The 144,179-nt window shown below is 37.2% G+C and overlaps 6 protein-coding genes across 11 annotated transcripts in view; 4 read left to right on the top strand and 2 right to left on the bottom strand.

Moving 5' to 3' along the window:
• Positions 1-4,210: 4,210 nt before the first annotated feature.
• LOC133307228 (probable serine/threonine-protein kinase PBL2) lies at positions 4,211-11,498 on the bottom strand. The gene is made up of 6 exons (XM_061507708.1): positions 11,362-11,498; positions 8,909-9,216; positions 8,682-8,817; positions 7,496-7,632; positions 7,274-7,394; positions 4,211-4,889 (listed from the first exon to the last, which is right to left on the bottom strand). Exons 1-6 carry the CDS (start codon positions 11,420-11,422, stop codon positions 4,486-4,488), a joined length of 1,167 nt encoding a protein of 388 aa, XP_061363692.1. The 5' UTR covers positions 11,423-11,498; the 3' UTR covers positions 4,211-4,485.
• Positions 11,499-79,788: 68,290 nt separating this feature from the next.
• LOC133307222 (secreted RxLR effector protein 161-like) lies at positions 79,789-80,274 on the bottom strand. Its single transcript, XM_061507697.1, has one exon. The coding sequence runs from the start codon at positions 80,272-80,274 to the stop codon at positions 79,789-79,791; it is 486 nt and encodes a 161-aa protein (XP_061363681.1).
• A 16,170-nt stretch (positions 80,275-96,444) lies between these two features.
• LOC133307221 (protein FAR1-RELATED SEQUENCE 5-like) lies at positions 96,445-98,583 on the top strand. The gene has a single exon (XM_061507696.1). It carries the CDS (start codon positions 96,445-96,447, stop codon positions 98,581-98,583), a length of 2,139 nt encoding a protein of 712 aa, XP_061363680.1.
• Positions 98,584-101,237: 2,654 nt separating this feature from the next.
• On the top strand, positions 101,238-109,997 carry LOC133307219 (CBL-interacting serine/threonine-protein kinase 3-like). The gene is made up of 15 exons (XM_061507694.1): positions 101,238-101,291; positions 102,032-102,257; positions 102,378-102,440; positions 103,823-103,894; positions 104,172-104,279; positions 104,397-104,477; positions 107,356-107,409; positions 107,514-107,639; positions 107,723-107,812; positions 108,158-108,280; positions 108,387-108,497; positions 109,172-109,285; positions 109,377-109,433; positions 109,628-109,702; positions 109,863-109,997. Exons 2-15 carry the CDS (start codon positions 102,087-102,089, stop codon positions 109,935-109,937), a joined length of 1,320 nt encoding a protein of 439 aa, XP_061363678.1. The 5' UTR covers positions 101,238-101,291; positions 102,032-102,086; the 3' UTR covers positions 109,938-109,997.
• Positions 109,998-118,206: 8,209 nt separating this feature from the next.
• LOC133307225 (protein TRIGALACTOSYLDIACYLGLYCEROL 2, chloroplastic-like) lies at positions 118,207-128,762 on the top strand. 5 transcript variants are annotated; one of them, XM_061507702.1, is made up of 7 exons: positions 118,207-118,301; positions 118,976-119,590; positions 119,749-120,078; positions 126,975-127,090; positions 127,839-127,929; positions 128,023-128,105; positions 128,305-128,762. In XM_061507702.1, the coding sequence occupies exons 2-7, from the start codon at positions 119,072-119,074 to the stop codon at positions 128,327-128,329; spliced, it is 1,164 nt and encodes a 387-aa protein (XP_061363686.1). In that variant the 5' UTR covers positions 118,207-118,301; positions 118,976-119,071; the 3' UTR covers positions 128,330-128,762. The 5 variants fall into 5 exon arrangements, with proteins under 5 accessions (XP_061363686.1, XP_061363685.1, XP_061363688.1 ...); XM_061507701.1 differs by having other exon boundaries at positions 118,220-118,291; positions 128,305-128,761; XM_061507704.1 differs by having other exon boundaries at positions 118,220-118,291; positions 128,023-128,116; positions 128,305-128,761.
• A 9,862-nt stretch (positions 128,763-138,624) lies between these two features.
• LOC133307224 (uncharacterized) overlaps positions 138,625-144,179 on the top strand; it is an 18,470-nt gene continuing 12,915 nt past the window's right edge. The window contains exons 1-11 of one of the 2 annotated variants that reach the window (XM_061507699.1): positions 138,625-138,772; positions 138,897-138,987; positions 139,075-139,247; positions 140,167-140,239; positions 140,489-140,563; positions 140,649-140,759; positions 140,997-141,039; positions 143,103-143,196; positions 143,431-143,533; positions 143,614-143,709; positions 143,855-143,887. In XM_061507699.1, the coding sequence (XP_061363683.1) occupies positions 138,898-138,987; positions 139,075-139,247; positions 140,167-140,239; positions 140,489-140,563; positions 140,649-140,759; positions 140,997-141,039; positions 143,103-143,196; positions 143,431-143,533; positions 143,614-143,709; positions 143,855-143,887 (891 nt within the window). In that variant the 5' untranslated portion in view covers positions 138,625-138,772; position 138,897. Of the gene's footprint in view, positions 138,773-138,896; positions 138,992-139,074; positions 139,248-140,166; positions 140,240-140,488; positions 140,564-140,648; positions 140,760-140,996; positions 141,040-143,102; positions 143,197-143,430; positions 143,534-143,613; positions 143,710-143,854; positions 143,888-144,179 lie in introns of both variants that reach the window. The other variant, XM_061507700.1, reaches the window with a different exon arrangement.

Raw genomic sequence — 144,179 nt, 5'->3', positions numbered from 1 at the left:
TGGACCTATAAGGGTATAGCTCGCACTGAACAGACCCACAAAGAGACTCTATGAGGAACTCTCACAGAGAGTATCATTAGAGTAGTCTCTTTATATTTGGGTATGTCTTTCCTAAGACCAGAAGTTATTACCTAGACTGTGTTCTAGAAGGTATGCTTTGATTGTGCACCTCGTCTTCCTGAAACATGGAGACTCATAGGTATACTGTTGGGCTTGTCCTGAAAGAACACAGGGCAAGGGTGATAAGCTGAAGGAATTCGTCAAATCTCTGTGAGAGATTAGGTTATCTGTAAACCGGAGAAATCGGGATGACATTTACAGGGACTCGGGAATCTATGCATAGTAAAAGAGATCATGAGATGATCTGCCTTTAGAGTCTGTAAATTGAAGATTCCCTATTTCGAATAAAGCTTACTCTAAACCGCAGGGGTTGATACGCTTCCTTACCCTAGGTTTTATGGGAAGGTAACCGAGATGAAAGGAAATATATACGGTAACCAAATATGTGCAATAGGATGATCAAGTCACTAATCTAACTAGTTCTGGGGCAACAAAGCATTGCTAGTGCTCTGTGTTGTCATTAGATGGGTTGTGGGCTTATTGGGCCCAAGCTCATTTATGTCAGTGGCTATGTTTGACCTAATGGGTCACACACTAACACCTAATTGTCTAGATGCTTTAGCATTAATGGTATTGGGCCTAACAATTGTTATTAGCCCAAGAAGCAGTTTGGAACTCCACAGATAGGGTGGAGGGCGCATGGATCTAAGTAATGGGCTTGGATAGTCCAAGACATTACTAATTAATTTAATTAGTTAAATTAATTATCAAATGTTTAAATTTTGAATTTTGGATTTGAAATTTGAAATTTGAATTTTGAATTTGAATTTTGAAATTCGAATTTTGAATTTTGAATTTGAATTTTGAATTTTGAATTTTGAATTGGAATTTTGAATTTTGAATTTTGAATTTTGAAATTTGATTTTGAATTTAGAATTTGAATTTGAATTTAAAATTTAAGTGTTTGAAAGTTTGAATTCAAATGTTTGAAATTCGAATTTGAATTGGCTATGAAAAGTTGTTTCATAACAAAAGGATAAGATGAGATCTTGTTGGAACATATCAAGAGGAAATCTTTTGGACATAATCTAAGAAGATTTGGGGTGCTGATTTGGCTGTTGGTTAGTCATCAGAATCAGCTCCAGAAGATACGATATGTTGGGAGAATATTTGAGTGATTTGATTCAAGTTTGAATGCAACTACTCAAATGTATCTGGTCATTATTTAGGCTATATGGGGCGCACCATATAACTGATTATATGATGATTTATGATCAGATATTTGATTAGGTTTTGAACCTAATATATCATAAAGATATGATAGGATGTTGTTGGCAAGATTTGATGAGATTTGATTTGCAACAAATCCTATTCACTCTCTCTTTGATGGAGCGCCCTTTTGGAAGGGATTTTTATTGATTAAAAATCTGATTTGTTTTTAACAAATAGGCGCCTCTATATATATGTTCCTTCTAGGGTTTTTAGAAAACCAACCAAGCCATTCTCTTCTCCTCTCCTGCGCCACTTTTGTGAAGTTTTCACATTGAAAGCTTCACTCTTTCAAACACTTTTACCTAGCCTTTCTCTTCACACAGTGTGCGCTTAGCAAGCCTCATTGTAGTGATCACTTGGCGGTTTCACAAGAAGGAGTTCTTGCACCTAGACGCAGTGGGTGGTGTGGATCAACGTTAGAGGGTCTGAACCCTTCAGACCTACCTTGATCATCACGAGTGTTCACGAACAAGGTAACATCATGCTTTCCTAAAGCATGATCTTGAATGCATGTGTGTTCCGCAATGAAAAAGTTTTGTTTTTCCCTCCAGCATGCATCGGCCTTCAAAGCCATTTCCAACTTTCAGTTGTGAACTTGAATTGGTGTTGTGATGGGCTTAGGAAGTCATAGGAATGTTGAAATAAAATTAACATCATGGTTAGGTACGTAAGGCCTTAATGGCCGAATCCTATGTGTGGGAGTGAGGAAGTGCTTGCCTTGTGTTTTTTACTTGTTGTACAAGTGAATTGATGATCTTATGTGTGATCATTGTAGGTTGTCTCTCACGGACGTGATCTTTGAGGATTGCCTTTGGTCCTTGACCAAAAGGATTTGGGTAAGTACTTATGTCACATTTGCATGAATGCTTGAATGACCAAGGTGTCTAGTATTCTGTATAAAAATTTGAGAGTAATTGGTTGAGTTGTTTGTCCAGAATCGCAAAAATGGTGATGGATGTTTGGTGCCCTATTTTGAGTTGGCTGACAGTTTTGTTTGTCCAACTTTAAACGTTGATAACCGGAGCTAGAGAGAATTTTATAAGGCGTGTGATACCTTGTCAGAAAGGTAATTGAGTCTAGAATAACATACTAAAATATGAGAGTCTTATAGCTTGGGAATTTTGTGCAGTGTCCAAAAGACTGAACCATGTTCAGTTGTAGAAAAAAAGTAAAAGTGAGATTTATGCTAAGTGGCTTTATGAGAACCCATTAGTGACTTAAAATAAGTAATGTATGATAATTAGATTTTTATTTTATTTATTCCGCGTTTAGAATTAAGTTATGATCACAGCTTATGTCATTACGTTTGTTTATTGTTTTTAAACGATTATGTAATGAAAAGGAAAAAGTTTACTCGCATTTTTAAATGAACTGCTATGATTGTAACTGCGCTTAATATCATAATCAATGTTAACAACACCGGTACGTAATAGGCTATTACATTTTATAGATATTCAAATATGAATGTTGTTCATGTATTAGACTGTACAATTGAAAATAATATGAAAGAAACAATATGCATGGCAATACATAAGGAACATAAAGAAAAAAGTTAATTCACGTAATTACCTAGGGTAATAGTGATATTTTCATTGAAGTCTTCCTCTTAACTATTTAAGTATACCGTGTCTTAAATACCAAATTGTATGTTAACAAGCTGATTGCAAGCGGGGCTTACATCAGCCATGGAGAAATGCTTCTCGATGGGAGAAGAAATTTGAAGAGATTAGAAATGCTTTAGGGGGGTTTAGTAGAGGAGAAACTTTTTTGCTCCCTACAATCATGATTCCTGGGAATATGATGGGAAAGTTAGTTTCCCAAGAATGTTACCAAAAAGTTATTTGGTAGAACAAAATATTACCAGGAATATTGACTCAAGTTTCTTGTGTTTATGTTTGGTTGATTGTCAAATATTATTGAGAATTTGGAGTGTTTTACAAAATTACCCTCTATAATTCTCAATCGATCCTCCAGTCTTCTCGATTCTATTTATAGTTTAATTCTCAATCGAGTTTGACTTGTAGCTCATCTGGGTGTGAGCGCAATTGGAGTACTTTTGAACACGTAATATTTTCCATATAGTTAAATTTGATGTATGGCTTATGAAGCGAAGAAACTAATATTTTTTATTGTTAATTATGAAATAGATTCATTCCAAAAAGAGAAGTAGGCTTGAGCATCAAAAGTTGCAAGATTTGGTTTTTATTAAGTACAATCAAGCTCTTAAACATCGCTATGACAGTCATGATGTGATTGATCCCATCATCCTAAAAGACATCGATGATAGCAATGAGTGGTTGGTGGGAGAAGTGGGTGAAGATAATGCTAAAGATGAGAATATTTTTTATGATGATACTTTGACTTTGGGAGTTGTTGTTGATGCAAGTGGGATTGGAGAGCCTCTGACATACACAAGGCTACAGACAAGAGGAACAAGAATGGTTGACCAAGTTGTACCTTCAGTTTTAAGTGAAGATAAGGAAGAGCAAATCTATAAGCTTAGTTCAAGTGAAGATGAGATTGAGGGAGAAGATGTTTTGGAATTTGATGGAGAATCCGGAGATGATGATTTTCTTCATTAGTTCACTTTTGTTTTATCTGACTATATCATTTTGCCAGTATAGCTTGTGCACTTTTTTGGATGCAAGTTTGTGCATTTTTTTGGATGCAAGTTTGTGCAGTTTTTTGGATACAAGTTTGTGAACTTTTAATGTAAAGAACCTTTTCTACACTTTTAATATAATGAATTGTTTCTTGAATGTTATTGATTGTTTCACATACAGTTCAGTTCCAGCTCCCAAAGCATTCTAAAGGCTGATGTTAATATTCACATTTACAACAACAACAAAAAATTAATATGCCACGGTCCCTTCCTTCCCTTTTACGTGCTGTGCAGCTGATTAAATGCCTATGCCACTCTCCCTCACTTGTAGGTTGTGCAATGCCTACATACAAACAGCCACACAATATAATATGCAATAAGTACACAAAACAATATGCATGACATATATAACTAGAGCATGGGTGGACTGATAGTTGAGCATTTATATTAGTTAAGACTGTTCTGTTAATACTTCACCGTAGCGGCAATACCGCTACCCGCTATACCATTTTTGGGGTCGGTCGCTACTGACCGCTAACTGTTATTGACAACTATGGTGTCGAGTCGGTGCTACATTGTTGTGAATGACCAGAATGCTTAGTTGCATGATTCTCAATTTCAGATTTTGGTGTCCTTGTGATTGTATTAGAGGAATGAAGTCCTTCCAATGCTGCTAGAACATTTAACATAGGTGGTCTAAATTTGGGGTCTGTGTTCAAGCATTGCAATGCAAGTGCAGCAGCAGCTTGTGCTCCTTTCCTGGAGTATTCACCACCCAACCTAGTATCCATGATTCTCAACACTCTTCTGCTATCACTCAGGAAGGGCTTTGCCCAATCCACAAGATCTTCATCTGAAAATTCAGGTCTATCATCTTTCATGGCACACCTTCCTGTTAGTAACTCTAACAAGACAACGCCAAAGCTGTATACATTACTCCTTGGAGTCAAATGACCTGTTCAAATGAAAGCTAACTTAGCAAAATGGAAAGTCAGGCTCATGACATTCATAAAAAAATATGTGCATGATACAACTTAAGTGGAAAGCTGTAAGTAATAGACAAAACTACCATTGCCCTAGGTTGTCAGTAGCAGCCCGTAGCGCCGCTAAACCGCTACCGTAGCGGGTAGCGGTGGTCGGCAGCTACAAACCGCGACGCTACGCCACTACAAGAAAAAAGTTTATTTGTGACGAAATTTTTTCGTCACAAATATTGTCACAAATGATAATTTTCGATACAAATAATCAAATTTTGTCACAAATACATTTGCGACACAGGAATTTGTGACGAAATTTACTTGTGACGTAGGAATTAGTGACGAAATTTCATAAAATTTTGTCACTAATAAGATTTTTTCTTGTAGTGCGCGACATTGGCCGTAGTGGAAGGTAGCAGCGTAGCGTAGCGGCAATACCGCTACCCGCTACACCACTTCGAATTTGACGGAGAATCTGGAGATGATGATGATTTTCTTCATTATTTCACTTCTTGTACTTGACTATTTGACAATTTTATTGTTCATTTGTGTTTAGTTTTGGATCCTTCTTTTATGTTCCTTGTATTTGACATTGATTGTGGAATTGTGTTTGATTTTGTGTGACTTCTTATGTTTGAGAATTAATACTAAAAGCGGTATTGCCTCGTTTCTTGACTGTTAGTATAATATATGTGGAGTTAATACTTCACCGTAGCGACAATACTGCTACCCGCTACACCGCTATATCATTTTCGGGGTCGACCGCCACCGGCCGCTAACTGCTATTGACAACTATGCTATTGCCTGCTTTGTTTAGATACTTTAAAAAAAAAGAAAATTGAACTGGTCATTAAAGTGCAAGTGGTTCAACTAGAGTTACAATGGGTTCCTATAATTGTTAATTAAAGTCCGTATTAATGGTTTTATATTATGTTTCTTTTACACAACCTCTTGGACAATGTACACATTCGCCTATGTATACTTCTGTTTACTTGTGCTAAAAAGCTCTATAACATTTAAATATTTATTAATAGGGTAAGTATTGAATTCTTAACCATCTGGTTAGAATCAATTTAATACAAAAGTTTAAATAGCTAATTGAAAGCCACTTAATAATTTTATATTATATTTCTCTTCCACATTTAAACTACAAAATCCTATCAATTCTCAATGGGAAGTAAATTATTTAGTGTGGCAGTTTTAAGCTACTAGCCTACTTCCTATTATATCTATACGTTTGAAGATGTTAACAAGCAGCATGGAAGAACCTACTTCATTATTTTTAGTCTTTATTTTTTATTTTTTATTTACACACATTTTATCTTTTTTCTAATTTTTTTTTTCTTTTACTCTTTTTTGAAGTGTTCTAAGCTTTCATAACATTAGATTTTTTTTATCACTCTATTTTCTTCTTCTAAGAAGAATAAAGTAGATGTATTTAGTTAAGTTTCTAACCATATTAAGAAGGGGTGCCGATGAAAAAAACTACAGAGGGCTAAATTATTTAAAAAAAGCATAGATATTTAAGTGATTCAAAGTAAAATCATAGGAGATTTTTTGAATTTTTCCCTAAAATTTAAACTGACATTCCAAGGGGATGAAAACTACTACGACAAAACAAAAGCACAAAAAACACATTGGAAACAGTTTAACTATGCTCAAGGAGAGGATTATACTTACAAATTTTTTGTTTATAAATTCTTACAAAGTATACTATATACTCGCGGAAGTACATTAGGTTACACTATGTATTTCCGGGAGTACATAGTATAATTTACAAAAATTTATAAAAAAAAATTATAAACAAATCCTTCCCCAGGCTCAAGATAACAAAAACATTTGCATTTTGAGTCTTCAGGCCAATGAATATTATCTAATAGTATGTAGAAACTTCTGGATAGTTTTGGAGAGATGAACTGGTTTGCTTTAGGTTTGATGTTTGGTCAATTCGGGTTTCTGCTATTGACTTCATTTTGGTTTTCTATTTTCCAAAAACCAGAAGTCATTGATGACATAGGATTACCTAGGGTACTGTGTAATATATACAGGGTGGAAATCAATAGAGACCATTAAAAGACTTAATACACTAACACAAAAAAGGGCAAATCCCTATGCAAGAAGGGTTGATTGTACACAAACTGCTCAATAATTTTATTGGCATTATTTTTTGGCAGCAACACCAGAAAAATAGTGTTTGCCTCAGATACAACGTCAGATCCTGATAGTTTTGTGTCAGACAATATTTCTGTCACATCCGCATAAATACTTTTGCCTAATTTTATATCCAAAATGTTTTGATTTAGCTAAATGTTAAATTAGAAATTTAGATCTTAACACTTTGATCAAGACAAAGGAACTATACCTGTGGCCAGATACTCTGGTGCAGCATAACCTTGATCGATAATTCTGGTTGAAATGTAAGTATTATCTCTGGTAGGCCCATCTCTTGCCAAGTCAAAACCAGAAAGCTTGACATTGAAATCCTGCATATATATCAGGCTACTCTTTCACAATGGAAACTTATATGTAAACCAGAATATGTAGTCATTGTAGATTTACAAACCAAACTTTTAATGTTACATACTGAATCAAGTAGAATATTGGAAGCCTTTAAAAAACGAAAGATAACATTTGCATCCGGGGAATGTAAGAATGTTAATCCTCTTGCAACACCAATTGCAATGTTGACCCGTGTGATCCAGGCAATGGGTTGAACACCTTCTGCAAAAATATAAAACAAAATTTAAGGTATTATTAATAAATAGTAATATGGCTCAATATGTTAGCTCTTGTACTACGTGGCTCAATTTGTTGCTATACTCTAAATCATCAAAGGATTGTGTTTTATTTAGACAAATGAAGACAATTAAAGAGATAGAATTAGGAAATTCAGAGAAAAAAAAATACTCCTCATTAAACTAGATAGAGAGGGTACGAACGAGGGCAATCTTTATATGCAGCCTACCTTCGTATGTGTAAAGAGGTTGTTTCCCAGACTGAAATCTCTAACCTTTTTTAGTCACAAAAGAGAAATTTTACCACGACTTAGGCTTGCCCTTTTGAAATTCAGAGAAAATAAAAACATGAAAAATTTTCAAGTTCTGGCATCCTCTGGATCAATTTTTTGAATCACCTTCATGAACATGGTTTCAAAAAGACAAAAGCTATATATGAAAATAATAGTTTTTTTTTTTCCAAATTTCCGGGAACAAGAGTCAAGAAGCCATTTTCATATATTTGATCTTTCTTATGCCAAGCAACAAACCAGATCCCAGTTACCCCCACAATTTATAACCATACTTTTTAGGATTTGTCCTAGGTATATCTTCTGACTACAACATACCCATTTCATAATAAAGCTTATGTTTATATATAAACCAAGTCACATTTGCTTTATTATTATTCTCTGTCTTTGATGAGTTAATAATAATCACATTAGAAGGTTGCTATAGCCACAGTCCAGGATCAAAACCTGGTTGTGGTGGCCAATTATTCCTTCCACCCCTTCCCCCACCCTTGGTATTCTGAAATAGTTTTAGAACCAAAAAAAATTCTAATATTGGGAATCAAAACCAGATAATCACAATAATCATCTTTAGGAAAGCATCAACCACATCAAATTGCAGTTATCCGTGAAATGTGTACATAAAGTCATGAAATACAATCACAATGTCTTTATCCATACTCTTACTTGGTGTATAAAAACTACTCAAATATCAGGAATTGGGACAAATGAGAGACCAAATATGCTTAGAGTGAAATGTACTTACTTCTAAATAAACGATTCTCCAAACTTCCTTTTTGCATAAACTCATAAACTAGAAGCCTGTTTTCATCCTCATAACAATAACCAATAAGTTTCACCAGATTTTCATGGTGAAGCTGCCCTAGATAATGGACTTCTGCCTGCCAACATAAAAGGATGAAAAATCAGTCGATACCAAGCAAGAAAAATTAGTCAAAGGGAAAAAACAAAATTGATCTTTGTTACACATACAAGCCATTCCATGTGGCCTTTGCTTCCTTGCTTGAGATTCTTAATGGCCACTACAATTCCACTCCCCGGTTTTGTGGGAGCATATGTGTTCTCATCAATCCATCCCTTGAAGACGCGCCCAAACCCTCCCTCTCCAATCAAATTGTCTTGCCCGAAGTTCTTAGTTGCTTCCTTTAGATCACTCAAGCTGAAGGACTTAAGGTTATTGGAGACTGATTTGACAATATTTAACTCTGAAGTTTGGATAACAGCTTTTTGTTCAGAAGAATTTGAATGCTGCTTTGTCTTGCTTAGAGGCTTCTTGCTTCCTGTGAGACAATGAGAGGCAAGTTAAAAGCAGCCATGAGATTTACTTTCTAAAATCTTGTACACAGCTCTGTCACATGTAACTTCTTGAAATCAGTTAACATATAAAGTGCCCAAAAAGGGTGAAAATAAGTAACATATAGCAAGATTTTTATTTTCATCATTGCAAAAATGCAAGAGTAAGCTTGTCCACAATCGACCCTCACCTCTGCCCTCGCAAGGTGAAAAGTTTTGTACACTGGAGTTTGCCCTTTTTAAGATTATTTAGGTAGTCAAACACAAGAAAAGAATGTATACCAAGACATAGCCGCGCAAGGAAGTTTCTAATTCTATATATGGAAAGAAGAGGTTTTGGGAAAATTTATTGGATTAGGTTTTATGGGGCAATGCTGGAAGAGTTCTGGTGCCTCTAATTTGTAGTTAACTTAGATTAAGATTTGTAGTGAATATATGGATACATCCAATGTTATAAAAACCGACCCGGTTATCGAACTGGTCGGAGTGCTGGGTCATTGGGTCACTGGTTCAATTAGTGGGTCACTGGGTCAACTGCATGACCCGGAAATATATGTATATATATTTTAATTTGGAATATTAGTTATAAATTTTTATTTTAAATTAAAATAAATATGAACATATTACCATTAATAAATAGATTACCAAAAAAATTAATAAATAAAAATAAAGGTGCACACATGTGAATAGAAGAAAAAATGATACATGAAAAGATATGAAAATATAAAAGATTTCAAAATTATTAAATTTTTCTTATGGGCTTACAAGAAGAGTGAAGTTAAATTTGGCCCATTTCAAAAAAATTGAAGAGGCCCAAATTTTCAAAACCCTAATATTCCCTTTCATATTTCCTTCCATTCTTAGTTAAAGCAGTAGCAGCCTCCGATCAGTTTTCGCTGGTTTTAGCCACAACCATAAACGATTCGCATGTCACTAACTCGCGAAGTCCAGCAGCCGCCTCTGTCTCATAAACCCTATTCTGGTTTTCGCTGATTAGTCCTCTTGTTTGTTTTCTGGGTTCTTTTTTGGTTTCTCTTCTCTGGTTCCATTTCTAGTTTCTCTTCTAGTTTCATTTCTGAGTTTCATTTCTCGTTTCGTTTATGTTTTTTTATGTTTCTTAAGGTTGTGCCTTCGATCTCTGTCTCAACGTTTCTGATTTTTTCGCTGATTTTTTTGAACTGCCGGGTCACCGGTTTTAGCAAAACTCAGTCGGTTCGCATCGAGTCAAACCGGTTCACACCGGTTCACCTACAAGTTCGATCCAATAGGTTACCCGGACCGGTCACACCACCGGTTTACCGGTTTCCGGGTTGAACCGGCCGGTCCGGTCCGATTTTTGCAACACTGGATACATCACAAAGTACAAGCTTTAACAATTTCACAGAAAATATTGACATACGTGGCTCTACTTTGTCTAAATTTCAAAATTCATACACTGGGTTCATCGACTTTGTTATGGAATAGATTCGTATCTTAATCGTATATCCCTCAAGGGATTATGCCATATCTAATTCATATCTCATCAATAGAAAGAAGATATAGATAAAGGGATAAGACCTTTATCTCAACAAGTTAAGAGGTTTAATTCCACATCAACTGGGAGATTTTGACAGCCCAAAGTCAAGAGATAACCCTTATAAATAAAAGGCTAAAGACCTCGTGTACACTTTTGACCTATTTACTATTACTGCCAACACTGTACAACTCACGTCTTTGCTATAAGCCTATTGATAGTACGGTTGTCTAGGACCGAACAGACTTCTAGACATGCATTAACCAATTATTTATGTATCTTTTAAAATGCAAAATTGTTCGACATTCTTTGCAACTGGATTGCAAAGCAGCCTCATAATCTTCATTTTCAAATAAATAAAATAGCCTATAATATTTTAAAGCAACATCATAGGGACAACAGTTTTAAAAAACAAAGTGAAAAAAAAACGAAAACATTCAACATAACAAGGGGGGGAAATAGATAAAAAATTCCCACAAAAAAAAAAATAAGGATAAAATTCAAGCCTGGTTAGTATGATAAGTGCACTAAAGAATAAGAACAGAGATGAGGAAGAAACAAAGGAAGGGAAAAACATACATAGCTTTTATAAAGATGATTAAAATGAAGAGAAACTGACCTGCAAAATTAGAAGAAGACACATGATCAGCAACCGGTTTTGCACAAGTGTTTCCCATCATGAAAGGGTCTTGTTATACCAAACCAGCAAACCTTATGCACGAGAAACACAAAAGGAAGCAAAAGGGTGTGAAGAAAGAGTCTGAAAACTGCAAGTGTTTATCTGAATTATGGAAGAAGAAAAGTTCCACGGCATTGGCATAGTTGGCTAGGCAGCGTGGGCAATTTAAAGTTGAACCAAAATAATAATAATAAGGGAAGACTCTTTGTCATTTTAAATGACATAACACTCTGTCTTTTTAAGAGAGATAGACACAGAAAAATAAATTTTATTTAAATTTTAAATTTAAAAAAACCTCAAACTTTCTTTCTCCTGTGATTTCTATTTTTTTGTGTTTATCTGTTCTAAAATGACATAACTTATGTCATTTAAAATGACAAACATCAAATCCTAATAATAATATTAATAATGATAGGGTTTTATTATTCACATGTTAAAGGGGATAAATTATCTTATGTCATAGAGACAAATTTGTGAGCTTCACTATCTGGAAAAAAAAATGACACAATTATTAAAAAAAAATTGTGTAAAAAAGAAAGTTATCTTAATAATTTTTCCCATAACGATAATAGTAATACTATTTGCTTTTGAGAACCTTCAAAGAACATGTGGCACGATAAAGCACTCATTGATTCATGGGTCAGATTTTGACTACATGAAGTCATGTTACTATGATTCAAACAATGTGACGTGGAAAAACTAGAAAAAAAACGGCTTTTGGTTTATGATTATTTAGACTTTTGTTAAATTAGGATTGGATTTTGACATGCAAATTGTATGTACGGGAACAAATCAACAATGTTAGTGGCACAAGAAAATAAATAAATAATATGGTATACAAAAAATAAATAAATAATATAAAATAAAAGAAGAAAATTATATTTACCAACTTTTTTTCCTTATAACTTTTTATCATCACTTTTTGGTTGATATTAAATAAGAGCCCTTAATGTTTTTTGGTCCAATAATTATAAAAAATTATAAGATTATAAATATAACCTGATTCAAAATAAAATAATATAAAAAATTGTTACCAAAAAAAATATATATAAAAATTAACCATGCGGTGGCTAGTTGCAGGCGGTGGCTAGTTGCAGGCGGCGGCATATTTATTTTGGTAAGCGGCGGCGGCATATTAATTTAAGCGGAGAGCGTGCTTCCACTCTCTTTCTTTGGTTTCTGTATTCCACATTTTCTTCCATTGACCAGAAACAGTTACATTTTCATAGCGTCAGCAAAGTGTCACATAAAAGATTATTTTGAATTAATTATAATTAATCAATTCTCTTGATGAATTATTAACATGAATAGTAGTATCTAATAATTGAAACATTTTATTTTTATATTTGAAAAACACGAATAAGACGGATATTAATTAGTAAGAATTAAATATTAAAGTTCTCGAGAAAAATTAATGCGATCAATACTTGTGATTCTGAAGGGGCCGTTTGGTAGTAGACTCTTTTTACAATTCTCGGAAAAGCTTGGTTCGACATAAATGAAACCCGCATATGGTATGCAAAAAAGTAAATTATTCTAGAGTACAAAAAATTCCCGTGAAAACATGTTGTGTTATGTACAGTGCTAAATGGAAATGTGAAAGTTCATAGGAAACATGGAACTATTTCGATTCCGAGAAAATTTTGGTAGAGGAGCGAAAATATTGACTAAAATAACCTTTATTTTGGTACGATCTGTGTCAAAATATTGACTAAAATTGTTGTCGACCAGCCTTTTCTAATGTATCTCACAGCAAACTCTTTTCGTTTTCAAAACCACAATATAATATTACAAACAAATGTAAATCTGATGTTATTTTCGTAAAATACTCTCACTTTTCCACAAATATTTCACAACTAACTAAACACATTCAGTAAAATTAACCATAAATTTCCGGGTAATTTTTACCATACCAAACACCTTTTACTAATATTCCAGAAACTAATAATTATTTTTCAGATAAATAAAAATTTATCCTCTACCAAACGCCCTATAACTATGAAAGTAACATTTTTATGTTCTCGTATATTAACATGTGCACCATCGAATTTCTTTATGTTTGAATTTGAAATATTAGTGTTTCAGAAATTCTTGTGGACTGTAAAAAAAAAAAAAAAAAAAAAAAAAACTATTAATAACTTAGTTTTCGTGGTGAGAAATTTATTCTGGTAATTAAAGGTTTAGAGTTTAATTATTAGAAGTAGGTTATATTTATAAATTTTTTTACTTATTATTTTTTAATAAATTATAATCGTTAAATTAACGGAAATCAACAGTTAAGATTTAGTTATAAGAGTTGGTAAATAATTTAATTACTTTATAAATATAATCCTTTCCTAATTATTAATAATAAAAATATGTATGAGTTGAAGTGCCCAACGGTGTCAAATCCGGATTAATTAGACTTTCGATAAACCAGTAAAAATAAAAAAACATACTCAATCCGCTGAGAATATGTAAATGCCGATATTGTACATGTATTGGATTAAACTTAAAAGTCTCAAGGGAAATAGAGAAAGGAAAGATTTAATAAATTTATATAAGGAATGAGTACAAGCTCATTGACATATTTTGCAATATGTTGGTGTAAAGTCGCTATCCGCATTTATTCTTAATTATTATAGGCATAAAGCAAATAATAGTTGGGAAAATGCTTCTTTTGTACCTGAAATTTTAGACTTGCTATTGGTTTGAGCAATAGGGCTTGACCTCTTTAGATATGTGATATTGGATCAGAATTATAAGGGTGTGCATGACAACTTTTTTAGAATCAATTCATTTTTAATTTCTGTTTTTGGGAACAGAAATGGATAGGAAACTCGTTTGGTAAAAATAGTTTATTTTTTTGTTCTCGGGATGAACCGGTTTAATTTTTGTGCTGGGGAACAGAAAAAAGAATAATTTTTTTTTTTGTTTTTTTGTTCCCGGGCACAAAATGAGAAACACTTATCTCTCTCAATCACTCTCCACCTCTACCATCATCACCACCACCATCATCATCCCGACACGACTGTCGCCACCATCGTCGCCGCCGCCATCGTGCCACTAGTGTCATCACCTCTCACCACCACGATGCCACCGCCACGCCACCATTACCACCACCTCCACCCATCACTACCACCATGCCACTGTCACCACCACCACAACTACCACCACCACCACCACTATCACTGCCACCGTCACCAATACCCCCATCACCACCACCACCATCACACGCCACTGCCACCACCCCCATTGCCATTACTACCACCACTACCATCACCACCACTACCATTGTCGCAACCACTACCGTCACCACCACCGTCGTCGTAGCCGTCGCCGCCACCGCCACCAACCACCACCACCATCGTCACAGCTATTACCGTCACCACCACCACCACCACCATCGCCACCATTACACCAATGTCATCACTACCATCACCACTACCATCACCACGTCATCACCACCACCGCCACCATCACCACCACCACTGCCACCTACCACCACCGTCGCAGCCACTGCCACGGCCACCACCACCACCATGATGCCTTCACCACCACCACCACCACCATGCCACTGCTACCATTGTTGCTGCCGCCAACCACCATACCCACCACCATTGTCGCAGCCACTGTTGTCACCTCCACCACCACCATCCCCAACATTACCACTGCCAACGCCACCATTACCACCGCCATAACTGCCGTCACAACCACCACCACCATCTTCACCACATCACTGCCACTACCACTACCGTACCGCCGCCGCCGCCACCACCACAACCACACCATATGGAAAGGAAAGTGGTGATCCGAATTTTTTTAATATTTAATAGGAATTGTTTATATTATATTATTTGTTGTGTTATCAAACACAATTATCATTCTCAGAATAAAAATAGAACATGTTATCAAACACATTTTTTTTCTCAGAAACTGTTCCAAGGCACAGAAATAGAAAAGAATTGTTTCTTTTCAGAAATAGTGCTCGGGAATAGAATGGTTGTCATGCACACATTAAGATTCTGAAAAACAAATATCATCAAGAAAGTCTTACGAGCTTGTTATTTTTTATTTTTTTATTTTGTTAATTTATAATTATTGCGTTGTTTACATTAATGGATATAATTTAGTACTAAGTAGTTGGTTGATAACTGCTAGTAGTGGGTAATTTGAAAGATATAAGTTTGCTGTAGTAGTTATCTAGTTTTCAAATATTGTAACTTCTATTTAAAATTTCCACTCAATGAATAAAGAAATGATGAGAATAATTATTTGAAAAAGTATGTGAACAAGATGTCAAGTTTCCTCATTAAAGCTATCCTTTTATTTGTTATTTTTCTCTTGTTATTTTCTGCTAAAATAGATAAAAAGAGAGAGAGCAGAAGCCCCTATGTGAACCACAGAGTTTTCATTTTTCATGTCTAACTATATTTAGGAGAATGATTACTCACTTATGAGATTAAAATATAGACTCACTTATGGGATTAGTTGTAAGTATTTAATCGATAATTCATGTTCACCAACAATCACATCAAGAACATGAAAGAGGATCTTTAGAATTCATGAGTTTCACATAAACATACCTTTGTCCATAAATGCGGAAGATCTTTAACGATAGAATACTTTCTCAGAGTCTTGACTCTTTCTCTTCTTGTATCTTCTTCTGATAGGGATGGGATACAACTCTCATGGGCAGACAATGATGGACGTTAGTTTCTCTTAGACCCCCTTATAAGAAAACTGTCCATTATCCTTTTTATAACTGCACCTATCAACAGTTATCTTAACAGTCAATTACCATTGTGCCTTTTTATTAATTAAATCAAATGACACTTAATATTATACATGAGACAAATAAGGTTTTACATTCTCTCACTTGGCTCATGTCATGAGATGTCCCTTCATGATTTAATCAACATTCATTATAATGCGCATTTACTAGGCTAAAGGTTCCATACATTGACCTCATAATAATTCATTATTAGAAATAAAATCAACACGAGTCTTGGCGGTTCTATGCTATCAAGTCGGCATAGTCCCTTCCATGTACCACTATATTGATTCTTCTTCCTAACATGATACTTTAATAGGAAGTACACATTATGTCCAACAATAATGTCTTCATTACGGACCATAAATATTTTCAATATCATCACATATACTTGCATGCATACATAAATTGAAAACAAGACAATATCATAAACATATATTCATCAATGAGCTCAGAGTGTCAACAATTAATACATAACAATAAGTATCATCAATCACTAGCTGACATAATGCCCATTCTACATACATGACCAGTAAATGTCTTGGGCGGTAATCCCTTCGTCAAGGGATCAACTATTATAAGATCGGTGCTAATATGCTCTATAGACACTCTATGCTTCTGAACCTCTTCTTTAACGGCAAAGTATTTCAATTCCATATGTTTAGCACCTTTGGAATACTTGTCATTTTTAGAAAAGAAGACTGCTGCGAAATTATCACAATAAATTTTCAGCGGCTTTTCAATGTTGTCGACCAATCCAAGCCTTGAAATAAAGTTCCATAGCCATTTAGCCTGAATCGTGGCTACAAAGCATGCCACAAATTCAGCTTCCATAGTGGACGCAGTAATTACAGTCTGCTTTGCACTTTTCCATGATATAGCTCCTTCAGCTAAAAGATATAGGTAACCACATGTAGACTTTCTTGTGTCTACGCATCCTGCAAAATATGAATCTGTGTATCCAATCACTTCAGCATGTGACCTTTAGTTCCTTGCAAATATCTCAGAACTTTCTTTGCAGCTTTCCAATGATCCATACCGGGATTACTTTGGTATCTTCCCAACATTCCTACTGCAAAGCTAATATCTGGTCTCGTACAAGTCTGAGCATACATTAAGCTTCCAACTAATGATGCATACGGAATTGCTTCCATTTCTTTTTGTTCCAATTCATTTTTGGAACATTGCATGAGACTAAACTTATCTCCTTTTTGAATTAGAATTGGAGATGATGAGCAGTTTTCCATTCTGAATCTCTCTAAAAATTTATTAATGTATGCTTTTTGAGACAAACCTAACAGTCCTTGTGATCTATCTCGAAATATTTGTATTCCTATCACATAAGCTGCCTCACCCATATCTTTCATTTCGAAGTTACTAGAGCGAAACTTCTTAGTCTAATTTAAAAGACCAAGATCGTTAGTTGCAAGCAAAATATCATCAACATACAGAATCAATAATATAAACTTGCTCCCACTGATCTTCAGATATATACATCGATCAACAATGTTTTCTTTAAATCCAAAGGAAACAACAGTATCATTAAACTAAAGGTACCATTGTGATGAAGCTTGTTTAAGTCTGTATATTGATTTCTTCAGTTTGCACACCATGTGCTCTTTATCCTTTTCTATGAACCCCATTGGTTGGTCCATGTACACATCTTCATCTAAATTCCCATTTAGAAAGACAGTTTTTACATCCATCTGGTGCAAATGTAGATCATAATGAGCCACCAATGCCATAATAATTTTTAGAGAATCCTTCTTTGAAACTGGTGAAAAAGTTTCTTTATAGTCAATGCCATCTTTCTGAATGAATCCTTTTTCAACTAGTCTGGCCTTGTGACGTTCCAAGTTACCATGAGAGTCACGTTTTGACTTAAAGACCCATTTACAACCAACTCTCTTGCACCCTTCTGGTAACTCAATAAGATCACAAACCTTATTCTGTTCCATAGATTTCAACTCATCTTTCATGGCATCTAACCACTTATCACCATTATCACCATTCATGGCTTGTGAAAACGTTACTGGATCATCCTGAATACCATGTCAAAATCAGACTCTTGTAGATATACCACATAATCATTAGAAATGGCAGATCTCCTTTCTCTTTGAGATCTTCTTAATGTTATTTGTTGTGGTTCTTCTACTATTGGTTCACTTGGTTCATTAACAATGATTTCATCATGAGTAGTGGGATCATCAACTCGTCCTTTATTATTATTGATTGGTTCAATAACATGAGGAACAACGACTTTGCTAGAGCTACAAGTCAATGGAACTTGTATTCTCACTTCATGAATATCCACTTTACGTTGTATTTCACTCCCACTAACTTCACCACTTTCAATGAACCTTGCATTTTCAGATTCAATAATCCTCGTAGTATGATAAGGACAGTAAAATCTATACCCTTTCGACTTTTCTGGATAACCAATGAAATAACCACTGATTGTCCTTGCATCCAGTTTCTTTTCTTGCGGATTGTAGTATCTAATCTTTGCCTGACAAACCCAAACATGCAGGTGTCTTATACTAGGTTTCCTTCCAGTCCAAAGTTCAAAAGAAGTCTTTGGAACTGACTTACTAGGAACCCTGTTTAATACGTACATGGTAGTTTTTAGAGCATAAGTCCACAATGAAACGGGTAAAGAAGAATTGCTTAACATACTCCTAACCATATCCAGTAAGGTCCTATTACGCCTTTCTGATACACCATTCATTGTGTATTGAGCACAAATACCATGTTTTTCCAAGAATTTAGCAAATGGGCCCAGATGTTGTCCACTTTCATCATACCTTCCATAATATTCGCCACCCCTATCAGACCTGACAATTTTCACCTTTCTATCTAATTGCCTTTCAACTTCATTAATATAAATCTCTAAAGCATTTGCAGCTTGAGACTTATCATGCAGCAAATAGACATAACCATAACGTGAATAATCATCAATGAAGGTGATAAACTATTTTTCTTTATTGAAAGCATTAACATGAAACGGACCACATACATCAGTGTGTATAATTTCAAGAAGCTGAGTGCTTCTTGTGGCTCCTTTCTTTGTGTGTTTTATTTGTTTTCCTTTAATACAATCCACACAAACATTCAAATTAGTAAAATCTAAATCCGGAAGGATTTCATGCTTCACCAATCTTTTCATTCTTTCTTTGGAAATGTGTCCCAAACGTTTGTGCCACAAGTAAGCAGAACATTCATTAATTAAGGCACGTTTAGTACCAACATTATGATGCAGAGTCATAAGCGTTTCAACATAAAGATTATCAAGACATAATTTATATAATTCATCACATAAAGTACCATTACCAATCAAATGATTGTGCTTGTACAAACTGAAACTACCATTACCAAATTTAAAAGAGTATCCAGCAACATCAAGTTTGAAAATTGAAACTAAATTCCTAGATATACTAGGGACATAAAGAGTTTCACATAAGTCCAAATGAAAACCACTGTCGAGAATCAAACGGTAAGTCCCAACAGCTTCCACCGGAACTTTCACTCTATTGCCCATAAAGACAAACTTTTCATTTGGCCTTGTGGTTTGGGTCATAAGGAATCCATGCGTTGTATTAGAAACATGAGTAGTACAACAAGAATGAATCCACCACGTATTATAAGGAACTTCAGCTAGGTTTGATTCATAACATACATAAGCACTGGGCTTACCTTTCTTTTCGAAACAAGCCTTACGTTTCAGGCAATCCTTTTTGAAATGCCCTTCCTTTTTACAGAAATGGCATCACATCTTTGCATTACGTTCCTTTTTGTGGATTTTAGAAGAAGAGGCCTCATCCATCTTAAGGGGTCCTCCTCCTCCTCTTTTCTTCTCATGCTTCTTAGCATTATTCTTTTCAGCTCCTTGATGCTTCACATAATTGATGGAATGAGCTCCATGATTCTTGAGTCTGGTTTCCTCCTGAACTAGCATACTGCGCAATTCATGCACATTCCATTTATCTTTCATGGTATTATAGTTCATTTGGAAAGGACCATACTCAGACGATAATGAGTTCAATGCGAACTGCACTAGGAAATTCTCATCCACAGCCATTCCTAATGATTTTAATTTTTCCGCAATGCTTGTCATATCAATAACATGCTCATGCATAGTACGCGAACTATCAAATTTCATGGTGGTCAGTGCACTCATAAGTGTGCCAGCAAGAGACTTATCAGCAGTTTGGGAGCGTTCTTCCACAAGTTTCATCATTTCTATGGCACTTTCAGTTTGTGGAAAAGCTGACTTAATGTTGCTTGCAATACTCATTTTCATGTACATCAAACTTAATCTGGTGGATCTTTCCCAGTTCTTAAAATGGTTTCTTTCATCCTCAATACTTTTAGGAGTAACAACACCAGGTATCTCTTCTCTAAGAGCCATACCCATATCCATTACCCCCAAGGTTAAATTGGATTTGCTCTTTCCATTCAGAGAAGTTCAGCCCATTCAAAAACTGCAACAGTTGAGAACATAAAATGTGTGGCAACAGGTACTGCGAGGAATAACATTTAAACATTAATGCTTTGAGTCATATATATCACATACTAATATACTTTACAGATTCAAATATACTAACTTCAATGCATATTAATGTTCACCTTTGGGGATCCATTAACATACACATTAACCATAATGATGCTATATAAATTTCACATAATTTGGCAATGATGCATACCTCTATCAGAAATATTTGTCATCTTTGGATGTCCAAATGCAAGGAAGTATACCAACAATACCAACGTCCATGTTCATTTTATAAAACAAATAATCATCCTTTGGGTTGATCCCTAACTGTCCTATAATAATGAACTTCAATATACCACAACATGAACAATTATTTCATACTATTCATAGAATCACAGTCATGGTAATTGAAACAGAATCATAATATTTGAAATTAAAATAATTCTTCAAGATTTGGCCACTTTGGTGACTAACAAATCTACCATATTTAATTCCAAAACTTTGTCCAACTTTCATGTATAACAATGTCCTTTTACGTTTTCCAATAATTCATAAAATGAAATAAACATGTGATAGTGACACACTTTGTCAGTACAAGGACCAGAGAATCGACGCGAGTAAGCGTCGTTCCCGCGCGATCCTGCGCGATCCCGCGCGGTGATCCAGTAAAATTTCCAGTGAAGTGGCGCGGATCAGCGCCAATTTGGCGCGATCCTGCACCATAATCCAGTAAGATATCGATTAACATTTACATCTCACGCAATCCCAAAACCGTGAATATTACAGTGCACGATTTTTATGAAATGTCACATCATAAATTTTTATGAAACCATGAATATGTTGAAACCGTGAATCTTTATGTCATGGTAAATGAATATGGAAAACTGAATGGCTATTGCCCATTAATACGTAAATGGCTACGTTTTCCAACTTGCATTAAAAATATGAACGCAAAAACCGAGAGATACCTTTAATACTTTTATTTTCAAAAACCCTGACTTTTCATGATATAATAACCCTCATTAGTAATTGTGGATTTAGTATTGAAGAATAATTAGAAGTAAAAGAAATAAAGTCACCTTTGGTGAAAAATGAGTTAAAATGACAGTTAAGAGGTAAAAATACGGGTAAATAAAGTTATCCAAAAAGTGAAAGTAAAAATAGAAATATGACTAGAAAAATATTCTAGTCCATTGGGTAAAGTTTGGTTATGAATGGAGGTGTGTAGATAGATAAACCTTTACCCAGTTGGATTTAAGTTGACCTATATAAGTGAAATTTCAAAAAAAGTTACTATTCCTTCTTATTTTCTTCTCGCGGACGACAGTGAGGGAGGAAGAGAATGAGATTTTGAAATCCAATCTTCCAAGGCTCATAACTTAAGCTAGAAAACTCCAAATCACTCCGTTCCAAAGCCAAACTTATAAGAAATTTCGAGAAGAATCCATTGGTACCAGTATTTCTGAGTGGGTTTCATTGTAGAGAGAGATCCTCCTCCTCCAAGATTTCGGATTTCATGGATAATGGGGATTTTGATGGAGCTTGAAGCCATGGGAGCTTGAAGTAAGCCTTCCCCTTCGTTCTAGTTAAGTTTATGTTGAGAAATCTTGGTTTTCTTTTAGTTTTGAGGAAGATTGAATCTAGGTTTTCATTTTGAAAATTTGGTTTGATTGAGCATGTTAGAGCTTGATTCAGGTTTAGCTCATGTTGAGAAAAGTGTTTAGATGAGAATTTTAACGGTGAAAATGTATTTTGGAAAATTAAAAATACCGTATTTTTGAATAGTGTCGTATACGTGAATAGTGACGCATACATGAATAGTATTGTAGAGATGAACAGTGTCGTATATATCAATTAACGAATCTTGGATTAGAGGTGTGTGATAAGCTTGAATTTGATGGAGTAAAGCATTGAAATCATGAAGTTGGCATGATTTCCTTTATGTGCCTCTTAGCCATTTTCAAAGGAAGTATGTGCTATGAGTTACTGTTTTACAAAGCGAGCATACTTTTATGCGTGGAATGATATTCTAAGGTGTATGGACCTTCGCTTTGGTGAAATAAAAAAGAAAATAAGGTAACTCCTTTGTATGACCTTAAAATGAGTTTTAGCCATTTTCAAAGGAGGTATATGTTCGGAGATATTATTTCGCAAAGTGAGAACACTTATATGCGTAAAATAATTTATATAGGTGGCTAAGCTTGGGTTTAGGCACGAGACAAAGAGAAATCTTATAGCTCCATTGTAATGGGCATTCTGCCTTAAGTTGGGACTATCCTAAGACTAAGTGAATGTGTGAAATTTTGTGGGGATTTATTGAACAAAGAACCACCCACTCATGACTTAATATGATTAAGTAAAAAGAAAATAAACAATAAAGTGTGTGTCTTGTATATTTACATGGCATTATATCATTTTATTGAGTTTTGTGTTGAATTCCTTCTCTAGGTGTACCTAGGGACTGTGAACGTTTGGATTCTCGTGGAGCATGATAAGTAGCTTGTTCTTCGAGTAAGCAAATTGTAAAGCTCCAAGAGGTAAGCTCTATGTTTATGGGGTTCGCTCCTACTTTGTGTTCCGCCATAGTGTACGGACTGTGGTCAGGTTGTATGATATGTATGAGATATATGATATAGATGCATTCATATAGAGCTATATGATAATATGATATGTTTTGTTTTGATGTATTTACTTTGATATGTGTTAATATGATATGTTTTGTTATGATATGACTTCTGTAATATGATTTCTGTAACAATATCTGGCCATTGATTGTATAGTACCCGGATGTTCGCTTTGGGGTCCTCCCTCGGGACTGATGGTGTACGCCTTTGATATGTTCTGGTTCCGCTTTGGGGTCCTCCCTCGGGAACACGTGCGTTGATTTCCGCTTGGGGTCTCCTCCCTTGGGAATGACTGCGTACGCCTCTAATATGTTCTGGTTCCGCTTTGGGGTCCTCCCTCGGGAACACGTGCGTTGAATTCCGCTTGGGGTCCTCCCTTGGGAATGACTGCGTACGCCTCTGATATGTTCTGGTTCCGCTTTGGGGTCCTCCCTCGGGAACACGTGCGTTGATTTCCGCTTGGGTCCTCCCTTGGGAATGACTGCGTATGCCTCTGATATGTTCTGGTTCCGCTTTGGGGTCCTCCCTCGGGAACACGTGCGTTGATTTCCGCTTGGGGTCATCCCTTGGGAATGATTGCGTACGCCTCTGATATGTTCTGGTTCCGCTTGGGGTCCTCCCTTGGGAACACGTGCGTTGATTTCCGCTTGGGGTCCTCCATTGGGAATAACTGCGTACGTTTCTGATAAGATATGTGTATATGTTTTGTTTGGTTATGATATTTGATTATATGACATGTTTTATGGGATATGTATGATGATTTTGTAAATGATATTTGTTACGTACGTTGATTTCCGCTTGGGGTCATCCCTTGGGAACGATTGCGTACGTCTCTGATATAACACGTTTTGTTCTGATGTGAGTATTGTGATGATTTTTGTAAAAGATATTTGTTACGCGTGTTGATTTTCGCTTGGGGTCATCCCTTGGGAATGACTGCGTTTGTCTTTGATAAGATATGTATATATGCTTTGTTCAGTTATGATAATTGTTTATATGGTGTTTTGTATATTATGTATCTGACTGTCATGCAGGAAGTGAGCCCAGGGTATGGAGGGTTTTCAATAAACCTGGAGTTTACTAGAGATTCGTCTCTAACCCCGTTTGGGGATATGATTTCAGGAACACAGTTAATTGAAGAGCCTCATGGGACAAGGACACTAACCGTGGCTAGAGGTACTAGTATGAGGATGTGGAGTTCTGGGTGGTCGGATGCTACTATTTGTCTTAGACGTATTTTTGGAGATGTATTGTTGCATAGTGTTCATATTCGATACTTGTATATTTATGTATTCAGGCATGATGATATGACTATGTAATATTCAGTTATGTTATGTATTGGATTGCATGCTATTAGATTTGTGGCACGGAGCCAAGTTCAGCATGCGCCCATAGATGGGTATCTGAGTATATTTGCATGACTGGTACTTCTGGAAATATATATTGTTTAAACTGTCTATCAGGAACTCTTGAGTGTGGGATTGGAAAATCCCCAGTTGTCCGATTTACAGAGGTTACTCTGTCCGATTTTCGTCTCCGTAAAATAAGAATTAAATTAGAAGAAGTATGCAATGTGATATGTCATGTGAAAAAGGATTAAAGAAAAAGAAAAAGTTAGTTCGTATTTTCGTAAGTTAAGTCTTCCGCTGTTTCTGTTTGTATCATATGTATGTTAATTGAACCGGCTCGAGACGGGGATGTTACAATTAAGAATTCATTCATAATTATATATGGAAAAACATAAATTCTTAAACACATGCTCTGATACCACATGTAAGTATTTAATCAATAATTCATGTTCAACAACAATCACATCAAGAACATGAAAAAGGATCTTTAGAATTCATGTGTTTCACATAAACATACATTTGTCCATAAATGCGGAAGATCTTTAACGGTAGAATACTTTCTTAGAGTCTTGACCCTTTCTCTTCTTGTATCTTCTTCTGATAGAGATGGGATACAACTCTCATGGGCAGACAATGATGGACGTTAGTTTCTCTCAGACCCCTTTATAAGAAAATTGTCCATTATCCTTTTTATAACTGCACCTATCAACAGTTTCTTATCTTTATAAATAACTTCCTTAATAGTCAATTACCATTATGCCTTTTATTAATTAAATCAAATGACACTTAATATTATACATGAGACAAACAAGGTTTTACATTAGTCACTCATTACCTAAGAGTTCCCAACTAGATTTTGGGATTTAACCTGCCTAAAGAATACTGGGTTTGATTCTTGAGAGTCATAATTCTCAGGAAGAGCGGAGAGATTCAAACTCAAAACTGGATTAGTTGAGCTCGTTGAAATTTTGAATATCAATTGGTATCTACCAATCAAGCACGAATTAGTTCTATTTCAACAAATTAGGTCCCTATATGCCCTAAGTGAAAGTGAGAAAAGGTGGAATCTTTATCAAATCAAGATCACAAAGGCATAGTAAGATGTGAACTTTTCATGTTCATAATGAAAAAATATGCAACCTTTGCATTGACTATGCATTCCATAAAAACAAAAATCTCAATAGAATTCATGGAAAAGTGTAAAGCTCACACATTTGGCACTTTAACCCAAAAAACCATTTCTTGCATGGTTGAATTTTTCCAAGCCACTCTGACGGTGATTTACATAGTCTCTGTAACGGCAACAAAAAATGTTTCACTTGTAGGGTTAAATCTCTCCAACCCCCTAAAGCAATCATCCACACAATCTCTTCAATGGCAACGAAGAACGCTTCTTCTTCTTGAGTCCTTACAACCTTGGATGCTAGGCTATAGAACAAGGTAGGAGCTCAAGTGTTGTGGATGAGAGAGAGCAAAAGAGAAGGAAGTCCAGAGACTAGGTTTTCTACAAAAACCTTATACGCCTTATATACCTAGGGTTTGGATGAATTTTCATTCACCTAGCCCTAGCCAAAGTGACCATTCATTTCAGTCCATTACTCTCTTCCTTGTCTTTGCAATTGGATTGGACCATAACTAAGCCCAACTACTTGTCTCATATTCTCATTAACTGGACTGCGGATCAGTACACTGCAGGACCCGGAAGATCTTGTCCAACGCCTGTAGCCATCTCGCCGCAGCAATAGGATCATAAGACCCATCAAAGGTAGGTGGCTTATGCTTGCGAAAAGAATTAAGCCGATGGTCTAACACATCGCGATCCTCAGCAGGCTCCACATAGGGTTCTATCACCCCAGTAGTATGACCAGTGCCCTCAACATGGCTCTGGCTCTCGTCTTGCAGACTAGGTGGAGGTGGAGGTGGTGGCAGAGGGAACTGACCAACAGCAGGACCAGCCCTCATCTCCTCCAACATGACCCTAATCATAGTCATGTTTGCCAAGCGGTTTGCCTCCAAAACATCCTCAGTGGCTTTCCTGTTCGCCTCTCTGACGGCGTCCAACATAGCCTGGTTTGCCATTCTCATGGCCTCCTGGTCGGCTAGTCAAGCCACCTGCATATCAGCCAATGCAACCAGGACATGCACAAGTTACACAAAGAATGAGTTGATCAGGTCCACGCAGTGTGGTCACACATGCATTATCATAGCAAAAACCCAATAGAGAGAACACACAGACACGACTCACAACAAAACATCCTAAGTTGTTGCAATACATACATGCTTTTTCCCTAGAAAGTGCTCTGATACCATAAAATGTAACACCCCGTGTTAACCCGGTTTGTTGACATGTCATCGTATTAAGCCACGCTTAATTAAAAATTTGCAGAATATCTTTTTCTGTTCAATTATGACGTCATTATCATTACCAAGATGAATTACCTACTTCATTTTCAAAATATTGCCTGTATGTAAATTGCAAATAGCCAGCTAACATAAATACCTCATAAATAAATAAGTGCCTATCTAAGTCACGGATCTACAACACGTAGTCCAGACATAATCCTGATACAATTATACAATTGAAACAACTAGAAACATAAAGTAAAAATAGAGTATGAGGTCTCGAATGATAAAAAATAACCCTGGAAATGGATTCAGAACGAAAAATTGAGTGATTAGGCAAGTCTCTGAAAATTCGATGAATAGTGTTTTTACCGGGTAAAAATACTGCAGTACAGTTGCACCGTAAAGCGTGCCGATTGAATTTTGAGCTATAGGTTTGGATCAAAGTTATAAATGGTGTATATGACTAGGATATATGATTTCTGGTGAAAATTGACATAAATTAGTGAGTTTGGGGAAGCGTGCCTACGGCGCGCGTAATAGCTTAAAACTGCAATTTTTCCGAACGACCGGAAAACTCCAGATTCATCTCATCAAGGGTAATTAAAGGATAATGGTTAATGTTAAAAACAAGAGTTTCTAAATATGTTATGAAATTATTGACGTTTAGTGGAATCGGAGGGAGTTTTGAATTAAATTGAAAACGCGTGAGGTGGCGGTCTGACCCACCCCACTTAAGTGAATCTTGCCACATGGCAAAGTCACTATTACATCATCACCTTCCTGATAACTCATATTTTATTACACTTATTTGTTACTCTTGATTAGTATTTTTAGGATTTATTTGAATAAAATAATGATGTTTTGAGTTAATTTACATTTTTAGTTTTTGTTTGGGTTTAATTTATTTTCGTCAGAATTTTTCAGCTTTACGTTACTTCTGTATTTTGGCCATATCTCGGTCCACAGTTGTCAGATTGACTCCATTCTTGTTGGGTTTTTCAGATAACATAGAGGGCTACAATTCTTATGAAGAGTCAGAAGCCCAATTCGTACTGGAAGCTGGTCGATTTCTTACGCCAAGTCAGACGCGTTTTGCTGAAGTTTTATTTTATTATTGGACTTGTAATTTAAATTAAAACCGAGTTACTTAAGTGGTCCAAAGCCAAGTTTTAGTTTTATTTTATTTTATTTATTTTATTTCGTATTTTAGACAGATGGGCCGATCAGAACTGAACCCTAACCCGCTTTGGGTAGGGGTATATGACGGCAGAGTAGGAAACATTTTAGGGATTCTGTAATTTTCGAATTCTGGGATCAAAGCACTTTCTCTGAAGCGTTCTTCGCGTTCTTCATCTTTTTCTTCTTCTTCTTTTAATTTTATTTTAATCATGTTTACCTTAGCCATGCGAGGCTAAGAACTTTTTAATCAACCTAAGGGTAACAGATTCCATGGATTAGTCTTGAGGGTCTGCGCTTTATTATAAATCAATTTCGTTTCCCTTCCCAACTCAGATTGATATCGTGCGATCGTGGATATTCAATCTGAGGTTCGCGATTGCGATTATGGAAAGGGATTAATCATCAGATTTGATGATTAGATTGATTGACCGTATGAACTTAAATCAAACGGGATGATACTCTGCGATTGTATGAGTAGAAGCACCGTATTTGATCAAATGCTAAGCGATCGCTTATAAAGGGTCGTCAATTGGAAATAAGGATTATGATTCAATTGACAATCAATCACGATTCTGACATTTTTTATCCGAGGAAAGATGTCCATGGAACCCTAACCTTAGGTTGGTTAATTTTTAATTACGAATTTTTATTCCAAATTTATATTCTGCCTTTTTAATTATTCAATCAAAATCCAAAACCCCGTTTTAATTTTCTGTCATCATAAGCGATTTTTACCAAAACAATTTTCTTGAGAGACAACTTAGGGTTTCCACTTTACTACAAATTTTCTGAACCCTAATAATTTTTTTTTAATTTGCGCGAGTTCGACAGCTCGTGTCACTTCCTCCCCTCCCTCCTCTCAAACCCGCGGTCTTCCATGGAGAGTGCAAGTTTTTTCTCAAAACTTCATCATCTTCAAACACCATCAAATCTCCTCCAAAAATCAAAGTGTTACACATGAAAGTTTAAGTAAATCATCATCCAAACCCAACCCAACCATTGGTTTCCCATGAAACTCCCTAGATTTTGAGAACCCCCCCCAAACTCGCGGCCATTTGGTGTAGATTTGCACTCATGGAGTTGTTTGGCTCTCCAATGCTTGGATATGTCTTGGAGGAGTCTTAGGCCTTGATTGGGGGTAAGTTTCCACACTCTTTATTGGTTGAATTGGTTGATTCAATTTCATGAACCCTGGAGTCAATTTGTGTGACTTAGGATGATATTTTAGAGTGATAAATGAAATAAAAATTATTGAGAAATTGGATGATAACTTAGTGGATTTTTGAGTGTGATTTCATGACTTTGTGGAATTTGAGTGATTATGTGATTGTGTAATTGAGTTGTTGGATGTTTATAGGAGTTAATAGTAGGATGTTATGATGTATTGACTTGCTAAATTGGATTGGATATCCCTTGGTGTGATGCTATGGAGAATTCGTCCATAGGGAGGAAAATTGGGGTTTGATGTTGTGAAATTGTGTGGTTGATATGTTGTGTTGTTAAATGGTAATTAGAAGGGTTGTGTGATGATTGGATGCTTTGAAAATCAAAGGGAAAATGGTGGGATTGTGTGGAAATGGAAATTGAACCTAGGGTGGGATAAATGGAAAAAGAGTGTTATGATGGTATAGGATGGAAAGTGGGACCTAAAATGGTAATGAGGTAGCATTATAATGCTAAAGAAAAATAAAAAGAAAATTTAGGAAAATATTTTGAAAAATTGCACTATGTTGGCCGAACCTCACATTGGTGGGGAGAGGATTTTGACGTTTTGTGATTTTGGTGGATTCACCCTGTACTGATGATCCTCGTGTGATCATTGTAGGTTGCCTCCCGCGAATTTGAACACTGAATCGTGAGCTCGGTGGGTTGCCCTTGGTCCCGGACCAAAGGGATTGTGGTAAGTACTCTTGAACCATGCTTATAGGCTTGATAACTTGCATGTGTTTAGTGAAGGGAAATTAATTGGGAATGTCCTATGTGTAGGCATTTCTGTTTGTGTACCTAGCTCAGAAAGTATTTCATTGGAGCTGTAGAAGAGGAGATTATTAAGTTAATCCCTTGGTACTGGGGTTTGATCCCTGTGTGTGTTCACCATGCTCCTTGAGGGTAATGGTAGGAAATATATGTGAATAATATAGGATAACATGCTCATGCATATTGTATGTGTTGTGGTACATAGGATGTACCGTGTCTCTGGCCAGTAGACTGTTTGCCTTCGGGCATTACGGACTTCCACTGGATAGGTCTCCGTGAGGGAGTTCCAGTTGACCTGGGGTCGTGGTGTTCGATCCATAGAGGAGCACACTAGGAAGTCTCAGGTGGTTATGGATGGATGGTGCCTTGGTTGATGTTCTGGGAACACTCCTTGGTTTGAAACCCGTAGGCTATATGCCGAGGCCAATAGGCTGGACCTTGTGTGGCTTTGGGATTGACCATTCCAGCTTCGTCGTATTTTGTTTCCCTATGCTTCCCTACTTCACTAAATCCCTTGCTGTAACACCCTCCCTTGTCTGCAGCCAAGAGAGTTGTTTTCTAAGCGGAATTAGAGTTCTTTCATCAAACTTTAAGTACTGAAAAATCATTTGCATGTTATTTGATTAAAAAGTTATAATTGAAATCGGGTTCTTATAAATTTCAGAGTATACTTTCAAAATTTCTTAACTTGCTGAAAGGGTTAATTTCCTGGAAGACCTTGCTGTCTTTAAAAATTCGTGTAAAATTAAGTTTTTAGAATTCGTTGTAAAGCTGTTATAATCAGAAACTAGACACGTGGGGCTTCACGTGCATATAAATTAATAGGAAATCCGAGGTCGTTAGCCCCTCGAAACATAACTCGCAAAGTGCTCGTGAAACTGTTTAAAAATCAGCATTAAATAAAACGTGAAAAACCATTTTCGCAAAACGTTTCTAAAATCTGTTTCCAAAATACTTGTTGGTCATAAAAATCATAAAAACAGCAATAAAGCCATAGTCCAACAGTAATACAAGCTTCTCAAATTCATACAGTCATCCATAAAATAAAACAGCAAAGCATGCCCAAACAGCAGAATTTATAGCAATTATCCAAATAATTCAAGTCCTCAAATGCTCTTTCGTCCTCTTGCCATTTTATAAAAATAGCAGCCCCGAAGGGGTGAGAAAAATCCCAGTAGTGTGATAACAAAACCAGTAATGCAACAGTACTAACTAGATACATAATTACAAAACAGTCACATCATCAGTTCAAATCCGTCAAGTACTAACCATTTTCATAGTGCGTATATAACGCCAGAAGTGTACGTTCATAGCATTACGGTGCACGTATCACTGAATCATAATCATAGTGCGTATATAACGCCAGAAGTGTACGTTCATAGCACTACTGTGCACATAACACTAACAGATACAGTGGATTATCCTGAGTGGCTCCAACAGAAGGATTCAAACTGTAACCTATGCGGACGGAAGCCAAGTGTCCCCTGCCCTGGTATCGAGGTATGCCTATATGATGCGTGCTCAATCATATGCATATTTATATAAATATTCTAGTCCATGTGCAGCACGAAATTTGTGCGTGTATGCCATGATATGCTTCACACACAAAAGAAACAAATGCATTATGAGGTGTATATGCATGACTAGATAATAATCAAGATACATATATCTCATGGATTCCAATATCAGAAAGCTGTATAACAATTATTCTCCTCAACAGAATATCCAGCATATTATATCCATGAACAGAATACGGATATCGTATACAGAATTCAGATCCAAAACATGAGAGCAACAATTCATAATCCATGCACTAGCTAGCAGTCACAGAAGGTAATGCCACCAGACACTTACCTCACACGTCACCATTAATTTATCAGGAAGCAACTAAAACGATCCAATGTCTCACAAAGTATGCGCACCTATATATATATATATTCAAACGCAATCAAATCAGAAAAACATTCTAGCTATTCATATAAATTACCAACGAATTTCCAAGCTTAAGAGTTCATGTTTCCAATCGGCCAACAAGGTTATTTTCGTAAAAATATTCTGACTTCAAAATAGTCTTCCCATCGTTTAACAGTGAAGGTTTCTCAAGATTCCCAAATATGGCAGAATCGGTTTTGACATAGTAGTTACTCAAGATTTTTATTCATAAAATTTCCTACTTCTTTACTCATAGGATGCGCAAAAAGGGAAGCTTATTATCATGCTGTCTACATAATTTAAAGAGGACTAAGTACCCAACAAGGTTCATCAAAACAGAAGTGGCTTCACAATACGACGGGCTCATAATATTTGCTCAAAATTTTAGCTTAACAAGGCCATAACTGAGTGAAAACAATGCCTAACTCATGTTGTATTTTTAATACAAAAAGGACCTAATTTATAACAGAATTTTACCAAGACAGAATGGGTTTGTCTAAACCAAAAATATAAGGATTCATATTCCAAGATTCAATCATACAACCTATGATGCGCTACAAGGACCTAAAGCATGCTGTCAACTTATTCAATTAATATAACCATCCATGAGAGATGATTCGAGTGAAGGGAGAAATAAGGAGCAAGGAAGATAGCTCACCTTCTTATGGTGAACCTTCGGCTGGACCAGAGAACCAAGAGGGGATGTTGAGTTTGTTTTGTCCCTTGCTCAAGGGACTCACGGTTCCAACTAGGAGAAATAATGACAATGTAAGATTTTGTTCCAACTAAGTTTGTGTGGTTCTCCAAAGGCAGTCACGGTTTTTAGGAAGAAAAAAGGGTTGAGTTACAATGTTGTTCTTTTCTCTTTGGGTTCTTTACCTTTATGGCCTAGAGGAGTGATGGGAGAAAAGGGGTGTTGTTTTATTTTGCAAAGAATGATCAGTTCTCTCCCTCCCAATGTGCGCACAATGAATGGAGGGAGAATGAGTTTGAGTGCTGGACCATAATGACACAAATGCAGAATTCTTTTTGGTTTCATTGGGTGCATGTGGTTGGCAAGGCCGAAGGGTTTGGTTAGTCTAATAAGCAATCAACTTGTTGCTCATCATTTAGGCGCACAAGTAATAGGGTGAGATGGCTGAGTACCTAACCTCCTAGCCACTAAGAATACATGCATTCTGATGCATGCCTTCCCATTGGTTCAGCGCAAAAGGGTGGGCAATGTGTGTGTGTTTTCTTCCCAATTAAATGACATGCAAGCTGCACACATCTCTCTCCAATTGGTTGCATGGATTAAAGCTGGAAGCACTTGGCTAAAGCTACAAGAAATCAGATTGCTTTCTATATACTCCAAGCGCATGCAAGAGGTGATGGAAGATTGTTTTTGCCACATGGTGAACATGCAAGGCTAAGGTGGAAAGTGACTACTAGGACATGTGACCGAAATTTTATCTTCTCTCCTATTCTTAGCGCATGCAAGAGGTACAAGGGGTGGTTCTAGAGCTGATTGAGTTTATCTAATGTTACAAGCAACAACATTTCCCATTCTACCTATGCGCACAAAAGAGAATGGAGAGGATAAGAAGTGTGTGATTTTTGGCCAATAGAATTTCATGCAAGCTGAATACTCATTACTCATTGACTGCATGTGAAACAAGGTTGTCTTGGTTTTGGATAAAGTAGCAAGCAATTTCAGAATTTCCTACACATCCTAGGCGCACATGGAATGGAGAACTAGGGTGGATAGATGTTGCTATGTGTTTAATTCTTGGCCATTGACCTACTACCATGCAGATTTCTTATTTTGAGTGAAAGTTACCCAAGGTTAGGAGAAATTTAGATGATTACAAGCCTCCTTCAAAGATCCTTGGGCCGTGGCCCTAAAGGAAAAATGGGTTCAAAATGCATAAGTCCAATTGTTCTCCTATCTTAGGAATTAACCCATGCCCTATCATTTCATGTGCCCCCTAATTATTTGCAATCTTTTTATAAGTTTCTATCAATTTATTTCTACATCTTTTAACTATGGTTTCACATGCCTAAAATAAATTCTCACCTATCATCTTAGTTCTAATAATTTCCTAACTCAATATTAATTCCATGCTAATAACCACATAATTCGAAGACCAAACAAATATTACATGTGATTCAAATTGTCACACATGCCTTCTTATGTCCTAAAGTATTTTATGTATTTTCCCCAATTATGTGAGATGTTACACTCTCCCCAACTTGTTTTGAAGTTTTTCCCCAAACTTCGTCCTACCTTCCCAAAGGCTACTTACTTCAAGTGTTTAACACTATCTTATTCGCACACTACGTTATGTTACCTCCAGCTATGCATCTACAAGTCACTGCACATCAATCTGGTTACTACAACAGATTTCACTTTTGAAATAGAGTATGACAATAAGCAGATGACTCCTCAAAATCCCTATATCAACATTCACTCTTGATGTCACACCATTCTACTACTCACTGGTCAAGAACTTAAATGTTTCTATATAACGACGTGGTTGATAAGTCAATGGCCTAAATAAAGAGATTCTTAGAATATAGGGCTCCATATACAACGAAGAATACTACCCCACTCAATAACATCACATTATTGAGAACATTCCATGTAACATCACAGGCAGGATTTTTATACTTATAAGCCTTCAAGAAGTCAAGCAAATAAAATAGTACACATCATAATTCAAACTTCAATAGAGAGGAATCTTCACAAAATTCCAAAACTTCTATATTATTTTTCGTACCTGTCATGTTAAGTGGTACCCCTCATACAGTTCGTCAAAACACCCATATGAGGAAACTTCCCCGAGCTTTCCGCTGTCCTAGGTACCTCAGATGTAATTGACTCCGCTGATCAGAGGATCCCTTAACCATGATATGAACTTTCCAATCATAGACACATATTACCATCTTGAAACAGCCATCAAACGTAACCATCAAAACAGAACAAGCTTCCATAATTCAAGTTCAGAAAATTCACATTCAAGTTTTTAGCTGTAGTCAAGTTTTGCATTCAAGGGGAAAATAAATTTACGGTACGAGATCTCAGGCATAAAACACCAAATTTAAAATTTCTTAAACAAAAGCTAATCTTATCCACACTGGCAGCATTACATTTAGTTGATAAAAACATCCCAAAATAATACTAATATATCATGATGCACACAAAACAGATATAAAACCTTTAAGCATATGATTTACAGCAGCGTATTTAAGTTAAAAATTTAATATTATACCTGTTAACTATTGATTAAACAACATCAGGGTATTCACGTTAAATTTAACTTTATTTCGTATCCTCAGTCTTTATGTTTAATGCCCAAGTAACTAGGTAAGTATTCAAGTAGTTCTGACTAACAACTGGCCATAGGCATATTCACCAATCATCAACCGTTCCCAATAAACATGAATAGAAGGTAGAAAAGATTCATCTTAATTTATATCTAGGAGTTTGAGCACACACGCAATTAAATCAATAGAGTAATTCATGTTATCATAAAATGCGGCTAGATCAGTCTTCTTCATTACAGACCACAAGTTAATACCGAGTCATCTGTACATACAGTTCATATTTCAAAATCCAAATTTCAGATAGTATCTTGCATGCATAAGATTACACCTTGATTAAAATAAAGACAAACATTCTTTAGTGGAACAAGTTTAGACATATCAAGAGAGTTCTATCAACAATGTACGACATACTTTATAAAATTTCTTGAGTTGTGTCGGGTGTTAGTGAACCAAAATCAAAGATGCAATAAAAGTTTAAAATGTAACATTTAGCAAGATTACAACAGAACATTGAATACTTGACAACATATTCATACATATTCAGATCACCAAAACCAACTAGGGAATTTACGGACTTGACTTCAAAATGAGCTGATACTATAAAGCTTTTAATACACACGAGGCAGGATTTATCTATTGTATGGGTCTATAATAGGCAGTCTTATTCTATAATTAAGAAACTGTGCAACCTAAGGCTCATATTTCTAGTAAAAATATCGTTTTCTTTTAGATTCGAATATGGTGCAGTACAAAGAGGAAACAATGATTATCACTCGGTTATTTATGTTATGGCATAAACAAAATATGCAAAAAAAACTAATTTTGGACAACCTATACTTCAGACATAGAGTATTTTGATCAGAACATGCTTTCTTTCAATTCACTTTAACTAATCAAAGAAGACCAAGTATAATTCAAGTGCTACTTTAACAGCATGTACTTGAAACAGACTAAATCAATGACCAAGCGTAATGCACTGCTCAACAATTTCAGTTGTAATACACACCGCAGGAAAATAGAATCATGTAGCTAAAAATTTACATGTGACTAAGTGGTTGAGTATCTAAATGTAAATGTTCATTAGATGCAGTGGACTGATTTGACCATGTCAATATTATAATGTTCATGAAATAAACCAAACTTAAAATCCTATGTACCAGCATACATCAAATTTCTGCACCCACAATTTAATGAAACTAACAGGCATAAGCTCATAACAGTCAAAGCAAATAAATAGTCCATTTTCAATATCTCTACTTAATCCCATTGTATCATTAATGCAGATTATCCATACCTATACACACTTAAACAAGCATTACAGTAATCAATTAGAATCTTCTGATGCTTACTTGAATATCAATTTTAACAATGTGTTAATTAGCCAACATAATACAATAAGTCAAATAAGGTGTAACTCCATGCAATCTCAATTTACCTATTCAGTCTCCCCTATGTTCTAATTCCAGTTCAGATAACCTTTCTTTAATTTATGCATACAGTTCCAATAAAATGTTTACAAAAACTAAACTGATAATTTCAAACAATCACCACATAAAAGCCATTACTATAATTAGAAACAATAAACTATATGGAAGTTTAAAAGTGATCAAAAGCACACAAGGCAATCCAACACGTACGAAGTAGAATGACAAGTATCACTCACAAGAATAACACAGAGAAAGGAGTCAAGTACCATACCCTACACATCACCATTTTGTTTAATAGCTTTATTCTCAAGAATTATGTCTAGTGTCAATTCACCATTAGAAAATTTGTAAAAACAGCATACCCACATGTCTAATCCTTAATTAATTCCAATTCTACTTTCTAAGGGTATTACTGAACCTATTTAGATAAGTGGTCTGTCCCTACGTAATTATGCCTCCGTACAGTTTTAAGGTCAAAGAACGAGTCTTCTTAATGCTAGTTAACTACACTATCATCAAGGTTATATTACTGCTACACTACTCAGTTATGGAATCTGACGGAATTGGTGAAAAAAACCAACTATTTCTACTATTCAGCAATATAACACAATCACAACACGTCATGAATCAGAATAAAACAAATATGTACCCTCAATCAATATTTAAAGATGACATGTTATCATTTACGGCCAAGATCATCACAAGAATATTCACATCAATTATATATATATAAAACCTTCCTTACAATCCATAGAAATCAAATTTATAGTCAACTCCTAATGTTAGTAGCACTTTAATATTTCACACATAGCATTTCAAGCACTAGTGTACCCAAAGTCACCATGATTGTGCACACACATCATATGTGGCAGTGAGTTGATCAGGCTCAACCCTAGTATTGACGAACACCGCAAGTACCATCATGCACCGAGCATAATGCAAAACAGCTAGGGACCTTTCAACAATCACATTCCAATATCAGTAGTGAAACAGTGTAATTCCAACATACAGCAAAACAATCAATTCACAATTATATACAAACAGCAATAATTCAGCGAAACTATATCACCAACCAACATATACAAACAACATTCATCCAACAACCAGGCACAAACAGCAAACATTTCACCAAATACAGACACCTTGAATCAAAACTGCTCTGATACCAATTAGTGTAACACCCTCCCTTGTCTACAGCCAAGAGAATTGTTTGCTAAGCAGAATTAGAGTTCTTTCATCATACTTTAAGTACTGAAAAATCATTTGTATGTTATTTGATTAAAAAGTTATAATTGAAATCGGGTTCTTATAATTGAAATCGGGTTCTTATACTTCCCAAAGGTACTATGGGATACTACTTTTACTCCATGGATGCACACAAGGTGTTTGTGTCCAAGAATACTGAGTTCCTTGAGAAGGATTTGATCTCTCAAGGAGCCAGTGGGAGTAAGATTGATCTTGAAGAAGTTCAAGGACCCCAAGAACATATTGAGGAACCCGAGTCTGCTCCGTAGGCGACGTTCTCCAATGGAGAAGTAAACACACAACTCCATAGGTCTACTAGGGCCATCCATCCACCTAGGAGGTATGGGTTTGTGATTGAGAATCAACAAACCGTCGAGGATGATGAACCTAGTAACTATGAGGAGGCGGTCAAGGATGTTGACTCCTCTAAATGGCTTGAAGCCATGGAATCTGAAATAGATTCGATGCATCAAAACAAGGTATGGACCTTGGTTCCTAAACCGCAAGGAATAGTTCCTATCGGTAATAAATGGGTCTTTAAAAGAAAGACTGATGCAAATGGCAACGTTTAAACCTGCAAAGCTAGGTTGGCTGCGAAAGGATATTGTCAAAGACAATGAGTTGACTATGATGAGACTTTCTCACCAGTTGCCATGATCAAATCTATTAGGATCGTGATATGCTGCCATTGCAAGCATCAAAGAGTTGGAATATTCGTTTTGATGAAGTCGTTAAGAGTAACGATTTCATCAAGAACAAGGATGAACCTTGTGTTTACAAGAAGGTTAGTGGGAGTAATGTCATTTTCTTGGTACTTTATGTAGATGACATATTACTTATAGGAAATGACATCCCCACATTACAAACAACGAAAGACTGGCTTTCAAAAAGCTTCTCCACGAAGGATTTGGGAGAAGCAGCGTTTATACTTGGTATAAAGATCTATAGAGATAGATCCAAGAGGCTGCTGGGTTTATCTCAATCCACGTATGTTGACAAGATGCCAAAGAGGTTTAGCATGGAAGGGTCGAAAAGGGGTTTTCTTCCTGTCAGTCGTGGGGTACATCTTTCCAAGGCTATGTGTCCTAAGTCACAGCCTGAGAAGGATCGCATGAGTGGAATACCATACGCTTCGGCAATTGGATCCATCATGTATGCCATGATATGTACGAGACCAGATGTCTCATATGCTTTAAGCATTACGAGCAGATACCAGTATGACCCTGGAGAGGGTCACTGGACAGCAGTCAAGACCATCCTTAAGTACTTGAGAAGAACTAAGGATGTGTTTCTGGTCTATGGTGGGGTTGATGAGCTTTCAGTGAAAGGATCACTGATGCCAGCTTTCAAAGTGACAAAGATGACTGCAAGTCACAATCAGGGTTCGTATTCACCTTAAATGGTGGGGCAGTATCTTGGAAGAGTTCCAAGCAGGAGACAACAGCAGATTCAACGACAGAAGCTGAATACATAGCTTCTTCAAAAGCGGCTAAGGAGGCCGTATGGATCAAGAAGTTCATATCTGAACTAAGGGTGGTTCCAAGCGTGGATGAGCCCATACAGTTGTTTTGCGACAACACTGGAGCCATTGCACAGTCAAAGGAACCTAGGTCTCATCAAAGATCTAAACACGTGCTCCACATATATCACCTGATTAGAGTAATCATTGATAGGATAGATGTAAAGATGGATTATGTTCCCACAGATAATAACCTAGCCGATTCTCAGACAAAGGCTGTTTCTCAGAGAAAACATGATAGTCATTATGAGCTTTAGGTATACGACTTAGGTCAGATTGGCTCTAGGCCAAGTGGGAGCTTGTTAGTATATGGATGTCCTAGAGACAATCTTTTGATTAGATTAGAACATATGTGGACCCTTTATATTGTCGCAAATAAATAAAAAGCACTCTTTATCCTGTTTCATATTTTGTCTCAATATTATAGTTAATATTTTATAGAGTAAATACCATTTTTGGTCCTCAGCAAATTTTGCGATGCCCGTTTTAGTCCCTAGCAAATAAAAAGGCCCATCATGGTCCCTAAGAAATTCAAAATGGACCCATTTAGTTGAAATCGAGGTCCCTCACAAATTCAAAAAAGACCCATAGTAGTCCCTAAAAGGACTAAAATGGGTCCATTTTCAATTTCTCAGGGACCACAATGGGCTTTTTTATTTGCTAGGGACTAAAACGAGCATCGTGAAATTTGCTGAGGACCAAAAAAGGGTATTTACTCTATTTTATATGAGTAACTGGACGAACCCCTTGAAATAAAATAGGTATCTCTTGAGTAACTGTGATGAGATCACGATCATGAGGATTCAAGGATACTGGATGTTTATTCCTAATTTTATGTTCCTTGTCTAGAGACACTGAGAATGGGGATCTGTGATCTCGGGTAAGACTAGCACGACTTATCTACTTGTATTCGGATGCAAGGTAAAGACCTCATGAGCTACAGATATAGAGATGTCTTAGCTAAAGTCGTGGGTGGACCTATAAGGGTATAGCTCGCACTGAACAGACCCACAAAGAGACTCTATGAGGAAATCTTATAAAAGTATCATTAGAGCAGTCTCTTAATATTTGGGTATGTCTTTCCTTAGACCATAAGTTGTCACCTAGACTGTGTTCTGGAAGGCATGTTTTGATTGTATACCTCGTCTGCCTGAAACATGGAGACTCATAGGTATACTTTTGGGCATGTTCTGAAAGAGCACAGGCCTAGGGTGATAAGCTGAAGGAATTCGTCAAATCTCTGTAAGGGATTAGGTTATCTGTAAACCGGAGAAATCGGGATGACATTTACAGGACTCGGGAATCTATGCATAGTAAAAGAGATCATGAGATGATCTGCCTTTAGAGTCAGTAAATTGAAGATTCCCTATTTCGAATAAAGCTTACCCTAAATCGCAAGGGTTGATACGTTTCTTTGCCCTAGGTTTAATAGGAAGGTAACCGAGACGAAAGGAAATACATACGGTAACCAAATATGTATAATAGGATGATTATGTCATTAACCTAACTAGCTCTGGGGCAACAAAGCATTGCTAGTGCTCTGTGTTGTCATTAAATGGGTTGTGGGCTTGTTGGGCCCAAGCCCATTTATGTCAGTGGCTATGTTGGGCCTAATGGGTCACACACTAACATCTTATTCTCATGATGATATAGCATTAAAGGTATTGGGCCTAATAATAGTTGTTAGCCCAAAAAGAAGTTTGGAAGCCCACCTAAAAGGGAAAAGGGCGCATGGATCATGTAATGGGCTTGAATGGTCCAAGACATTACTAATTAATTTAATTAGTTAAATTAATTATCAAATATTTAAATTTTGAATTTTGAATTTGAATTTTGAATTTTGAATTTTGAATTTTGAAAATCGAATTTTGAATTTTGAATTTTGAATTTTGAATTTTGAATTTTGAAATTTGAATTTTGAATTTGAATTTTGAAATTTGAATTTTGAATTTAAATTTAGAATTTTGAATTTAGAATTTAAATTTTGAATTTGAATTTTGAATTTAAATGTTTGAACGTTTGAATTTAAATGTTTGAATTCGAATTTGAATTGGCTATGAAAAGTTGTTTCATAACAAAAGGATAAGATAAGATCTTGTTGGAACAAATCCCTAGTATCAAGAGGAGATCTTTGATCACATCCAAGGCTGAATTTGGGGCGCCACTTTGGTTGTTGTGAGTGTCATCTTGTCAACCAAATAAGCTCCAAATCAGATTTGGTTTGTTGAGAGAATCAGTGAGCTAGTTGGTTCAAATTTGAATGCAACTACACAACGTATCTGGACTGTTTTGGGGGCTGAATTGGGCACACCATATGGCTTGCCATATGACGTTTGTTAAGTCAAATTTTTGTTAAGATATTGACTTGATATCATGAGGATATGATAGGAGGTTGTTGGCAAGATTTGATTTTGCAACAACTCTATTTTTCCTCTCTATTGTGCGCTACTTATGGTCAGATTTTTAGAGAAAGATCTGATCCAATTTTGATAGTTCTTGTAACATCCCACACAATTGGGGAAATACATAAAATATTATACGGCATAAGAGTGAATGTGTGACAATTCGAATCACATGTAATATGTGCTGGGCTTTCGAATTATATGGTTATTAGCATGGAATTAAGATTGAGCTAGGGAAATTACTTGAATTATAATAATAGGTGAGAATTTATTTTAGGCATGTGAAGCCTTAGAAAAGATGTACAAATTAATTATAGCAAATTGTAGAAAGAATTAAATATAATTACAAGACTTGGGAATTTATATTTATGGGTAAGTACTTAAGTTAGCTACATTTTGGGCTTGTATACTTTTGATCCTTAATTGATGTTCGGCCGAAGCATTAGGGCTTTAGGAGGTAGCCTTGGTTTAGCCCAACTTGTGTGTTTTACCTAACCCTTAGAACCCTACAATGGCAACCCTTGAGTGGTAGTAACCAACACTTGGCAAATCCTATCTTAATCTCACCATTTGTGCGCATAATGGGAAGCCAAAGACAAAATTCTGACTTGCTTTTGGTAATCAAACTCAATCCAGCCTATGCATGTCTCCTAGCTTCCTATTGGTTGCATGCGTGCCACTTAGCTCTCCCACTCACTTGCTTGTACTTCATGTGGCAACCATAAGCTTTCCACCACCATTGCATGCGCTTAGAGTATAGAGAAAGCAATCAGATTTCTTGTTATGCTATCTAACTACACTTTCCCTCACATGTACGCATGGGACTTGTAAAAATGAGAAAAGAAAAATTCTGAATAAGCCTCTCAAAAGAAACATAACCAGCCCTTCCACCTATCCTCTCTCATGCGCATGGTTTGTAACAAAAGGTAGATGAGTGCTTGTTAAACCAGCCAAATAATACAACTTTAAGTACATGCAGCCAATGGTAGACAGGGAGGTCAGTTTGCATGCGTTATTATTGGGTAGAATTGCCACCCAAATCTTCACCCCTTTGAGCGCCTAAGTGAGAGAGTGATATAATACAAATTCTGATCTTTGATTTATTTTAAGACCAGCCAACTCAACTCCATCTTTGCACCTTCAAGCACTGATTAAGCAGAGAAAGATCTCACCCTTCTTCAACCACTTTCTCTTTAATACAAACCTCAACCTTAGTAACTAGAGACTCAAAAGAAAAACAAGACATTTGCATTTTCCTTCCCCCCCACTTCTCATGACCGTGTATGCCCTTGAATGCATACAAAAGGAACTCTAAAAATCTTATTCTCCTCTCATCTTCTTTCTTCCAGAAACCGTAAGCCTTGGAAAATAAATGTCATTGAGGAACTCATTCCATTCCTCGCCTGCCAGCCGAGGTTCCCCACACAAGAAGAATTGACTTCAAGAAACTTCCTTCCTCCCTTGGTACGCACAGCCAACGTTTTAAGAGCTGAGTTGCTGCTCCTTTATTGGAATCAGTTTTTCTTGTGTGCTGCAAAGAGGTAGGCACAAAACCTCCCTTCTTTTTCTCTGCTCCAAACCATGATGCATGCTTAGGAAATGACTCTTTTATTTTATACTTGGCTCTTTTAGATTCTGCCAGTTTCTATCCTTAGACTTTAGAATAAAAACATAAAGAAAATGAACCTTGAAATTCTCTTCTAACAAAGTATAGGGGCTGAGTTAGTGTATCTAAAATTGTTAAGATGTTAAATAAAGAGGACTGTATGTTTTGACCCCTAGTAGCGCAATCTTAAAGGTAGTATATGAGCTTTTTAAATAAATTATCCTTGATGTTGGTTTATATGAAATCGGTTCTGACTTGGTAACTTTTGTTATGAGCTAAGTCCTATTCTAATTTAAATATTCAGCATGTTGTCGAACCCCTATTCTCGCACCCTTAGTTTTGTTGAGTTAAATTTCGAATAAATGTCATGAGCTCCTTATTTATTAAAACCATTCTGTTTTGGTAAATCTGGTTATGAACTAGGTCCTTCTTAAATCAAAATACATAATGAGGTTAGACGTTTCTCTCCCTCACCTAAGGCCTTGTTAAGCTAAAAATTTAATTAAGTGTCTTGAGTCCTTTGTATGATGAAACTGGTTCTGTTTGGGTGTGGTTAGTCACTCTTAAACGTTGGAATATTATTATTGAAGTCAGAATACTTTTGGGAAAAGATCATTGATGGCCGAATGGGGTACATGAGCTGTTAAGCTAGGAAATTATTGGTAATTTATAGGAATGGTTTGAACGTATCCTGATTTTTGTTGCACTATATGTTAGGTGCGCAACCCCCATGAAACTTTGGATTATACGCCGTTGTCTGGTAAAATATTTGGAACGTATGAGGTAAGTGTCTGGCGGTATTACCTCTTGTGACTGCTAGCTAATACATGAATTGTGAACGTTGCTCTCATGCACCTTGGTTCTGAATTTTTGTCTATGATAATGGGATTCTGCTCATGGTCTTGCTTTGCTGAATACTTTGTTTTGGAGAATTATTGGTTATCCAGCATTCTGATATTGGAAAATCCATGAGATATGTATCTTGGTTATGTATATGGGTTCTGTTTTGAACTTGAAATGCTGCTTATTCTGTTTTGATTATTCTGCAGCATCTTGATATTGAGCCCATAAGCTATATGAAATCTTGAATATTATCTAGTCATGCATGTACATTCATAATTTTTATTTGTATGTTGCGTGTGAACCATGACATATCATACATGCACAAGTTTCATGTTTGTAACTGGAAATGTTTTCGAAAACTATGCATACGTTTGAGCACGCATCATGTAGGCATCCCTGCGGTACCAGGGTATGGGACACTTGGCTTCAGTCCGTTTAGGTTACAGTTGGAACCCTCTGAGGAGCCATTAAGGGAGGGACCTCCACTGTACTTGTATGTACAGGCACGACGGTGCTGTACATTTTAGGCGTTATATACGCAACTTGACTAGTATATTTGGCGTTATATACGCATCTTGATTAGTATATTTGGCGTTATATACGCAATATGATAAAGTTTAGTATCTGCCGGATTTAACTTGATGATGCGACTATTTTGTAATTCTGTATTTAGTTAGTATTGTTGCATTACTGGTTTTGTTGCCACACTACTGGGATTTTTCTCACCCCTTTGGGGCTGCTATTTTTACAAAATGGCAAGAGGGCGGAAGAGCATATGAAGTCATGATTATATGGATATCTGCTGTTATGTGCTGCTGTTAGGATTTTTGTTGTTGCTGTTTATTTGATGGATAACTGTATTAATTTGAGAAGTTTGAATTACTGTCGGATTATGATTTTACTACTGTTTTAAGACTTTTATGATCAGCAAAAATTTTGGAACCAAATTCTAGAAACGTTTTGCGAAAATAATGTCTGACGTTTTATTTAAGTGTTGGTTTTTAAACAGTCTTGCGAGCACTTTGCGAGTTATGTTTCGAGGGGAAAACGAACTCCGAATTACTATTATTTTATATGCACGCGAAGCCCCAGACGTGCTATTTCTAGATCATATGGAATATTTTTTTGAATCGTTGGAACTGATTTTATACAAATTTTTAAAGACAGCAACGCCTGCACAGGAAATTACTATTTTCATCAAGTTAAGAAATTTTGAAAGCATACTCTGATTTTTGTAAGGAACTCGATTTCAATTACAAGTTTTAATTAGCAACATTAAATAATGATTTTTCAGTACTTAAAATATGACAAGAGAACTCTAATTCCGCTTAGCAAACAACTCACTGGGAGGCCTACAAGGGAGGGTGTTACAGTTCTCTCATCTCCATTGGTCATCCTTTTGTTAGGTTTTTCTTAAGAAGTTTTGAAAAATAACCTAGCTATATATCATCAAATCCATGCGCCACTTTTGTGGAGTTTTAAGCTGAAAATTTCCCTCTTCTAAACACCTTAACCTAGCCTCCTCCTTCACACATTGGACGCCTAGCAAGCTTTTGTGGTGATCAATTGGTGGCTTTTCAAGAAGAGTTCTTGCATCTTGACGTGGGTGGTGTGGATCAACGTTAGAGGGTTTGAACCCTTCAAACCTTACACTGATCTCCTTGGTTTTTGAATCACAAACAAAGGTAACTTCATGCTGTCTTAAAGCATGAGTCTTGATTGCATGTGTGATTCTGCAGGAAAAATTTTCTTTTTCCCTCTCACATGCTTCGGCCTTCAAGGTCAATTTAACTTTCAGATATATCAGCATATCTCACACCCGCTCTAGGGACTTTATTTCAGGTGGTAGCAGTGGTGTTGGGGCGGCGGGCAAGAAACCTGTAGGTTGAGTGTAAGAACCCGCATCGTTAATTAAGGTATTTAATTAATTAATTATGAAAAATTAGGAAATGATTCCATAATTGACCCTAATAATTATTAAGAGTCTTTAATAATTATGGTAAGTGATTAAGAATGCTGAAAGTCGCTTTTCGGAAGAAAAGTGCAGATACCGGTTCTGCTAGTCGGTATAATTGTGTATCGAAAAAGTATCCCGTAAAATTAAAGTAAGTACATGATAATTACTAGAATAATATGTAGGACTTGTAAAACGAGTTTCAAGTCCAAATAATGAGAACTGGTGCTAGAAACCGGTACTGCCTTTGAAAAGCGCGTACCGAAAAAGGTGCTCAGAAAAATATAATAAAAATATGATAAATCTTAGAAAATTATGTAGTTTCATAATCCAAAGTTTGGGATTAAAATGCTAAGCGTAGCATTTAAAGCTAATACTGCGTGATTAAGTGTGAGTTGGTTATTTATACACTTACTAAGGGCACATTGCCGTAGATACCTGATTCCCTTCGTGAGAGAGGCTGACCAGCTGCTTGAGCACTGTTCCATTGGTCTCCTTCACCTTCTCTTGAGCTAAGTTGGGACCTTTGGCATTGATCCTTCTCTTTTCTTCTTGTAAACACTTGAGAGCATCATTGTTGAGTGAAAGGAGAGCCTTTTTGGTGAGAGTCCAGCTGCTGTGAGAGGTGTGAGGGAGCTGTGTTTTCTGTTCTTGAGGGGTGTGACCTTTTGTTGGCATTTTGATGCTCCAAGGTGCCTTCTTGTTGAGTAAAAGAGTCATCTTGTGATACAATTTCGTGCATCTTCCTTGAGTCAGACTTGAGGGGCTGTGTAGAGCTCCAAGAGCATCTCCATTCTGAGTTTTGAGCCTTGGTATGTTATACCACCCTTTAACTTGAGTTTAAATGCTTAAAAATGGTACCTTGATGCATCTAATGACTAAAAGATGATAACTTGTTGTTGGGTAATGTTGAACACGCCTAGAAATGCATGATTAGGTGTTTAAAATCGGTAAAAAGGGAACCTTTAAGGGATATCTTCACAAAAATGCAGAAACTGCATTCTGTCGTGAAATATCTGGATATTTGTCGAACAGATATCCGGATATTGGATATCCGAATATGGGGTTTTGGGATATCTGGATATTGGATATCCGGATATGTGAATCTGTATATCCGAATATTGAATATCCGGATATGGTCCCGAGGAATATCCGGATATTCTGAAATTTCGTGGAACAGTAGCTGTGCTGTGTGTACAGTAGGCTATTGGGGGTTTGTGGACCCTAGTTTGATGAAGTTGAACTTCTGTATTTAATGGACTAAGCCAGAATCATGGGATTAAGGGCTTGTGGCTTTGTTAGAAGCTTTAAGACATAAAACGTAATGAAAAGGCGTTGTCTTTAATTTGTATGCATGTGGTACATGTTTATTGATTTATATTTGGTCCATATCAGATTGTGATCTGCTGTGATTGGACTTTGAGATTGTGGCATTGGATAGCTAGCTTAGAGGTAAGCTTTTGTGTCCTCGGTTTAGCCATGTTGTGGTTCCACCATGTCCCATGGGGATATGGTATATGCATGCTGTGTTACATGCTTTTGATGTTTTGGAAATGCTGTTGAGCTATTGTATGTTAGTGCCTTGTTGATATGCTTGGAGGTGTTCCACCTATACGGTAAGCCTGAGTATGTAGAACATACAATAGGGTGAGGTGCAAGCGGTGTTCCATGTACTACATGTAGGGAATAGACGTATTCCTACATTTCTCTGGCCAGTAGATAGTGATTACACACATGCCATAGATATCTGTTGCACTACATGGTTTTGGAACTGATAATGATATTACTGCTTTTAGAACTTATATTGCACATGTAAGTGAGTTTAGGGTGGAAGATCCTTGAGGACCCCTTGTCTTACTGAGATTTCTTGTTTAGAGATCTCACCCCACGTTTGGGGAATGCTTATTTTAGGGTCAGGTAATGTTGAGACCTCAGGCGGCAGGAGGCCGGAGCTGAGTTAGATTGTTGTTATATTATGCTGCCATGATTGGATGCTGGATTTGCATGCTGATTATATGCTTATAGCTTCAGTTTATGTTTATGGAGTTTATGTTGAGACTGGTTGTTTACTATGTTTATTTGGTGAGCATGGGGATTGTCCATGACACATAGTATTGTTATGTCTTGATTATGTCTTGAGTCTTTTGGAGTTGTAATAATGTATCAGGATATTGTCCGGATTACTAGATATAATGCCGTGATTTAGATACACACTTTATCTATATATTGAGGTATTTCAGTGGATGTCTTATTGCAACTTACATACAGGCGTTATTTTATGAAATTGATTAAGTAATCAAGTTGGTAATTGATAATGACGTCATAATTGAAAAGAAAAAGAATATTCCGCAATTTTAATTAAGCACCGCTTAATACGATGTAATGTTAATATTCCGAGTATACACGGGGTGTTACATTTTATGGTATCAGAGCAACGGTTCAAGGGAAAAGCCTGTATGTATTGCAATGATTAGGATTTTTGGTTGTGTTTGTTTTGTGTGTTTGCTCCGTCAAGTATTATTATGATATGCATATGTGATCACATTGTGTGGGCCTGATCAACTCATAATTTGTGTAACTTGTGCAGAGTCATGGTAAGACCCGGGAGAAACCGCGAGACTTCGGAGGATCGGCCCGATCCTGTCCTGGCTGCATTGGCTGAGATGCAGGAAGCCCCACTAGCCGACCAGGAGGCCATAAGAATGGCAAACCAGGCCATGCTGGACGCCGTCAGAGAGGCGAACAGGAAGGTCACTGAGGACGTGTTGGAGGCCAACCGTCTGGCGAACATGACGATGTTTAGAGTCATGTTAGAGGAGATGAGGAATGGCCCTGATGTTGGTCATGCTCCACCGCCACCACCTCCACTGCTGCCACCACCACCACCTCCACCCAGTGTGCAGGATGACTCTCAGAGTCAGATGGGAGATGGCAGTCACCTTACGGGGGCCATGCAGACCGTCCCTGTTTTTGTTGAGGATCGAGATGAGATCGACCACCGGCTGAATGCTTTACGTAAGCATAAGCCACCTGCTTTTGATGGATCCTTTGATCCTGTTGCTGCGGCGCGTTGGCTACAGGCGTTGGACAAGATATTTCGGGTCATGCAGTGCACAGATCCGCAGAAGTTGATGTTCGCTACTTACATGCTGGAGGTCGATGCCCATGAGTGGTGGACAAACCTTTCTCATGTCTACGAGATGCAGGGTCATGTGATGACTTGGCCTATGTTCGAGGATTTCTTCTTGGGTCAGTACTTTCCATATGACGCTCAGGAGAGGCAGCAGGGAGAGTTTGACAGATTGGTTCAGGGCTCGTTGTCTGTGGACGAGTACCTGGCCAAGTTCAACCAGTAGGTGAAGTTTGCACACTTCAGGATGGCGAGGCATACTCCTACATTTCTGGCTGCTAAGTTCCGCAGGGGACTTAGTGAGGATATTGCTGGTTACCTAGTTGGTTCTGCTTCTAGAGATTTTGGGACACTGGTTCAGCAGTGTCGTGATATTGAAGATTACTACAGCTCGAGTAAGGCCAAGAAGGCCAAGGTTGTTGAGGCGACGAAGGTTGCAGCTGGTAGTTCCACTTCTTGGCGAGACAGGAAGTTTGGGAACAAGGGCAAGGGTAAACAGTTGGCAACTCGACAGGCGCCGAATCAGTTCAAGAGGACTTCTACTCAGGGGAGTGCGGCGAGACCTCCTGCTCCCAGGTGTTCGGGATGCGGGAAGACTCATTTTGGGTCGCGCTCTACCGGTCAGTTGATTTGCTTTCAGTGTGGCAAGGAGGGCCATTTCTCCAGATACTTTCTGTCGGCGACGGCGAGGGCTACTGCAGTGCAGGCAGTGCCACTTCAGATGGTTCCCCTTCCACCTACTTCGGCACCGGCAGTGCCACCATCTTCTGGGAGAGTTTATACTGTGGATCGTTAGCAGTCGGATCGAGCACCGAACCTTGTCAGAGGTACTGTTACGATTGGTACATCAGCTGTTGATGTTTTGTTTGACTCTGGGGCTACGCATTCTTTTGTTGCTACCCCGATTGCCGTGGGGCTTAAGTTGCCCATGTCTGTGCTTTCTCCAACGCTGCGGGTGACCACTGCCACCGGAGAGAGATGTGATGCTACCACTGTTCATCGTGATGTGGCATTTCAGTGGGATGGCCGTGAGACGGAGCAGGAGCATATGGGAGAGACCCAAGACAGTTACGGAGGTGAGGAGCTTTCTGGGTTTGGCAGGTTACTATCAGAGGTTCATCAAGGGATTCTCCACCATGGTTTTGCCATTGACTCGCCTTACTCGGAAGGAGACTCCATTTGTGTGGACTCACGAGTGTGAGGTCTGTTTTCAGGAGTTGAAGGAGAGACTGACTACTGCTCCTGTGTTGGTCCTTCCTGATCCTGCGCGTGAGATTGAGCTTTACACCGACGCCTCCGGGAAGGGGCTAGGTTGTGTGTTGATGCAGTTGGGCAAAGTGATTGCCTATGCTTCGAGGCAGTTGAAACCTCATGAGGAGAACTACCCTACACATGACTTGGAGTTGGCTGCTATTGTGTTTGCTTTCAAGATTTGGAGGCATTATCTTTTTGGTTTGAGGTTTGTGGTGTTCAGTGACTACAAGAGTTTGAAGTACCTGTTCGACCAGAAGGAGTTGAACATGAGGCAGAGGAGATGGATGGAGTTCATAAAGGACTACGACTTCGAGCTGACGTATCATCCTGGCAAGGCCAATGTGGTAGCTGATGCTTTGAGTCGGAAATCCAGTAGTTCATCCAGCTTGTTACTTGGTAACTTCGATGTGGTTGAGAAGTTCCGAAACTTGGCAGTGACCGCTCCGTGTGACAGTGTACTTCTCGAGTTGGAAGCAACTGATGTTGTGAACGAGCTGCTAGAAAAGATTAAGGAGGCACAAGTTCAGAGAGAGTGTCTGGATTATGTGAAGAACCAAGACGGTGTGTCTTGGAATGATGATGGATTGCTTTTGTTTCAGCAAAGGATTGTAGTTCCTCGAGGTCCGTTGACAGAAGAAGTTAAGGCAGAAGGCCATAAGGGTCAGTTTTCTATCCACCCTGGTACTACTAAGATGTATCAAAACTTGAAGAAGAACTTCTGGTGGCCGGGCATGAAGAAAGACGTTGCTATCTTTGTGTCCAAGTGTTTGGTTTTCCAAAAGGTGAAGATTGAGCATCAGAGACTGTCTGGTGAACTTCAACCTCTTGAAGTACCACAGTGGAAGTGGGAAGGTATTTCCATGGACTTCGTGGTGGGATTACCGAAGACTCAAGCGGGTTGTGACTCTATTTGGGTCATTGTGGACAGACTGACGAAGTCTGCCCATTTTCTTCCAGTGAAGGTGAGCTTCACTACAGAGCAGTTGGCCAAGCTTTATGTCCGCGAGATTGTGAGGCTTCACGGGGTGCCCGAGAGTATCATTAGTGATAGGGACCCGAAGTTCACATCTCGGTTCTGGAGGCGCTGCAGGAGGCTTTTGGTACGCAGTTGAGATTGAGTACCGCCTATTACCCTCAGACTGAGAGGACCATCCAGACCTTGGAGGACATGTTGCGAGCTTGCACGTTGGAGCAGGGCTCGGCATGGGATAGGTACCTTCCGTTGGTTGAGTTTTCCTGAGGAGTGTACTTGGGAGCGTGAGGACGAGCTTCTCCAGCAGTACCCCGAGTTTTGACCAGGTATGTTTCTGATTTTGAGGTCAAAATCCTAAAAAGGTGGGGTGAATGTAAGAACCTGCATCGTTAATTAAGGTATTTAATTAATTAATTATGCAAAATTAGGAAATGATTCCATAATTGACCCTAATAATTATTAAGAGGCTTTAATAATTATGGTAAGTGATTAAGAATGCTGAAAGTCGCTTTTCGGGAGATAAGTGCAGATACCGGTTCTGCTAGTCGGTATAACTGCGTACCGAAAAAGTATCCCGGAAAATTAAAGTAAGTACATGATAATTACTAGAATAATATGTAGGACTTGTAAAACGAGTTTCAAGTCCAAATAATGAGAACTGGTGCTAGAAACCGGTACTGGCTTTGAAAAGCGCGTACCGGAAAGGTGCTCAGAAAAATATAATAAAGATATGATAAATCTTAGAAAATTATGTAGTTTCATAATCCAAAGTTTGGGATTAAAATGCTAAGCGTAGCAATTAAAGCTAATAATGCGTGATTAAATGTGAGTTGGCTATTTATACACTTACTAAGGGCACATTGCCCTAGATACCTCATTTCCCTTCGTGAGAGAGGCTGACCAGCTGCTTGAGCACTGTTCCATTGGTCTCCTTCGCCTTCTCTTGAGCCAAGTTGGGACCTTTGGCATTGATCCTTCTCTTTTCTTCTTGTAAACACTTGAGAGCATCATTGTTGAGTGAAAGGAGAGCCTTTTTGGTGAGAGTCCAGCTGCTGTGAGAGGTGTGAGGGAGCTGTGTTTTCTGTTCTTGAGGGGTGTGACCTTTTGTTCGCATTTTGATGCTCCAAGGTGCCTTCTTGTTGAGTAAAAGAGTCATCTTGTGATACAATTTCGTGCATCTTCCTTGAGTCAGACTTGAGGGGCTGTGTTGAGCTCCAAGAGCATCTCCATTTTGAGTTTTGAGCCTTGGTATGTTGTACCACCCTTTAACTTGAGTTTAAATGCTTAAAAATGGTACCTTGATGCATCTAATGACTAAAAGATTATAACTTGTTGTTGGGTAATGTTGAACACACCTAGAAATGCATGATTAGGTGTTTAAAATCGGTAAAAAGGGAACATTTAAGGGATATCTTCACGAAAATGCAGAAACTGCATTCTGTCGTGAAATATCTGGATATTTGTCGAACAGATATCCGGATATTGGATATCCGGATATGTTAATCTGTATATCCGAATATTGAATATCCGGATATGGACAGTGAGATATCTGGATATTGCATATCCGGATATGGTCCCGAGGAATATCCGGATATTCTGAAATTTCATGGAACAGTAGCTGTGCTGTGTGTACAGTAGGCTATTGGGGGTTTGTGGACCCTAGTTTGATGAAGTTGAACTTCTGTATTTAATGGACTAAGCCAGAATCATGGAATTAAGGGCTTGTGGCTTTGTTAGAAGCTTTAAGACATAAAACGTAATGAAAAGGCGTTGTCTTTAATTTGTATGCATATGGTACATGTTTATTGATTTATATTTGGTCCATATCAGATTGTGATCTGCTGTGATTGGGCTTTGAGCTTGTGGCATTGGATAGCTAGCTTAGATGTAAGCTTTCGTGTCCTCGGTTTAGCCATGTTGTGGTTCCACCATGTCCCATGGGGATATGGTATATGTATGCTGTGTTACATGCTTTTGATGTTTTGGAAATGCTGTTGAGCTATTGTATGTTAGTGCCTTGTTGATATGCATGGAGGTGTTCCACCTATACGGTAAGCCTGAGTATGTAGAACATACAATAGGGTGAGGCTGTGGGTGAGGTGCAAGCGGTGTTCCTTGTACTACATGTAGGGAATAGACGTATTCCTACATTTCTCTGGCCAGTAGATAGTGATTACACACATGCCATAGATATCTGTTGCACTACATGGTTTTGGAACTGATAATGATATTACTGCTTTTAGAACTTATATTGCACATGTAAGTGAGTTTGGGGTGGAAGATCCTTGAGGACCCCTTGTCTTACTGAGATTTCTTGTTTAGAGATCTCACCCCACGTTTGGGGAATGCTTATTTCAGGGTCAGGTAATGTTGAGACCTCAGGCGGCAGGAGGCCGGAGCTGAGTTAGATTGCTGTTATATTATGCTGCCATGATTGGATGCTGGATTTGCATGCTGATTATATGCTTATAGCTTCAGTTTATGTTTATGGAGTTTATGTTGAGACTGGTTGTTTACTATGTTTATTTGGTGAGCATGGGGATTGTCCATGACACATAGTATTGTTATGTCTTGATTATGTCTTGAGTCTTTTGGAGTTGTAATAATGTATCAGGATATTGTCCGGATTACTAGATGTAATGCCGTGATTTAGATACACACTTTATCTATATATTGAGGTATTTCAGTGGATGTCTTATTGCAACTTACATACAGGCGTTATTTTATGAAATTGATTAAGTAATCAAGTTGGTAATTGATAATGACGTCATAATTGAAAAGAAAAAGAATATTCCGCAATTTTAATTAAGCACCGCTTAATACGATGTAATGTTAATATTCCGAGTATACACGGGGTGTTACATTTTATGGTATCAGAGCAACGGTTCAAGGGAAAAGCCTGTATGTATTGCAATGATTAGGATTTTTGGTTGTGTCTGTTTTGTGTGTTTGCTCCGTCGAGTATTATTATGATATGCATATGTGATCACATTGTGTGGGCCTGATCAACTCATAATTTGTGTAACTTGTGCAGAGTCATGGTAAGACCCGGGAGAAACCGCGAGACTTCGGAGGATCGGCCCGATCCTGTCCTGGCTGCATTGGCTGAGATGCAGGAAGCCCCACTAGCCGACCAGGAGGCCATAAGAATGGCAAACCAGGCCATGCTGGACGCCGTCAGAGAGGCGAACAGGAAGGTCACTGAGGACGTGTTGGAGGCCAACCGTCTGGGGAACATGACGATGTTTAGAGTCATGTTAGAGGAGATGAGGAATGGCCCTGATGTTGGTCATGCTCCACCGCCACCACCTCCACCGCTGCCACCACCACCACCTCCACCCAGTCTGCAGGTTGACTCTCAGAGTCAGATGGGAGATGGCAGTCACCTTACGGGGGCCATGCAGACCGTCCCTGTTTTTGTTAAGGATCGAGATGAGATCGACCACCGGCTGAATGCTTTACGTAAGCATAAGCCACCTGCTTTTGATGGATCCTTTGATCCTGTTGCTGCGGCGCGTTGGCTACAGGCGTTGGACAAGATATTTCGGGTCATGCAGTGCACAGATCCGCAGAAGTTGATGTTCGCTACTTACATGCTGGAGGGCGATGCCCATGAGTGGTGGACAAACCTTTCTCATGTCTACGAGATGCAGGGTCATGTGATGACTTGGCCTATGTTCGAGGATTTCTTCTTGGGTCAGTACTTTCCATATGACGCTCAGGAGAGGCAGCAGGGAGAGTTTGACAGATTGGTTCAGGGCTCGTTGTCTGTGGACGAGTACCTGGCCAAGTTCAACCAGTAGGTGAAGTTTGCACACTTCAGGATGGCGAGGCATACTCCTACATTTCTGGCTGCTAAGTTCCGCAGGGGACTTAGTGAGGATATTGCTGGTTACCTAGCTGGTTCTGCTCCTAGAGATTTTGGGACACTGGTTCAGCAGTGTCGTGATATTGAAGATTACTACAGCTCGAGTAAGGCCAAGAAGGCCAAGGTTGTTGAGGCGACGAAGGTTGCAGCTGGTAGTTCCACTTCTTGGCGAGACAGGAAGTTTGGGAACAAGGGCAAGGGTAAACAGTTGGCAACTCGGCAGGCGCCGAATCAGTTCAAGAGGACTTCTACTCAGGGGAGTGCGGCGAGACCTCCTGCTCCCAGGTGTTCGGGATGCGGGAAGACTCATTTTGGGTCGTGCTCTATCGGTCAGTTGATTTGCTTTCAGTGTGGCAAGGAGGGCCATTTCTCCAGATACTTTCTGTCGGCGACGGCGAGGGCTACTGCAGTGCAGGCAGTGCCACTTTAGATGGTTCCCCTTCCACCTATTTCGGCACCGGCAGTGCCACCATCTTCTGGGAGAGTTTATACTGTGGATCGTTAGCAGTCGGACCGAGCTCCGAACCTTGTCAGAGGTACTGTTACGATTGGTACATCAGCTGTTGATGTTTTGTTTGACTCTGGGGCTACGCATTCTTTTGTTGCTACCCCGATTGCCGTGGGGCTTAAGTTGCCCATGTCTGTGCTTTCTCCAACGCTGCGGGTGACCACTGCCACCGGAGAGAGATGTGATGCTACCACTGTTCATCGTGATGTGGCATTTCAGTGGGATGGCCGTGAGACGGAGCAGGAGCATGTGGGAGAGACCCAAGACAGTTACGGAGGTGAGGAGCTTTCTGGGTTTGGCAGGTTACTATCAGAGGTTCATCAAGGGATTCTCCACCATGGTTTTGCCATTGACTCGCCTTACTCGGAAGGAGACTCCATTTGTGTGGACTCACGAGTGTGAGGTCTGTTTTCAGGAGTTGAAGGAGAGACTGACTACTGCTCCTGTGTTGGTCCTTCCTGATCCTGCGCGTGAGATTGAGCTTTACACCGACGCCTCCGGGAAGGGGCTAGGTTGTGTGTTGATGCAGTTGGGCAAAGTGATTGCCTATGCTTCGAGGCAGTTGAAACCTCATGAAGAGAACTACCCTACTCATGACTTGGAGTTGGATACTATTGTGTTTGCTTTCAAGATTTGGAGGCATTATCTTTTTGGTTTGAGGTTTGTGGTGTTCAGTGACCACAAGAGTTTGAAGTACCTGTTCGACCAGAAGGAGTTGAACATGAGGCAGAGGAGATGGATGGAGTTCATAAAGGACTACGACTTCGAGCTGAGGTATCATCCTGGCAAGGCCAATGTGGTAGCTGATGCTTTGAGTCGGAAATCCAGTAGTTCATCCAGCTTGTTACTTGGTAACTTCGATGTGGTTGAGAAGTTCCGAAACTTTGCAGTGACCGCTCCGTGTGACAGTGTACTTCTCGAGTTGGAAGCAACTGATGTTGTGAACGAGCTGCTAGAAAAGATTAAGGAGGCACAAGTTCAGAGAGAGTGTCTGGATTATGTGAAGAACCAAGACGGTGTGTCTTGGAATGATGATGGATTGCTTTTGTTTCAGCAGAGGATTGTAGTTCCTCGAGGTCCGTTGACAGAAGAAGTTAAGGCAGAAGGCCATAAGGGTCAGTTTTCTATCCACCCTGGTACTACTAAGATGTATCAAGACTTGAAGAAGAACTTCTGGTGGCCGGGCATGAAGAAAGACGTTGCTATCTTTGTGTCCAAGTGTTTGGTTTTCCAAAAGGTGAAGATTGAGCATCAGAGACTGTCTGGTGAACTTCAACCTCTTGAAGTACCACAGTGGAAGTGGGAAGGTATTTCCATGGACTTCGTGGTGGGATTACCGAAGACTCAGGCGGGTTGTGACTCTATTTGGGTCATTGTGGACAGACTGACGAAGTCTGACCATTTTCTTCCAGTGAAGGTGAGCTTCACTACAGAGCAGTTGGCCAAGCTTTATGTCCGCGAGATTGTGAGGCTTCACGGGGTGCCCGAGAATATCATTAGTGATAGGGACCCGAAGTTCACATCTCGGTTCTGGGAGGCGCTGCAGGAGGCTTTTGGTACGCAGTTGAGATTGAGTACCGCCTATTACCCTCAGACTGAGAGGACCATCCAGACCTTGGAGGACATGTTGCGAGCTTGCACGTTGGAGCAGGGCTCGGCATGGGATAGGTACCTTCCGTTGGTTGAGTTTTCCTGAGGAGTGTACTTGGGAGCGTGAGGACGAGCTTCTCCAGCAGTACCCCGAGTTTTGACCAGGTATGTTTCTAATTTTGAGGTCAAAATCCTAAAAAGGTGGGGTGAATGTAAGAACCCGCATCGTTAATTAAGGTATTTAATTAATTAATTATGCAAAATTAGGAAATGATTCCATAATTGACCCTAATAATTATTAAGAGTCTTTAATAATTATGGTAAGTGATTAAGAATGCTGAAAGTCGCTTTTCGGAAGAAAAGTGCAGATACCGGTTCTGCTAGTCGGTATAACTGCGTACCGAAAAAGTATCCCGGAAAATTAAAGTAAGTACATGATAATTACTAGAATAATATGTAGGACTTGTAAAACGAGTTTCAAGTCCAAATAATGAGAACTGGTGCTAGAAACCGGTACTGGCTTTGAAAAGCGCGTACCGAAAAGGTGCTCAGAAAAATATAATAAAGATATGATAAATCTTAGAAAATTATGTAGTTTCATAATCCAAAGTTTGGGATTAAAATGCTAAGCGTAGCAATTAAAGCTAATACTGCGTGATTAAGTGTGAGTTGGCTATTTATACACTTACTAAGGGCACATTGCCCTAGATACCTAATTTCCCTTCGTGAGAGAGGCTGACCAGCTGCTTGAGCACTGTTCCATTGGTCTCCTTCACCTTCTCTTGAGCCAAGTTGGGACCTTTGGCATTGATCCTTCTCTTTTCTTCTTGTAAACACTTGAGAGCATCATTGTTGAGTGAAAGGAGAGCCTTTTTGGTGAGAGTCCAGCTGCTGTGAGAGGTGTGAGGGAGCTGTGTTTTCTGTTCTTGAGGGGTGTGACCTTTTGTTCGCATTTTGATGCTCCAAGGTGCCTTCTTGTTGAGTAAAAGAGTCATCTTGTGATACAATTTCGTGCATCTTCCTTGAGTCAGACTTGAGGGGCTGTGTTGAGCTCCAAGAGCATCTCCATTTTGAGTTTTGAGCCTTGGTATGTTGTACCACCCTTTAACTTGAGTTTAAATGCTTAAAAATGGTACCTTGATGCATCTAATGACTAAAAGATTATAACTTGTTGTTGGGTAATGTTGAACACACCTAGAAATGCATGATTAGGTGTTTAAAATCGGTAAAAAGGGAACATTTAAGGGATATCTTCACGAAAATGCAGAAACTGCATTCTGTCGTGAAATATCTGGATATTTGTCGAACAGATATCCGGATATTGGATATCCGGATATGTGAATCTGTATATCCGGATATTGAATATCCGGATATGGACAGTGAGATATCTGGATATTGCATATCCGGATATGGTCCCGAGGAATATCCGGATATTCTGGGATTTCGTGGAACAGTAGTTGTGCTGTGTGTACAGTAGGCTATTGGGGGTTTGTGGACCCTAGTTTGATGAAGTTGAACTTCTATATTTAATGGACTAAGCCAGAATCATGGAATTAAGGGCTTGTGGCTTTGTTAGAAGCTTTAAGACATAAAACGTAATGAAAAGGCGTTGTCTTTAATTTGTATGCATGTGGTACATGTTTATTGATTTATATTTGGTCCATATCAGATTGTGATCTGCTGTGATTGGACTTTGAGCTTGTGGCGTTGGATAGCTAGCTTAGATGTAAGCTTTCGTGTCCTCGGTTTAGCCATGTTGTGGTTCCACCATGTCCCATGGGGATATGGTATATGCATGCTGTGTTACATGCTTTTGATGTTTTGGAAATTCTGTTGAGCTATTGTATGTTAGTGCCTTGTTGATATGCATGGAGGTGTTCCACCTATACGGTAAGCCTGAGTATGTAGAACATACAATAGGGTGAGGCTGTGGGTGAGGTGCAAGCGGTGTTCCTTGTACTACATGTAGGGAATAGACGTATTCCTACATTTCTCTGGCCAGTAGATAGTGATTACACACATGCCATAGATATCTGTTGCACTACATGGTTTTGGAACTGATAATGATATTACTGCTTTTAGAACTTATATATCACATGTAAGTGAGCTTGGGGTGGAAGATCCTTGAGGACCCCTTGTCTTACTGAGATTTCTTGTTTAGAGATCTCACCCCACGTTTGGGGAATGCTTATTTCAGGGTCAGGTAATGTTGAGACCTCAGGCGGCAGGAGGCCGGAGCTGAGTTAGATTGCTGTTATATTATGCTGCCATGATTGGATGCTGGATTTGCATGCTGATTATATGCTTATAGCTTCAGTTTATGTTTATGGAGTTTATGTTGAGACTGGTTGTTTACGATGTTTATTTGGTGAGCATGAGGATTGTCCATGACACATAGTATTGTTATGTCTTGATTATGTCTTGAGTCTTTTGGAGTTGTAATAATGTATCAGGATATTGTCCGGATTACTAGATGTAATGTCGTGATTTAGATACACACTTTATCTATATATTGAGGTATTTCAGTGGATGTCTTATTGCAACTTACATACAGGCGTTATTTTATGAAATTGATTAAGTAATCAAGTTGGTAATTGATAATGACGTCATAATTGAAAAGAAAAAGAATATTTCGCAATTTTAATTAAGAACCGCTTAATACGATGTAATGTTAATATTCCGAGTATACACGGGGTGTTACATTGAGCATGAGGACTTTTACTTATTTTGCATTTTGGTGGCCATTGGGCCTAGGCTAGACTTCGGGCATGAACATTGTATATGAGTTGAGATTTATGTATATTGTCATATTTGTTCATGCCATCTTTTGCCTATGTCTAGTTGTATATTCGTTATGCTTTATTTTGAGGTCTAATTCATTATGTTGTATTTTGGAGAATTTATGGCATTATGATTTACATAGGAAAATTGTAATTGCAATATTGGACCTTGTGTATTATTGAGGATGATGTATGATGAAAGGGCAATAGACCTATTTTAGTTGATATTTATGTGTGTGTAGAAAGAATGCATGCAAATGGGCTAAGGTGATTGAAATATGTTAAGTTTTGAAAATGTAAGTAATGTGATGGAAATTGAGTAATTGGATATAAACTGTGAAGGGTTGTAAGAGCACCAAGACATTGTTGATCCTTGTGTGCCACCCATGATTATTAGGTACAAAATTGAGGTTAGATAACACATTTGCAAAGTTGGGATTTATTGGAAAAACAACGGAAACTCTGGCAAAATTTCTAGAAATTGACAGAAATTAGGTGAAATTTGAGAGATCATATCTCCCTCCACAAAAGTCCGATAGGGATGTACCATACTCCTTTTTAAAGCTTGAGATGTCCTATACCTTTGTTTAAAATTTGAGAATTTTCTGGGTTGTACGTTGTCCTGTAGAAGTCAGAGAGCACGGACTGCTCATATGGCCACTGAACTTGTGGCTGTTCTAGTTCGAGTTTGGGAGATTTATTCCCACTTTGTTTAGTGGTCAAATTAAGTGTATGATATGTCAAATTGAATATTGAGGTGTCTAGTTTACTTAATACAAAATTTAGAGCAATTAGTTGAGTGAAGTTTCCAGAATAATTGATTGAGTGAAGGCCGTTTGGAGCCAGTTTGAGGTTGGCTGGCAGATTTGCTTGTCCAACTTCAAACAGCGATATCCGGAGCAAACGAGAACTTTATGACTCGTGTCATAGCTTACTAGAAATTTAATTAAGTCTAGTATAACATACTAAAAGATGAGAGATTCAAGGCATGCAGTTTGTCCGCAGAAATTAAAAGGCCAAACCATGTTCGGATAGGTAGAAAACGTAAAAGTGAGATTTTAGCTAACTGGGGTTATGGGAAACCCTTAGTGACTTGAGAGAAGTATTTTATGATATATAGATAGTTTAAATAATTATTCCGCAAAGATTTTACAGTTACGGTTACAACTTTTATTTATTACGCTTTATTAATATTTTAAATACTCGTGTAATAAAACGAAAAAAGTTTACTCGCATTTTTTTGTAAATGAATTGCTGTGATTGTAACTGCGCTTAATATCATAATTAATGTTAACAATACCAGTGTACAACGGGTTGTTACATTTTATGGTATCAAAGAAGTTTTACTAGGGAACTCTGATTATTTTGTGTTGCGTATCTATCTGTGAACTATTTATGATTAATGTATATGTGATTCCTCACTGTGGGTCTTTTCAGCTCATTCCTTTGTGTTACATGTACAGATATCATGAGTAAGGCTCGAGGTCGCCTTGGAACTCGAGGTGCAGGTCCTCTAGCACCAGATTCGATTACTGCAGTTCTGAATGTTCTACAGGCGGAGACTGCTGCGAATAGGACAATGACTGAAAAACTGTTGAAAAATAATCAGGATATGATGCACGCCTTCATGACTGAGATGAGGGCTGATAGAGCTAGACATATGAGGGATATGGCTACGGTGACTCCTACACCTACACCATCCAGTACACCTCATCACGAGGGGAGTGGGGCTAGTCGTCATTCTGGTGAGGCTAGTCGCCATACTACTGATCCTACATATGTCCCAGAGCCTTCTGTTGATCCGACTATTGTTGCTCAGTCCTCTGGGGTTGCTGAGCAGTTAATTGCTGGTACTGATGAGCAGAGGCTCATTTCATTCAGGAAACACAAGCCACCAGCATTTCAGGGGCAAGGGAGCCGAAGGTAGTTACTACCTGGTTGATGGGGATGGAGAAAATATTTCAGGTAATGAGGTGTGAAGATCCCCAGAGACTAATGTATTCTGTCTATATGCTCGAGGGAGATGCCCACGAGTGGTGGTACAACGCATTTCGCCCGTTCACTATTCAGGGAGAGGAATTGACATGGACTTTATTTGAGCAGTTATTTCATGAGGAGTATTTTCTCAGGGATGTCCATGAAGCTAAACAGGGTGAGTTTGAGAAATTGGTATAGGGTACCATGTCTGTTGATATCTGACCAAGTTTAATGAATTGGTTAAGTTCGCAAATTATAGGGTGTTCTGCCTACCCCGGAATTCTTATCTGCTAAATTTTAGAGAGGCCTAAATGAGAAAATTGCCAAGAGGATGTCTAATACTGCTATTAGAAATTTTGCTGATCTGGTGACCCAGTGTAAAAGGGTTAAAACTGTTTACGGCAGGTATTCGAAGTCTAATTCTTCAAGGGAGCAGGAAAATAGGAGGACATCTGGTCCTTCTGGGAACAATAATGGAGGTGGCTACCATCAGAATAATAATAGAGGTAGGGTGTTGCAGGTAAGGCAACCTTCTGGTCAATTCAAGAGGGGTGGTGGTCAGAGGAGTGGTTTTAATGATAGAAATTCTGCTCCACAATGTGATAAATGTAATAGGTACCATCGGGGTCCTTGTACTGCGGCTCTGAACTTTTATTTCAAATGTGGTAAGGTTGGGCCTTTTTGCCAGGGAGTGCTATAGTAATACTAGGTAGGCTGCGAATCTACAGACCTTGCCATCTGCTCCTACGGTTGGACGCGTATATACTACTAATGCGCAGCAGACGGAGAAGGGACCGAATCTGGTTAAAGGTATAATTTTCATCTCTAATACTGATTTATCTGTTTTGTTTGATTCGGGAGCGACGCATTTGTTCGTGGTAGAATATGTTGCTAAAGGGTTGGGTTTAAGAGTAACACAGATGATTCCCCCTATGCGTATTACTACTACTATAGGAGAGGTTAGTAATTCCTCCTTTATTTGTAAAGAGGTTGGGTTTGTCTACGAAGGCACGGGTTACACTATTGATTTGATTATCTTGCCCCTGGCCTCTGTTAATTTGATTTTGGGTATGGACTGGTTGTCTCAAAACTGCGCAATGATTGATTGTTGCGGCAAGAGGTTGATATTATCTCACAAGAAGCCCTCGGTTTGTCCGTCTCCGTATCTGTCTGTCTATCAAACTATTAAAGCCTTGAAGGCTGGTGATCTGGGTTATGTCTTCTTGGGTGGATTGGTTGGTGATATGGAGTTGGAGATTTCTAGTATTCTAGTGGTTAATGAATTTACAGATGTATTTCCTGATGAGATATCGGAATTTCCACCTGAGAGGGAGATTGAGTTCTTGATGGACTTGTTGCCTGGTGTGGGGCCTATCTCTTTGGCTCCATACCGGATGTCGCCACTGGAGCTGGCTGAGCTGAGAAAGCATATTGAAGAATTATCTGCAAAGAATTTTATCAGGCCGAGTGTGTCCCCATGGGGAACACTGGTAATATTTGTGAAAAAGAAGGACGGTAGCATGATTGTGTACTGACTACCGGCAACTGAATAAAGTTACAATTAAGAACAGGTACCCGTTGCCACGTATTGATGACTTATTAGATCAGTTGAGGGGTGTCTGTGTATTTTCTAAGATTGATCTCCGGTCCGGATACCATCAGATCTAGATTAAGCCGGAGGATGTGCCTAAAACGGTGTTCCGATCCAGATATGGACACTTTGAGTATCAGGTGATTCCTTTTGGGCTTACTAATGCCCCGGCGGTGTTCATGGACTATATGAATCGCATTTTTAAATCGTATTTGGACCAGTTTGTGATAGTGTTTATTGACGACATTCTGATTTATTCCAAAACTAAAAAGGAGCATACGGAGTATTTGAGGACTGTATTGTAGGTGTTGAAAGATAAAAAGTTGTATGCTAAGCCATCTAAGTGAGAATTCTGGCTATTTGAGGTGCAATTTTTGGGTCATGTTATTTCGGCTAATGGTGTTGCGGTAGATCCGAGTAAGATTGAAGCGGTAAATGACTGGGAACGACCTAAGACTGTGACTGAGATCAGGAGTTTTCTGGGTCTTGCTGGTTATTATCGCAGGTTTATATAGAGGTTTTCTGCTATGGTATTGTCGTTGACCCGATTGACACGAAAGGATACTCCTTTTGTGTGGACCCAGGAATATAAAGACTGTTTTCTGACACTTAAAGAAAAGTTAACTACGGATCCTGTGTTGACCCTTCCCGATCCGGAAGGTGAGTTTGAACTATATTGTGATGCTTCCAAGAAAGGTTTGGGGAGTGTGTTGATGCAAGAAGGGAGAGTGATTGCCTATGCGTCTAGGCAATTGAACCCTCATGAAGAAAATTATCCGAGGCACAACTTGGAGCTTGCTGCTATTGTGTTTGCCTTGAAAATCTGGACGCATTTCCTATACAGGATGAAATTTGCTATGTTCAGTGATCACAAAAGCTTGAAATATTTGTTTGATCAGAAAGAGTTGAACTCGACAGCGGAGATGGGTGGAATTCTTAAAAGATTATGATTTTGAGCTTAAATACCACCCGGGTAAAGCTAATGTGGTGGCAGATACTTTGAGTAGGAAGTCTGTCAGTTTGTCTCAGTTGATTATGTGGGATAACGAAGTGATTGAACAGTTTCGGGATTTAAGGATAACAGATTTCTTTGCAGGTAGAATGTGTAATATTGAGTTGACACAGATTGAGAATGATATGAGAAGATTAAAGAAACTCAGATATGAAATGATAGTATCAAATACTGAAAGGCCAGAGTGGAATATTCTTGAATGAACAGGGGTTATTAATGTATCAGGGTAGGATTGTTGTGCCCAAGGAGCTAGCAGAGGAGGTTATAGTTGAGGCCCATAAGGGCAGTTTGCTATTCGCTCAGGTGCTACAAAAATGTATCAAGATCTCAAAGTTAAGTTCTGGTGGCCTGGGATGAAAAAGGATATTGCTGAGTACATATCGAGATGTTTGATTTGTCAGAAAATAAAGATAGAGCATCAGAAACCTGTTGGTTTACTCCAGCCACTGGATATACTAGAGTGGAAATGGGAGAGCATCTCTATGGATTTTATTGTTGGGTTGCCTCGGACTCAGGCTGGTTACGATTCGATTTGGGTTATAGTGGACAGGCTTACGAAGTCTGCGCATTTTCTGCCAGTGGGAGTGGATTTCTCTACGGAGAAGTTAGCAAAATTATATGTAAATGAGATTGTAAGGCTCCGCGGGATACCGGTTAGCATTGTCAGTGACCGGGACCCAAAGTTTACTTTTCACTTTTGGGGAGCGTTACAGCAGGATTTTGACACTCAGCTCAGGCTGAGCACTGCGTATCACCCGCAGACGGATGGTCAGACTGATAGGACCATACAGACACTTGAGGATATGCTGAGAGCTTGCACACTGGAGCAGGAACTGCTTGGGACAGGTACTTGTCATTGGTAGAATTCTCTTATAATAACAGTTTTCACTCCAGTCCGGGCATGGCACCATATGAGGCATTGTATGGATGGAGATGTTGTACTCCTACTTGTTGGACTGAGATAGGTGATAAAGAGAGATTTGGGCCGGATTTTGTACAAGAAACCAGAGTACAGATTGAAATGATCAGAGAAAACTTAAACAGGCACAGAATCGGCAGAAAAGTTACTATGATAATAGACACAGACCGCTGGAATTTGAAGAAGGAGATCATGTATTTGTGCGGTTATCTCTGGTCACGGGTGTTGGCCGTGCATTGGGCGTGAGGAAGCTGAGTCCTCGTTTTATTGGGCCGTATCAGATAATGAAAAGAGTGGGATTAGTGGCCTATCAGCTTGCCTTACCCCCTGTTGCTACCCGGCAAGTGTACCGATCGCACAAGTAATATAATGATAAGAAGAGTATCGTCTCCATAGGGAATGGGATCAAATATTAAATAATCGTTCCTTTTAAGAGGAAGGAATTCAAATAGATGTGAAAAATATTGTGAATTTGAGTAACAATAAGAACTAAATAAAAAGACGTATTTGGATTTTGTTATGAAAAATAAAACATAGATTGATTTTATAAAATATAAGAAGGAATTGTAGCTAGAGTGCACTCACCATATGATCCCACCTTTTACTCTGGATTGATTTAAAATACTCATTTAAATAAATACTCAAATAATTTATCATCTAAAAATATTAAGTAGCTAACCCTCAATTCCTTGCAAGGTTAACCATTTAACCCCAATTCCTTGCAATGTTTCTCATGGAATTAAGCAATGAGCACGATAAATTAAACATCTGCAATAATATATACGTCTATTCCTAGCACGCATACAAATTGTTATCCTACTCCCTTTCAAGATCAAAAAGCCCAATATTCCTATCTAGGGTTCTTACCCTCAAACTATCATCAACAATTAGATTGATCAATTCTAACAAAGATAGAAATTACGTACAGAGTAGAGATAAATATAAATATATAAAAGAGTAATTATAAATCAATCTGTTATAACAAGAGTTCACATAGGGTTTGTGACCCTAACTACAATAAAAAGTACTAGCCAACCATTGTTGTAACACCCCGTGTATACCCAGTTTGTTAGCATGTCATCGTATTAAGCCATGCTTAATTAAAATTGCGGAATATTTTTTTTTCTTTTCAATTATGACGTCTTTATCCTTACCAAGTTGAATTACTTAATTCATTTCAAAACATTGCCTGTATGTAAATTGCAAAAGACAACTAACTGAAATACCTCAATATAAAATTAAAATCAATATGTCTCTAGTCACGGAACTATAACACGTAGATCGGACAACCCTGATAGTTTATACAACTCAAGCTAAAAGTACTAACATCAATGTGGCATGGACAAACCCAATGCTCACCCAATAAGGCAACAAAGCCCACAAAAGTCTCAACAACAACAGCATAATAATAACAAGCTAAAAGCATAACATCAACAGATATAATCCAGCATCCAAACATGTCAGCATATAACATCAATATCAGCTAAGCTTCGGCCTCCTGCCGCTAGAGGCATCAGGCCCCAAGTTACCTGGACCTGAAATAAGCGTCCCCAAACGTGGGGTGAGATCTCTAAACAAGAAATCTCAGTAAGACAAGGGGTCCTCAAGGATCTTCCACCCCAAGCTCACTTACATGTGCAATATAAGTTCAAAAGCAGTTTACACAATTTATATAAGTTCCAAAGTCAGTGTAATGCACAGATAACCATATCATGTATGTCAATATAATCTACTGGCCAGAGAAATGCACGATATACGTCTATCTCCTACAAATAGTGCAAGACGCTACTTGCATCCACCCCAGTCTCACCCTCTTTTATGACGCTACATACTCAGGCTTACCGTCAAAGTGGAACAACACATGCATATTATAAGGCCCTTACACATAATAGTTCAAAAGCATTCCAATCATCAAAGCATGAAAACAAATCATGCATATAAACCATTCCCCCATGGGGTATGGTGGAACCAAAAATGGCTAAACCGAGAACACGAAAGCTTACCTTGTAAGCTAGCTATCCAAACCAAGAGTCCACACAAGCTCAAGGCCCACAAACAGCACAATCACAATCTGTTAATACAATACTTAATCATCAATAATCATCACTCAAGATTACACTAAGTGATTAAGGTTTTCATACTCATATTAACTCATTTCATGATGTTTCTGCAAGAGGTATTCGAATACTTCAGCTCTCCAAAAAGTATTTGATTACTATCATTTAAGTATTTGAATACTACCAAGTATCCGAATACTTTTCCCCCAGTATCTGAATACCACAATATCCGAATACCAAACCTCACCGTATTCGAATACTTTCCAGTATTCGAATACTTCTTCAAAGGTATCCGAATACTTTTCTTTCCAGAAAAGTATTCCCATACTCCTACAAGGAGTATTCGACTACCAGTTTAAAACTACAGTTGCAACTCTTTACCAAATACTCTAATATTTTAATATGTTAAACTAGACATTTCAAGCTTTCTAACGATATATTTTATGTCTCAATCGTAGTTGTATAACTTCGATTATGATTTTTGCAAAGTTCCTACAACAAACTGAATTTCCAGCAATAGGGTCACAACTTCAAACATAAACTGAAATCAATTCACTTATCCAATGGATCTTAAAATTCAAAAAGATCAAGATCTTATCCAATCAAGTGGCAACAACACAAGAAAATCAAGAAGATTAAGATCTTATCCAATCAAGTGCCAACAACCTAAGAAAATAGGGATAAGATAAGGCTGCAGCAGCACAACTCATGGATTTTCACTCCCAAACCTAAAGCCCCATTAACCAACCACCTTTTCCTATTTAAAGAGGACTACATTACGAATTCAAGAAGGCTGGGAAGAATGTAGTACCCTACACCACGTTTTAGAGAGAGAAAGTAAGATTCTTGGAGGAGGAAGAGCTGTTGGAGCAATACCATGACAAAGTTTTACAACAGCATTCATTTTCATCTTCTTTTCTATTTTTCAATGAGTTCTTTCTTCCTCTTCTCTGTTTTATTTAATTCCATTATGAGCTAAATTGCTCCTTAGGTTAGGTGATAGTGTACCTATGTTGTAACATTGAGATGTATGCCTAAACTTTGTTTTTATTAATGTTTAATTAGTTTTTCAATGAGTTTGCTTATTCTTATTCATGTATGCATGTCGAGAGATACACATATGATATTGAGGAGGTTGGGGCCGAGAGGTTTCCGAATCCAGACCCTTGTTGAATTGTGTGGATTAATTAGGTTAAAGTTAACTTGATTAAGTTGTGGGTAGAGAGATCACTCGCACCACATAGCCTTTGAACTTGGACTTTAACAATTCAGTAATTAGCTTGGCCATAGAGATGTGGGAATTAGTTATTAGGTATATATGTTAGGTTGGCCAAAAGCTCCAGCATACATTAGTGTTCGGTTACTAATTAAGCATTGATATATCATCGTTACAGCATTATTTCAGTATTGTTGTATTAGGAAAATTGAACCTGACCTATATCTCATCCATCATTTTAATACCTTAGAATTAGTTTATTGTTTTATTAGTTTAATTATCTTTTATTTTACAAACCCAACCATAAAAATTAATACTTTTCTAGTTTCTTTGCTTAAATAATCATTGCTTTATAAATCATCTCTGTGGGAACGATACTTGGACTCACACATTCCTTTATTACTTGTGACACGTGCACTTGCGTATTTGTGTGATTGATTTAATTGATTGCAATTTGCACAACAGGGCACTGGCACGAAGCCCGTAGGTTGAGCATGAGGACTTTTACTTATTTTGCATTTTGGTGGTCATTAGGCCTAGGCTAGACTTAGGGCATGAACATTGTATATGGGTAGAGATTTATGTATATTGTCATATTTGTTCATGCCATCTTTTGCCTAATTCTAGTTTATATTCGTTATGCTTTATTTTGAGGTCTAATTCATTATGTTGTATTTTGGAGAATTTATGGCATTATGATTTACATTGGAAAATTGTAATTGCAATATTGGACCTTGTGTATTATTGAGGATGATGTATAATGAAAGGGCAATAGGCCTATTTTAATTGATATTTATGTGTATGTAGAAAGAATGCATACAAATGGGCTAAGGTGATTGAAATATGTTAAGTTTTGAAAATATAAGTAATGTGATGTAAATTGAGTAATTGGATATAAACTGTGAAGGGTTGTAAGAGCACCAAGGCATTGCTAGTCCTTGTGTGCCCCCCATGATTATTAGGTACAAAATTGAGGTTAGATAACACATTTGCAAAGTTGGGATTTATTGGAAAAACAAAGGAAACTATGGCAAAATTTCTAGAAATTAGTGAACTTTGGGAGATCATATCTCCCTCCAAAGAAGTCTGATAGGGATGTACCATATGCCTTTTTAAATCTTGAGATGTCCTCTACATTTTGTTAAAATTTGAGAATTTTCTAGGTTGTACGTCGACCTGTAGAAGTCAGAGAGCACGGACTGCTCATATGGCCACTGCACTTGTGGCTGTTCTGGTTCGAGTTTGGGAGATTTATTTCCGCTTCGTTTACTGGTCAAATTAAGTGTATGATATGTAAAATTTAAGCTTGAGGTGTCTAGTTTACTTTAACAAAAATTGAGAGAAATTGGTCAAGTGGATTTTCCATAATAATTGATTGAGTGAAGGCTGTTTGGAGCCGGTTTGAGGTTGGCTGGCAGATTTGCTTGTCCAACTTCAAACGGCGATATCCGGAGCAAACGAGAACTTTATGACTCCTGTGATAGCTTCCTAGAAAGGTAATTAAATCTAGAATAACATACTAAAATATGAGAGGTTCACGACATGCGATTTGTCCGCAGAAATTAAAAGACCGAACCATGTACAAATAGGTAGAAAATGTAAAAGTGAGATTTAAGCTATGTGGGTTTATGGGAACCCCTTAGTGACTTGAGAGAAGTATTTTATAATATATAGATAGTTTAAATAATTATTCCACAAAAATTTTACAGTTACTATCACAGCTTTTATTTATTACGCTTTATTATTTTTTTAAATGCTCGCATAATAAAACGGAAAAAGTTTACTCGCATTTTTTTGTAAATGAATTGTTGTGATTGTAACTGCGCTTAATATCATAATTAATGTTAACAATACCGGTGTACAACAGGCTGTTACAGAAAAGCTAAGACGTCAATGAAATTGTAAGATTAGTATCATTAGTGGAAAGGACTGGTATGTTGGGATATTGTTGAAACAGTATTGACAGCGAAATAATTGAACTACTATAGAAAAGGGAGTTAAAATGTTCAGGAAATGACCGATAAATGTACTTGGAGACCGTCTGATGTTGTTATGCATGACCTTGGGTCTGAAAAATAGATAAAGATGAAAATGAAGTGAGGTTAGGCAGACAAATTTGTAGTATAGCTATATTATTACCTATAAATTAGTGAAAGTGCAACCGAGACTTTTGGAAAATTTAAGATATAGTGAATTAAAAAGTCATATCACCGGATTTGGCCAGTGTTTGTGAAGGATTGGGGAACGATGGATGCCGAAAAATGAGGTTATTCATGTGACGAAAGTAAAATGGTAAAGACGCACACCTGAGGAGGCTACTTGGGAATGAAAGGACGAGATTCTCCGGCCATATCCCGAGTTAGTGGACCGATACGATGTTAATTTTGAGGACAAAATTTATAAAAGGAGGGGTGAATATAACACCTCACATTTCTAAAACCTATATTAACATATTAAATGTGGATTAAAGGGTAGGATTAGCGAAAATCCTGAAATTAAGGCCAAAATACAAAGGAAGGGTAAAACGATAATTAGCCAAACACGTAACCCTAGGAAGGTAAAATTGAGTAGGAGGTCTCAAATGGAAAAACTAACGTTGGAAATGGATTCAGAACGAAAAATTGAGTGGTTAGGCAAGTTTCTGAAAATTTGGTGAATAGTGTTTTACCGTTTAAAAATATCGCGGTACAGTTGCACCTTAAAGCATGCCGAATGAATTTTGAGCTCTAGGTTTGGATATAAGTTATAAATAGTACATAAGATTAGGAAATATGATTTTTGGCGAAAATTGATGGAAATGACTGTGTTTGGGGAAGCGTGCCCACGGCGCGGATAACAGCTTAAAACTGCAATTTCTCCAAACGACCGGAAAACTCCGGATTCATCTGATCAAGGGCAATTAAAGGACAATGGTTAGTGTTAAAAATTAGAGTTTCTAAATAGTTTACGAAATTATGAACGTTTAGCGGAATAGGCGGAAGACTTGAATTAATTTGAATGGCGTGAGGTGGCGGTGGGTCCCACCCCACTTAAGTGACTACATGACAACACCACAATGTCATTATTCATCATCTTTCTCCTCCCTCTCTCCTCAAAACCGTGACCCACCCTCCCACCATTGCTATTTTCCTTCCAAATCTTCTTTCTCTCATAACTCTCTCAATACTACCTCAAATCAAGCAAAGTTTGACACCAAAGTTGTTGGAAATCATCATCCAAACACATCCCACCGATTAGTTTCCCTTGAAACTCACTGGATTGGGATAAAAGCTTCAAAAACAGCCACGCCCCTTGGAGGAAAATTGAAGCTTTTGGAGTTGTGTGTTCAAGCAATTGCTTGGGGACCACTTGAAGGAGTCTTAGACCAAGCTTGTGAGTATATTTCAACACATTTCATGGAGTGAATCATGAATTTTAATTTTGAAAACCTAGAGCATGTGTTGTGTGATTGATGTAGTTAGAGAGCTTAAATTGAAATTGTGTATTAGACAAATGTAGCTTAGAATGATGTTTTAGAGTGATTGATGTCATAAAAATTATTGATGAAATTTGGATTATAACTTAGTAAATTTTGAGTTGTGGTTTCATGACTTTCTGAAATGGATTGGTTGTGGGATTGTGTAATTGAGTTGTTGAGTGTTTGTATGAGTTAATAGTAGGATTGTATGATATGTGGAAATGCTAAATTAGATTGAATACCCTTTGGTTAGGGGACTTGTAGAATTCGGCCATATTGAGAAAAATTGGGGTTTGACGTTGTAAAATCATGCAATTGATGTGTTATGGTGTTAAAGGGTGTTTGGAGGTGTTGTGTGATGAGTTGATGCATTGAAAATTAAAGGAAAAATACTTGGAGTGTGTGATAGTGTACATTGGACCTAGAGGGGAATAATTGGGAAAAATGATGTTGTGATGGTGTAGGATGGAAAGTGGGACCTAAAATGGTGTTATGGTAGTCTTGGGATGCTAAAGAAAAATTAAAAGAAAATAAAGAAAAATATTTTGTAAATTAAGCTTATGTTGGCCGAACCTAGCTAGTGGGAGGGGAGAATTTTGGTGCTTTGTAATCTTGGTTGATTGCACCTTGTATTGATGATCCTTGTGTGATCATTGTAGGTTGCCTCCTGCAGAATTGAACTCGGAAACGTGAGCTTGGTGGGATGCCCTTGTTCCCGAACCAAAAGGATTGTGGCATTTCTGGTGAACCAAGCTTGGTGATACTGTGATTGGGAGCTATCAAGCGGAGGAGATTATTAAGGTAATTCCTTGGTTTTGGGGTTTGATCCATGTGTGTGCTCCACCATGCCCGTTGAGGGTAGTGGTCGGAAGTGTATGTTAGTAATGTAGTATAACATGTTCATCCATTGTTGTATGTTTAGTGGTACATAGCATGTATCGAGTCTCTGGCCAGTAGACAGTTGCCTTCGGGCGTTACAGACTTCCACTGGATAGGTCTCCATGAGGGAGTTCCAGTTGACCTGGGGTCGTGGTGTGTCATCCGTAGAGGAGCACACTAGGAAGTCTCGGGCGTATATGGACGGAGGGTGCCTTGGTTGATGATCTGGAAACACTCCTTGGTTTCGAACCCGTAGGCTATGTGCCGAGGACACTAGGCCAGATGTTGCGTGGTATTGGCATCGACCATTCCAGCTTCATCGTATTTTGTTCCCTATGCTTCCCTGCTTCACTAAATCCCTTGCTTTATCTCGTTTTAATGTTGTATTATATTATTGATATGCATCGAAGTGAGCCACTGGGCGGAGTATTCTCCAGAACCTCTGGGTTACTGAGATGTATTCGTATATCTCACCTCGTATTGGGGACTTTATTTCAGGTAGTGCCAGTGGAGTTGGAGCGGCGGGCAAGAGGCCCGTAGGATGAGCTTGGACATAGAGCCATTTTGCATTTTGTGGCCATTGGACCTAGGCTAGACTTAGGGCATGAACACTGTATGTAAAGTTAGGATTATGCATTGTATCATCGATGTTCATGCCATATTTGATCTAAGTTTAGCTTATGTTTACCACATTTTATTTTGGAGGATTTATGTTGAATATTGATGTTGTTTCCTTAAGGTTGTGTAATATTGTAAAGAAGCATTGTAGATTGTATTCTCGAGACCTAGTGTAATATTGAAGCATGTTATATGATTAAAGGGCAATAGGCCTATTCTAGGATTGATTTATGTTTTATGTTTCAAGAATGCATGCAAATGGATATTGTGATTGAAATTAGTTTAACTTGAAAAAGTAAGCAATGATTATGTATATTGATCCAATTGAATATAAATTGTGAAGGGTTGTAAGAGCACCAAGGCATTGTTGGTCCTTGTGTGCCACCCATGTCTATTAGGTACATTTGAGGCTAGTTATGCACTTTTACAAAAGTGGAATTTATTGGAAAAACAAAGAAAATTCTGGCAAAATTTCTAGAAATTGGCAGAATTTATGTGAACTTTGGGAGAGCATATCTCCCTCCAAAAAGATCCAATAGATATATGACATACGCCATTTTAAAACTTGAGATGTCAACTACCTTATGTCAAAATTTTAGAACCAAAAAAGAACCACGCAGCCCTATAGGAGACAGAGAACACGGACTGTTCAGAACGCCCCTACACATGGGGCTGTTTCTGGCAGTTATTGGAAAATTTATTCCCGCTTCGTTTCTCGATCAAATTAGGTGTATGATATGTAAAATTGAATATTGAGGTGTCTAGTTTAATTTATAAAAATTGGAGAGTAATTGGATAACTTTATTTTCCATAATTGTTGAGAGAGTGAGGGCTGTTTGGAGCCCTGTTTGGGGTTGGCTGGCAGAATTGCTTGTCCAACTTGAAACGGCGATAACCGGAGCGAACGAGAACTTTATAACTCGTGTGATAGCTTGTTAGAAACATAATTAAGTCTAGAATAACATACTAAAAGATGAGTAGCGCGGCTTGTGGATTTTCCGCAGTAATTAAAAGACCGAATCATGTTCGGATAGGTAGAAAACGTAAAAGTGAAATTTAGGCTAAGTGGATTTATGGGAACCCCTTAATGACTTGAGAGAAGTATTATATGATATTTAGGCTGTTTAAATAATTATTCCGCAAAGAGTCTTCAGTTACAGTCACAGCTTTATTTATTACGCTTTATTATTGTTTTAAATGCACGCGTAATAAAAATGAAAAAGTTTACTCGCATTTTTATAAATAAATTATTGTGATTGTAACTGTGCTTAATATCATAATCAATGTTAACAATACCGGTGTACAATGGGTTGTTACACCTGGTCCCTATGAAATTCAAAGTGGACCTATTTTAATCCTTTTGGGGGATTAATATGGGTCTTTTTGAATTTATGAGGGACCACGATTTCAACTAAATGGGTCCACTTTGAATTTTTTAGGGACCTCGGGACTAATTTTTTTTTGTAAGAGACTAAAGTGGGGACCATATTTTTTGTTAGGGACCCAAAAGGGGCTTTACTCTATATAGGATTACAACTTTGAAAGGTAATTAAACTAGTTTTGAACAATCATAAATTGGGGGATAAATGCCAACGATTTTCAAATTTTGAATTACCGTTTCAGAATACAAAAGTCATCCATCAATATTTTGTAACATATATATATATGTGTGTATGTATGTATGTATGTATGTATATAAGGCAGGATATTCTTACACCAGTGTAAGAGTTAGAAGTCTTACACTCAATCTTGATCGTTGATCCACTTGTATCCAATAACTCACATTACTAAAAAAATTGAGCCCTTAGATATAAGTGAAATCAGCGGATAAGATTGAAAGTGTAACTTACACTGATGTAAAATGATCCTAACTCATATATATATATATATATATATATATATATATATATATATATATATATATATATATATATATATATAGGATTGTCATTTCTGCAACTGTTGTATGAACAATAATTAAATTTGGGGAATCATAATCATACAAAGGTGAGTTAAAGCATTAAATATGGTGGATGAAAGCATTAAATATAGGGAATCAATGGTCAAGATTAATTACAGTACATACAGCAGCTGCAGAAATGATTTTACCTATATATATATATATATATATATATATATATATATATATATATATATATATATATATATATCTATATATATATGGGGAATAGTATATTCACTACCATTTTAGTTTTACTATTCTTACTACCTGATTGGTTACCATTGCATTTATTTGAAATCAACGGCAGTTAAATTTTCCCAATTTTTATCCGTTAATTTCAAATTAATCCAACGGCAACCAATCAGGTAGCAAAAGTAGTAAGGTTAAAATAGTAGTAAGTATAACCGCCCTATATATATGGGGTTTACATTTCTACAGCTACTGTACGTGCAGCAGTCAAATACTTGCCATATATATGTGAAAACATTAAATGTGGAGAATCATAACCATACAAAAGATGAAAGCATTAAATATGAGAAATCATAACCATACACCTATCGTTGTTGTACCTTAAGCTGCTGCAGAAATGATTTTACCTATATATATATATATATATATATATATATATATATATATGAGGTAGGATCATTTGACACTAGTGTCAAATTTCTTATCTGAGAGCCATTAGATCAAAAAAGATCAATGGTGTCACTTGGTTACAAATCAGGGTCTTTGATCTTTTTTGATCTAATGGCTCTCAGATGAGGTGTCAAATTTCAAATTTGACACTGGTGTCAAAGGATCCTATATATATATATATATATATGGGAAAATATTTTTGCAGCCACTTTAGATAAGGTTTTCTACAGCTACCCCTTTTTAACTAAGTACGACCGGTCGTACATTAAAAGTGCATTTTCTCTCTCCGCCACGTCAGCCGACAGTGTCTGAGAAGAGAGAAAAAAAAGAGTAGCTTTATTGTTTTAACTAAGTACGACCGGTCGTACTTAGTTAAAAAAGGGTAGCTGTAGATAACTTTATCTAAAGTGGCCGTAAAAATATTTTTCCTATATAATATATATATATATATATATATATATATATATATATATATATATATATGGGAAAAATATTTTTACAGCCACTTTAGATATTACACAATAAATTATAACTGTTAGATTCACAGAAATCAACAGTTAAGATTTGATATCAAATTTTTTAATATAAATCAACGGTTAATAAATATTATTTAATTAGTTAATAAATGTTAATTACTCAAGAATTAATAAATATTAATCAATAAATTATAACTGCTAGATTCACATAAATCAACGGTTAAGGTTTGATATCAAACTTTTTAATATAAATCAACAGTTAATAAATATTACTTAATTAATTAATAAATGTTAATTACTCAAAGAATTATTAAATATTATTCAATAAATTTTAACCGTTAGATTCACATAAATCAATTGTTAAGGTTTGATATCAAACTTTTTAATATAAATCAACGGTTAATACATATTACTCAATTAATTAATAACTGTTAATTACTCAAAGAATCTGCCTATATATATATATATATATATATATATATATATATATATATATATATATATATATATATATATATATTTAACGTATTAGGTTAAGCAAGTTACACGAAAGGAAAATGAGATTATTCCTGCTGAATGCATTCTTGGGGAGGGGGCTGAACCTTTAGCCATCACTGATCTCCCGCACTCCGGATTAGTCTCATAACCGGCTCAAAGAGTCGAAGCTCGTGGGGATACCGGAGGGAGCCAACTCGCCTCAAAGAGGTAATTAGGGTTGGGTAACTCCAAAAAAAAGGAAAATGAGATTATACGGTACTTGTGAATGTATGTTTAAGGTAATTTTTTAGATTTATAAAATTAATTTTAAGAGAAGTAAATTTTTTAACATTTTAGTTTGAGTATAATTGATTATAGACGTGAGATTCATAAAATATTTGAGAATATATTTATATTTAATTTTAAAAAGTAATTTTACTTCGTTATCCTAACAAAACTAATTCTTTTAAGTTTATTTTAATTTTTTTTTTTATATTCATCAATTGCCACAAAAGTCCAGCTAGTAAATTTTTGGACCCATTATAAGCGGCACAACTTTATTTTTCTTCATTTCCCGGCTCACGTTCTAAATCTCTAGTTAACTTCAAAAATCAAAATTAAATTTTTAACTTTATTTCTTAAAAAAAAAAAAAGGGAAATGCATCTATCATGTTGTAGAAATTAAAATTTTTATCATGTTAAGAAAAAGACAAACCAATTCATTGAATAAAGTGTCCCATCACTATTTTTAATACTACATATACTTTGTCTTTTTCTTAACATGACAACAAAATAGTTCCTACAACATGAGGGATATAATCTCCAAAAAAAAATCCCTCGGGGTAAATAATATTATTTATCATCGAGCATTCACCAACTTATCGGCATTTGAGACTGAGAGCAATTTTTATTGGAAAAAGTGTTTATCCTTTTAGATGACATAACTTATATCCTTTTACTTGTTAGTTTGTGTAATATATCATGTTCATAAATCATAAAATAAGAACATGATAAAGGATCTTGGGAATACATGATTTTCACATACACATAAGAAATAAAAACATACCCGGAAACAATGATGAAGGATTAACAGCAGTCATCATCCTGTGAGCAATCGTGTTAGGGTATTTTCTCTCTCTAAGCCTTCTTTTCTTAATATTGATGGAGAGAATGACATTAGGGTTGAAGGGAAGAGAAGACCATCCCAAAAAAAAAAAAATATATATATATATATATATATATATATATATATATATATTCCATAACTTATAATCTGGTACATCCATCATATACCAAATCAATGATTGAGATTAAATGTATCAGTAATTAATTGGGCCATATAACGTTTAATGGGTAATATCAAGAATCTTAATATTATAATTATAATAAAATCTTTTTAATATTATAATTGATTCTTAATATTTCTAACATTCTCCCACTTTGCCCTATTAATCTTAATATACATTCATCTCTAATGTTAGTCATCATAAAAGATAAATTGTCAAGTGTGAGTTATGGCGGTAGTGCGCTATTAATTCAGTACATTCCCTTCCATATACTACAACACCAACAATCCATCATATAAAATTCATAATATAGGAAACATAATAGTCCACATAATGTCTTAAAAAGACTTCCTTGTCAAAATTCATAATGTGTATACAACCATAAAATAACAAGGAAACATAATGTATGTCAGAAACACATAGGTGAGCTCAGAGTGTCACACATCAATAATCTTTAATACAACTAAGGCCCATACTTTCAACATGTTCTTTAAATAGCTTTGGTTGTAACCCTTTCGTCAAAGGATCTGCCATCATGTGTTCAGTTCTGATGTGCATAATTGACACTCTCTGTTTCTGAACCTCCTTTTTAACGAAAAAATACTTTAACTCTATATGTTTGGCACCTTTAGAGTATTTCTCGTTCTTAGAGAAGAATACTGCTGCAGAATTATCGCAGTAAATTTTCAGCGGCCTGCTAATGGTGTCGACAACCACAACCCTGAAATAAAGTTCTGCAGCCATCATGCATGAGTTGTGGCTTCAAAACATGCCACAAATTCTGCCTCCATAGTGGATGAAGCAACGATAGTCTTTTTTGCACTTTTCCATGATATGGCTCCTTGGGCAAACATAAACAAGTAGCCAAAGGTTGACTTTCTTCTATCAAGACATCCACCAAAATCTGAATCAGTATATCCAATTACTTCTAATTCTTTGAACCTTTTGTACATGAGCATGTGATCCTTCGTGCCTTGAAGGTATCTTAAAACTTTCTTTGCAGATTTCCAATGTTCCATTCCTGGATTACTTTGATATCTGCCCAACATCTCGACCGCAAAACTGATATCCGGCCGAGTACATGTTTGAGCATACATTAAGTTGCCCACAACAGAGACATATGGAATTGATTCCATCTCTTTTCGTTCAACATCATTCTTTGGACATTGCATGAGATTAAATTTATCACCTTTCTGTACAAGAACAACCCCAGGTGAGCATTTACTCATATTAAATCTCTCTGGAATTTTCTCAATATATCCTTTCTGAGATAGTCCCAACAATCCTTGTGATCAATTACGGAATATTTCTATTCCAATCACATAGGACGCATTTCCCATATCTTTCATTTCAAAATTCTTTGAGAGAAAAATTTTAGTCTCACGCAATATGCTCAAATCATTTGCAGCAAGTAAGATCTCATCAACATAAAGAACTAAGAAAACAAACTTACTCCCACTGATCTTCTGGTAAATACACCGATCAACAGTGTTTTCCTCAAATTCAAAAGATGTAATAATGGTATTGAACTTGATATACCATTGTCGGGATGCTTGCTTAAGTCCATATATTGACCTCTTAAGTTTACACACTAATTTTCTTTGACTTTCCATGAAAAAACCTTCAGGTTGATCCATATAAACTTCCTCCTCTAGGTCACCATTAAGAAAGGTTGTTTTCACATCCATTTGATGTAGCTCTAAATCATAATGAGCCACTAATGCCATAATTATCCTTAATGAATCCTTTTTCGAGACAGGTGAAAATGTCTCTTTATAATCAATTCCATCTTTCTGAGTATAACCCTTGGCAACAAGTCTAGCTTTATATCGTTCGATATTACCATTAGAGTCGTGTTTCGTCTTAAAGACCCACTTACTATCGACTCTTTTGGAACCTTTAGGTAATTCGATGAGATCCTAGACATCATTCTAATCCATGGATTTTAGCTTTTCTTTCATAACTTCAATCCATTTATCGGATTCTATACTTTCTATGGCTTGTGAAAACAAAACTGGATCTTTATTGATTCTGTTCTGCCTGAGGCAGAGGTGTCCAACCGTTGGTCAGATGATTGATCTTGGATTTAGTGCTTTCTCTCTAGATACCTATGAATTAGGTATCTTGGGGACATCGAATCACTACACACTATATGATGGCCTTAGCCAGAGGGGGTGTATGTGTTCACTGTCGTGATTGCATAAAATAGGGTTAGAGAGATCAGTCATACATGTGGTCTTTAGCTCCTATTTATAGAGTTTACCTTTGGGCTTGTGCTGCTTGAGCTTCTCGCAGGCATGGGCCTTTTCCAGGTCCATAACGGTTGCCCTCCAGCCCAGTAGACTGAGTCTTCAGGGTGCCGGGATGTCCAAGACGGGCCGTGTGTTGTTTGCATTTTAGCTCGGACATCGATCATCTGGCCATTATTTTGTTGCTTCTGATCTCAGCTTATCAGCCTGGCTTCGAGAAAGAATCCGAGTTTTCTCGGGCTTCTCCAGACACAATCGTATCCAGGTTGTTCTGTTGTAGTGTGGTACAACGTCCTTCTTTGGAAGACGGTTCCACTTTCTTGGTTTCCTCCCAGAAACGGTTCATGTCTCATCAAATGATTGTCTTTCCACGTGTCTCTTTTATCGAGCGCGTCGTGTAATGTTCGCCGCTTCCACATTAATTTCTATTGTCCATAACGTCCCTCAACTGTCTTGTCAGCCTCGAAATTACTTTCATAACCTTGCCTTTTGGTTTTCGCGGGCTGAAAAACCATTCAACTTCAGTACCTTCCTATCATTTCCTCATTAACCCACAATTTCACTCTTTCACCCATTTACGAAAAATCGTATTGCGTCTTGTACCTTTTGCTTTGTTCATCCCTTTCACGTTCTTGATGTTCATACTTCTCAGGTACGTTTATCGGTGTTTTTCTTTACCTGTTGGTTGCTTCCTATCTACCATGTTGTTCTCTGTTTACCATTGCCCCCATCTGTTTTGAGTTCATTTGCATGCCTCCATTTATTTCGAATTCATTTGCATGCGTGTTCTGGAAAAGAATCTAGTTTCATGATTTTTGCTTCGCATTGTTCTTGTTTGCTTGGTTAAGTCCTGTTTATTTCCAGTGCGTTGTTTATGAGGCTATCTGCCATCTGTTCACTTCTCTACATACCTTAATGAGAGAATTCTTTTGGGATGGGTAAAAGGAACTGTAATGTTCGAGGGAGGTCCACTTGCCCTCGAGTCTTTGGTCGTACTGATGAGATTGTTGACGAGGAGGAGGAGAGATATGCCGAAGAAGAGGAAAGGTTTATTCAAAGTTTGCCTCATGGTCCGAGGTATTGGTTGTATGGCAGACCTCGAACGGAAGAGGAAACCCAGGCCGCCCTATTAGGAGGTTATCGAGAAAGTGGCAGTAGAGGGGCGTCCTCATCTAGTCCCTCAGTTCAAGGGCGAGGGAGGGGTTTCCGTGGTAGTGGAGTACCCTCCTCTCACCTTCCAGCTCGGGGACAGAGCCGGGGTCTTGGGTGTCGTCATGGTGGTTTGAGGGCTTACTCTAGACGTCCTATTCATATCCTAGTTTCCAACCCCCTCCTTTCAAACTCGGCTCATGCCCCTCTTCTTACTCTCCCAAGAGTTCCTGCTCAACCGAGTATTAAGTATCTAGAACCTTGTTTCAATTGTATTTATCTCAGTGCCCAATTTGTTGAGAAGGGCAACGATTTTATGGCCGACCTAATTCTGGGCAGTTGCTCTCACCATCCTAGTTTATCTATCCCGGCTTCAAACGTTGAAACCGATGACTCAAGTTCTTCCACTACTAATTCATTTAATTCTGGTACGTATTCTCTTTGCTATGTGTTGCTTCTTACTTTTTAATTCTCCCCCTTTACTGTTCTAGGTATTTATGGAGTCCCCTTCTGCAGAGTTACACGTGGAAACTGCATCCTCTAGCCAAGGTCGAGAGGCCGATGTCAACCCGGCAGAAAAAGGTTCTGCCCCCGTTGGCGCCGATCTTCGACAGCTATATCATTGGGTTACAGAGGAAGTTTTAAGCTTCAGATCTGAAATGTCTACCGAGGATGTATCTAGGCTTCCAATTGGCAACCCGGTTGGGTTTAACGCATTCACCCCTGCTGAGGATGAACCCGTTTGCTCAGGACGGAATCCTGAAGAGCCACACTCTTTCTTTTTCTACGTGATCTCGTAACAAAGATTGGGATTCGGTTCCCCTTCTCTCCTTTCCAAATACAACTGTTGAACCACCTTCTTCTTGCTCCAACCCAGATTCATCCAAATGGTTGGGCCTATATCGTCACGTTTGAGCAGTTGTGCACATCTTTGTCTCTACCATGTACTGTTCCTCTCTTTCTCTATTTTTTTAGTATATATACCCCTCGCACGGGTTCGGAGCCGCCTGAGCTAAAGGGCTGGACTAGCATTCGAGGTCGGGCTAGCAACCCTTCGAGAAAACTGTTCTCTGTGTATAGCGAATCTTTCAAGGACTTTAAAGCATTTTACTTCAAGGTGGTGGCCGAGGTTGGCAAGAAGCCGTGGTTTGTTGGTGATGATAAAGAAGGAGTATTTCCCCTCTATTGGTCTCGGGAGCATCACCTCCGCAAATCAGCCGACTTCAAGTTGAGGCTGTCAAAGGAGGAGAAAACCCATGCCAATGCCATATTGGCCCATGTCTGTTCCCAAGGCCATTTGAGTGCGGCCTCCTTAGTGGCTAGAGCACACTCGACGGCCGCTGTAATAGCTAGACCGGCCCCCAACCTGGATCCGAATAGTATGCTCATGCTTTATTTATTTGTTCATGATACTTATTTGCTTCCCACATTCTCCTTTCACTGCTGTAATGTCGATTTTGCTTTGCAGGTTCCAACATAAATTTGGAAATGGAGAAGGATGATCTGGACTACATTTTGTCTCTGAGGGGTCCGAGCACTGGTCCAGTTCCACTGCCTTCAAAAAGACCAAGGACTATCAGCCCTTCAATTACTACTACGTCGGCACCTGTTTTCAACCCTGACGATTCAATATTGGACCTTACCAGTGATCAAGAGAATCCTAAGCCAAATGATAATCCTTCCTCACCGACTTATGGTGGTAGAAGTAATACTTGCGTTGTAGTTTCCATGCCCCGGGGTACTCCAGCTCCCGCAGCCCTTCCAGCTGGACTCAGGAGGGGAGCGTTATGGGAAGTAGGCGTCTCCTCCGAGCTTCGGGGTGTTCTCCGTCCTCCACCTGCTTTTTCTGGCTCTCAGATTATATCCTGCGCCGAGATGGAGGAGCTTCAGAAGGCCGAGTTATATACCTTTAAGGCGGCATCGTTGCTGAAGCCATATTCCCTGCTTTTAGACCAGCATGCGGACGTCACTGGCGAACTGGATGCTCTTCGGGTTGACTATCGGAAGGTAACTGAAGAAAATAAGAGTTTGACGAGCACGACTTCCAAGTTGCAAACTTCTTTGGAACAATCTCAAGTAGATTTAAAATCTATTTGTGACTCATTCAATCTGACATCTGACAAAGACAGCATTATTGACTATATTAAGGACCAAGCAACTGCGGTTGCAGAGGGGGAATATAAGGTGACCACGTTGACTGCGGAAAATGCCAAATTGAGATCCGACCTGCAGGACCTTCAAGCGGCTTATGATTTCAATAAAGTCGCCATGGAAAAAGCTGCTGGTGGTGCTTTTAGGAACGTCGTCAACCAAATGCGGTTTTTCAACCCGGATCAACTAGATTGCTTTGGTTATGTCCAGGGTGGTGCCTTTATTCCTCCTCTTGCTGTTGGTCAGAACCAGCCGGCGTCCGCTCCTGCCAATGTGGAGGTGAATCCAGGAATGGAAGCTGCAGGCCAGCAATTTGAAGCCGAGGTGTGAGAGATGCTCTGCGGTGATACTCAAGAATGAAGAACCGGAATGCCAGTTTATTGTGTAATTCCTTTGGATTTTCATTGAATATTTTGAAAGTATAATATTTTGAATGCGTTATTTTGAACTTTTTTGCTGATCAACTCTTCTGACATATCCGTTGTTTAGAGATCATTGCGGCTTCCTTTAGGAAGAATTTTCTAGAAATTAAGGGTGTCCCCTTACTTTCTAATATGCTATACCCCGGCTTGAACTTCGTCTTTGAAAGACGGTATTTGAATGCCTCAATGGGTTTGCATTTCCTAGCTAGCACTCACTTCTTTACTCATTTTGGCAAAGCAGGTGCTAATACCTTGGATTTTAAGTTTCGGTTTAAATGACCAAGTTGTTACCAGGATAGAACTCAATCTTCCCCTTAGGCGAGATGGTTCAAGTACCTCGGTTTTTAATGCCGGGCTATAACTCAATCTTGCCTTTGGGCAAGATGGTTCAAACACCTCGAGTTTAATGCCAGGCTAGAACTCAATCTTTCCCTTTGGGCAGGATGGTTCAAATACCTCGGGTTTAATGCCGGCTAGAACTCAATCTTGCCCTTTAGGCAAGATAGTTCAAATACCTCAAGTTTAATGCCGGGCTAGAACTCAATCTTGCCCTTTGGGCAGGATGGTTCAAATACCTCGGGTTTAATGTCGGGCTAGAACTCGATCTTGCCCTTTGGGCTAGATGGTTCAAATACCTCGGGTTAGAAAGCGAAAACACTCTTTTGGGGAAATGCTTGATTTATTATTCCATTTATTCATAACTGAAATTGTAACTACAAGAGGAAAACGTCAGGGAAACGTCAGATCTGTCTTTCTTTCAACTAAAGTATTTTTTCAGTTTATCTGCATTCCATGTTCTTTTCACACTTTTCCCTTGCATAGTTTCTAGCATATAAGCTCCTCTTGATAGATTTTCCTTGACTCTGAATGGTCCTTCCCATTTTGGGGCTAACTTTCCCTCAGCCGCATTTTGTCCTCCTACGTCTGCTCTTCGTAGAACTAAGTCTCTGACTGCAAACGATCTGGGCTTCACCTTTCTATTAAAAGGGGTAGCGACAAGCTGTTTTGCCGCGAAGTTTTTGAAATGCGCTATAGCTTGAGCTTCGTCTATCAAATCTAGCTCCACCGCTAATTTTTTACTATTCTCTTCTTCTGCTTGAGATAAGGCTTGGACCCTTCGCCATGAAGGTTCTCCCAATTCCACCGGGATCATGGCCTCGCATCCATAGGTTAATCTAAATGGGCTTTCTCCAGTAGATGTTTGCATCGTGGTTCTGTATTCCCAAAGCACATACCACAACTCTTCAACCCACTTCCCTTTAGCAGATTGGTCTATCCCCTTTCTCAGTCCTTCTATGATGAATTGATTTGCTGCTTCTGCTTGCCCATTAGTCTGAGGATGCTCTACGGATGCAAACCGATGTTGGATGTGGAGGTTTCCCATCAATTCCTGGAAGGCTTTACTAGTGAACTGGGTCCCGTTGTCAGTAACCACCTCGGATGGAATTCCAAACCTGCAAATCAAGTTTCGCTCAAAGAAATGCTGAACCCGAGCCAAGGTGATTGTTGCAACCGGTTCTGCTTCTATCCACTTAGTGAAGTAATCAACGGCCACTATCAGCCACCTCAACTGCCCTTCCGCTGCTGCAAACGGGCCTAGAAGGTCCATTCCCCATTTAAAGAATGGCCATGGTGCCGTGATTAAACTTAACTCTTCTGGGGGGCTAGTAGATTTTTTTCGTGTCTCTGGCATTGATCACATTTAAGCACATGCTCTTTCGCATCATTACCCATGGATGGCCAAAAATATCCGGCTCTAACCACTTTCCAGGCTAAAGCCTTACCTCCAATATACTGGCCGTTGATTCCTTCGTCGATTTCGGTCAGGACATATTTGGCTTCATCCATACTCAAGTACTTCAACAGGGGCGAAAAGATCCCTTTCTTGTAAAGTTGTCCTTCATCATGGTGTATGATGCTGCATCCTTAATTAATTTCCTAGCTTCTTTTTTAGCGATGGGCAAGGTTCTGTTTTCCAAGTAATCGATGATAAGGTAACGCCAGTCATCTTTTTCTGATATCTGCATAACACATGTGGGTTCTGGGATACTTTGTTTGACTACCGTCCTGTGATTTCCCCATCCCTTGGTGCTCGCCAACCTAGACAATATGTCCGCCTTGCTGTTTTCATTTCTTGGAATATGGCTGACCTCTACCTTCTCGAACTCTGCAATTAACTGCCTCGCAGAGTCTAAATACTTGGTCAACAGTGGTCCTCTGGCTTGATAGCTCCCTTCAATTTGGGAAGTAACCAATTGAGAGTCACTATACACCTGTAGCTTCCGAGCTCCGAGCTCCTTAGCCTGATGCAATCCGGCTATGAAAGCCTCGTATTCTGCCTGGTTGTTTGATGTTTCAAAATGCATTTGCATAGAGTACTCCACCGATATTCCTTTTGGGTTTTCTATGATGACCCCGGCCCCACTACCTTTGGGGTTAGAAGACCCATCCACATATACCTTCCATGTGTCTGGGCTGCTTGAAGCTTCCATTTGGATCGAAGTAAGCTCCCCGATAAAATCTGCCAATGCTTGGGACTTGATTGATTTACGGCTTTCAAACATTATATCAAATTCTGATAGCTCGACAGCCCAAGCCATCATTCTTCCTGCTAAATCAGGCTTGTGAAGGATTTTTCGAATTGGCAGGTCCGACCTAACCACGATTTGGTGTCCCTGAAAATATTCTCTGAGCCTCCTAGCCGAGATCAGCAAGGCAAATCCAACCTTTTCTAACTTTTGGTACCTGAGTTCCGCACCCTGCAAGAGACGGCTCACAAAGTAGATCGGTTGTTGTCCTTCTTCGTTTTCTTGAACTAGGACCGAACTGACAGCTACATCTCCCACGGAGAGGTATATTATCAATGCATCCCCCTCTCTTGTTCTGGTCAACACTGGTGGTGAAGCCAGTTGCTTTTTAATTTCCTGGAATACGGCCTCACACTCCGAACTCCACCCATATTGAACCTCCTTCCAAAGTAGCTTGAAAAAAGGTAGTGTCGTTTCTGCAGATCGAGGTAAAAATCTAGTGAGGGAGGCCAGCCTTCCTGTTAATTTCTGTATCTCTTTCTTGTTTGCCGGGGCCTTCATTTCCAGCACTGCTCGACACTTATCCGAGTTAGCTTCGATGCCTCTGTGAGTCAACATAAACCCCAGAAATTTCCCTACAAGGACCCCGAAAGCACATTTGGCCAGGTTCAACCGGGTGTTGTATCGTCTTAGTTTTTTAAAGGTCTGCTCCAAATATTCAATGTGTACTGCCGAATTGGTCAACTTAACAATCATGTCATCTATGTACACCTCAACACTCTTACCTAGTTGGTCCGCGAACACCTGATTCATCATTCTTTGGTAGGTGGCCCCTGAGTTTTTCAATCCAAAGGGCATCACATTGTAATAGTAGTTCGCCTTTTCTGTGATGAAGGCAGTCTTTTCCTGGTCTTCTGGGTGTAACGGGATTTGATTATACCCCGAATAAGCATCCATGAAGGAAATCATTTGGAAACCGGATGAGCTATCAACCAGTTGATCTATGTTGGGCATAGGGTATGCATCCTTAGGGCATACTTTATTTAGATCTGTGTAGTCTGTGCACACACTCCATTTTCCATTTGGCTTTTTAACCATTACCACGTTGGACAGTCAGGGTGTGTACTGTATTTCCCTGATGAACCCTGCTTCCAGCAATTCCTTCACATGATCCTCCAACACCTGCCGACGCTCTGGGCTAAGCTTTCTTTTCTTTTGCGCTACCGGCTTAGACCCTAGGTATACTACAAGCTTATGACAGCAAAAGGCAGGGTCTACGCCGAGAATTTCTGAAGACTTCCAAGCAAAAATGTCCTTATTTTTCCTCGGGCATTTGGTAAGTCAAACCTTTTCCTCTTCAGTCAACCCCTTACCAATCTTTACAACTTGCTCTTCGTCCCCAATGCTTATTTCTTCCAACTCGCCATCGGGTTCTGGCCTCGGCATCTGAGTATCATCCATCATGTCCAATTCTACCATGTTGACCGTCTTTTTCTCCCTGTTTGAGCCATCCTGTCGGCTATCAGTTCTCATCTCGACTGAAGGTTTAGGGTCACTTTGGACTGCCCTGACCGACTTAAAATAACAATCCCGAGACTCTTTTTGGTCTCCTGCAATGGTGATGACCGTGTTTTGCTTACCAATCATCTTAAGTTTTTTATGTTTGGTGGAAACCAGCATATCCCAGTCGTGGACCATTGGTCTTCCCAAAATCACATTGTACTCTGAAGGGAAGTCGGCTACAATGAAACTTACTCTTTCTAACTTGTACACCTGCTTGATTCCCAGAGTGAGTCTTAGATCTATATATCCTTTGGGGATGGTGTTACGGCCATTGAATGCAATCAAAGCCATATTGCAAGGTTTCAAATCTTCTTCATCCAGGTTCATTTTCTGGAAAGCCTGCCACAGGATTATGTCGGCACAGCCGCCGTTGTCCATAAATATATTTTTGACTTTACAGTTGACTAGTGTGCCCGTTATAACTAACCCGTCAACATGTCCTGGCATGACATCCTCCAGCTCTTTCTTGGTGAAATATAGTATTGGTGGTTCTTTTTCGGCCTCTTTAAACTTGGGCGGCTCTCGTATCGAGAGAACCTCCCTTAAGTATTTCTTCCTGGCATTCATGGTATCGCCTCATCCTCTAAAAGCCCCGCTAATCACATTACATTCTAACTCAGGTTTCACGAACTCGTCCTCTTCTCTGGTCGGCTTCTTGCCCCGGCTTTCTTCCTTGTGCCTTTTTTCACGCGGTGGGCTCATTGGCCGACCTCCTCTTCTCTTCCTATTGTTCTTCCATCCTTGCGTCCTTATAATATATTGTCGCAACTTTCCGTCTTTGACATATTTTTCAATCGCGTCTCTTAGGTCCCAGCATTCATCAGTAGTATGGCCAGGTCCATCATGGAAAGCACAGTACCGAGATTGGTCCAACCCGGCTGGATTGAGTAATGGCTGAGGTCTATCTACCCTTTTCATCTATGTGGATGCTACCTCCCTCCAGATTTGTGATCTAGACGAATTCAAAGGTGCATACCTGTCAAATCTCCCATTTGGTGAAGTTTATCATCTTGCTTTTTACCTCGGTAACCGTTTTGCTTCCTGCTGTCAAGTTTTTCTGCTTGGTCGGGGTACTGCCTTTGATCCATATTCTCGATTTCCATCTGTTCAAGCTCTAGATATTTCTTCGACCGTGCTGAGAACTCTACTAGAGTCCGGACTGGGTCTTTGTAGACAGACTTAGCCAACCGAGAAGAGCCATGTAACCCTGCGATTACTAAATGCAGATGAACATTTTCTGACAACTCGGGAACCTGCAAGGCCGCCATTTTAAAACGGTCCAAGTACTTTTGCAAGGTTTCCCCAGGTTGTTGTCTTATTTTTCCCAGCGCAAATTCTGACTTCGGCTTTTTTTGCTAGTGGCAAAATTCAGCAAGAACCTCCCTCCAAACTCTTCAAAAGATCTGATGGATCCCGCTGGTAAAGATGAAAACCATGTTTGAGCAGCTTTGGTCAGCGTAGTCACAAACAAACGGGTAATCAAAGGTTCTTCTATTCCCTTGATGTACATTGTCGTATCAAAGGCATCCAAGTGCACCTGGGGATCATGTGTTCCATCATATTTGAGGAGTTCTGATAAATTTAGATTTTTTGGGAAGGGTGCATCCACAACTTCATCCATAAAGGGGCTATCGTTGTACTGTCCCCTGTGATACTTCCTCCTATAGATCCCGGATGCGTCATCCGGGTTTCTGAATGGGTTTCTGAACTGGGAACTCTCCCTTTGCCTTTCTGTACTTCTTCCTTCATCTTGGGCTTCCTCGTGTCGAGGTTCCTGATTAAAAGCCAAGCAGGGAGCGTTCCTTTGAGATCGGCTCCCAACATGTTTGGTATTTCTCACTTGAGCCCGGGTTCCATCATTGTTCCCCTGGGGATTCGTGATCCTCAAGTCATTCATAACCCGGGTTATAGCTTGCTCCAGATTCGGGTTAGAGACTCGCCATACTCTGGTCTTCAACTCTCGCATCTAGCTAGCACCTTCCTCCCGTTCGAGCTCGTGCCTTCTTTCCATTTCTTCCATTCTCCGAAGGACCGCAGCAACGGCCAGATCCATCACCCGCGGATCCGCAGCAACATCTAGATCCGTCATCCGCGGATCACCAATTGCACCATTTGGAAACTGCATCGCGTCTGCGACTTAGTCCTCCATCGGTTGTAAACCCTGCACATATGGGGCATTCGGATTGACTGTTGGGGTTAATGCTGAATCTGAATGCACGTCACTAACATGCACCTCATTATTGTCTATATGATGATTCAAAGGATCCTCCCTGATTGGTGGAACAGGCTGATGCCTGGAATTCGATCTTGAAGGCTGTCGATATCCACTCCTGGTTGTCCTTGCCATCTCGATCAACTGCCTTTAATCACGTAGTAGTAGTAGGAAAAATCTTCGTTCCCCACAGACAACGCCAATGTTCTGCCTGAGGCAGAGGTGTCCGACCGTTGGTCAGATGATTGATCTTGGATTTATTGCTTTCTCTCTAGATACCTATGAATTAGGTATCTTGGGGACAGCGAATCACTACACACTATATGATGGCCTTAGCCAGAGGGGGTGTGTGTGTGCATTTGTCGTGATTGCATAAAATAGGGATAGAGAGATCAATTATACCTGTGGTCTTTAGCTCCTATTTATAAAGTTTACCTTTGGGCTTGGGCTGCTTGGGCTTCTCGCAGGCATGGACCTTTTCCAGGTCCATAACAGATTCCAATGTCATAATCTGACTTTTGCAGGTAAACCACATAATCATTCGAAATAGTTGGCCTATGTTCCCTTTGGGATCTTCTTAATTCTATTTCATGTGGTTCTTGTGCATTAGCATTCTGCAAGTTAGCATCTGTTGGGAGTACTTCTTCATTCAAATATTGTTCAGTGTTGTTATCTTATTCTACAACAACTGGAACAACATTAGGGAATTTAGTAGATGGAGTAACATTATAGGCAATGAAACATTTACCTCAGTCTCCTTTATTTCCATAATTTCTCTTTTAGAACTCCCACTAACTTCGCAGTTCTCAATGAATCTTGCATTACCAGTTTCCATAATTCTCGGACTATGGTTCATACAATAAAATACATACCCTTTGGACTTCTCAGGATAACCAATAAAGTATCCACTAATCGTTCGAGACTCTAACTTTCATTCATGTGGATTATAAATCCATGCTTTAGCTGGGCAACCCCAAACATACAGGTGCCTTAAGCTAGGTTTCCTTCCTGTCCATAATTCAAAAGGAGTCTTTTGAACTGCCTTACTAGGAATCCTATTCAGCAAGTAAGTCGCACTTATAAGCGCATAAGTCCACAAATTTTTTTTTTTGGGTAATGAGGAGTTACTTATCATGCTCCTGAACATATCCATTAATGTCCGGTTACGCCTTTCCGCCACACCATTTTGTTGTGGTGTGCTTAGCATAGTATATTGTGCACATATGCATGCTCTTTGAGGAATTTTGCAAATGAACCTTGACATTATCTTGACTCATTATATTTACCATAATATTCACCACCTCTATCTGACCTTACGATCTTCACCTTTTTATCTAACTGCCTCTCAACCTCCTTAATGAATGTCTCTACGACATTTACAGATTGAAATTTTTCATGAAGCAAATAGATGTAACCATAACGTGAAAAATCATCAATAAAGGTAATGAAATACTTTTCTCAATTAAAAGCTGGAGTGTCCACAGGTCCACACATATCAGTGTGTATAATCTCTAGAAGCTGGGTGTTTCTTGTGACATCTTTCTTATTATGTTTGGTTTTCTTTCCCTTAATACAATCCACACATAATTCAAGATCAGTAAAATCTAAATTTTCAAAATATCATTCTTCACCAACATTATTATTCTTTCTTTTGATACATGACCCAATCTTTTATGTCACACGAAAGCAAAATTCTCATTCTCTATGTTACGCTTAAATCCAACATTATAAACAACATTAAGTAGTGATTCAAATAAAATCGTACAAGCACAAAGTAGCGCTCCTTTTGGTAGATACTATAATGTACTCATCATAAGCAAATACCAGAACATTAATAGACAAAATATTTTTTTTTCAACTAAATATATCCATTATCTTTGGATAATCAAAACATATTTAATCAAAATATTAATTTGCCACATAATGTCACTAATTACATAATATGATTCACCTTTGGGTAAATCCCTCATTTATAATAATTAGCAACGTCAATTTATCCAATTTATATCAATAATTGGTATTTCATAAGTACATGGATAAATGACAATTTTATGCATGCGATAACATTCTAGGTTGGCCACTTTGGTGACTAACAAACTATAACCATAATGCACACAAATAAATATAGATAAATGATAATTTTATGCATGCGATAACATTCTAGTTTGGTCACTTTGGTGACTAACAAACTATAACCATAATGCACATAAATAAATAACTTTTATGTTATCTACACACTATTAGTTTGGCCACTTTGGTGACTAACAAACTATAACATAATGTGTGAAAATAACTAACAGATCAATTTCATTTCATAATCACAATATGTTGCATCAATAAAAATTAACAATAAGTATATATAAGACCTTACAATCCATACTTCAAATATACATATTGTAATTTTTATTTTATTTTTTTTATAAACATAAATGATGCAAATCTTCATAATAATGCCCATATAAAAAAATAAAAATAAATAAATAAATAAATTCATTCAGCAGCAGCGAAAAATCATGCCATTATACATACCGCATTATTCATAACATAAACAATAAATTCATATAGCAGCAGCGGAAATCATGTCCATAAATACATATCGCATTATTCATAATATAAACAATGCATTTATTTATTTATTTATTTTAACAATTATATGATTAAAATTTAACATTCAATTTTAATCCAATCACTAACACATTTCAAATTCATTACGGTATATGTATAATAATATATATAAATAAATAAATAACAAATTCATTCAGCAGCAGAAATCATGCCCATAAATACATACCGCATTATTTATAACATAAACAATGCATTTATTTATTTATTTATTTTAACAATTTTAATCCAATCATAACACAGTTCAAAACCTTACCTGTTTTGACCAATTTATATATATGTATACAAATCGTAACAGTGAACTCAAATAGCTAACTTAAATGGATTCAAAGTATAATCAACATTGCCGCACGATTATCGAGAAAGACAAATGTATATACAATTCATTGTCAATTTGTATATACTGTTTTCGGATAGATAAATGGATACAAAGTTATGCATATTGTAATTCATTGTCAATATGCTTTCTGTGCGTAATTTGCAAAAACCGTAAATATGATTATCCGAAAACAATAATTTGCAACAACCGACGTGCGTACACTGTCCGTATGAATTCATGGATTTATATAATAAATAAAAATAAAAATCATAAGGGGGAAAATATAAATTTTAGAAACTCTAACTTTTCAAAGATCAAGAATCCGATCATAATCATACATGCAAAAACATGAATTCCAAACCTTGTTCTGATACCACATGTTAGGTTGTGTAATATATCATGTTCATAAATCGTAAAATAAGAACATGATAAAAGATCTTGGAAATACATGATTTTCACATACACATAAGAAATAAAAACATACCCGGAAACAATCATGAAGGATTAACAGCAGTCATCGTCTTTGAGCATCCCAATCATGAAGGATTAACAGCAATCATCATCTTAGGGTAGTTTCTCTCTCTAAGCTTTTTTCTTTTCTTAATATGTATTCTGATAGAGATAATGACATTAGGGTTGAAGGAGAGAGAACCATCCCAAATATATATATATAGGGTCAGGATCATCTTACACCAGTGTAAGATTTTTAATCTTACACCCCATCTAAACCGTCCAATGTACTTTAATCCAACGGCCACGACTAAAAAATAAAAGCAGGCACGTGACTCCATTTCCCTCGTTCTTGTTTCCTGAACTTCTTCATTTCTGGTGATTTTTTTCTTTTTCTCGTTGACGCTACGACTTCTCAACGAAACATACCCACTTTTTGTTTTTTTATTTCGTTTTCACAGTTGAAGTAGGCAACCCTTAAGGAGAAAACGAGAAAGTTTGCACAATAACCCCTTTAGAAATTTCGGAGAAGTCTGCGAGAACTGTAACTGAATGGTTGCGTGCAATATCAAAGAGGTAAGCTTTCTTTCTGTTAATGATAGGGGTGGGTTTGGGATGTGCAAACTTTGATGCAACTTCAATGGAGAGTAATTCATAGTTTCCTACTTTTATATATACCCTTTTTCTATTTTAATTTTATATTAGTTTTGGTATTGTTGAAGTCGAGTCTTGTGAGTTTCATCTCTGTCGTTACTTGTTATTCCTTTCTCTCTTACTTTCTCCAAGCAACTTTCTCTTCTCCTATTCCTATTTCTTTCCTTTCCCATTATTCTTCTCTTCCCTGCATTCAAAAAAGCTATCTTTTTTCTTCTAATAATCTTATGTACTTCCCCATCTTCACTCGCAAGATCAAATTAAGGCTTTGAGTTTTGTAACCGTAAGCTCCCTGCCTCCCTCTCATTATAATTTGTTTGGGTGGCTCTGCTGGGTTTAATGGGAACTTGAAATTCCCTCAGGACTTACCCAAAACCCAAACATGTTTGTTTGTTCATTCAACTTCATGTACCTCTGTATTCTTGTCTTCTGAAAATCTGTATATGTCTCTATTTATTGTTTTTTTTTTGCGAGTCTCGGGTCAACGAAATGTTTTTGGCAGCTTAGATGACTAAATTGCATGTGAGATGTTTGTTTTGTTTATGGCTTTTGCAAGAGAAAAGGGGAAATCATATTCGCTCTTTTCCTATCTCCTTAGAATATGTATGTTTCACAAGTTATTATTATTCCTGCACTACGTTTGGTAGTTCCCTCTGCTTATAGTCCACAATTTGTTATTTGGTGGTTAGTTACAGATTTTCACCGAGATACAAAGATTATTTTGGGCACTGTGTTTCCCATGCTCAATTAAGAATTGCATCCTTTGTGGTATGGTAAGGTTTATAAAAATAACCTTGTATTGGACCTAGACTTGGCCCTGCTGAGAATTGTCTTTGCTTTACTTTTATTGTTATGCTGCAGCAGGAGCAAAATGATTAAAGTTTTTTCTTGAAACCACTTTTTGCTCGTTCCTCTACATTTTATGATTGCTTTGCTTTGTTGGCTGGGTTATAAGAATAAGTTTCTCCTTTGTAGTTTCCTCATTGTGCTTTCTTTGATTTGTGGTGCTTATTTCATCTATTTTTGTTTTCAGGTTAGCAAATGATGGATATAGACCCAATTGATTTTTCTCTCACGAACATGGAGACAAATGTCATTTTGGACAACAACTTGGTGATAGATTCTAACTCTCTTGATATGCCACAATCTTTTAGTGCTGAAGAAGTCATTGTTGAGCCTTATGTTGGAATGGAATTTGATTCATTGAAAAAAGTTGAACATTTTTATACATTATTTGCCAAAGCAAAAGGATTTGGGATTCGTACCCGCTCTAGTAAAAAAAAATATTGCATTTTTGTATGTGTGAGAGAAGGTGAAAATAAGGTGAAAAGTGATAATATAGTAGAAGTTAAGAAAAAAACTTCAACCATACGCTCAGGATGTCGAGCATCACTGTGTGTATCAAAGGATAAGAATAGAGAGGTATGGGTTATAAAATCTTTTGACAACAACCATAATCATGTCATGGCCAGTCCTAAGAGTGTGTCTTATTTGAGGTGTCATAAAAAAATGAACGGTGCTACAAAAAATCTTGTTGAAAAGTTCAATGAAGAAGGCTTACCGACTGGAAAGGTTGCTGCAATGTTTAGTGGTAGTGATTTAGCTTTTTCTAATAGGGATTGTTGGAACCATTTGAGAAATCTTAGGAGAAAGAACTTGGATGTTGGAGATGCACAAGCTGTTTTCAATTACTGTAAACAAAAGCAAGCTCAAAACTCTAACTTTTTCTATGCAATACAATGTGATGATGATGACAGAATGATAAACTTTTTTTGGGTGGATTCTAGATCAAGGTTTGCTTATCAACAATTTGGAGATGTTATTACTTTTGATACAACATATAGAACCAACAAATATAGCATGCCATTTGCCCCATTCACGGGATTGAACCATCATCTTCAATCAATTTTATTCGGTTGTGCATTATTACAAGATGAATCTGAAAAAACTTTTGTATGGTTATTTGAAACTTGGCTTGAGGCAATGAATGGAAAGAAGCCTATTTCTATGATAACTGATCAAGATTTAGCTATTGGAGCAGCTGTTGCCAAGGTATTTCCAGAGACACGTCATCGTCTATGCTTGTGGCACATCAGAAAGAAGTTTCCTGAAAAGCTTGCACATATATATCACAAAAATTCTACATTCAAGCGTGAACTGAAGAGGTGCATTCGAGAATCATCAACTATCAAGGATTTTGAAGATGATTGGAAGCGCATAATGTTTGAGTATAACTTGCAGGAAAATGGTTGGCTTCAAAGGTTATTTGATATTAGAGAGTCATGGATACCAGTTTATAATAGGAACACTTTTTTTGCCGGTATGAATACTACACAACGGAGTGAGAGCATTAATTCTTTTTTTGACTCCTTTGTTAATTCAACCACAACACTACAAGACTTTGTGGTAAAATTTGAGAAGGCCATTAACAATCGATATGAGGCTGAAAAAAGAGAAGATTTTGACTCACGACATAAGTCACGCACTTTGACTATTGGCTCAAAAATTGAAGAACATGCTGCCTCAATTTATACAAGAAATGTGTTTGTTAAGTTTTATAATGAGCTTGCAAGTGTTAGCCATTTTACAAAGGAGAAGATTGAGAAAAACGATTCACATTGTAAGTATCGGGTATCTAATTGTTTTGATACTCGAGATTGTTCTATAGTTGATATAAATTTGGAATCAAAGAATGCTACATGTGGCTGTCATCTTTTTGAATTTATGGGAATACTATGTAGGCACATTTTGGTGATTTTTCAAGCAAAAAACATTATTCAAATTCCTAGTCAGTACATATTGCAGCGTTGGACAAAAGAGGCCAACAAATGTATAGAGTCGTGTGACATTGAAAATTGGAATCATGAATCAAATGTTTTGAGAAGTATGCATGTGCAACGTCAATTTGACAAGTTTTCTGATTTGGCTAAAAGATCTGAAGATGCATACAAGTTTATTATATCAGAACTTGATCGCATTTACAATATGGCCAATACAATGGGAATGGAAATTCTAGATGTCAATGAAGATCCTATAGAGTTAAATCAACAGAATTTGACATGTGACACAACAAATGATGTTTCAGATTTCAATATTAAAGACCCATATGTTTCACATACAAAAGGAAGAAGAAGAAAGGATTCTGACAAAGTCCCTCTGACAGGGAGGTTTAAGAGTGGTCTTGAATTATCGATGAACAAGACATTGCTGCTATACTAGACTAATACGAATATTTTATGGCTCACAGACTATCCTAGCTAGTTTCTTGGCTGAGAAAGACTGTAACAAGGTGATTGCTGCTGCAAGAAGGACACTACGTTTTAGGAATGGGGCTCTCCCATCTAGTTTCAAGGTTGTTAGTACAAGGAGCTGATTCATTTTTGATTTTATGTTTTCTAATTTATGTATAAAGTGTGAGCAACCATTTCATGCAATTTGTATGATATCCATTTCATGCAATTTATATGACAACCAATTTATATTTTCTAATTTATGTATAAAGTGTAAACAACCATTTCATGCAATTTTTATTTGTAATAGGCGGAGGAGGATATCTTATTTTTCCCTCGAGGAGCTCATTTTAGTGATATTATACACAGTTTTGTCATTATACACAATTTGTATGATATTTTCATGCAATTTTTATTTGCAACAATATTGTCACAGTTTTGTAAGTGCAAAGTGAGTCATCACGCTCTGCCTGTACATATTCTTAGAATATTCATTTTAGATTGATCTTGATCTCCTTAATTTTTTTTTATCTTACTAGTTTTTTGCCTTGTCAATTACCTCAGATAAAGGTGATTCAGCATAGCAAGTCACAAGTTCCCTTTTAGAGATATTAAAAATGGTTTTATTATTCATCATTTGTCACTGTACAAAGGACGTGGATATTACAAAATAACATCCTATCATAACAACAACAACTTAAAGTACCAACTAAGATAAACATTGACCAGATTTGATAATAATAACATCCTCCAATAGTTATCTATATTTTGTGTGTCGAATGTTGTATACAAAGGACTCGTTGCAATTTCTTCAATGAATTCCATTGCACTTAGATATGTTAAGGACATCATAAGTCTGCCTATGCAGATGGATGAGTTTCTTGTAACTGTAACTCTTCTGAGCAGTACAAAAGTCACAAATTCCATAGCAGTACTGCCATGAGCTGCAAGTTCTTGCTGAGCAATTGCTTTGAACATTTCCATAAATGTAGCAGATCGAGATGCTGTACAAAAGGAAGAAACAGTCAATCAACCTCGTAAATGGATTAATTATATTTTAAACAATGTCTACATTATGTAAACTGAACAACCACAATATCTATTTTGTATTTTTCTTAAGTAATTGGTCAATAAACTGATATTTCTCAGTACCAAGATCACGGTGATTGAGACAAATACAACATTTAGAAATAAATTATTACAGGTACAAATAGTTAGTCCAGAAAACTCAGGTTTGCACGATAGCAAAATTACAACTTAATCAGCAATTCAGAGATATATAATGAAACAAACTGTTTATCACTAAAATATGAAACATTATAATAATCTCTACCCTTAATTATAAAAAAAAAAAAAAAACAATTTCCAAATTGTGGTAATGCGTGACGTCAGCTAATAGTTACAGGGGAACAGAGTTGCGCAAAGAACAGTTTCAAATAAAATTACTTCACCCCTATAATACATTCCAATCAAACTCAACATAAAGATACAATTTTTCATCTGTCAGTAAGAGAAATCAATACTCATTACTTGTGCATGCGGTAGTGAGACACCCCAATAATATATTCTATCAAAATCAACCTCAAGATAGAATTTTTCATCACCCCAATAAGTCAATAACCCTATTGAAATAAAAATCACTAACCCTATGACAAAACCCCAAAAATAAAATAAAAAAATTTAATCAACAAAACCATACTTTCATTGTCAGCAATAAAAAAAATGAGGGAAGAAGAGAAACTCACATGAGTATGGTCGAAAGTGAGAGAAACACAACCTAGGATATGTAGTAGGACGTGGCAAACGAGTGAATGAAGGTGAAGCTATGAAACCATAGGAAGCAGGGTGTATGTGGAAAGAGATGAAATTAAGGTGTTTAGTGAAAGGCTTTAATGATCTAGTCATTTAGGTGGAAGAGGCCGATGCAGATTCTGACGAGGTGGAAGAGCTGCGGGGTTGTGATGGTAGATGTGTTTTGGGAGAATGCAACGAGAAAGAATTTAGGATAAAAAAGGATGTCACGTGCCTGCTTTTATTTTTTAGTCGTGGCCGTTGGATTAAAGTACATTGGACGGTTTAGATGGGGTGTAAGATTAAAAATCTTACACTGGTGTAAGATGATCCTGCCTCATATATATATATATATATATATATATATATATATATATATATATATATATATATATATATATTCCATAACTTATAATTTGGTACGTCCATCATATACCAAATCAATGATTGAGATTAAATGTAGCAGTAATTAATTGGGTCATATAACGTTTAATGGGTAATATCAAGAATCTTAATATTATGATTATAATAAAAACTTTTTAATATTATAATTGATTCTTAATATTTCTAACATTACTCTCATAAATAGGTGGACCCACATCTTTATTTTATTTTTTGTCAACTATCTCTACTTCTTTATCTATTTTTTTCTTTCTTTCTTAAAATGATACAACTTTACTTCCTTTGAAATGACACACATTTTTTCCTTTTTTATTTTGATTGTGAAAATAAATTATAGAACTAGAAGATTTGGAACACATGCACGTATCAGACAAAGTTTTGTCTGCTTCGTAACAGTCAATAATTGGAGTCTCAAAATGGACAAAGATCTCTTGCCTTTTGGGCACACCATCACAATATTGCCTACCTCATTGCGCTCATCTTCTTTTTCCATATTGAATTCAAGTATATCCTCCCTCTTCAACTTTTTTGAACGTGCACTTTTCCCTTCTTCTTCCATATTATATAATATATACATATCCATCTATTTTATGAATCTCAAGCTTTTGTATTGGAAATTTGGAATACTGCCCTGTGGAGCTTGTGTGGTACTTGAAAACTTGATCTGCTCTTTTCTTTGGTTTAATTCTCAGCATCCCTTGTGAGTCATGTGGTGGTCCCTTTTTGTTTCTTTCTACAAGGTGGTTTTTTTTTTGTTTTGCCCCCTGTGAGTGCAAATTAAGGACTAAAACTGGGTTGTATCTTCTTCTGTGTTACTAGTTACTTGGTATCTTTAATTTGAAGTTTTTGGTGGGAAAGTGGTGGAGTGTTGCTTCTTTTGTTTGTAAGTGCCATTTTCTCCAGATTGTTCTATTGTTGAATAATTTCAGTCATGCATTTTTGCATGAGGTATTTCTAGAAGTAATATGGATTCTGAGTGCTCGAAAAATTGATCTGTGTCATTTAATCCTTTTTGTTTCTTTGGACATTGATTCTTTTTATCACAAATCTACTCTCCCAAATTAATTGTTTCCTCTCTTGATTTGCCCTTTTGGTTAAGTTGCATCTAGGGCTTCGATATTAATGTTGTTTGAAACCATAGACTCTAAGCACTTATCACAGTTGAGAACATGAAATGTGAATCATTTGATAAATTAATCTGTTGATAAATCATAGTTAGGAACTGATTCTGATGTGCCTTTTAGGGACATTCTTCATAATTGAGCAGTGATTTATCATAAAGTTCAACCAGCATAGAGGATGAATGGGGAAAAAATCAAGCGCCGAGTTGGCAAGTATGATATAGGGAGGACCATTGGTGAGGGAACATTTGCAAAGGTGAAATTTGCAAGAAACTCTGAGACTGGGGAGGCTGTGGCTCTCAAGATTCTTGATAAAGAGAAGGTTCTCAAACATAAGATGGCTGAACAGGTAGTTTAATAATTTTATTTTTTTTCTTCTGTTGAATACATCTTTTGTAATGAAGTTGCTTTATACCCACACATGGTGATGTCAAGTCTGTAAGATGTTTCCTTTAATGTGTTTTTACAGATCAGGCGAGAAATAGCTACAATGAAGTTAATCAAGCATCCAAATGTTGTTCAACTATATGAGGTCTCTCTCTCTCTCTCTCTCACACACACTACACAAACAACATTTTGCCTCTCACTTTTTGTCAAATATAGTCATTTTGTTTAAGGAACAGATAATTTTACACTCAAATCTTGCTGATGAAAAGAGTTATCAACTCTGTTATGAACTCAACTTATTGGCCTATGTTTTGAACTCTTTATTATATCCCTTGTTGCATGTATTCATCTCTTTAGTTTATCGTTGCCTGAAGTTCTGTTATTTTTCAAAGTAATGGGTGGCAATGTTTGAGCCTAAACTTAAAAAACTGACTGTTTAACTATGAATTCTCCTTACCACTCCAGCAATTTCTCAAAGTATCATGGAACAATATTTTTAGCCTTTTTTTTAGTTTATCCTAAGAAAGATTTTTTAGAAGTTAAAAATAGCCACTTTCACTTGAAATTCTAAAAAAGTTTAATCATCATTGCATTCATAGACTATGTTTTCTTAAATAGTTCTTATATTACTTCATTTTATCCAAGGCCAATTTTTATGTTAACTAATCTTACACAGTAAGAGATGAAACTGGCGTGTCTTCAAGTTACTTCAACTCATTAGAGGACATTTTTCCTTTCTTATTGTACTTGTATTTCTGTTATGTATTTACTTTTCCTACATCATATACTCTAAGCTGAAAATGGAGTCTAGGTCTTTTATAGAGATCATGTGTCCTGTTTTGAGTGAATTTGAGATGGACAACAATGAATATTTACCCTTTTATGCGTGGAGTCAGAGCACCATCTACTTAAGAAATGAAAATCTTATTGCAATTTTGATTTTTTTTTTTTTCCTATACCTTAATGGAGAACTTACCGCTGGGGCCTGCATGATGAGTTTGCAGATTAAAGATGAATTTTGTTAAGAAAAGAATATAAGCACTTAATTAATGATATAAGCTGCATGTGATAACTGGACAGGCCTTACTCTGATCATGTCAAATCATTACTCAATTTTGACAGAATGATTCTGATCAGTTGGCATTAAGGAGTTCAACATATTACTTTGGCCAATGTTGTCAATCATCCCATGCCACTGCTGGCCTTAGGACCTTCAAAAACGATTTGCTCACATGACATGAGAGTTAAGATTTAGAATAAATACCTTACTTTTGAAAATGGGTTCCTCTCACAATTTTTGCATTCCGGCTGATATTAAAAGAACATAGATAAGAGTCCTTATGCTCAATTCCAAATTTTCTGATGGTGTTGTTTTATCTGCTTAGCATTTGCACTACTGCATGCTATCCAACTAAGTTGAAATTATTTCATAAGGAAGTAAAATTGTGATTACTGATTACACAGTTTACTTTGTTTCTAAATTCATTTTCTCAGTGCATGATGCAGAATTACATAATTTGTTTACAGGTCATGGGGAGCAAGACAAAAATATATATTATTTTGGAGTTTGTAACTGGGGGGGAGCTCTTTGACAAAATTGTGAGTGATTTTTTTTTTTCCTATTTGGTGTATGGTTTACTTTCATTTTCAATTGGTTCAAGAACTCTGTTCAGGAAAAGGAAAAGTGGGGACATATTGGGTCATATTTGTCCTTCTCCTACCCTGTTTAGCTTATGATTATATAGTAGTGATCTATCCTTCCATCACCATTGGTATTAATGTTGACAGGGTTGTTTTGGGCCTTAGTCCTTATTTCCATCATTGTTGATGTATAAAAAGTGTTGTTAATTGTTTTAATTGATTTTTTCTGGTGAAGGTAAACCATGGACGGATGGGTGAAAAGGAAGCACGTAGGTATTTTCAGCAGCTTATAAATGCTGTTGATTACTGCCATAGCAGGGGTGTCTACCACAGAGACCTGAAAGTAAAATCCCTTTCACCCAACGAACAATATGCAGATGCCAGAACAATTTCTTTGTGCTTGATAAAGAAGAAATAAAATCTTACTTTAGTTTCATTCTTATTCATGAACTTTTTGCAGCCAGAAAACTTGCTATTAGATGCTTATGGGAACCTTAAAGTTTCTGATTTTGGGTTGAGTGCACTTTCCCAACAAGTCAGGGTAATAAGGATTCATTGCCTCCGGAATTTTATTTTATTTGATGTTTATCTTTGTTCATTATATTGATTTTATGCTGTTAAATCTACTGCTAATGCTTGAATAAAATGTAATTTGGATCAGTGTTAGAACATTTAGATTATCTTGAAGATATCGTACAATATTAAGATTTTATCTTAATATAGTTTAGAGTACCCTACAAGATCTCTTAAAATTAGTTTGGTTGTTTCCTTACATTTCATGATTTGTTTTCTTATTTTAGGAGTCCCCTATTTAGAATTACTAGGGTTTAATGCTTTGTCTTTTGTGACGTTTATCACCTTATAACACACAATATTCAGCCTCTATTATTTTGTCTTTCCTTTCTCCTCCATTATGCCTGAAAACCTATAATTTCAACAATCAGAAAGCAATATCACTCTTTGTTGTAGTGTGACAAAAAAAAGTATATTTTCTTTTTATGCATTTATGAACATAATGGATAATTGACTTTCAGTGATAGTACTTATGCATGTCTATGTATGTCTCTATATTCTGGATTGGCAATTTTCTTTTGGGGGAAGTAGTATTTGATAACACAGATTTAGAAATTGGATCTTACTAATCTTGGTGGTTGGTGTAATCTTTCTTTACATGTATGTATCACCTAAAGAGGATACGGCAGATAATTTTGATGTTGGATTTGATTAAGAGAACCTGTTTTGTATGGCTTTTATGTAGGGTTTTTTGTTTAGAAGTAAAAAAACTTTACATGAGCTTCAGTGCAGGGATAGGTATTCAATTATGATAATAAAAAATGTTTTAGATTAGTGATAGCTTATTAATTAAGACCGAAGGCATGATTTAATCTATACCCATCCATGTAGGTTTAAGATTTAGGAAGAGACAACATAGCACGTTTGAAATATGGTTTGACTGTGTCATCCAACTCTCTCAAAAGTTTAAACTGATAGGTGAAGACATATATATTTTGTCTCTAACACACTCCCTTACGCAAGAACTCTTTGAGTTTAAAGCGTGGACAATGCACAAACATATCTACCTTATACTGAAATTCAACTTTTTTACTAGAAAAATAGGTATGGTAGCATCGAAGTCGAAACCACTTGGTCATAGAGGCCCTAATACTATGTCATGCACCAACTTTCCAAAAGTTTAAGCTGTTAGGTGAAGATATATAAATGTTTTTTTTACTATATCTCTATCAGATTGCAAAAAAAAAATTGCATTCACTCATATTCCTCTATCATTGAAAAATAAAATAAAATCACCCCTCATTAAACCTTAACCAGTAAGGGTGGGGTGAGAACAATTCTTATACCCAACCTTATATTTACAAAATGGTTCTTTTCCAAAAACAAACCCATGACCTTTCAGTGCAAAAGGAATAACTTCATCACTGCTCAAGACACGTTCTCTTTATTCCTCTATCATTGATAAATATTGAAATCTTTTGATGCTCTTCTTTTCTCCTATAGTTTCTTTCTACCACTCCAAAGTTACATTAATTATGTTGAAGTCAATGAAACTGTTAAATATCATAGATACAAGAGGAAATGATAGTAATCCTTGTTGTATTAAACTACACAACATTGGTGCTATTATATAGCAAACCAATTGAAGAATACAAAGAGACACACTCAATGTGGGACTTCTACACTATTAACACTAACACTCTTAACACTCCCCCTCAAGCTGTAGCATATAGATCATATGCTACAAGCTTGATACATAAATAATACTCCCATTAGGAACCAAAAACAACAATGCTACATCAACAATGCTACAACCAAAAACAACATGGACAGTGCTCCCCTTAAGAGGAACTTCTAAACAGTGCCGGAATTATCATCGGCAAAGACAATTGTGCTGGAATGACCATCAGCAACATGGACAGTGCTCCCCCTCAAGAGGAACTTCGGTGTCGGAATTAACATCAGCGGAGACAACATCAGCAACTTGGACAGTGCTCCCCCTCAAGATGGATGATGAATAGTATAAATACTCCATCTTGGGAAGAAAGAAGATTAAAGAAAAAACAAAGCTTCGCGGAATCGGAAAAGTCGTCGGAGACGGTGGTGGATCGCCGAAAAAGTCGCCGGAAGTCATTGGAAAAGTCACCGGAAAAGTCGACGGAGACGGCTGTCAACGGTGGACGACGTGGTCAACGGTGGTCGGTCAACGAAAATGGTGGTCAACCCAACAACTTCCTAAGGATCATTCTTTTCTGATGTGACAGATCAGTCTAAGTTGCAGTCACAGAGCATACTAAGAAAAACCCGAAAAAAAAATAGCAACGGGAATCCCTCAAGGAGGGTGATATCTCTCTATAACCATATTGAAATTATGGAAAATAGAACTAAGTTAAACGGATTAAGATTCCTCTTGTTAGGCTCTAGATACCATGTTAAATATCATAGATACAAGAGGAAATGATAGTAATCCTTGTTGTATTAAACTACACAACATTGGTGCTATTATATAGCAAACCAATTGAAGAATACAAAGAGACACACTCAATGTGGGACTTCTACACTATTAACACTAACACTCTTAACAGAAACCAAGAACTATAATATAATTTTGAAATTCAAAATTTTCAAGACTATTCTCTACTAATATAATTGACACAGCAAACCAAAATATTCAATTGTATAAGTAGGAAATAGTCCTGAAAATTTTGAATTTCAAAAGACATGCTAGTTTTCTGGAAACAGTATTTGTGCCTGACCCTGTCAAAGTCGCTGTTCTTTCCCGCCCAGCATATCCAATTGTTATGGATTTGAACATATTTTTAGAATTACTGTGTAGACTCAATGGAACAATTTGAATGCTTCCAAAGAGGGTTGATTTGCATCCCACAAATTGGTTGTTTTGACAGGATGATGGACTGCTCCATACAACATGTGGAACTCCAAATTATGTTGCTCCTGAGGTGCAGAAAAATGTCATGTCATGTCATGTTCGTTTCTCATGCATTATATACAAAATTTCATACATTTAAAACCAATCTTGTAATCATATATTCTTGATTCGTAGGTCCTTAATGACAGAGGCTATGATGGGGCAACTGCAGATCTATGGTCATGTGGTGTTATCCTCTTTGTATTGCTTGCAGGTTACTTGCCTTTTGATGACTCTAATCTTATGAACCTCTATAAAAAAGTGAGCATTTTTGTGAATTCTGTTGCACAACTGGACTATTGTCCTTTATTTCCTGTTTATTACTTCCATTTCTTGGTTTGTAGATTTCAGCTGCGGAATTTATGTGCCCCCCATGGTTTTCTTTTAGTGCCAGGAAATTGATAACTAGAATCTTGGATCCCAACCCCATGAATGTAAGAAATAGTATTTGGCTTTCTGTCTGCTTCTTTGTGAAAAATTGCATGTTTGTTCAGAAAGTAAAATAGTCATTTTACTTTTAACGTGTAATAGCTTTTCAAACTGCCTTGAGTGGTTTGGTTTAATCACTTCGCTATATTTCACTTTTTGAAATCTCCTTAAGTATTTTTTAAATTACATAAACCACTGAAATATTTAATCTCTCCCTGTAAAACAATAGAATGTAAAAACAAAAGAGAATTTGATAACTAATAATCAAATCTAGTTTCATTGTTACGTTTGTTGTTTCATTACAATTAGATTTTAGTCTGCATTTCTGACTTTCCATAACCTTATTGCAGCGTATCACTATACCTGAGATTTTGCATGATGAATGGTTTAAGAAAGACTATAAACCTTCAGTTTTTGAGGAGAAAGGGGAGACCAACCTTGATGACATAGAAGCCGTCTTTAAAGATTCCGAAGTACGTTGAAGATGACCAGATATGATTTTGGTATTGATTTTCTCTAACCATTGTAATATTGCACATAGTTGTCGTTACATATAAAGTATTTTTCCCAAATATGCAGGTGCATCATGTGACAGAGAAGAAGGAAGAAAAGCCAACTACTATGAATGCATTTGAATTAATATCCATGTCTAAAGGGCTGGACCTTGAAAACTTGCTTGACATAGACCAGGTTTTCAACTTCACATGATAAGATTATTTTTACTATTAAGATGAATCTCTAGCATCCATTGCTTTTTCTCTCTAATTCTCATCCAACCAGAAAAGATTTCCAGATATCAAGGAAATGAGTGTAGGCCAACAGGCATGTCTCATTGGATATTCAGGTTTTTATTTGTTGGAATATTAAATATAGTCATTTATGTTAGAGTATATAGTCAACCATAATTATGTTGATTTATTAGTGATTAGGCTACAAGTTAGCTATTGATTATTGTGCTGTAACTTAGCTTCTACTTAACCTCCTAATTTACCCCCTTGTTTACTACATTGGTTGATTGTAATCAAGCTACAAGTGAGAGATCAAGAATGCAGCTTACAGCTTATACACATCATTTCTCTCTATAATTTTCTCTTTCAACATTTATATTATTCATAAATCCATTTATATGTGTGATACGTTTAACCTTTTAACTATGATTTTAATCATAAATATAAGAAATAGGAAAACATACAATATTACTAAGTTATGTAAACTTTAACATAATAAGTTTTATAAAAAGACTAATGAACTTTATTGAAACTTGTATCTGGTTTGGATGAGAACTTTTCATTTGCAAGGCCAGTTTATGAGATTTCTTGCTTTAGTTACTGTGTTGGTTTTTAATCTAAAGCCGTTGGCTGCAGGGATTTAAAAAAGAAACAAGGTTCACATCGAAATGCCCTGCCAATGAGATAATCAGCAAGATTGAAGAAGCTGCAAAACCTCTTGGTTTTGATGTGCAGAAGAAAAATTACAAGGTAAGCCAAACTTGTGCAACTTATAGTTTTGTACTTAACACGAGTTAATTCTATAGTTAATTTTGCTGAATTGATAAACAATCACTCACAGATGAAGCTTGAAAATATGAAAGCTGGAAGGAAAGGAAACCTCAATGTTGCCACAGAGGTACATGAACATAATTTCTGTTATTGGGTGATGTGGAGCCTCATTTTTTCACAACATTATATTGTACTCCAGAGAGAGGGTGAGCCTATAGTAGTGATAAAGTTGTTCCTTTGTGACTGAAAAGTCACGGTTCGAATCAGTTGGGGTTGATGAGGAGTAATTATTATATTGATATACTCCAACTTTTTAAACAGATATTTCAGGTAGCACCTTCTCTTCACATGGTTGAGGTGCGGAAAGCAAAAGGCGATACATTGGAGTTCCGTAAGGTATCTTTGTGTCTCGTTTTTTTCATTTAATTGATTTCTTACTCTCTGATTGCCATTCTTTGAATAGAAGTCTTCTTTTGTAAATTTTGTTGAGTTATTATACATTCTGAAAAGAACAGTAGAATAAAATAAATTGGTATGAATTTGTCTGTTTATGCAGTTCTACAGCAATCTTTCAAGATGCCTGGAGGATGTTGTTTGGAAAACCGAAGATGATATGCAAGAAACAAAGTGAAATTAATATAATTATCAATGTGATTTCTGGATGTTTGATAATGTCCTACATGGTCCAATTTCTTCCTTGGTTTTAATTCCATAGCATCTTTTGTAAGTTTGGTTGGACTCACACCAATTCCTTTCCATGTATTATTATTGCTGGAAAGCATCTTGTTTATGTCAATATTTAACTCTTCAATAATTGACTTTTCATGGAACTATAAAACACAGCTGATGACTATCAATTATCAAACCAAACAGATTGAGGGTGTTGGACAATCGTGGTTAATCAACCGGGAAATTTATAACAAAAAAAAAAGAAAAGGAAAGGGGGTGCGGGGGGGAGTTGGGTGTTGAATTTGAGATACTAAACAAAATTTAACTTCACAAATTTCTCATAAACTCCAAGGCAACTCATTCTTAATTAACTTTCTCGTGCAATACAACTTCAATGGCCCACTAGCTTACATCATGCAATGCAACTGGCCTTGGCCTATGAGGCTAAACACACCTGAACTCCGAGATCATTGTTTGCTGCTGTGCAAAAGGAAAAAAATAAAAATAAATAAATTACATGGACAAATCCTCCCCTCAAATCCACATAGCAGCCCCCCTACCAATCTTGAGCCACAATTAGGGATGTGCATAATGTACATATGATTCAAACCATTTTAAAAATTCAACCAAACCAATTAAAAAAATCGGTATTTTTTTAAAACAGTTCAAAAAATCTATCCACATTCTAATTTTGGATGAGGTTTGGATATCTATTTATCAAATGGTTTGGATATGCTCGATACCAAACCATATCCATTTTTTTTCTTTTAATCATTTTTTATTTTTACTTTTTAACCCTAACTTCAATATTTTTAATTTTCGTGCATGCTTGCTCTCGATTCTCATAGGCTACCTTGGAAATAAGGTTCGTTGCTCCAATTTGCTTATAAGTTATAATATAATCGCGTGCCTATTTGTTTTTTATCCAAAAATCACCATCGCTGCTTGCAAAATGGGTTTTCACAGCAAAATTAGACTTTGCACCAGCTACCGTGGTATGATTGCTTACATTTTTGTGTTTTTTTTTTTTTTTTTGGTTGCTTGTTAATGGGGTTCATTATCGATTTTATTGAGAGATTCACGTATTTAGATTATGTATGTTAAGAATCAAAGAAAGTAGAAAGAAAGAAAGTTTTAAAAGAAAAATTTTATCAATGGTCTTAATTTGAATATTGTGATTATAACTAAGCTTAATAATATTATAAGTGATGTTAACAAACCGGTTCTAGACGAGGTGTTACAGTAGACACCATATACACTATGAAACAGGGGGATTGCCCGGCCAGCATGTTCAGTAAGTTATGCGCTACTGCCGTGTCACCCATCAGGCACAATGGCCTTCCTTGTAGGTGCACATGATGAATGAGCTGCTCACTAACCTTGCATGAAGGAAATAGCTTCTCTCTCTTACTGTAAGCATCAGGTGAATTGTGGGTGTATGATAAAGTTGTGTGCCCTTTCCCACAATTAAGGTGGCTTCATATATGAAAAAATTTACATGAAATTTCGAACATAGAAAGCTACTAAGGTACTCAAGAGTAACACCCCAATCAAGAAATGTAAACATCAATGACCTATTAATCTCCTGTATACCAGAAGATTCTACAAAAAAAATTGGTCCCATTAGCTTCATGTCACATATCAACAATTTATTTAGCTCATATTCTATACCCCACAAATGTAAAATGGACAAGCTATATTGAAGTAAATATTCCTCAAATAGCCCAAACCTTTATATGAGTGTCCAAGGAGCCAAATGCAGAAAACTCACCAAACGGATGAAACTTTATAACAATTATGCTACCATTATTCAGGTTCACTGATTTGATGGGCATTTCGATGCACCGTAAAAAGCATTGGGAAAATTGGTATGTTGCCTCGCCCATCAAGTTGTCAAGCATGTGAGTGGATATTTCCATTTTGTGACAGAAAGATTCATGCAAGAAGTAAATTGACTCTATAGACGACCCAGCCAAAGAACCAAGAGCCTCATACTTAACGAGGGAAAAAATTGAACGAAAAATAATTTTCACAAAATGCTTCACCATGGGCTCGGTGCTGTGTTGTTGAATCATATGTCATGAAGAGTATGTTTATGAAGTTTTGAAGATAACAAAACATCTACAAAAGACCAACATAGCTCAACATGGAAGCTCAAATAGAAGGCATGGTAACAAGTCACAAATGGTACAAGAAGTCTATAGCAGAGTGCAAAGTTGAAAGGAATACTCAAATTGGCAAAGTCAAAGCTCAAGTCAAAAAATTTCAAACTAAAAGAAGTACTAGATGGCTCAAACTATGAAGACTATTGAAGACAAATGAAGACTCGTGTACTTACTGTTTATAATGTCTTTATAGAGTCATGGAACTTATAGGAATGAATTTATTGAGCTTTATCTTGAAAAATGCATAATTAGATCATAAACTCATATAAGTGACACACATACACTTTGATCATGCATACAAGATCACACATATGTCAAGAGTTATAAGTGTGAGACATGATCATACATATGTTAGAAGTCACTAGATATCATTTAAAAGTCACTAGAAAACACGTAGATGCATTGAATTTCGAAAAAACAGCATGAAAATTGTCATCTACATAAAAGTAATCGAATACTTTTTGGGTTTGAAGAAGTATTCGAATACCTGATGAACAGTAATTGAATACTTGCTGAGTTTGAAGAAGTAATCGAATACTCCCCGAAAGGTAATCGAATACTTGCTGTCATAAGTGACTTAAAGCTTAAGTAATTTGAATTTTTAGATGTCCAACGACTATTAACTCATCTGGGCACCTATAAATACATTGTTTTAGGGTTTCTGAATAAGAATGAACATTGGAAAACACGAAATCACATAGAAATCAAAATTGAACCCCAATTCACCTACTTTTGCATATTCGAGAAAAAGCTCAATTACTCTCTCATTTCTCAATCTCTTTCTTATCTGTTTGATTATACTGGACGTGGAGAGACTACTCTATATCTCTTTGACAAGAGTGAATTATTGTAATTGATTTTGGTGAATTGGAGAGACCTTATAGGTGATAAGTTGAGTGTGATCAAAGGTTTGGTCATAGACTTGTAAAAGACTCCATTGTAAAACGATTGTTCTGGCACCGGTTGGAAGTTAGAACATAGTGAGCGGATCGACCTCAGTCTGGATGTAGCTCTCAAGTGGTTAGAGAGTGAACCAGGATATATTCCGATGTGATTCTTCCTTACCCTTATCTCTTTGATTTTGATAATTTGATTTCATTTTTGATTCATTGTATTTGAATCGATTTAAGGGATAGGTATTGATAGTTTTCAGTTTAATTTTGTTCTTGCATGATTTCTTGAATGGTGTTGCCATGAACATTGATTTCTTCTCTTTTTCCATTTAATTTTGATTCCGCTATTTTAATCTCTGAATTGGATGTTATATGAAATGTTTTAATTTTGTTTTTGGGTTTAGAAAAAACTTGATTACTGTTAAATTTCATTTTTGGTTGAAGTTACAATTAAAGAGTTGTGTTTTTAATTGTTTCTTGAAAAAGAAGTAACACACAATTCACTCCCTCTCTTATTTGATTGTTTAACCATCTTTTCTTATCATGTGTGCCTAATGTGCCCACAACTTTTGGACTTGGTCCATTACATCAAGAAGGTAACCTCAATCTTGTAACCCCATGTTACCCTTCTTCTCTTCCTTTTCCTTTCACGATACTGTTGGTTGATGCTATAGTAATTGAGCTTGCCTCCCATCTCCATGTCTCCCATTGAACAATGTACAGGAAACCAAGTCCGGCGGTTTTGGTGGGCGCAATCCAGACATTGCAGTCGCGTCTAGTACCTTCACATGGTTGTTTGATTTTGGGCATCTATGCCCTATGGGTGCTGGATGGGTTGAGGGCAAATGCCTAGTTCGTGAGGCCCGACCCAATAATTGTTTCAAGCTGAAAGCATTTTTGTTTGGGCCCGTCAACTTCTCACCTTGTAACAACCAGGTTTGACCTATCAAGCCTGACCTGAACTGTTGCCTTGCTAACAGTTGTGCAAGTAATGCGCGCAAGTATACGCGACAACAAGTAATATAGGGCTGTTATAAGTCCCAGTTATCGTTCCCACAAGGATCGTTGGCGTTTTGAAGTGACTAACATTTGTAATTGCTTAAAACTGAATTACTATTTGAAAATAGAAGAAATAAAAAAATTGTAAAGTATAAATAATCTAGAATGGGCCTAAAACACTACTGTTCACTTTTCTTTAGAATTTTCTGAATTACTTTCCTAAGTTATAAAATAAGCAGTAAGAATGAAGCAACTTAAATGACAGATGTGACAAAAAGATTTTTGAAACAGAACAGAGATTGAAATATGAAATAACAAAGGAAATTTGGAATCTGAGTTGATAAAGATGTTCAAAAAGGTGGGTTGAGTTCTGGCTGTCCTTCCCCACAGTGCTAGAAAAATAATTTGATTAACAAAAAGCTCATCCTAAGATTCTTAGTTAACAGAACTGTATTGTTAATTTTAATCTCTTAAAAATTATTTTATCCCAAAGTTGCCCACTTCCATATCTCTATGCCAAGTGGGATTAGGACTCTTGAGACTCAGGTCCAATATTACATGAGGTCTCATTCATTTCTGAAATGAGATCCCTTAAATGATTTCTCATCTAAGTCCATGTGTCTAATGCAGAATCCAGAGTTAGTTGGTTCTCAACAACTAAATCCTAACCAAACTTCTGACATTTGGCCAAAATGCAGATAATTTTAAACATTAGAAAAAGCATTAAAAACCTGAGATATAAAAATTATAACCAGAAAACCAAACATTTAACAAGCACTGAAGTTTGGGTATCACCTAAACCCAACCTCTAAAAAGTCAGCCACTATCCATAGGGATGAGGCTTACAAACAGTAACAGAAAACTAAAGAAATCACAAAATAAAAATGCTAGAAACTAAATTACAGCACTGGCCTAACAACCGGCAATCTCAGTGCTGTAAAGACATGCATCAAGTTCATCAGATGAACCAGAATCTCATTACAAAACAGAACTTAAAAGAAAATAAAATAAAAATTGTTCAGAAAACAACAAAACTAAAAACAGTAAATCAGAACCAGAGAGGGAAGAACCGCGACTATGACTCACTCCTCTTTCCCTTTTTATAGGGCTCATTTCCTTCTTTGCACGATTTTCCTCTCCAGCTCAGCAAGTGTCACGCGCTTCTCGCGCGTTGCAGGAGGGTGGTCCCCAGCAACTCCCTCCTTTGCTCAGACAACCTGGATGGAATTGTTGCTCCTGCAACTCGTACGTAAACTTGCGCTTACAATCGCTCCAGCCTCCACTGAGTAACGAATTTTGGTTTGGCTTTTTCTGAACCAAAAGTAAGGGCTAGGTTTTTTTTTTCTTTTCTTGTTGTCTTTTCTTAATGGACCGTGGATGTGGGTTAATTTGGACGGATGAACGGTGAGAAGAAGACGATCTGATCGTATGGGTCGATTTGTGGCAAGGGTTGGGGATGGATGATATGGATTTTGTCAGCTAGAACTTGGGTTTGGTTGCACGATGCTAGGGTTTTTTTCTTCTTCGATTTCTTTCTTGCGTTTCTGAGTCTGTCTTCTCTCTCTTTCTTTTCCTTTGTGTCTTTCTTCTCTTCCCTTTGGGCTTAGTCTTTTAGTCCGGCCCCTTTTCATTTCTTTTCCTTCAGCAGCAATTGGGCCTAATAGTGTAACATATTCAGCCCAGTAGCATTTTTAACCAACAAAAGACAATTCACACCAAGTTAGGGTATTTTAACAGCAAAATAAATATTTTCTCTTTAATTTCCAATTAAATCATATGCTCTGAGTCTCATTTAAGAGACTTATCATGAACCACCCCCTTTGAGTCACTGGAGCTCATTCCAATTCTCTTGTTGGGCGTGACCCATTAGTCCAGGGTTGAGACCCATCTTTTGTACAACGTTGTCCCTCCTTTTTCCGTAACATGATTTATTCTTCACGCATACCCATGGCTAGTCAATATGGGATGACTGACTGTCAGCTGCATTTCAGGTTAATTCCAGCGACTTTGGTGGATATAGGGAAATTCCCTTCACTCACGTTTCCATAATTGCCATGTCAAGCTTCTCTTCCACGACGTCTTGGTTTGCTGGTCTCAAAAACACCGTGGATACATCTTTCCCCATGAATGAACCCATTTGGGTCTTTTCACTTCTATGCTTGACCGCAAGTACCTCTCCCTTTGGCTCATGCGATTGTTCCATCTCTGCAACGTATTCTTGCTTTTTCTTAATTCCAGAAGATGATGTCTCTTTATGTTCTGACTTTCACTGTATTTCTTTCTGCAATTTTTCTATCACCTTTATTTTGTTTTTCATCTCCAATTCACCATCTGATTCTGAAAAACAGTCACCCATGATCGAAGAGGCCTCAACAATTTTTTTGGGTTCCTTAGACAAATCGTGAAACCCACCTTCTTCTATCTCCATTTTCTGCATACCCATTTCTGGCTTTGAAACTACAAGAGTTTCGTCCAAATTGTGCTTCTTGACTTCGTATATTGGTGTCTCCCATTTCTCCTGTTCTTGATAAGATTTTTAGAATTCTTCAGAGCTCCAAGATGAACTCGCATAGCGTTCATCCCTTCAAAGATTCGGCAGGTTGGACCAATTGTTACAGCTCCAGATTTCTTGGCAAAGGAAAAGTTACAACAGAAAAAAGAAAATTAAAGAAAAGATGAAAGAACGAAAAGAAGATATCTATTTTATTGAAGAACTATATAAGAACAAACAAGAGGAAAACCTCTTCACAAGGGGCACTCCCCTTCCTCTGAGAAATTGTCAGTTAAACTTTAAATTAACCAAGAGCTACCTACTATAGTCAGAGTATCCTTTTTATACATTAAGCCTAACTGCCTAATACAGCTGTTACAACTAACGTGGACACTATTTAATACCCTTAACCACTCCCTAACATAGGTCGTAAAAGTGGAGATACCTGCAATTGTTTTTTTTTTTTTTTCATAATCGGAGCTACCTATAATTTGTCATAAGCGGCAAAACGAGCTCGGCTCAGCGGGCCAACCCGCTCCATCGGCTAAACGGACGGGACGGATTGAGTTTTTCAACTCATCTCAAAAGCGGGGCGGGGCGGGGCAGGACGAGCTCATTTTTTGGCGGGTTGATAGCGGACATAGGCGGGCCAGTGTAAAATAGGCTCGGGCTGGCGGGCCAATCCGCCCAACCAGCCAAACAGGGGCCAACCCGCCCAACCAGCCAAACGGGACGGGGCGGGCTCAATTTTTCAGTCCACTTTCAAAAGCTGAGCAGAACTGGCTGACTCATTTTTTGACGGGGTGGGGCGGGGCAGAGCGGGCCGCCCACTTTGCCACTTCTAGTCATAACATATTCAAAGCAATTGAGAGTTGTTATAACTAGAGTAGGCCACTACATTAATATATAAATTAAAATTAAAAATAAAATTATATTATGTATAACTTTATATTAGGTGTCAAGGACCATAATTGATAACAAAATGAATAAAATAAAGAGAAAAAAATATTTAATGTTACTTTAGATTATTTTGGAATTTAAAAATTAAAAAATTAGAATGATAAGGACTATTATAACCTTAAATAAATTAAAACTATAAATACACCATGATTTTCGCCCAAAACGATGTCGCTTAAGTGAACATTAGACAAAGTTATCTAAAGTAACTTTAGAAAAAATGAACCCAAAAATAAAATATGTACAATTATCTTAACTAATAATTTTAATAACATTAATAAGGGATATGATATTATTACTACCAAATAATATTACTGCCATATCTTAATTTTGATTTTCGTCAATCAACGGTCATCATTTCCACAAATCAAACTCATTAATTAATTATTAATTCACAATAAATAATAACCATTGATTGATGGAAATCAGCGATTAAGATATGATGGGTAATATTATTTGGTAGTAAAAATATCTTTACCCCGTTAATAATACCAATTATTTATGGTTTGGGCGATGAAATTGAAAAGGAAAGCACAAAAGAAAATATTTGTAAGCACTTCATATTAGGAATAGTTGAAAAAAAAGTTAAAATATAGTTTATAAAACAAAAACAATATAAGACGATGATAAAAACAATTCAGCTAAGAACACAAGGCTGGGCCTATTATTGGGTTAGCGTTGGGCTGTGTTTGGGTTTCAGCTTCCAAATTGGAAAATCCTTCATCTTCTTTTGCTTTCTCCTCTTCTCGTATTCTCACGCACCGTCCATGGCTCGTGGTGTGGTGCTACATGCGGATCTGTAGGGTAGCCTGTAATTCACAGTCTCTCTCTCTCTCCTTTGACTGCATGGCAATGAAAGCATGAATCAGTACACTCTAGTTTTGTTGTTTCATTTCTTATATTTGTTTGATGATCACTTTTTGACCGTCAATCTTACTGTGTCAACAACGACAGTTGTGGCTTCACTACCTACCCAACAATACTCATTCCACAGCATGAAATTTTGCATAGGTTTTCAGTTTTCGTGAGAAATTTTTATTCAAGAGTAGTTAGATGGTTGTTACTAGATACAAGATGGAACCTTTAGGTGGCAAATCTCATAGTTAAGAGGTTTTTAATATTACCCAGAATTTTGTTTTGCATGGGATTACGGTGCTTGTAAACACCCCCAATTTTTTTCCCCTTCTCAATGTTGGTGCCTTTTTCCATTTCTGCTACTTTATTGGCATCTTGGGAAGGTAAATTGTAAGTCTTTTTTTTTTTCTAATCCTACATCTAAAATATATTTTCTGGAGCTGTGTTGTATTGGAATCTTTTTTGCATACCTCGTTCAATATTGGGTCTATTTGTAATCAATTTGAGTTTTCCTTGTATGATTAGAACTTTTGAAATTATGCTGTTGTGTTATTGTTGTTTATTGGTATCTTTCATCTCTTTTTGTCCATCAATTATGCATTAATTGTTGATAAAATTTATATGGTGTTTTTATTCGTAGGGAGATTTTAGCAGCTCAAGTCTCTTTCGTGTAGATTCATATCCAGCTCAAGTTTGGGGGATAGTAGTAATTGGGAGTTAGGACGTTTTGTCAAAGATGGTAGGGAACCCTCCAGTGCATGTCTCCACATTGCCAAGTGCTTTATCTTCATCTTTGATTACCCTACATGGAAATTCTTTAAATTGCATTTCCTGCCTTCCATTTAGACCCCGGAGAAAAATCAATAGAATAAGAGCTACATCTGCAGATGCAGGGCACGTAGAACCGGCATCTGCTTCAGCATCAAAGAATCCACTTGCGGTTGTTTTGGACATTCCTCGTAGTGTTTGGAGGCAAGCGCTACGTCCATTAAGTGATTTTGGGTTTGGTGGTAGGAGCATCTGGGAAGGTGGGGTTGGACTGTTTTTAGTATCAGGTGCAGTTCTGTTTGCTCTTAGTTTGGCCTGGTTGAGGGGTTTCCAAATAAGATCCAAGTTCAGGAAGTACACAACAACGTTTGAGTTTGCTCAGGCTTGCGGCATATGCACCGGAACACCTGTGAGGATCAGAGGGGTGACTGTTGGAGATGTCATTCGCGTTATTCCTTCCTTAAAAAGTATTGAAGCAGTTGTTGAGGTGCCTTTCATTAACATAATCTTGTGATGGACAATGAAACCTTGTTTCCCTTCCTGTACCCTAACATCCCAGTATTAAAATATTGCTTGGCTTTGAATTTTTTTTTTTTAATTTGCACGTTATATTAATTTAAACCTTTGATTTTCTTTTATTTGTAGATTGAAGATGATAAAACAATCATACCACGGAATTCATTGATTGAAGTTAACCAGTCAGGTCTTCTTATGGAAACTATAATTGACATTACTCCTCGAGATCCAATTCCATCACCTTTTGCTGGACCTCTTGACCAAGAATGTCCTAAAGAAGGTCTCATTGTTTGTGATAGAGAAAAGATTAAGGGTTACCAAGGAGTAAGTTTGGATGCATTGGTTGGGATATTTACCCGCCTTGGGCAAGATGTAGAGAAAATTGGTATTGCCAACACCTATTCTTTGGCTGAACGAGCTTCTTCTGTTATTGAAGAAGCCAAACCACTTATTACAAAGGTGTGCTGTAATTTTCTTACGCTAGTTTGCTTCTTTGATGTTAATATATCCTCTTGACTAGACTGTTGAATCAGGCAATTTTCTTTCCAATATAAATGGATGGTTGCCCAATATTGAGTTTGTTATAATATATTAAACTAGAACAAAATTGTTAGTTCATGCCTTAGAATTCTCTCTTTGAAAGAGTTGATTGGGAATTCAGTTTTATTATCTGTTTTTATTGTATTGATTGTAACCTATTATGCAAGTGTTCATTGTTCAACATACATGCCCAATTTCAGAAATTTGAGCAGTTAATCAAGGAATTTAACTGATTGAACTTGATGTTCGTAGATATGTCCTTACATTCTGGAAACTTAAAATCCATGTTCTTGTACTTTTATGCTTTTATGGATCTCATAAAGCATACTTGTCTTATTTTTCTAGCCATTCTCCTAGAGCATACTGGCAGCATCAAATTATTGTATGGAACAACAAACAACATCTTCCATATAAAACCATCTGACCTCCAAATTCTGGGTAACTTACATGGGTTTACGCTCATTTTGATGGTTCACTAGCAGTCAAATAGTAATGTTTGTTACTTTACGATTATGGAAAAGTTGGTAACTGATGGGCTTCTTCAGCCATATGATAGAGTGTACAAACGAAAGGCCCATAAAGGAAAGGGTGAAGGCAACACTGAAGGCAACACAAATTTAGTTACAAGCTTGGACACGTGGCAAGCTGTGAATGGGGAAGGGAATATTGGTGGTGAAGAGAGTGAAGGAGAGGATTCAGAATATAAGTTAGTTAGGGAGGAATGAGGAGGGGAGGAGAAATTTGGAAAAGGGTTGGGGGCACTGGGAAGAGAGTACCAGTTGCTGTATTAGGGGTCGTAGTGGTTCTTCTATCAATCGGATAGCTGATTGAGGGAGAAGGTGTCTCTTAATTTCCGTCCATTTCAATTACTGTCTTGAACGTTTGTACCTAGGTTGTCAGTAGCGGCCCGTAGCGCCGCTAAACCGCTACCGTAGCGGGTAGCGGCGGTCGGCCGCTACAAACCGCGACGCTACGCGACATTGGCCGTAGCGGAAGGTAGCGGCGTAGCGTAGCAGCAATACCTCTACCCGCTACCCCGCTACACCACTCCCACGTTGGAATTTGATGGAGAATCCGGAGATGATGATGATTTTCTTTATTAGTTCACTTCTTGTACTTGACTATTTGACAATTTTATTGTTCAATTGTGTTTAATTTTGGATCCTTCCTTTATGTTCCTTGTATTTGACATTGATTGTGGAATTATGTGTTTGATTTTGTGTGACTTCTTATGTTTGAGCATTAATACTAAAAGCGGTATTGCCTCGTTTCTTGACTGTTAGTATAATTTATGTGGAATTAATACTTCACCGTAGCGGTAATACCGCTACCCGCTACACCGCTATACCATTTTCGGGATCGACCGCTACCGGCCGCTAACTGTTATTGACAACTATGGTTTGTACTGTAACAAGTTATTTTCATGATGGTGAGATAGCTTGAATTTCCATTAATAAAGGTGTTATCTAAGTCATCTATTTGCTGTTTACTGATTTAGTAATCTGTGGAAGTGAGTGATTTCTGTAACTCTTTCTGTTATTCATATCTGGTGCCATTAATTGGTATCAAAGCACTTTTCTGGGAAACTTGAATGGTGCTCACAAGAAACATGGATCCTAGAATGGAGGCGTTAGAGACTAGAGTAGGGGGAACGAAAGAAGGAATTCATCGGATTGAGCTGAATATTGCTGAGATGATGAGGACGCTCCAAGATTTGGTAAGAGCGGGACAACAGGGTGGATCGAACGAAGGAGGAACTGAATGCCATGGTAGCACGAACGAAACAAACACACGAAACGGAAGGAGCGAGGAGAGGATGCGTCGAGTGGAAGTACCCTATTTCACTGGCGAAGACCCTTACGGGTGGATCTTCCGGGCAGAAAGATACTTTCGAGTGAATAGAATCCCACCAGATGAGTAAGTGGAAACAGCGGCGATTTGCTTGGAAGGGGAGGCTCTCAGCTGGTTTCAGTGGTGGGAACCACGAAACCCGTTGGTCGATTGGATGTTATTTCGTACGGCTATTTTACAACGTTTTCATGCTTCGCCGTCTGAAAATCCATATGAAGCATTGATGGAACTGAAACAGACAGGGACGGTGAAGGAATTCCGTAAACAATTTGAAGTATTATCTGCGCCATTGAGACACGCAGATGAAGAGATGATGCAGGCCGCGTTTGTGACCTGGTTGAAGCCGGAGATAAGGGCGGAGCTCCGCTTGCATTCGCCGGAGGACTTGGGTAGCATGATGATGCTTGCCCAACGCGTGGAAGAGAGGGATCGAGTTATGGGCAGATCTGATGCGAACTTGGGCCGTAATGTATTTGGATCAACTAATGGTAATGGGCTTGGGAGAAAGGCGGCCCTTACTAACAGAGGAGCACGATGGGGGGAAAATGGGCCTAATGTTTCGGCCCAAACGACTCAAAATCTCACTAACCAGCAAACCCAATCCTTTGCTGCTAGTAACCTCAATGGGAACCCTAATCGAAATGGGAGAGGAGTCAACGAACAAGATGGGACGACGCAGCGTACGGTGACGCTGTCCACAGGAACATAGGGTCGTCGTGACAACCAATTCCGCCGCTTGTCGCCTGAAGAGATCGCAGAACACCGGCGTCGCAACCTTTGCTTCCGCTATGATGGACCGTTCGGACCGGGTCATGTGTGCCCTAACCTGCAATTGTTCGTCTTGGTTTTGGATGAAAGCACGAAGGAGGCAACAGAGGACGAGACCGAGGCAAGGGAGGAAGAAGGAGAAGCTAACGAGGTCCTCCAACTCAACATTCAAAGCGTGGTGGGTCTCACCTTCAATCATTCCTTGAAGCTTTGGGGTCAGATTAAGGGACACAAGGTCTTGGTCTTGATAGATACGGGAGCATCTCACAACTTTATTAGTGAGAACGTTGTTGACAGTGTGGGGCTGCATGTGGCGAACTCTGGTTCCTTTAAGGTGGAGATAGGAGATGGGTACCAGGTACAGGGAAAGGGGATGTGCAAGGGAGTCACGATTGATTTATCCACTCTATCTATAACCCAAGATTTATATATCTTCCAGCTCAAGGATGTTGATCTGGTGTTAGGATTCACGTGGTTGGAGGGATTGGGAGATATTCAAGCCAATTTCAGGGAGCGAACACTTTGCATTCCATGGCAAGGGGCCATAGTGACATTGAAGGGGGATCCAAGGTTATCCTGCGGTAAGATGTCCTACAAAGGAATGACTCGTTCATGGCGAAAGAGTGCTGAAAGATATTATGTGGAATGGGGTACTGCTCGATGGAGTTAAAGGATCCATTATGTGATATTCCTGAGATTTTAGAGCTGATCCATCAATACGAAGAGGTGTTCCAGTTGCCTTCGATTCTGCCTCCAACAAGAGAGTGTGATCACAAGATAATACTAAAGCCTGAGGCAGAGATTCCCAACATACGGCCGTATCGTTATCCTTATTATCAAAAGGAGGATATCGAGAAGTTCATTAAGGAAATGTTGGCAGCAGGGATGATTAGGCCAAGTTGTAGTCCATACTCGAGCCCACTGATCCTGGTCAAAAAGAAAGATGGGAGTTGGCGATTCTGCGTCGACTATAGGGCTTTGAATAAGGTAACCATCCCTGACAAATTTCCCCTTCCAGTAATTGATGAGCTCTTGGATGAATTAAACGGGGCTGGAATTTTTTCCAAATTTGACCTCAAATCGGGTTATAATCAATTTCGAATGAGGACCGAAGATATCGAAAAGACTGCTTTTCGTACCCACGAGGGGCATTATGAATATCTTGTACTGCCCTTTGGTTGAGAAATGTCCCTTCTACCTTCCAAGCATTAATGAATGTGGTTTTTAAGCCCTATCTGAGGAAATTTGTTCTAGTTTTTTTTTATGACATTCTAGTGTATAGTGAGAGTGTGGAACAACATCTGGAGCATCTAAGGGTGGTTTTAGAAATACTGAAACAGAACTGCTTCTGTGCTAATTTAGAAAAATGCACCTTTGCAAAAACAGAATTGGAGTATTTGGGGCATTTGGTTTCTCAAGGGGGAGTGAAGGCAGACCCACAGAAGTTGGTAGCAGTGCAACAGTGGCCAATTCCCCACAATTTGAAGAGTTTGAGAGGTTTTTTGGCGTTGACAGGATATTATAGACGTTTTGTCAAGAAGTATGGCCACATTGCTCAACCATTAACCCAGCTGCTTAAGAAGGATAAATTCGTATCGGGTGATGAAGCTCAGTGTGCGTTTGAAATGTTAAAGCAAGAGATGCTGAAGTTACCTACGTTGGCACTCCCAAACTTTGATGATATATTCGTGGTAGAAACAGATGCTTCGAGCATGGGTATGGGGGCTGTTTTGATGCAAGAGGGGCGTCCTCTTGCGTTCCTCGGCAAGGCTTTCTCCAAAACAGATAGGTCCCTGTCGGTCTATGAAAGGGAGCTCAAGGCCATTGTTTTTGCGGTTACTAAATGGCGCCATTATTTATTGGGCCGCCATTTCCTGATTAGAACATACCAACGGAGCCTAAAATATTTAACAGAACAAAGATTGATGGTTGAAGGGCAGCAAAGATGGGTTGCAAAATTAATGGGGTATGATTTCGAGATACAATACAAGCCGGGAGTGGAGAACGCTGCTGCAGATGCACTGTCACGGGTCATGGATTGCAAACAACTCACCATGGTCACTAGTCCAGATCTGCAAGGGCTGTCTAAAGAGATACTGTAGTATCCGGTCACAAAGAAAATCATGATGGAGGTATTATTGGATGCCAGCTCGCATCCGGGTTATCATGTGTCCAGGGGCTGCCCATGGTATAAAAATAGACTGGTACTCCCAAGAACTTCTTCTCAAATTCCTAACATATTGCAGGAATTTCTCTCATCTCCATGGGGTTGGCATTCGGGTGAATTGAGGACGTTCAAAAGGGTGGCAGTAGTTTTTTTTTGGAAGGGAATGCGTAGAGATGTGGCTGAGTTGGTTCGAGCTTGTAACGTATGTCAGCAACAAAAGTATAGTAGCTTGAAGCCCGCTGGTCTTTTACAACCCTTATCTATTCCCCAACAAGTTTGGGAGGAGGTTTCAATGGATTTCATTAGTGGACTACCAAATTCGCAAGGTGTTGATACCATTTTGGTGGTAGTGGATAGACTCACAAAATATGCACATTTTATGACCCTCAAACATCCATATGATGCGCAAAAGGTGGCTGCTGTCTTCATGAGAGAAGTCATCCGCTTGCATGGCATTCCCAAGTCTATTGTGTCAGATCGAGATCGTATTTTTCTTAGTCATTTTTGGAGGGAGTTATTCAAATTATCCGACACCAAACTGAAGTTTAGCTCCGCTTATCACCCACAAACGGATGGTCAAACGGAGGTGGTTAATCGTACACTAGAGACTTATCTGCGTTGCTTTGCTAATGGCCACCCTAAGAGTTGGGCGAAGTGGCTTTCTTGGGCTGAATTCTGGTTCAATACCTCCTACAACCGGTCTATTCAAATGACTCCCTTTCGTGCTTTATATGAACGAGATCCACCTGTGATAATTTCTTTTGAGTTGGGCAGCAGTCATGTGGCAGCAGTAGATGCTTTGCTGGCTGCTCGCGACATTATTTTGGAGGAATTAAAACAGAAGCTGCAGCAAGCTCAACTCAGAATGAAGATACAAGCGGATAAGCAACGAAGAGAGGAAGAATTTTCTGTGGGGGATAAGGTTTTTTTGAAGATTCAGCCTTACAAATTAAAATCATTAGCAAGGAGGGTCAACCAAAAACTAAGCCCGCGTTTTTACGGGCCTTTTGCAATCACAGAGCAAGTGGGACCAGTAGCTTATAGACTAGAGCTGCCTTCATATTCAAAAATACATTCTGTCTTCCATGTGTCCCAATTGAAGAGGGGGCGATTCATCCTTCTGTACAGGTATTGCATTTACCTCACTGCCTAAATGAGTCTCTGGAGCTACAAGTCCAGCCCGCAACCATTCTGCAATCTCGTCGGTTAATGAATGGAGAGATTGAGATCTTGGTACAATGGGAAGGATTGCCAGAATGTGAAAATTCGTGGGAAAACTTGACAGATTTTCAGAGTCAGTGGCCCTCTTTTCACCTTGAGGACATGGTGAGTCTTGAAGGGGGGGGGGGGGTATTGATGGGCCTCTTCAGCCATATGATAGAGTGTACAAACGAAAGGCCCATAAAGGAAAGGGTGAAGGCAACACTGAAGGCAACACAGAGTTAGTTACAAGCTTGGACACGTGGCAAGCTGTGAATGGGGAAGGGAATATTGGTGGTGAAGAGAGTGAAGGAGAGGATTCAGAATATAAGTTAGTTAGGGAGGAATGAGGAGGGGAGGAGAAATTTGGAAAAGGGTTGGGGACACTGGGAAGAGAGTACCAGTTGCTGTATTAGGGGTCGTAGTGGTTCTTCTATCAATCGGATAGCTGATTGAGGGAGAAGGTGTCTCTTAATTTCCGTCCATTTCAATTACTGTCTTGAACGTTTGTACTGTAACAAGTTATTTTCACGATGGTGAGATAGCTTGAATTTCCATTAATAAAAGTGTTATCTGAGTCATCTATTTGCTGTTTACTGATTTAGTAATCTGTGGAAGTGAGTGATTTCTGTAACTCTTTCTGTTATTCATATCTGGTGCCATTAGTAACTGATGAGCAGACTGGTAATATAATTATCTATAAACTCTGCTGTCTTAATATGCACCTAAACATTTATGGTATTCATGTACTTGTCTTTGTGGTAGGTATTTATTATTCTATCATGCATTTTCATACCCATATTTTCCCTCTGATGTAGTGATGTCTCAGATCAAAGCCATGGCTGAAGATGTTCAACCATTGTTAGCAGAAGTCCGTGACAGTGGCCTGTTGAAGGAAGTTGAGAATTTAACTCAAAGCCTTACACAAGCATCTGAGGATTTGAGGTTAATTTGTAACCCCCTCTGGCTCTTGTATCTCTAATTTGGTATGCATGCATATACATAGCCACTTAGCATGATGTTATTGTAGGGGATGCCATTAAGCTTGTACATCTTAATCTTGGGATAGATCCTGAGTGAGGAGACTTGACGGTTAAGGTGGCAACAATATGTGGTTGTAACTTGTAACAAATCTTATTTTTAACCTTTATCCTTTAAAAATTGAAATTATATGTAAAGTTATCTTACAAATTAGTGAGTTTGTAAAAGAAACAAAAGGAGAAAAAATGAAACAATATTTCGAAAAAAAGAGAAGTTATAAGGAGAGGGATGAGCATAGTGTATGGAGAATATGATGCGTTTGTTTCTCTTCTTTTTCTTCAAGGAAATAATAAATGGTGAAATAACATGTTTACATTTAATTTCAAAATTAAATTGGATAAGTCAGGGTTTATTTCAGACTTTTGCATCAGAATTTGAAATGGATATATTGTTTGGTAGTTCTCCAAATATATAGTCATTCTTCTAGTACCATTTCTTAATCATGAAGTTCCATAAGAATTTTAAAAGTAAAAAAGGGGATCTAAACTTCTTGAAGTATGAGATCATTCATGTTCATGCATAAGAGAATTGAACTGATTAAAAAGGTCCATTTACTCTTTAATTTTACATTCTATACATTCTTTAAATATAATGGTTAGTCTAACTTTCTTGTTGTATTACAACTAACAGAAATCATTCAATGCTTATGCAGAAGGGTACATTCATCCATTATGACCCCTGAGAACACTGAACTGATCCAAAGGTCCATATACACTCTAATTTTTACCCTGAAGAACATTGAGGTAGGACCCTTATTTTTAAACTGGCCTATAAATATACTTCATACAAATAACTTTTGGTATTTTATAAATTTCTTTTTTGTTGCATTATTGCAGAATGTTAGCTCTGATATTTTGGGTTTCACTGGTGATGAAGCTACTAGAAGGAATTTGAAATTACTTATCAAGTCCCTCAGCAGGTTATTGTGAGGTCAAATTCCAATTTAAAGTAGGATATAATGCGATTAGGTTATTTCCAATGTTTCTCATCGACCACAACATTGAAGGGGAAAATTAGTATTTTGCGACTGTTGTTACTTCTCAAGTGTGGCATTACCTTTAGTTTATGCATTCTGCCATGATAAAAATTTGTTTTTCCTGGTCTTCAATGAGGTGCAGATGTGTTATTGACTGGGGAAGCTGATTATTTTCCAGTTGAAGCTATGTGATTCATCTGTGTAGAGCATGGAGGTGATTATTAATGGTTGTCACCTGTCACCTGACCCACTTCTCATCTAAAATGCCCACAGAGGAGAATGAGTTTGATTTCATCATCTTTCAAATAAAAAAAATTGATGGGAGCAGCATCATTTTCCTACATACAGAGCAGTTTGATTTTATAGGAAGTTGTTGATGGCTTATTTTGCAAAACTTTATATAGTTTTTTTTTCCCCTTTTCTTTTTTCATCTTTGTTTCTTAATTCAAGTGGAAAATGGAAATAACCTTTGTGATTGCAAATATAAAGCTGTGTTCTCAACTTGAAGTTGAGATGGATAGTCATTTGGTAGATTGCTATATACTTCTTTCAGTGTTTTCGCGAAGTTTATGTCTAATGGCTTTTCTATAAATTAGTTGGTTAATTTCAAAGAAGAAAAAAAGGCAAAAATTCTTTCTGCTTTGTTTTTTTTTCAGCATCTTTCATTTCTTTTCCTTAAAATCAAGATACAGAAGTCGTAAGTTATGCATTCTAATAGAGCCAGCCTCCTTCGTTCCTGTCCCATTGGAGTCATCATGTTGGAGTTTTCACTTAATCATCACCTTTTGGCCTACAATTATGGGAACAATTGCAAAGACCCAGAACATAGACTTAAGAATTTTGGCTCTATTTTTTGTCATATGGGTTAAAAGAAATTAAATGTAAAATATTCGTCTATAGTTTTTTTTTTTAATAAAATGTTTTAATATTTACTAAGTTCCCTATCAAAGAGCATGGAGCAGTTGGAAATATCGAAAAATGTATAAGGAGCAAAGTACCTTTTAGGTCTTCAATAAATATTATGGAGATCAATTTAATCTCTTAGAAAAACAAAGTCAATTTGTGGTTCTTCTGAACAAGCCTTCAACTCAAAGTCTCAAATCATCAATTTTCCTAATCTAAAATATAAAAACTGAAAATCAAAATTTTCTTTAGCGACAACATTTTGAGCATACAATTAAGAAAACAATCATAAAGACAATGGAAGAAAGCACAATTGTCACACCATGAACGAACTTGTTTTGGCCATGATGATGCTCTTTCCTGTGTAGGTTTAAAGAGGTTCTGACTAGCTGCCCTGGTTCTTTGATCAACATTAGCACAATATACAGTCTTTGATCTTCTCTTCATACATCCAGCAATTTTTGCACAAGATAATTCCCAAAAGGGTCCATCATAAGTTCAACAACATTATCAATGATGATAGAGTATTTAGATTCAAAGCAACCTTGGGTTGCATGGTTTGAAAGAATGCTTAGGGACTTTTGACATCCCAGCATGTGTCACAAACCATTCCAAAAGACTCTCTCTGTGAGCACAGAAAATGATCACAACAGTATGAAGAAGAAAAAGGGGGCTTTTGTAGTTGTATTTGTCCATAGCAAGTACTCCTCCCATGGTTGAGAGAAGACTTAATTGGGGGTCCAAAAGTAGATGATGGGGCGTGCTCATAGCAGATTTTTTGTTGTTGATATGGGGACCTTTTTCTTCAGGAACATGTACATCCAAAGAACAAGGTGTGTGTATGTATGAGTATAATGAGCCCAAATAGAAACTTTGGGTGACCTTGCATTGTTTTGTGGTGATGACACAAACTGCTATGCATTGAGAAACCCGGGCAGTAGGGGATATAAAAGAAACTTAGTTGTCGAAACTGCTAGAAATATCTTCGGTGCTGACGCTGGCATTGCAGAGTATATCAACCCTAATTCTCAAATTATGTGAAATTGAGAGTTAAGTGAGACAGTGTGTGAATTTTGTGATTATTAAGAGAATTCTAACAGTTGAATCATGAAAATACCATGATAATGAATGTGAGGATGCAATTCATGCTTAACAAGTCAATTAGGATCTAAAAAGAACATAAGTTGTGTTTAGAGACATAAATGCCAAATTTGTGATAACGAGGGTATTTTGGTAATTTTACAAACTGGGTCTGAACTGAGTTCTGACAGTCTAGTTGAATTATTTGATGAATTTTAAATGATATATATGTGTCTAATTTAATTAAATGATGTGTAAAATAATTTAAAGAATTAGGTCAATGATTAAAGAAATTCAAAGTCAAAACTAGGTTAAAGTAAGCTTAAACTTTACACCTAAGCTTAATTATTGGTCAAAGATGATTGTATTGCTTTGTTTGCTTTATCATATGTGTAATTACTATGTTTTATGATTGGTTGGTCAAAGTTTCAAGTTAGAAAAGATAAAGTAACAACCAATAGAAATTAAGTGACAAACTTTTAAAAAGTCAACTTTTGTGTGCTATGCTTTTATCGTAAGTGCAACTTGATTCTTCCTTGTTTATGTATCATATTCCACGGAATTTTCAAGAGTAATCAGCCCAAGGAAGTTTGAATGAAATGTTAAAGTCATAACCAATGATAATTAAATTACTTTAAAACTTTGAAAAAGTAAAAAAAAAAAGGCTTTGTGTAGCTTTTCTCAACCAAGTCGATTTTCCCTTCTTCCTTTGTGTTTCCCACGCCACTTTGGCTGATGTAAAAGGGGGAGTCTTGTCTTGGAAGCTTGGTGAAAGTTAGATGAAAATATCTTAGTGAAAAAGTATTAAAATAATGTAAACTTACACATTAAATCTTTAAAAATTTGTAAATGTTGTCGTCTTTTCTTTCTTTCTCTCAAAACCCACGACACCTTCATCTTTTCTTCTTCTCCATGTCTGTGAGCTATGATGAGGGAAAGAGATTGAGAGAACTTGTTTTCTAGCTATTATTTCAAGAAACTTTCAACATGTAAAAGATTCTTTGTGAGCTTGTGAGCAAAAACCCTAAAACCATACACCTTAAGGCTTTGTTTTGAGTGAGATATCATCTCCTAAAGTTTGAGTATAGGTGCTGCCCTTGAAGGTTTTGGAAGAGTGTTTACTTATTTTTAGGTTGGAAAAGCCTTTGTTTACCTAAAAGAAGTTATACAAGGTAATTGATGTTAATTTGGTTGGTTGGAAAATGATTTGTGAAGCTATGTGTTCTTGTGTTTATCATGAATTTTTATGGATGTTGATGATATGTTTTGAAGTGGTTTCATGTTGTATGTTAATTCATTTATCATTTAAAGTGAAGACAACATAATGGATACATGAAAAATGAAAGATAAATAACCTAACCCTAAGTGTGTGGTTCGGCCATCACTAGATTAATTAGGGTTCATATGTTAGTTTATGTTGTTTAATGATGGATTGGTGTTATTTGATGTTTAATTGATGATTGCAAGTTAAATCAAGTAATTGTATGTTAAGAAATGTCAACTAGTTAACCTAATTTCAAAAACATGAATTCGGTCATGTATGCTCAAATGGTGAAGACTATGTGTTCATGTTATAATGAATATGAAATTAGGGTTTTGTGGTGATTTGCTAATGATTCAAGATATGAAAACATAATGAATTACATAGGCTTTTGTGCATGCTTGTAATTCGGCCATGCTTAAATAAATTAGGGTTTGAACTTTGTTTGATTAAATGAGTATGTGAAGTATGAATTCAATGAATAAATAAGTGATTGATGTCATTGGGTTAAAGTTTGAATATGTGAAAATTGATAAAACCTAACCTAGGCAATTCTGCCACTGTAGGTTTATTACGGTATCAATGATGTTTAAATTATATAGAACGACGTTAAGTGCAATTTGTGTACAATGAATGTATTGGAATGGTTTGAGTAAGTGTTTGAAGTTATGAAAGTAAATTGACTCTTAAAAGGATATTTAACCAATGATTTTGGAGTCTAAGTTAAAATGTATGTTGTGATGCATGATGAAATGCTAAATGGAACATTGAATGGGGTGTAAAAGCATGAAAATGTGTGTGAATTGGTATGCTAGGGTTTCAGCCATGTTGGTTTTAATGTGGTTGGAATTGAAGTTAATTGATAACTAAATCCTAGAAACCTAAATGAAGTGTGTTCAAGTGAGTTTGAATGGTTAAGTCTCTAATTGAATGTGTTTGAACATAGGTTTAACAATATGTGTCTAAATGTCAAAGAATGAGTGCTTAAATCTGACTTGTGGTCTGAGCATGAATTGTCAAGAATGAATGTGGAATTGACAAGATATGAATCTTGTGGTATTTTTAGATTTGTGCAAGTGAAATCTGATGTAAGTTTGGGTATCAGGTTGGAATCAGGAGCTGCAGTGATTTCGGATCAGAGTTCTGAAGATTTGACCTAGTTACTTATGTTACAAGTAAGAGTGCCATAGGAACTTTAAGACATAATCTCTTGGTTTAGAGGATTTTTCTCCGTGTTGTTCCACCAGGTCCAAAAGGATCATTGTTGCAATGTTTGTGTGTTTGTCTATTGGATTCTGTTAGATACGTAGTGTAGTTGCATTCATATAGGTGATGACATGTGATTGGATATCTGAGATAACATGATAAATTAATAAGCTTATATGATGTATGTTATGCTATATGTATCTGACCTTACGTGTAGGAAGTGAACTCACGGGTAGAGACTACCCCATAAACCCTGAGTTTATGAGATTTATTTCTCACCCCATGCTATGGGGAAATGTTTCAGGTGTTCCAGCAGCAGCAGGAGAGCCTTCTTAGGGCAAGAGGCCTGTGCAGGGCTAGATAATCAGCTGGAGTAGAGACATAGTAGTTCTGGATTATTGTATTTGTGTATTTTGAGGCATAAATTGTAATCATGCATTTGTATAGTTGTTATTTGTATAGTTGTTATTATTTTGAGAGGCATGTGTAGCCTTAGGTTATGATGTATGCAGTATCTGTATAACATTGTTGGCACGGTGTCATTTTTAGCCCACTAAGTGGACAATTTAAGATATTTATAAATGGTCTTGAGTTTCCTGTATTTCAGGTACAAGATTGTTGTGAGAATTAATCCCTGGTTAACTCCAATTTATAGTTGTTATGCTGTCCGTAAGACACTGTTCGGAATGGTACCAGATATCATATCCGGATAGTATTTTGATTGTCAAAGACAGTTACCGAAAAATAATTAGGAGTTCTGTGTATGTATGTAACTGTATAGATAATAATAACAATTTTAATAACAATAATTCGGAAAATGAAATACGCATGACAATATGTAAAGATAATTAAAAGAAAAAGTTAATCACTTAGTTACATTGATAACAATGATACTTTTATAAGTTAAGCCTTTCGCTTAAGCATTTAATTATGCGATGTTTCTATACCATATGCATCTTGATTAACCGGTCGCAAATTGGGGTGTTACACAGAGACAGGCCTTTCAGATTCCATTATCCATTAGAGAATACAATGCAATGCTGGGTTCAAGTTTTGAGCTTTTGGTGTGATAATGCTGCAAGTGGAAGAACTTGCATTGCATAAAAGAAGAAGAAGAAAAAAGTCAGATGATTACTCATGACGTCGTTTTATATCCTATGTGGAATATGACTCACTCAATTAACGTTACGCGTCAGCAACGTTACTAATACCGTGGGAGGTTTATTGAAGGAAGGACTAACGTTGGTCTACTTTGTCTTTCTTAGGGATCTCGGGACTAATTTATTTTTATAAGGGATTAAAATGGGCACCATATTTTTTGTTGAGGACCCAAAGGGGTATTTATTCTTCTTTTTTTTTAAGTTTGTTTTTGGGGCTTTGTAATTGTTTAATGGGAAAAGTTATATTTACAATTTTTTTGTTTACAAACTACACTAAGTATGACCGGTCATATTTCAATCAAGAGTGTATGACCGGTCATACTTAATGTAATTTGTAAAAAAAATTATAAACGGATCCTTCCTTTAGTTTAATTGGGTAAAGATGGCGATGAGGACGATAATGGTGGTGGCGAAGATGCGACAGTTGTAGATGATAAAATTGGCTTAAAAATGAATAAAGCATGATTTAAATGTGGATGATCATATTATACCGATGTAAGTTACATTCTCAATCTTGACCGTGCATCCTTTATATATAAGGAGGACCTTTTGACTCGAGTGTAAGATTAAGAAGTCATACTTGCCATTAATTTCGATCAATCTAACGATTATAATTTAGTTGAGATTAATAACTAATTAATGAGTATAACACCTTTTAGTATAGTTATAGTGTGATAATTATGAAACACGATGTGTTACTCTCATTGAAAGAACTGTGGTTGGTCTAATATTTTTAAGAGTAAAGCCCCTTTTAGGTGCCTAACAAAAAATACGGTCCCCACTTTCATCCCTTACAAAAAAAAGTCAACTTTTGATCCCTCTAAAATTCCAGTTTTTTGAAAATGTGGTCCCTTAGAAATTCAATGAAGACCAATTTAGTCCCTAAAAATGGACTAATATGGGTAAAAAAAATTTTGTAAGGAACGAAAATGGAGACCGTGTTTTTTGTTAGGGACTCAAAAAAGGCTTTACTCTATTTTTAATTTTAAATATTGGAATAAGTGTTTTTCCTATCATAGGGTGTGTAAAGAACCAATTCAACCCAAAAGCTTAAGCTATTAGGAGATGTTACATTAATGGTTTTTATATATCTCAACCCGCCCCCTCAAACGAGAGCCTACTGGCTTGAAGGGTGGACAATGCACAAGCCCACCTATCTGTGCGAAGAAAGAAATTCCACTAGAAAGAAAGTGGGGGGGGGGGGGTGAGGATCGAACCCGGTACATCGAGGCTTTGATACCATGCAAAGAATCAATTCAATACAAAAACTTAAGCTATTGGGTGAGGTTACATTAATTGTTTTTATATATCTCAACAGGGTGTAAATGAGCCAGGCTAAACCAAGTTTTTGCCTAAATGAGCTAAGTCTGTTAAATTATTTTAAGTCTATTTTGACTTGTTAGCCTGATACATATAAAATTATAAGCTTAATCTAATTTTATTTTTAAAAAATACAAGGCTCGGCTTGGCCTATCAAACCTATCATGCTTTCAAAAATAATAAATTGCACTTTGTAATTATAAGTTATAATTACTTTGTACAATATCTTAACATAAGTCAAAATATTGACAATTTAACTACATTGTTGAAAATAAATAACAATCATTCAAATTGAATCGTATTAATTTTTAATTATAAATTTAAATTTTAATATAATTTAAAATAAATTAAAAGTTTATATACACATATATGTGTGTGTAGAGATAAAAGTAGCAACCACCAAACAAGTGAAAACCAATCAAATTAAATTAGACTAATAAAATATAATAATATTTGGAAGTCAATTTTAAAATGACAAGTATGTTACAATTCAAAATTTACACAAACAAATCAGGCATGGAGAACAATGATAAGTCCATAATACAACTCAGAGCTGAAAATGTCCACAAATTAACCAACTTATTGTAGATACAAGGTATGTTTTGATGATAACAAAATGGCAACAAAAAAAAGAGAAGAGCTTTGATCAAGAGCAAAAAGCATCAACCATATATGAATATTGAAGATGTATGATGTAGCCACACAAGAAGAGTGATGTCATATCAAAGTGGCAAGATCATTGAATCAAGAGCAACAAAGAATAATTAGAAGAGCAACACCAATGATCAAAACCAACAAAGTGTCAAGCATTGTCATATCCAACAAGTCAAAGCATCAAGTTCAAGTAAAGATCCAAGACACAAGACATAAAGCTAAGTCTAAAATCATATTTGGAATATATCTTTAGGACTTAGAATATATGTAACGGTATATGATAGATTGCATTGCATGAGCTCAAAGTTTTTCTCAAAGTAAACGTGTTTTTCGAATTGCATAATCATAACCTTTATATACTTGAAAGAAATTTTAAAAACTCATGGAAAAGATTCTTGACATATTTTATAACTTCAAAACATATTTATCAAGTCAAGATCTTTCACAAAAAGTGGTTAGAAGCAAGTTAGAACACATTTGAACTTAAAATTTGTTGCATAATTTTGCTGCTACCTTCCATACATTTTTTCGTATCCAAGATTATGGATTTGGATCTTGTGTTCTTCATATAAGTTGTAAATCTTTCTTTTATCTTTCCAATGACACCAAGATCACATCAATCTGACAAGTATAACTCAAATTATGCCCAAAATACGAAACAATGTTCTTGTTGTCAGGTTGGTAATCGATTACCCATCATTTGGTAATTGATTACCACTGTGACAGAATACATATAACGGCTATAAACAGCTAGTTTTCAATGGAAACACTATATATACATTCTCAATGACTCTAAAACGCATTGGACATCATTCCTACACATATTAAGCATATTTTGAGAGCTTTTACACTATCATTTGCATATTCTTTCATATCTTTCAAAGATCAAACATATTTGAGCTCATATCTTGAAAATTCGTATACCCATAGTGCTTAAAGTTGTATATCCACACTTTGAGAGTGTATATTCATTTCCAAATATTTCTATCCTTATATTCTTGAGTTGAAAGGGTTGTAAGACCCATTGTTTGAGAGGTAGCCAAATACCTAAGTAAATTTAGAGTGAATTGTAAGATTGCCGAGTACCCGTAAACTTGGAGATTGTAAGGTATCCAAGAACCAGAAGTCTTGGAAGATTGTAAAGGTTTGTCAAGCACCCGTGAAGCTTGACCATTAGTGAAAGAGCTGATCGAGCGGCTTCAGTCTGGACGTAGGTCACAAGTGGTGGTGACCGAACTAGGATATATTGTGTTTGCAATTCTCTAAACTCTATACTCTTTATTTCTAGCACTTTAATTGTTTCTTTGATATCTTGTATGTGCTAGAATAAATTCTATAATTGTGATATATTATATATTAAGGATTGTTTGAATGTATTGATTAGCTTTTCATATATCAAAGTTTGCTTGAAATGATTATTTAGAAACTAGAAGGGGGCTTTTGCGAAAATCTTGTAATACTCAATTCACCCCCCTCTTGAGTATGAAAGCCACATTCCTAACACTTATATGAGAATTTTCAATAAAAGATAATTATATAAATAAAGATAAAATAAAATAAAATAAAAGACAAACATAACCACGTACCCAACAAACAAGAACAAGATATATAAATGCATGCAGCACTTATAAGTGAGAAGTTCAGTGACAATAAAGGAATTTAAGGTTAAGAAAAAATGTGTTTGTCAAATGAGAAGAGAAAGAATGAAAAAATAAATAAATTAAACAATCATAAGATATTATTTTATTAAAAAATAACAAGATACTATTTTATTAAAAAATAATGAGATATTATTTTATTAAAAAAATCAAATATTATATATTAAAAAATACGAGTTGGGCATGTTGGTTTAGAGTCCAGACATGCTTAAATAGGCTTGTAGCTTCATTTTTAAATAAGTCTCATAATGAGCTCAAACATGTACTATTTCTAAACCAGCTAAAAACAAACGAAGCTATAGGCCACTGACAAGTCACTTGGCCTATTTACACATCTACCAAAATGGGCTGGATTGGGCATTGACTTAAATAGGCTAAGCTTATGTAAAATACTTTAAGCCTGACCTGATCTATTAGCTTATGTAAGCCCAAATAATAAGTATGACCTGATTTATATTTAAAAAAGCAAAAGCCTTGTCTTAGGCTTGTTACTCTATTTAAGCCTAATAGACATTCAATAATTAAAATAAGTGGAATGTTATATTTACAAAATAAATAGTTAATAAACTTTTACAATCAAATCTTAACCTTTGATTTTCATTAATTTAACAGTTATAATTTATTGGAAATTAATAATTAATTAATAAGTGTGATCCAATGAATCATAATAGTTAGATTGACGAAAATCAACGTTAAAATTTATTTATAAGAGTTTGTAAATATAACCGTCATCTTAAAATAATATTTTTTATTATTCAAAATTATTAAAATAATAATTTATTTATTTATTTAAAATAAATAATACGATACAGGCAACCTGTAGGCTTATAAGCCCTATATGTAAAAAAAAAAAACTTATAACTTATGTTTTAAATATGTTTTTTTAAAAGTATGAGTTTATTTTATTTGACTATATTTAATAGGCTGAGCCTGCTCTAATATAAGCTGGGTCGTAGGTCCAATTAAATCGCATATCCCATTTATACCTCCACAAAATTACATTATTTTAAAAATTGAGAGAATTAACGAAGAATATTTTTTTATTTTTTTGTTATATAAATTTTACAAATTAACTTTTGTTAATTTCCTTACTTAGTTTTAGTTAGATATCTCTTGTGACCGAATAAAGATAAACCCTTAAATATTTTTTATTTTCTTTTTGGTAAACACCCTTAAATATTTTATTATAATAAAGCAATTAAATGTGAGTTTGGATTTCACTCCTTTGTACTCAGAGTCGCACCAGGCTTTAAGCTAAGAGGCCGCCGCCGCCGCGATACGGCCACCGCCAAGACTGCAACCGCCTCCACCAGCACCTAGTTCGCGTCGTTGTCCACTCCACCACCAGTTTCAACTTTTCCCCTTCTTGTGAGGGTTCACATGGACAATTCACCTTTGTCTTCTTCGTTGACTGTACCATAGTGGTTAATTAATTACTAATGTTTTTGATAGATAGGCAACATGATATTTTTTTTTTCAAATTTAAATTTAGGATGAAAATGGGATTATCTGCGAAGAAATCTAAAAAAATGCGAAACAGTGACAGTGATTCGGATGAATACAATGATATGGAGTACGAGGAGGTAAGTGTTGATGCAAAGTTTTATTATGATGGATAACCTTAGTGATTTCTTTGTGAACTGTGATTAAGGATTATTTTACTGATGTAGGTGGAGGATGATTATGTTGATGAAGACGGTGAGGAGGAGGAGGAGGAGGAGGAGGAAGAAGAAGAAGAAGAACATGGAGAGGAGGGAACAGATGGGGAAGAAAATAGGGCAGTAGAAAATGATGAGATGGAACAGCTTGAGAAAGAGTATAGGGATCTTTATCACCAGGAGTTGTAAGATTCCATTTAACATTTGATATACATTTATCTTGGACATATTTCAGTGAAGTCTTTATTTTTGGTTTAATGTACTTGTTATACTGGTTCTGTTTGTGTTAAGCGTGTAATATTTAATTTTGCATAAATTATATCTTGTTGTATCAAACATAATACAGAGACAACAGTCAGATTGATTGCTGTGTATATCTTTAAAATGTAAATGAAGGTTGGCTCAGATTAACATTTTAGATGTGTTTTCACTATATATATTAATCTGTTTATTTGCTGGTAGTCCAATGTAACCTAATGAATCATCTCTTGGAATAACCATTATGTACCTAATCAGTCACGATCAGCTGATTAGGATTGTTCTTATTATTATTATTATTTTTATTACTGTTATTAACTTGTGAAAGAGGGCGAACCGGAGCAGTGGTAAAACTGTTCTTTCATGACTGAAAGGTCATGGGTTCGAATCCAGGAAACGGTCTCTTTGCAATTATGCAAGGGTAAGGCTGCGTACAAGGATTTTCTCCACTCCACACTCGCTAGTCGGGTTTAACGGGGAGTGGTTTTTTTTTTTTATTATTATTAACTTGTGCTCTTTTCCAGTAGCACTGCCTTTTAAGACTAAGAGTTGTCACGTCTTTTCATAATGTGCATTGCAAAAATATCTGCAAGATATTGCTTTTCCAGATACATTAATGTGGAATATTATGCTGCTTGGTTGCTAAGCTATATATTAATGTGAGAATTCTAGTCAGCTATCAACCTGATGGTTCATATGAGTCATCCTGCTAAATGTTATAGTTAGTTTTTTCTATGAAGGACCTGAGATATGGTGAACCAATTATATTATTTCCCTTTCGTAATCTATAAGATTGTGTCGAACTGTCGATTGTGAAACATGACAAATTTAACTTCCTACCTTCAGAGATACTTTGAAGAACTTGAAGCATCATAAAGATGAAGATCTCCTTAAAGGTCAAGCTGTAAAAAGCCAGAAGGTGTGGTGTTATTATTTGACTTGTGTCCTGACCAATGCTTTATGTTTCATTGAGGTTTAGGCTTTTTTTCCATTTATTTAATCTTCTGTTTCCCCATTTTCTTCTTATTATAGTAAGTGAAAAATGTTTATTAGTTCTTAATTCGAATATTGATGTTGTCATTTGTAGTTGTCACATTTACTTCTGTATCATCTATTGACATCTTTTTTGAATTCGTAATAACATAACTGAATTTCTTTTCACCTGAAGGCCCTCTGGTACAAAATTCTTGAGCTTAGGTTCTTAATTCAGAAGCCATTCTCAAGTTCAAATAGGTTACCCCAGGTCTTTTTCTACTCATTTGGATTTAATGTGATTTGCTACTTTGTCATATCTTAATGTCATACCCAAGCATGGTAATTGTCTGCAGGAACCAATCAGGTCTTCATTCTGTGAATTAGATGAGACAGTTAGAGAATCATATTCAGATCTGATGTCTTCTTCCAAGGAAACTTTAGATTCTATATTGGAACTACAAGAGGTGCGATTTTTGCCTGGAAATTTAAATCAAAAAGAAAAGAATGAAAATTATTTTCATGTTTGTTTCATAACTATGTTTTGGTGGACAAGGCTTGTTTGTTGTTGTATGCTGTTTCAATTCTATATTTCTCTATGTCTTGTCATATGAAAACTATAAAGTTGTTACATTGTTATATTTACAATATTATGTTTGACCTCCTGCAATTTCATTAGTCACTGATTTCTTTCCCTGTTCCAGGCTCTGTTTGCAAATAATCCGTTGATTACCCAATCCACAAATGGTAACTTATTTCTTTATTTTTCTTATCCCCCTTTCTAGTTTCTTCTATGATTTCTCTGTCTTGTTTCATTTTCTGCTCTGTCCACACCTTGTTTACTTTGATGCTTGTGACATATCTTTGGAGTTACTATTGGGGGTTACATATAATAGAGCATTCCCTGTAAGAAATAGCAATACTAGCACCATAGTTGATTCAGGAATATGGATTTTGTTCAAGGGATTTATCTTGTTTTCCCCTTTTTAGATGTATCTGTTATATGGACTATGCTTCGCTTCTATTTTAGTATTATGTAGTTGAAGCATATAGCAACTTATCCATTTGGAAGACTTTCATGAGTTGTCACCAAGTTTTTTGTTGGTTATAGGCCTATCATATTCTTTAACCAGCTTGGTTATTGAAGTAAGGTGCTAAAACATCTATCAAGCATGGAATAGACATCTAGCTGAAAATGGTTGCAAGAACTGAGAAGGAAAAGTTAGGAGTAGGACATGATTCTGCCAGAAGTTGAAAATCATAAAAGTTTTTGTTAGGGAAGAAATGTATGGGTGGAAGAGGTATCTGAATATGATAACTATGCTTGTGATAGGAATCAACAAGGAATTAAGGGAAAGTAGGAAATAACAGTGAAATTGATATTTCTAAGCACTGGTTCAACGAGAATCCAGTGGAGTTACAATATCCATTGAGGCTAAATAGCCATTATAAGAAACTACAGATTGCTGGAAAATAAAAGAACAGAAGAGAAAATTAAAGAACTGAAAAGAAAAGATTAACCCATAGCAATTGGAGAGGCTACTGGTCTCTCCCAAATTCCAATCCCAGGCCAAAGATTTCCGAAGCTCCATCTAGCCTCACACCTTCCCTATTTAACCACCCTTACCTCACCTCCCATGCCACCCATTCTGTTAGAGTTAGTTACATTTGGTTGCATCTGATTAGCTGAGTCAGCAGAATGATTATTCCCCTATAATGTTCCCTCACATGCACCCTTAAAGCTGGGATCATATCAACTTGGGTGGTTAAAGTTGTTAGAACTAGATAATTAGTTTAAATAACAGGAGAGGGTCGAAGAAGGAGATTCAGATTTGCTGGTTTGGAAAAACAGAGCAGTAGCTCAGTTGTAAGGGAAAAATCTTGGAGGACATTTCTTTCCTTTGTTCTTTGTGATTTGGTAAATCAATACAGAAGGATTCTTTCTCTTTTCTTTGTTTCTCAGTTCTTTCTCTCTGAAAACTCACTCTGTTTGGAGATTCCTAACAGACTATCTGGTTAATCTATACTACGTGCTTCATTACATTTATAGGAAGCAGATTCCTCCATTTGGTGTACTATTTTTCCATTTTTAGCCCAAATATTTTGTTTTATTAAGAAAAGAGATAGAGAAATGTCAAGCATAACAAGAAGAGTCTACCACTTACTCTTTTCTAGTTTTAAGAACTTTATGTAATTGTTTTTAATTATATTGCAATTTTAAGTCAGTTTCATTCAGTTCCTTTTTTTTTTTGTGTGTGTTAATAGTTTTTAAATTTAACAATAAAAAATTATCAATCAAATAAAATTAAGTTTTATCTTTATGCCGACATATGGTACCTATTCTAGTATAATTTATGCAGGTACACTTGAGAATGTATGTATATTGTTAGGGTAAGGTTGCGTACAATTGACCTTCATCTCTACTCTTGCAACGGGGTTTGCCCTTTAGTTGCTGTAGTTTTGCAAAATTATTGGAAATTTAATTACATTGTTGGGGAGTGGAGAACTGGCATAGTGTTCTTTATGTAGGCCTATAGTTTACTGCCTGAACTACAGATAGTGGTGTGAACAACAGGCTCAAAAATGCTATAGAGGGATGGTCACTATACTGAAGATTAAGTATACAAGATAATTAATTTTATACTACACATTGATTTTATGTAAGATAATTTATTTATTTCCTCTCTAATTCACTTTTTCCTTCTTATTTGTTTTTATATTTTTTTTCTCTTATATATTTTTATTCTATTTTATTATAATTTTTTCTTTTTCTTTTTCCTCTTCCCTCCCCCCCCAAAACCCTGTTAAAGGTTCAGAAAGGTCATCAAAAGATTTAGAAGCTTCTAAGCATTTGGAAGGCAATCTTGATCAAGAGTGGTCACAGATTTCTCAGATGCACAAGAGGTAATTTTTTATCATCTTCTCATTGCACTGTCACTCTGCTAGTCATTCATTTTCTCCAGGTGCTGCAGCGTTGAGATTTCTAGCTTTTGTTTCATGAGCCCCTTCTCTGCATCAATTATTCTTGAATCTTCTCATATCATGCATTTTTTGTAACTTATATGCATTTCTATCTTAAACATATTCTGCTCCTCATCTTTATGCATGGCTGATGCTATTCATGATTGTATCTTGTAGTGTAGCATCTTTCAGAGACAAGTCAATCAACAAATGGCAGAGGATGACACAAGTGACAACCGGTGCTGCTGCCATTAAAGGCAAATTGCATGCTTTTAATCAGGTTAGGTTCTTTAAACGGACTGGGATTCCTACTATGTGGTAGGCAGGTTCTTTTACTCCTAATTTGTTGTCCCGTAACAGGATATTAGTAATCAAGTTGCTGCTTATATGAGGGATCCAAGTAGAATGATCAAGCAGATGCAACTGAGAAGATCAGCTATTAATATGTTTGGAGCTGTAAGTCAGTATCTTAATCTTTGTTGTTTAAAAGCATGTTGCAGATTCCATAGTATGCTGAAGCAGCCATAAAAAGTATGCTAACTTAAGTAAAAGGCTGATCTATTTACCTTTGTCATTGACACTTACTGGCATATGTCTCCAGGTTCCTGACGTTAATGATAACTCTAAAGAAGTGGTAAGTCTTATAAATTAATAATTTTTATGTGTTGCTTTGTTATCACTTATGTGCTTGGTGATCAACTAATAACTTTCTATGGGGTGGTAGCATGTTGCTTAGCCTTAGGTCTTGAATGGTTCCCCTTTCAATATTTTCACATTATTTTATGATAACCAGTGGTAAAAATTGTGTAGTTGCCAGAAATTAGACCATTTTATAAGGAATTGTTTGTGATATACTATTACGGTAAAGGCAAGTGTGAGTTTTGGTAAGGTGTATGAAAGGAAGAGACATAGGGGGTCAGCTCCAC

Source organism: Gastrolobium bilobum, unplaced genomic scaffold (assembly GCF_033153095.1).
Source record: "Gastrolobium bilobum isolate Gb01-03AN ecotype WA unplaced genomic scaffold, APGP_CSIRO_Gbil_v1 utg1374, whole genome shotgun sequence".
Taxonomy (NCBI): Eukaryota; Viridiplantae; Streptophyta; class Magnoliopsida; order Fabales; family Fabaceae; genus Gastrolobium; species Gastrolobium bilobum.
The sequence above is the reverse complement of the archived record's forward strand: the minus strand, read 5'-3'. Positions and strand labels throughout refer to the sequence as shown.

Coding starts and splice junctions, on each gene's coding strand:
- LOC133307225 (XM_061507702.1), top strand. CDS start 119,072: ATGGTAGGGAACCCTCCAGTGCATGTCTCCACATTGCCAAGTGCTTTA. Junction 120,079..126,974: donor CCAAACCACTTATTACAAAG/GTGTGCTGTAAT, acceptor GTGATGTCTCAG/ATCAAAGCCATGGCTGAAGA. Junction 128,106..128,304: donor CTTATCAAGTCCCTCAGCAG/GTTATTGTGAGG, acceptor AATGAGGTGCAG/ATGTGTTATTGACTGGGGAA.
- LOC133307222 (XM_061507697.1), bottom strand. CDS start 80,274: ATGAGTAAATGCTCACCTGGGGTTGTTCTTGTACAGAAAGGTGATAAA.
- LOC133307219 (XM_061507694.1), top strand. CDS start 102,087: ATGAATGGGGAAAAAATCAAGCGCCGAGTTGGCAAGTATGATATAGGG. Junction 107,813..108,157: donor TGGATCCCAACCCCATGAAT/GTAAGAAATAGT, acceptor ACCTTATTGCAG/CGTATCACTATACCTGAGAT. Junction 108,498..109,171: donor ACTTGCTTGACATAGACCAG/GTTTTCAACTTC, acceptor CGTTGGCTGCAG/GGATTTAAAAAAGAAACAAG.
- LOC133307221 (XM_061507696.1), top strand. CDS start 96,445: ATGGAGACAAATGTCATTTTGGACAACAACTTGGTGATAGATTCTAAC.
- LOC133307228 (XM_061507708.1), bottom strand. CDS start 11,422: ATGATGGGAAACACTTGTGCAAAACCGGTTGCTGATCATGTGTCTTCT. Junction 7,633..8,681: donor GGAGAATCGTTTATTTAGAA/GTAAGTACATTT, acceptor ATATTTTTGCAG/AAGGTGTTCAACCCATTGCC. Junction 7,395..7,495: donor CCAATATTCTACTTGATTCA/GTATGTAACATT, acceptor ATATATATGCAG/GATTTCAATGTCAAGCTTTC.